This window comes from Dendropsophus ebraccatus, chromosome 5 (genome assembly GCF_027789765.1).
Source record: "Dendropsophus ebraccatus isolate aDenEbr1 chromosome 5, aDenEbr1.pat, whole genome shotgun sequence".
Lineage (NCBI taxonomy): Eukaryota > Metazoa > Chordata > Amphibia > Anura > Hylidae > Dendropsophus > Dendropsophus ebraccatus.
The window spans coordinates 118,197,343-118,312,843 of NC_091458.1; the positions used below are offsets into that span (position 1 = coordinate 118,197,343).

General features: G+C 41.7%; 3 protein-coding genes across 4 annotated transcripts; 2 read left to right on the forward strand and 1 right to left on the reverse strand.

Annotated features, from left to right (window-relative positions):
* Positions 1-29,777: 29,777 nt before the first annotated feature.
* On the reverse strand, positions 29,778-45,276 carry TRAT1 (T cell receptor associated transmembrane adaptor 1). Its single transcript, XM_069972454.1, has 6 exons — positions 45,232-45,276; positions 41,514-41,615; positions 39,422-39,458; positions 35,967-36,028; positions 32,457-32,527; positions 29,778-31,338 (listed from the first exon to the last, which is right to left on the reverse strand). Exons 1-6 carry the CDS (start codon positions 45,245-45,247, stop codon positions 30,985-30,987), a joined length of 642 nt encoding a protein of 213 aa, XP_069828555.1. The 5' UTR covers positions 45,248-45,276; the 3' UTR covers positions 29,778-30,984.
* A 22,563-nt stretch (positions 45,277-67,839) lies between these two features.
* Positions 67,840-74,501, forward strand: LOC138793765 (SH2 domain-containing protein 1B-like). The gene is made up of 4 exons (XM_069972455.1): positions 67,840-68,061; positions 72,159-72,222; positions 72,511-72,694; positions 73,705-74,501. The coding sequence occupies exons 1-4, from the start codon at positions 67,928-67,930 to the stop codon at positions 73,743-73,745; spliced, it is 423 nt and encodes a 140-aa protein (XP_069828556.1). The 5' UTR covers positions 67,840-67,927; the 3' UTR covers positions 73,746-74,501.
* Positions 74,502-81,078: 6,577 nt separating this feature from the next.
* CIP2A (cellular inhibitor of PP2A) lies at positions 81,079-112,262 on the forward strand. Of its 2 annotated transcripts, XM_069971097.1 has the most exons (21): positions 81,079-81,377; positions 81,452-81,599; positions 84,665-84,777; positions 88,410-88,504; positions 90,279-90,375; positions 91,811-91,933; positions 96,546-96,691; positions 96,912-96,987; positions 98,296-98,523; positions 98,741-98,900; positions 100,484-100,625; positions 101,100-101,199; positions 102,049-102,167; positions 102,462-102,648; positions 103,458-103,532; positions 103,613-103,723; positions 103,918-104,114; positions 105,373-105,486; positions 106,263-106,345; positions 108,325-108,464; positions 110,437-112,262. In XM_069971097.1, the coding sequence occupies exons 1-21, from the start codon at positions 81,276-81,278 to the stop codon at positions 110,605-110,607; spliced, it is 2,727 nt and encodes a 908-aa protein (XP_069827198.1). In that variant the 5' UTR covers positions 81,079-81,275; the 3' UTR covers positions 110,608-112,262. The 2 variants fall into 2 exon arrangements, with proteins under 2 accessions (XP_069827198.1, XP_069827199.1); XM_069971098.1 differs by lacking the exons at positions 81,079-81,377; positions 81,452-81,599 and having other exon boundaries at positions 84,672-84,740.
* Positions 112,263-115,501: the final 3,239 nt, after the last annotated feature.

Consider the following 115,501-nt stretch of genomic DNA (forward strand, 5'->3'; position numbering starts at 1 on the left):
AAACAAAACTATTACTGCGGTAACATATTCATTCAGAATGAAACACTATGAAGGCAAGAAGGAACTAACATGATCCATCTATTTAACACAATACCAATTACATTCATATGATTATAAAAAATGATAAATACAAAATCAAATGAAAATATGTAGATGATAATATATTATGATATATAAAACGTGATGAAACAAAATGGAACATAATGGATCTATATCAGTATATAACTTAATATGCGAGAACCCCAAAAGCGAAATAAATTAAATGTAGTGTACAAACATGCAGGTTAAATGTCTGCTATGTACTGTTACTTTATTTATTTATTTATTTATTTATTATGTTTCACATTAAATGGGGAAAATGATGGATTGTATCGGCTGGAATATTAAATAATACGTGACAAACTATCCTAGTATAATCATGTATATATTTGTATATATTTTATATAACTGGATGGGTCACTAATAATATTTATGATTAGGGAATACTAAACAATGCGAAAATAAATGGTAAATGATAATAACTGCATGTGAATAACCTCTAATAATGAAAAACCGCATATGAAGCTAAAAACAGTGTTGTATCTCAAATTGGAGTAAGATGTAAAAACCACTGATCTTAGTAGTATGACACAGCAAGCAACTGATGCAAGAATTATAATATATGTGTATATGTGGTTAGTAATGATACATGAGCTCACGGCGTATGTTCATACCATCCGGAGCCCTTGTACCCAGTACAAATTGCCAATAGGCTTCACGGTTTTTTAAAAACTTTTCTGTGTCGCCTCCTCTGGCTTTAACATGTATTTTTTCTATACCATAAATCATGAAATAATCAGTTCTTTTGTCATGTTGGTTAATGAAATGCGCCGATGCGCCTGACTTATGTCGGAATGGATTACCGGTAATGTCATTCAGGTGTTCCAGTGCACGTATTTTAATTTTCCTGGTAGTACAACCTACATATTTAATATTGCACTGGGAACACTCGATGACATATACCACATTGGTGGAATTGCAATCTATCCTTTGTTTGATGTTATAGTTGCTAGTGTTAGAATTATTAGAAAACGTAGTACAAGGTTTGGCAAATCTACATGTACGGCAAGGATGACCACCACATCTAAAGAAGCCATGTGCTTGTAGCCATGTAGGGGTCCTTTTATCTGTGGTGATTAAACTTGGAGAAAGCATATCGCCCAAGGTTTTCGCTCGCTTCGGAACGATTGCAAAACCTTGTGCCAAAATCTCAGACAATATGTCGTCCTCCATTAAGATATGTACATGTTTTTTAATGATATATTTTATCTGATTAAATAACGGAGTATAAACCATAGATAAAACCGGTTTTGTTTTGGTTTGGTTAGAAATATTTTTCTGTTTAGGTTTAATCAAAATGTCTCGGCTTTTTTTGGAGACAATATGTTTAGCCCTCGTGATATGATAGTTAGCATAGCCTCTCATTTTTAATCTGTCAACCAATGCCTCTGTTTCCTGTTTAAAGGTGTTGCTGTTCGTGCAGTTCCTCTTGAGGCGTGTGAGCTCTCCAACAGGAATGGCACAAATAGTATGTGAAGGATGATTGCTATCTGCCCTCAACAGGGTGTTTCCAGAGATAGGTTTACGGTAACTGGAGAAATTAATTTTAGATAATGGTGTTCCCCGTAAGGTTAAATCTAAAAATGTGATATCCACCTCCTGTAAATTATATGTGAATCTTAAATTATAATTATTGGAGTTTAAATAATCTATAAACAATGGTACGGGAGAGACATCTCCGATCCAAATGATGATGACATCATCGATGAATCTCCCGTACCATTGTAAGTGCATGTAAAAAGGATTGGTATCAGAAAAAATGAATTGTTCCTCCCAAAACGACATGGTTAAATTTGCTAACGACACTACAGTGGTCATGCAGTAAATCTGTTGATCACTGGTTAATGTACACTAGTATCCAGAGATGTACACTAGTGTAAAAGTGAAAAAAGTGTAAAATAAAACATAATAAAATAAATCACCTATCCCCTTAATAATAACATTACATTATATTCCCCATTTAAAATAAAAACTATAAAACTAACATAAAGCAAAAAAAAAAAAACACAAAAAACTATAGGTTTGGTATCGCCACATCCATAACAACCCAAGCTATAAACCTATACCATTATTTATACGGTGCTCATTGTAAGAAAAAAAATAGCACCCAAATTGATTTATTTTATCAATCCGTCATAAACAAGATTAAAAATTACTACGGGCAGGGGTGGGGGGAAATTGGAAAAGCAAATATGCTTACTGGTCCCTGAGCCCTGAGCCCAGAGCCCTGGACCCCACTGGCTGTCATTTTCTCTCTGGTTCCATGTACGCGGGTATGTCACAACCCGGGTTCCACCTCACTGACGTCTAAGATTTAGCTCTCTCAGCCGATCAGTGACTGCAGCCGTATCCTTCCCCAGTCACTAACTGGCTGAGCGGGGCAGTCGTCAGCCAGGTCATGACGAGGCTGGCAGGGAGCTCAGAATACAGACGGTGGGTCCAGAAGTGGGTTGCGACACTGCTCAGGCACCGGGATAGGTGACTAAAACTTGTTTTTTATTTTCCCCCCACCCCTGCTGGTAATGATTTTTTACTTTACCCCTAGACTTCTCCTTTAAGTTTAAAATAAAAAAACACACACAAGATAGCGACCAAATTTTGCCACTAACATAAAGTACAATATGTCATAAAAAACAATCTAATTGCTTTTCAATCACTAGCATACATTAAAACATCACAGAGTGATAACCAGTGAGATGGGTCATATTTTTAAAACTGAGGCCCAAACTAGCTGTAGTACCAAGGGTTGAAACATATTTTTTGGAAGGTTTTCATCCTTCATTTTACTATCTATTTTGTAAAATAATCCTGAAATCGTGCAGTTTTAATTCTTGCCACTACACTTAACAATAAGCTAGCACTTCCTCTTTTGTAGAGACTGTCTCCCAGCACCTCTCATTATTAATACATGCAAGATCACAATAAAAGATATATACAGGAGACTCACTGAACTTTGCACAGGTCATGGAACATGCCTAAAACATTCTCCCACAGAAGTCAATGAGTAATCCATAGTCTATATTTTCCCATGCCCATGTAGCTGCCGTACGGCATCTCTCTAAATGCTGTCAACAGAGCAAAGTATTAGCTGTCCACATTATAATGTACAAAAATAGAAACCTATAAAATGCACATTTACAGTATCGGGCTCTAATCAGTAAAAAAAAAACTTGGGTTACATGTTCCCATTAAATAGGTCATACTGTTTGCCCACACTTTGACAACCGTACAAATAGATAGGACAGAAAGAGAGATGCACTTTTTATTAGAATTTTTAAAGGGAAGACTTTGACTTGCGCTTGACTTTCTACAACTTGATTGATTAAAATAGAAACTCAGCATTTCACTTAGTAACCTAACAAAGTGAAACTCCTTGGCTTCATGCATTAAGACAAGATTTGTGACTTGAACCCTGAGAACTTGTTTATCAAAGTTGTTCCATTTGATGTAGATCATTAGTCTGGAAGGGTATACTGACAGCCAGATGCTGGCTCAGGTTTGTACGGAATCGATTAAGGTATCACATGAATGCCAGAAGAACGATAAGGTAATGCCATGCCAAACTCCTCCCATTATTTTTACTGCAGCCACTACCAATATTATATGACTGCGTAAATCAACTCATAGTGTCTTGTTATGTCCTATAATATAAAAGATGTGTTCGTTGTAACTGCAAAAATCTCTGACCTTGATAGCTAGCCCAAAATTCCATTACAAAGTAGTAAGTGATAAAACTTCTCTGTGTCATTATAAAACTGCATACTTCAGTGAACGTTTTGCTTAACCTTGTTGTAATATAATAAACAAAACATGATAAACAGACTGTATTCTTCTTCTTTTTTTTTAATAAATGGATGTCAAAATGTGAATTTGTAAGCAATTATGATGAATGCTCTCAAGTTCTAAACATTCTTTGGATCCATTTAGCTTTCTTACCTGTAGATTAGTATTTATTTCTGGCAAAACAGAGGGACAAGCTATATATGTCTACGCAGTGAACATATTTGCCGATAAAGTCACATGACAAACACTATGGGAGTTGTCATTCTAACCATAACGGTTATCACCAAGCTTAACAGTTAACTTCCTGTCTTAGTTCTTGTCTGTCTGTCCCAACCACCTCTGAGACCGGGGCCTGGCTTCCTCTAAGACTCAGTAATTCACTATGTCTGATGCCTGCTATAGTGTATACTTATTGAGGATATACTCGCTTCCTACCCTGTGATTTGCTATCCTGATTTATTCAATACTTGTAATAGAAGAGAAACGAGAGTGCACTCACCATAAAACTTGCTTTTATTCAGTCCATTAAAATCGCATCCAAACAATCTATAGTAGACGACGGCGTAGCACGCTAGCACCCTCCACTGATCGTTACAGTTGTTTCGTGCTAATCAGAGCACTTCCTCTGATGTCAGAGGAAGTGCTGTGATATGCATCTCCATTAGAATCAATGGTGCCTTGGCAGGGAGGGGATTTTGTTACACTGGGGGCCAGCGGGCCCTTCCTCAGTGCTTCATGCCAGCCGGTGCATGGCATGGAAATAGACTGTGTGGGAATCGGGTGGCGGTTAAAAAAAAATGGACTGCGCCACAGGCATCCCTGTGCTCGGTTTGCTCATCAGTTTGCTCATCTCTAATCAGTATGTGTTGCCAAGAAAACCCCTTTAGGGAGCACGATACCATAATAGTAACACCATTAAGCTAAGGGATAAAAATCACTTCCTGTATACAGCTTGTGGCTAAGTTCACACTATGTATCTGTGCGGCTGTATTTTTTATGCGGCTGGAAATGTGCGGCTGAAACTACGGCCATGGGAACAAATAGACATGCGGCGGAAAACATACGGTCATTTACTTGGAAATGACTAACTAAAATAACAAATAAAATATTTACAAAGTGATGCAAACACCTCTGGATGCATCTGGGAAAGCAGGGAAACAGTTCACATGAATCGCTATTACCGGGGTTTGCGATCCCCTGCAGTATGCCGATGCCGATGCCTCTCATGGTTAATATATTTAAATAATAAAACACATTTTCGTTGTAATAAAGTCCCTTTCGTTGTTCAATAATTAAATTTAAACGAATCCATCATTTTGCAATTAAATATACTGTTAAAATATATATATAAATGTATATTTATAAATATATTTATTTTTTTGACAGTATATTTAATTGCACAATGATGGATTCGTTTAAATTAAATTATTGAACAACGAAACTGATTTTATTACGACAAAAATGTGTTTTATTAATTAAATATTAATTAGTACAGGAAGCTCCATTAAGCCGTTAATTCATATTCCCTGTAATAGAGCATTCTGTACTAATCAATACTTTACTTTAATTAAAACATCAAATGTTTCTTCTAATTATGTTATCACAATAGCATCATTAGAAGAAACATTTTGAATTATATGTGCGCTCAACTGATTGGCTGATCGGCTCAGCGCACATATAAAGAGCCGGTTCGCAGTACAGTGACTTCATTGTGCTGCGGACCAGTGAAGAGGACACATTGGGGTGAGTATACAGCTCTCCCCACCCCCAGCACTGCACCCCTCCCAGAAGGAAGGGGGGTCACTTAACCCCTTCCTTGCTGGGATGGGTGCAGTCTGACATCAGTCTGGCCGCCAAGGGGTTAAGGGGGATGCAATACATCCTCCCTTAACCCCTTGGGGGCCAAACTGTAAGCAGCGATCTGTAAAAATGCTGCATACTGTAAGGTGCACAACACCGCTCGCAATGATGGGTGTTGTGCTCCTGTTTGTGTGTTTTTTGTGTGTTTCTCCCTTTTTGTTTTTCAGATATCAGTATCCTGTGGATTACGTCGGATTCGGTGGACTACGTCAATGACCAGCGGTTGTTTGGTGTGTTTTTTTAATAAAATGGTCAATGAGGGGTGTGGGGGTGTTTTTATTTGAATAAAAAAAAAATTTCACTTGTTTGTTGTCTTTATTTCTTTACTTTATAGACTTAGTAGTGGAAGCCGTCTAATAGACGGAATCCATTACTAAGTCAGGGCCTAGTGTTAGCCGGTATAAAATGGCTAACATTAACCCCCCATTATTACCCCAGTACCCAATGCCACCAGGGGTACTGGGAAGAGCCGGGTGCCAGTGGTCCCGGAGCGTCAAAATTGGCACTCCTGGACTGGGGCGGCAGCAGGCTGGTAATATTTAGGCTGGGGAGGGCCTAAACCAATGGCTCTTCCCACCCTGCAGTTACCAGGCTGCTGTCGCTTGGTTTTTAACCCGGCTGGTTATAAAAATAGGGGGGGGACCCTATGCGTTTTTTTTTTATTATTTATTTAAAAAAAAACGCATAGGGTCCCCCCTATTTTTATAACCAGCCGGGTTAAAAACCAAGCGACAGCAGCCTGGTAACACCAGGGTGGGACGAGACATTGGTTTAGGCCCTCCCCAGCCTAAATCTTACCAGCCTGCTGCCGCCCCAGTCCAGGAGCGCCAATTTTGAGGCTCTGGGACCACTGGCACCCGGCTCTTCCCAGTACCCCTGGTGGCATTGGGTACTGGGGTAATAATAGGGGGTTAGTGTTATCCATTTTATACCGGCTAACACTAGGCCCCGACTTAGTAATGGATTCCGTCTATTAGATGGCTTCCACTACTAAGTCTATAAAGTAAAGAAATAAAGACAACACACAAGTGAAAAAAATGTTTTATTCAAATAAAAACACCCCCACATCCCTCATTGACCATTTTATAAAAAAAAACACCAAACAACCGCTGGTCATCGACGTAGTCCACCGAATTCAATGTAATCCACAGGATACCGATATCTGAAAAACAAAAAGGGAGAAACACACAAAAAACACACAAACAGGAGCACAACACCCATCATTGTGAGCGGCGTTGTGCTCCTTACAGTATGCAGCATCTTTACAGATCGCTGCTTACAGTCTGGCCCCCAAGGGGTTAAGGGAGGATGTATTGCATCCCCCTTAACCCCTTGGGGGCCAGACTGATGTCAGACTGCACCCATCCCAGCAAGGAAGGGGTTAAGTGACCCCCCCTTCCTTGCTGGGAGGGGTGCAGTGCTGGGGAGGGGGTGGAGAGAGGTCTATACTCACCCCGATGTGTCCTCTTCGCTGGTCCGCAGCACAATGAAGTCACTGTACTGCGGACCGGCTCTTTATATGTGCGCTCAGCCGATCAGCCAATCAGCTGAGCGCACATATAATTCAAAATGTTTCTTCTAATAATGCTATTGTGATAACATAATTAGAAGAAACATTTGATGGAGCCCATTTAAGCAGCACCAAGCTGGAGGCCCACAGACCCTTGTGGTCAAAGCTAACAGGCTTTAAATCCTTACAATCTAAGCCTGTGAGCAGGGCCATACTAACAGCTGCAGCTGCCCTAGGCACTAAACCTGAAGACGCCCCATCTTGGGGAGCGTGGTTTCAGCCACATGCATTTCTCTACATGTAAAAAAAATTGTCTGAATCGAGTTTTCATGGTTTTAAATGGCTTAAAACATAAACAAATTTCCACATTAAATCAAAGAGGTGCTACGGGGGCCTAGTGCTAAATACGGCCCTGCCTGTAAGGAAAGAGATATGGGGTCAGACTACACCAAAGCACCCTTGGCAAGCAAGTTCAGGTCAAACAGAACAAACTTCTCCTGCTGACAGAAGAAACAGCACCTTGAAGTTTAGGAAACATTTCCTCTTTTCTTAATTTTTCAGTATAAGGGTCCATTTACACATAAAGATTATCTGACAGATTAACTGCCAAAGATTTGAAGCCAAAGCCAGAAAAAGACTATAAACAGAGAACAGGTCATAAAGGAAAGCCCGAGATTTCTCCTCTTTTCAAATCCATTCCTGGCTTTGGCTTTGGTAGATAGTCAGTCAGATAATCTTTCTGTGTAAATTGACCCTAAGACTCCCAATCTAGGATGGGAGGACTGTACCTGTCTCCGATTGCATCTAAGAAGAGAAAGAAAAAATTGCACTGGCTCCTGGTCTGGTGATCGGCTTTACAGGGTGGATACTTAAGTGCTTAATTGATGTATTGCTAATTAACTTGTCTCGGTTTGATTGTACCTAGGGGGCTTTAACCCATTTATTATTGTACTACAGAAGGATGATCAGGAATGTTTCTTTTCTTACTGTTTGTCCTTTAAAGGATAGAAACTAATGAAAACTGATGGACATTGAAAGTAGTTTATGTCATAAAAATCAATAGGATCCACCAAGACATCAGTCATGATCAGTTGTATTCACACAAACACACTGCTAAAGTGTGGATGTGCCCCTTTATTCAGTCACGTTTTATTTTATTTTATGCCAGTTGTATTGTGACAAGGGCTATCTGTCAGCGATTAAAAAGTCAGTTTTCCTTCCATTGTTTTTTCCATTGAAATCAATTGGACGAAGGATGTGCGAATGTATATCATCTGTGATATACAGTATGGCTTGTATCACATGGCTCAATTCATCAGTTTAGTCATTCAAGACTGCATCAACTCAGATGGCTTGATGCTTATCCAGATGGACAACCCTTAGACCAAAAAGGAAAATGATATATGAAATATTTTGTACCTTTATATATTATACATATGGTAATACAACTGAAAAAGGAACAAATATTACTATACAAATTACCATTATATTGTTACTTAACAAAACCTGCTGCACTTTAACCAATATTATATATATAGACCATATAATACTGCCACACCATAACCATATATTACCGCCATATAGTGACTAAATATCATACTGTTACTGAACAAAACCCAGTATACCAAGGTCAACATTACCAATAATAACATTATACAAGGGACAAATAATAACACCACCTAATGACTGCATCTTACTGCCAAATGACTTAAAATATTCACATACAGTTACTGAATAAAAAACACTGAACAAAGCCCAGTGATATATACACATATATATATATATATATATATATATATATATATATATATACATATATACATATACACACATATATATATATATATATATATATATATATATATATATATATATAGATGTCTGTACAAGTATATTTGGAGTATGGAATATAGTCTATATATAGTCTATAACTACATCTAAAAAACATGAGTGCCGGCACTTAAGAAAATTCTCAATTACATTCAGCGTGCGTTCATGCATAATGGATCTGCAGCGGATTTCTAACTGCGAATTTGCAGCGAGATCCGCTGTGGACCCCTGCCCTGTACACTCTATGGGCAGATATACTAGCAGTGGATGGATATCCCGCTGCGAGTACTGTATGTCAGCAGCTCGCCCTGTTAACCCCCCGCCGCCGAAGCGTATACTTCACCTGCTCCACGCTCCGGCTTGCTTTGGGGGTTCCCGACACGTCCCGCTCGGCCAATCAGTGCGGTGCCCCGCCACAGCACACTGATTGACTGAGCAGGATTTGAAGACGTCAGGAGCCCCAAAGCAAGTCGGAATGGGGAGCAGGTGAAGCATTTGCTCCGGTGGCGCGTGGGAGGAAGGGGGGAAGGGGGTTAATGGGGCGGGCTCACAGAGGGATAGAGTGTACAGGGCAGAGATTCGCAGTGGATCTCACTGCGAATTTGCAGCGAGAAATCCGCTGCGGATCCATTACGTGTGAACACACCCTCAATGACATCGTCCACGATCAGAGTCGTCCTCTTTCCATTTCTTATACATAGAGACCACCAAGATGATTTTCTCTAGCCATGACTCATCTCCACAGAATAGAGAATAGAGTCAGACAACCACCTTAGGCTCAGTACTTTTCTTCTGCCACAATATTGTCCAAAACAGAAGTGTCCCTGAGTAGATAGAGTTGCCTCAGTAGGCAGAGTTGTGTGACCATAAATATAAATTCCCCCAGTAGGTAGAAAGCTGCCCCCAGTAGTTAAAAAGTTGCTCCCAGTAGATAATTATGCCCCCCCCCCCGAGTAGATGTAAAGTTGTCCCCCATTAGGTACAGCTGCTCTCCAATAGGTGTAATGCTCATAACATCATGGTATGTCTGTATCCTTGTTTTCCAGGCAACCTTAGGGCTGCATCTAACGTATTCAGCAATCAGTTATTAACCCCTTCCCGCACGAGGACATAACTGTACGTTCTCGCGCGGGTGGGGGAGTTCAGAGCGGGGCCGCGCCGCGGTCCCGCATGATTGTAGCCCGGGACCGCGGCTATTAGTGGGCACGGCCCAATCAGCGTGCCCGCTAATTAAGTCTTCAGATGCAGCTGTCAAAGTTGACAGCTGAATCTGAAGACTTACTGCAGCTGTTCCCTGGTGGTCTAGTGGGGAGATCGCCCCCCCCCCCCCCCGGCCTCTGCGCCGTAATGGTGCTGATCCTGGCTCGGCATTCTATTGCTTTTGGAAATCAGTGTGCATATACTAGAAGTCCCCCAGGGAGGCTTCTAGTACATGTATTAAAAAAAAAAAAAAAGTGTTATTATTAAGAAAAAGCCCCCTCCCCTAATAAAAGTTTGAATCACCCCCCTTTTCCTATGTTATAAATAAAAATAAATAAACATGTTTGGTATCGCCGCGTGTGTAATCACCGGACCTATTAATTAATCACATTACTGATCTCGCACGGTAAACGGCGTAAGCGCAAAATATCCCAAAGTGCAAAATTGCTCATTTTTGGTCCCATCAAATCCAGAAAAATTGTAATAAAAAGCAATTAAAAAGTCGCATATGCGCAATCAAGGTACCGATAGAAAGAACACATCATGGAGCAAACAATGACACCTCACACAGCCCATAGATCAAAGGATAAAAGCGCTATAAGCATGGGAAAAGAGCGATTTTAAGGAACATATATTTGTTAACAATGGTTTGAATTTTTTACAGGCCATCAGGTACAATAAAAGTTATACATGTTACATATCGTTTTAATTGTACCAACTTAAGGGAACATATATAACATGTCAGTTTTTCCATAGGACACATGGCGTTAAAACGCCATATAATTTTTTTCTAGTTTTGCAGCATATTCTATGCAAAAATTTAGCCTGTCATTGCAAAGTACAATTAGTGATGCAAAAAATAAGGGCTCATGTGGGTCTGTAGGTGTAAAAATGCAACTGTTATGGCCTTTTAAGCACAAGGAGGAAAAAACGAAAACGCAAAAATAAAAAATTAGCCCGGTCCAGAAAGGGTTAAAAAGCAGTTTGTGCTCGAAGTTCGTTCATCTCTCATTTTAAATTACAATAATATGAAAAAATACAATGCAAGATACAGTTGAACAGATTTACTAGGCAAAATACACCCAATCTCTGTCACAAATTGCACCAAAATATATAGTGTTGATAATAAATATTTTTGCTCTTGACTTATCATGATATTAGTAATGTATCCAATATTTGACTGCCCGCTCAACCATTGACTGAGTAAGCCATTACTAGAAAGATGAGTGCATCTCGGAAGTAGCGACCGGAGTGATTAGCAGAGGACCGGGAGACGTCACAGAGGGACCCCCAAATGTATGTGTTTCTTATTATTTTCCTTGCGGTCCCAGCAATGCATAACATTTTTAGCATCCGGAATACCCTTATTTTTAGATATTATTTGTAATGATAATACCAATGTTACGGTTATAGCAATAACAGTTTTATTAGCTGCAGTAATAAAACAAGGGAGAAATTTCACTTCTCGGAATAACTTTGGCTTTATTTTCATTTAAAATGTCAGTTGATAACTTGTGGTATGGTTAAAACCCACTTACAGTACATAAAGTAAGACCAAGGGATGCTTAAGTATGGAAATTTTCTTTCAGCATTACATTTTCCGAACGCTCAGAAAATGATTTAGAATATCTAAACATGCCCACTGGTGATTACATGGCAAGGTTATCTAACTACAGTAATTACAGACATACTTGCCAGTTTGTTCATTCAAAATAAAACTATTTTTATGTGGTACTTCAAAATTATAAGGTACTGATTGTGCTGATTTGGAGTCGTTCAGAGCACTCATCTAGGGTGTCTTCTGGATCCTGAGGAATATTAGATTGAAGTGAGTGCATCTACAATCTTAAGAGGGTTTAAACTAGAGTATACGCCAAATTAAAGGACCATTGCATGAAAAGAAATAACTTTACAAAAGTTCTGAAATTCTAATAACAGCTTTATAGGTGTGTGTGGGGGGTGGGGGGGGAGTCTTTATGTGCCAGTAGTATCTCATACCTCATTCTTCCGAAAATTCTACTAAATACTAGCATACACCTTTCCATAATAATTATCAGCATATGTACACTGCACATTTAGTTATAATACCGACCAGGTAATAGTCTTCAGTAACTTCAGTAGTTTGCACCGGTTACCTACACGGCATGATCACTCGGAATATGTGAGAAATTATGATGAAGCTTGTCAAGCTGTTGGACTAAGCTTACCAAAAGAAAACATTTCCCCTAAAAAGATAGTCATCAATTGAAATAATGTGGCAATTATAAATTACTTTAAGAAGGAAATTAAGCAAGGAGAGTGGCAATAGATGTTGGTTGTTCCCAGTCAGCTTTGTGTATAATTTGGTGCAACTATAAATATATAACATAAAAAATGCACAACAAAACAAATAGACAAAAGCAAGAATCAATGTTTGGGCCAGAACTCTTAACTGTAACAATCAACCAAAGAAAACAAGGTTACAGTAGGCTAGGCTAAGGAGAAGAAGTCTTGCAGTGTTCATTATTGGATGAAAGTAATATTCAGTGATGAATCACAAATGTGCAGTGGCCAATGAAAGGCTGAGGATTTCTAAAGAAAAATATAAAGTTGCTTGTCTATATAGAAGAATATTTCTCCTACCTCAGATCCTGTGAGTCAGTATAGTTAGCGATTAAGCTACAGACATGTCAATTCTTCTGGCGGAAAGCGGAAAATTCAGCGTGGGAATTCCGGTGTCTTAACTGCAGTGCCCAAATTCCATTGAGCTTAATGGAATTTGGCTCTGCACTATATTTTCAGGCAGATTTTTCAATAAAGAATCTGCACTGAAATTAAAGGGGTTATCCAGCGCTACAAAAACATGGCCACTTTTTTCCAGAGACAGCCCCACTCTTGTCTCCAGCTTGGGTGGGGTTTTGCTGCTTAATTCCATTGAAGTGAATGGAGCTTAATTGCAAACCGCACCTGAACTGGAGACAAGAGTGGGGCTGTCTCTGAAAGAAAGTGGCCATGTTTTTGTAGCACTGGATAACCCCTTTAATAGTATCAGGAAATTATCCCCAGGAAGGCCATACAGCAGATTTTGTAACTATGACAAGATAGCCACTAACTAAAAAAGATCCACATGCAGAAGGTTGTTTTGCTGAATAACAACTGACTGTGATCATTATACAGCAGTGTAGTGTAGCATTTGCCAGCCGTGCTTTTTGCACTGACAGCTTGGGTAATAATAACATTTTAACATCGAGCACCATTGCCACTGCTAGTTGAGTGCTCCCACCCTAGATGAGTGCTTACACTTTGACCTGTTCCTTGTTACAACATCATTTGAGGTGAATGATTAACAGTTTTTGGAACAAACATGAAAATCGTTTGATTTTCATTTACAGTAATTGAAACGGACAGGACTGAGTTCATCATTACAAACAGTATGCATGTGCTGTAGGTTTAGAAGGATGAAAGAATTCTCATATCCTGCACAGCATGCATGAAAATGGATTTTCCATTTTTGACAAAAAAAAAATTAAATTGATATTATGTTTCACTGAGATAAGATGAACTGTGGAATGGACTAGTAACTCTGTTTTCTTCTTTCTTAAAAAAAAATATCATAATATGGTCCAAGAATCAAAGCACATTTTTCCTTTAAAGTCTACAAAAACATGAAGTCAACAGTAAATGCAGACAGAAAATTGGCAATGTTAGTAGACAGTATTCTGGTAATATTTGTGCCAAAATATCATCTTACATGACTTCCGCCATATGTATTATGATTTTCAGACATCTTCAAGGTACTTTTTTTTGCATTTCCTTATTAGGGGCTTGGCTTAGCAGAAAGTGGCACAAATTCTGTCATACTTTAAGTCAACTTATAATTGATCTAAACTTAGGCCATGTTTACATGGCGTAAGACACCAGCTGTTCTGTGACCTGTCACAGATCGACCGGTTTCAGAGAAGATCCGACTGGATAATCTCCTTTTCTGATGAATTCGGATGCGGGCGCATCCATGTGCGCCCACATCCCAATTCACCACTGCACACAATGGAGAGTGCGGCCAGAGCCGCACGCTCCATTGTGTGAACTGACAGATTCTCAGTTAATATCGACCACACAAAACTGACATGTCAGTTTTTCTTGTGGCCGGTTAGAATTCCGGCCGGAGCATATACTATGTGCATACGCTCTGGACGGGATTCCATTCATGCACTCACAAAGTATGTTGTGTGAACATTTATCAAACAGCACAACACTGATAGATCTGGTGATTTCTCAAAGGAATTCTCTAGGTAAATTGTACTGATGAGCTTTCCACAGCATAGTTCATCGGTCACTGATCCACAGGGTCCCGTTTCTTGTATAGCAGTGGCGAATTGTAACTGCAGCTCAGCTTTTATTTACTTCAATGAGATCTGAGATGCAGTCACATGACACCACCGCTTTACAATGGATGAAGACAAACTTTATTCACTGTATAGAACAGCACCAAACAGCTGATTGGCCTGGGCACCTGGGGAGGGGGGATTTATGAAGACCAGCATACTTATGCGCCAGTCTTAAATTAGGCTCCGCCCCCCATTTCCCCGGCCTCTTAGTGAATCCTGCCAGGCGCCAAACCTGCGCCCAGCGTACTAAACCCGCAGCTGCTTCCAGCAAGTGTAGATTTGGATCATGATTTACGCCTGCTCGCATTATGATAGATACTGCATGGGCGGCGGTCACGCCTCTCCCCCGCCTTTTCCCGCCCCCTCTGAGCTCGCCTTGCCCGCCCATCGGGCAAACGGGGAATACAGCAGGCGTACGCACAGTTTTAGTACAACTGTGACAGTAATTCTTGTCTACATAATATACAGTGTGTTTTTCACAAAAACAATGTCTGTCAAATAATGGATTTAATGCTGCTTTATGGTAGGCACATCTTAAAGTGTTAAAGTGACTCTGTACCCACAATCTGACTACCACAAACCACTTGTACCTTCGGATAGCTGCTTTTAATCCAAGATCTGTCCTGGGGTCCGTTCGACAGGTGATGCAGTTAAACAGCTGTGGCTTGGGGTATCTGTGCCCTAACTTTGCAACACCTCCGTCCCTCCTCCCCACCCTCTTTATTATTAGATAAACCACTGGAACATTTTCTCCTGTCTGAACATTGCACAGATGCCTTAACGATCCAACTCATGTGCCGTGCTGACACAGCTGAGGAATAGTAGAAAATCTGCCTGGAGCATTCCTAATGATGAGTAGGGTGGGGAGGAGGGACGGAGAGGTTGTGCCAGCCTAATGCATACACAATATAGGCCACGGCCATTGGGCACAGGTCTGACAGTTTAAAAGTTGTTTTTTAGGAAAATAACTGCATCACCTGCCGAACGGACCACAGGACAGATCTTGGATTAAGAGCAGCTATCTGAAGGTACAAGCTGTTTGGGAGAGTGAGATTGTGGCTGCAGAGTTGCTTTAAACCAGGCCTTTCCACATTTATGGCTCTGGGGAAGCTCAGTCAGAACTCTTCTTTCACATGTCACTGTAGGTTTATGCATGCTTAGTATATACTAAATATGACACAGCTAATATTGCTTATTAGCACTTCAAGGGGACCTGTAGTGTTTTTGACTTGTCTGTGTTGGAAGGTACTTTTACTCTAAATATATAACAATACTGGATTTTTTTTGCCTAAAGCTCTGTGTTAAAAGGGGTTGTCCAGCGAAAATCTATTTTCTTTCAAATCAACTAATATCAGAAAGTTATATAGATTTGTAATTTACTTCTGTTAAAAAATCTCAAGTCTCCCCATACTTATCAGCTGCTGTATGTCCTGCATGAAGTGACGTTTTATTTTCAGTCTGACACAGTGCTCTCTGCTGACATCTCTGGCCGAGACAGGAACTCTGTCTCTGTTTTCTATGAATCCCCATAGAAAACCTCTCCTGCTCTAGACAGTTCCTGTCAGAAGAGAGAATTGTGTCAGACTGAAAATAAAATATTTACAGCATGACATACAGCAGCTGATAAGTATGGGAAGACTTGAGGTTTTTTAATAGAAGTAAATAACAAATCTATGTAACTTTCTGACACTAGTTGATTTAAAAGAAAAAGATTTTCGCTGGGCAACCCCTTTAATGCCCCGTAAAAGTGTTGGCCTGTTTTATGGTCTTATAATGTACTTGAAATGAATGATAGAACCAAACATATTAAATAATAGTCATCATATAGTAAGAATTATTGTAAAATCTTGTAGTAAAATCATGGGTTAATGCTGTATTTACTGTAAATTAATATTCTAAGGTGAAGACTATTAATTAAAGAAAATAGGTTAGTAGGTGGAGATACAGGGATAGATAATGGACAGCAGGGCACAGGATGGGGGCATCGTGGTCAGTGGCCTCTTAGGGTAAATGGGCCGAACAATTGTGGCTAAGTAGGTCGTACGTGAAACAAAAAGAAAATAGAGGTGGGTGCCCCACAGAATGAGTGGAATAAGCTGGTCAGCAATGGGGACCCCAAGAGGGTTCCTCAGTTGCCGCATAAGTATGTAAGGGTCGGGGATCTGACTCTCAGCCTTCGTGGCACATGAGGATATGGGAGTTGGAAAGGCTGTGTAAGGCTGGGTTCACACTGCATTTTTGCTATCCATTCAATGTATCCATTTTTAATTGGTTACTTTTAACGGACAGAAAAACCTAGTCAACACTACTTTTGTGTCTGTTAAAAAAAAGCATCCATTTTCAATTCGTTTTGATTTATAATGAAAGTCAATGGAAAAACGGATCCAAACAGATGACACACAATTGCATCCATTTTTTCCATAAAACGTATACATTAAACTGATTGCACAAACGCAGTGTGAACCCAGCCTAAGGATGAGGGTAGTCCTCAGAGAGAAAGCAGCTAATCCTATAATCACTGGCCGCATTTGCAATCCTATAAAATACCACAATTACATATAATGTCACATGAAATAGCAACTACATACTAAAACTCTGGGTATCAATCACACATAACAGGTGTCATGGTACATATGCATAAGCTGAAATAATTAATTTAGGATTGTTACTGTGACTAATGTCTATGTGGATGCAAGCCATATCTAGTTTCCTAGCCTGTTTAAACACTGGCTACTTTCCTGATGATGTTGGATGCCAATACAAATCATTTTGTTTGTCATCTGTACACCTGTTTTTTTGCCAACCAAACAGATACCAGCTCATTTCACAAACATTATAGTTTCATCAGTCTCAAATATGTTTCTCAGAAATAAGAGGACAATGATAAATACAAGGAACATGCAGCTAACATTATAGGATGCCGATGGTTATGCCCTGCAGTATATAGTATTTGTTTCTCCAATACCAGGATAATGCACATAAATCATTCATAGAGTATTTTACCAGTGTAAGACAGGAGTATCACATAAAGTAATTGTTGTTTGGCTTTCATTCAGATGGTTTCTGAGTAATAGGGGACATTTTCTGACGTAAACAGCAAACATACACCAAAAACATGGTGTGAAATAGGATTTAGTTGTCATAAGTAAAAAAGAAAAAAGCTAAAGAAAAGCTAGGACAGACCAGAAAAGCAATGGCCATATGTTAAATAACATCTATCAGAGTAGTAACTCTAAAAGCCCATGTAATTTCCACAAATTGGCCTAATATAAGCAAAAGTATACCACAAAATCGGCTACCATCTTGGTATTGATGTATATGAAATCAGACTCCAAAATTCTAATCTCCATTCCAAACCATGGATTAAAGTTATGCATTCTAGGTTTAACTGCATTCTAATAAAAAAAACTGCATCAAAAACCGCTGTGGCAAAAAAACTGTGTTGCCCCCTCTCTTCCCTTATATAGTTAGGCCCATCTTTGTGCCCTCATATAGTATTAGATTTTTCTGTGTATGCTCAACCCCCATATAGTATTAGGCTCCTTTTTTCAGTTACCATATAGTATTCAGCCCCTCTGTACAGCTCCCATATAGTATTAGGCCACTCTGTGCAGCTTCCATATAGTAATAGACCTCTTCATGGAGCCCCCATATAGTAAAATGCTCCTCTGTACAAACTTTGTATAGTATTAGCCCCCTCTCTGCAGCTTCCATATAGTATTAGACCCCTCATGCAGATACTCCATATATTAAAGTGTCCCTCTACGCAGACCTCATATAGTATTAGGCCCCTCTCTGCAGCTTCCATATATTGTTAGACCCCTTCATGGACCCCCTCCCCCATATAGTAAAATGCCCTTCTGTGCAGACCCCATATAGTATACAGCTGTTTATTTTGGTAAATGAAGTTCTACACTATGGCCCTGTACAGCTTAGGTGCTGCTAAAATTCAAAAAACCTTATAGTTATTCAAAAAAATTCATATATACAGTGGTGCCTTGGATTACGAGCATAATTTGTTCCGGGACTGTGCTTGTAATCCAAATCCACTCTTAAACCAAAGCAAATTTTTCCATAAAAAAATCATTGATATGTAGACAATTCGTTCCACACCCCAAAAATAATGAATTTTTTATTGTGAATAACATCTGAAACAAATGAAACAAACATTTAGAAACAGCTGGTTATGTGATATTATAAGTTACTGTACAGTATAGCAATCAACATGTGGTGTATAATGTATAGTGAGGGCATAAACCTGAAAAACAGATCCCCATAATGCAGTAGCATGCAGTAGTAATAATGCAGTAGTACAACAGGCTAGAATAGAGAAGCAGGACTGCTGTCAGAGGTCTGTGTGGTCACATGATAGCAATGGGGAAGGGTGTGTGTGTGTACAGCATGGACCTTAGGACTGATAGAGACTGCAGGGAGCAGTCTGAGGAGAGAGGGGTTACAGCTATGAAGAGATTACCTCCACAATCCTGATCCCTGATGTAAGCCCCAGCCTTAAGTGTATCTGCTATGATTTGGAAGGTGAGGGAGACTTCCTGGGTCAGGGTACAGTGCTGTAGACCACACTATGCAGGCCATGCCCCTCCCCCGCTCCCACCAAGTACAGGGAGCTCTTAAACCAAAGCAATGCTCTTAAATCAAGTCACAATTTTGAAAAACTGTGAGCTCTTAAACCAAAACGCTCTTAATCCAAGTTACTCTTAAACCAAGGTACCTCTTGTGTGTGTGTATATATATATATATATATATATATATATATATATATATGAAAATATGTATCAATAAATATCATAAGTCATTACACCAAATCTCTACAGCTTTCTGGACATCCAGGGTGTCACTTGCTATGTACAATTCTGGCCCTGCTTGGCAGAGAGTGGCGGTAGGTTGGACAGGATCTAGCACTGGATCATGGATTTCTAGGTAAAAGTCACTGAGAAATAGACTGACTGAGGTAATCATTGTATTTTTATAGTAACTTTATAGCTAATAATGGCTTCCTTCAGATATCAGACAAATATAAATATTTGCACCTAATTCATTGACTACCTCCTGCGTCAGCCATACCTAGATAGTAGGCTATGTAAGTATGTGCTCTGATATTTTGATTTACGTTATGAACTTTACCTGGCAGCAAGCAGTCTCTCTTTGTCTTCCTTCAATCTTCCCGCTGGGCGTCTAATTATCTTTAAATGCTTTTCATCTTTGACACCTTAAAGTTCATCCAGTACAGTCCATATCTATTAAGCATGTACTTGTGCTTTCAAATGTAACCTAAATCATGGGAATATTCCACTAAAAATGACTAATGCAAACAATTATCTACGATAATGTCATACATTGTAACCAAGGAAACCTGGCCCTCACCACAGCTTTACAAGAGATAAGTACGAGACAGTAATGCACCGATGCTATCTCTTGGGATGCTCCTGCTGTTTGGACGTTTATAGTCACATAGAAACACAGAATTTAACATAGAAAAAAAAAAGCAATTGGACCATCTAATCTGCAATTTTGTTATATTATGTGCTCTTTTCTATAGCAGAATGTATTTTCTCTCTTTGCATAGCCTACTCTTAAAATTACAGTCTGTGAAAATTTATTGAACCGCCATTGTATGACATTTCATTGTAACAAGTTACCCCTGGAATGGGACATGGTGGAGTGTAGAAGAATATGTCAATCTCGATAATCAGGTAAAAAAAATCACCTCTGTTTTATACAACCTCTATTACAGAAAAAAACACATCGCTGGAACAATATGCAGTAGGGAATTATACTCTCTGTGAATGTATTCTTGCTTAAAATATGATTCCAATGAAAAATCATTGACATTCTCAGGAGCTTTCCTCATTGTAATATATTCTCCGCAGAATCACGTATTTCTTGCTTTTATATGAATAATCTATCAGTCAAATCCGAAGCTGTACTACCCGGATTTTACTATTCCATTTGATATGATGAATAGCGCTCCGGTAATCAAAAAATAAGCTCCTATATCAAACTCATGGTTTGATATTTTAAGTGCAATAAATTATAATAAATACATGGACATATTTATTGAATGTCTTCAAAGCAAAACCTGTAGACTCTTAAGATTTCACTACTTTAATGAATAATGATATTTGAACTGGAATTTACCCATGAGGATGTAGAATGGTGAATAAAGATAGTAACACTGATTTTTATTAAAGAATAAATCTGGTTGTTTACTAAGAGTATAAAAGAAAGAAATTGAATAAAATATTTCTAATAAGTGGTGACAAGGGGACTTGTCTGGCAATATATTTAGTACGTGCCTAAAGAGCTGATAGCTAAAGAAAACAGAAGTACCACTAGTAAACTGGAAAAGCAAGAACCTTCTGTCAGGACCAGTCACAGGAAACACACAGAGACAGTGAGCCCTGAGCTCAGCCCCTCCCACTGTCCCTACCTAATTGTCGCAATCTGCCCTAAAATGGCAGCGGACAACTTGGCGGCGATCCCTGGCCTGGATACGTGATACAATAGACAAGACAAAACGAACAAACACAATAAGAATGGTCAGCAATCCGGGTCCCAACAGTCTGGCAGCAAAGGTACAAAATCAGGATCCAAAAGAGTAGTCAGAAAACAGGCAATATGATCAGGGGCAGGCAGCAAGCAAGCGAGGTCAGAGATACAAAACAGGAATCAGGAGAAAACAGAAAACAGAACACACAAGCAGGCAGAGACTAAGTCAATAACCGGCAAGGCACAGGCAGAAGCTGAAATCTTAAATAGGAGACCAGGAACCAAGTCCAGAAGATGATAGGAGGGACCAGCTGTCAATCACTGAGGCAAAGGCAGGTTAACTGTTACAAGACCAGAGGAAACTTAGCAGAACAGACACGGGTGGGGCAGGGAAAACAATTAGCAGACCAGAAGGAATAAGACACAGTTCAGACAGGGCAAAAACAAGGCAAACTAAACACAGAATAAATGGAAGATTATGGCCAAAATCGCAGTCTTTGGCGCAGAGGTCTAATCTTCGCAGCAGAGGGTGGCACTGATGCCTTTTCAGGCGCGATCATGACACCTTCACTGTGTTCATCTAATGGATAGATAGATAGATAGATAGATAGATAGATAGATAGATAGATAGATAGATAGATAGATAGATAGAAGGTAGATGGATAGATAGATTGATTGATTGATTTTTGACCAAAATATTATGTGGGAACATACCCTAGTGCTGTAATATTTGCCCTTCATTATTTTGTGATTTAAAATGTTATTATTAATGGTGAATATCCCGTATGGCTTTAGGGGACCTGCCTGACAGGAGTGGAAGTTGGAGTGATGTGCCCCTTTAAATAGATATTGTCACCCCCTTTCCATATAGGGAGTTTTCAGCACCATTCTTAAAGTGAATGTACCAGAAGTACATTGGCTTCAAGTTTTTCACATGGAAAGTACGGTGCCAGTGCAGTCCTTTTTTTCAACCGCGGCCTAGTTCCTGTGTATGGTGCCATTCTATTCCTGGGCACCGGCCGGGACTGAAGCACTGGAGGCTGGCCGTCCGGCCCCCAGTGAGAGGAAACACCCACCCCTGTATCACAGAGGGACGGAGGTTTCTTCCCACTGGGGGCCTGCCCGCCTTCAGTGCTTTAGCCCTGCCGGTGCCCATGAATAGAACGGTGCTATACGCTGAAATTGGCTTGTGGTTCAAAAAAAGGAACGCAGCACTGGCTTCCCTGCGCCGTGGTCTCTCCCCTCAAAAATGCATGTTATTGTTGGTTGACAGTGCCATGGGTGCCCCAATAGGCCCCTCCCCTCTGTGATGTAATTGCCTAAGCCTCAAGGTCAGCCCATTTCAATGGCTGTGGAGGGGGCGTGGAGTAGATGTTGATGGCCCCTACGGCACTGTCCACCAACAATAACATGCATTTATCAGGGGAGAGACCATCAAGAAATCCTTTATACAGTAAGATAGGAAATGCCCAGAATATAAGCTTAAGAATGGTGCTAAGAACTCCTTATATGCAAAGGGGGTGACACTATCACTTTAAAACAGCCTAATAATAATAAGTGCAGATATCTATTGTGGCTTGTTTCCATGTGTGTGACACCAAACTGTGTATTACGTTGTTATGTTGTTTGTACAGAGGTGTTTCAGTAGGATCAACACATGCAGTCTAGGGAACATATGACCTGAAACATGGTGGGCCCTTGGGTGAAGTGCATGTGTCCCATTAAAAAAGGCCAGCTATGAGGGTGGAGCTGCTGAAATGTATCTATGATGATTGTATGGGCAGACATCCATAAGAACAGTGTAGAGTTTATTAGGGCTAAGAGTGGGAAGACATAAACCTAAGTAGTGACCTGATGTCTGCTTAGAAGTCACCAGGGATGATGGGCTCTCACTGATATATGACAGTGAGAATGCAAGCAATGGAATAGGAATGGCAGCACTACATAGATTTGGCAGTGCCCGTGGAGGGAACACTTCTATACATGTCAAGCAAAGACAAATCCCAGCACTCACCACTTCTGAACTTTGAAGTTTATTGTACAATCACATATGCCAATGTGCAGATACAAGTGTAATTCTACAATAAACTTCAAAGTTCTTCAGAAGTGGTTAGTGCTGGTATTTGACAACGTGAGAGCTATAACAGCCTGTCAGAGGAGGCCAGGGTTAGATGGATAGCATACCCATGTTGTGTTTCACTTGCGGCCTGTGCTTTAAGTCTCCACCATTTCAGAGGTTGTTACAGCACACTAAGAGGGACATTTACTAAGGAGCACTACTAAGTGCAACTATTCTAATGGGGATTGGTGTGTATTTTGTTCCAATATCTTGTGACTGATTTATTAACATGTAGCACTGCCATAGTAAATGTATCTAAGTAAAAAGTCGCAAAAAATTCGCACAAAAAGTCGCAAAAATGCAAAAACTGCGCAAGCATAATTGCCTGGTACTGACCAGACGTAAGCCTGCACCTTTTTGTCACAAATGATAAATTGGGCTCTAATCCCGGATTATGCAAACTTTTGGGTGAATACTCAATACAGGCAGATTAAAAAAAAGTTGCACGCTCCTCTGCTGCCGCCTCTCTTAGCTCAGATAAATGACATGTCATTTCTTTGCGTGGAGAGGGGAGGAACGCGCACGCGCACCCTCTCCTTCACTCAAAGCAGCACACTGAGCACGGCTGCTTTTTTGCTCAGTGTGAACGGGGCCTTAGGGTGTACATCAGCAAAAAAGTCACAGATTTTTGCACAAACCAGCTGGTTTCCACAAAAACCTGTGAGTTTTGCTAACATCCGCTGAGCACGGGAATGATGCCCCCCTCCATTGTTTGTATTTTTTCTGTAGGTTATGAATTTTTATACAGTATATCTCTCACATTACTATGACTCGTTATACACTACATTTAACGTTATCAAAAGTAAAATATGATTTAAACAAAGTAGAATATCATTTCACATCATAGCGACATGTCAGAAGTTTGTATCGGTTGGGGTCCAGGTGCTGAAACCCTGCAGATTGTTAGAATAAAAGGGCAGACATGCACAGTAACGCACTCTGCTTCTTCATCTCTATTTCACTGGTACAGTAGCAGCCAACGGAATTATAATGGAGCCCTATGGAACTTCCGATACAATGGTTACTGGAAGTCCATAGGGTTCCACTATTCTTTCATCAACTGCTACTTTAGGGGTGAGACGGAGATGAAAAGGCAGAGAGCGCGCTACTGCCCCTTCATTCTAACAATCAGCGGGGGTCTCAGCACCCGGACTCAGACCTGACCTCTATGACATGTCAGAATTTTGTTTAAATTATAGGTACCCTTTATTAAATAAACTGCCTTCATTACCTAATGGATGTTTTATGCAGTAACAGGTGGGAATGATTTGAATCTAAAAATATCACCTACAGAAAACAACCATCCGCAGTAACAGTAAACATAAAATACTGCATTATTTGGCTCACAGTGGAAAGATATGTACTGCATTACAGCTGGCAGGATTTCATAGCCAGAATAAGCATTATTTCCATAGTCTTATAGTGACATCTAGTGTTAGAATACTCAGAGATTACTGCTGTCCTTGTCAATTTAGTTTCCCTGGCTAAACTTTTAGATGTAAAGGTATTCCTCAGCTTAAACTCACTCAACACACATATTTGGATAACTGACTTGTGTAGCTAAGTGTCTTGAAGCAGTATTGCAGTGATTTTTTTTTTGTTATGACATGTGACCACACTACTGTGTGGACCAGAAGCAACTTTTTGTGTCTGTGCATTTCTTTGAGACACTTAATGTCAAACAAACCTACTGATATCCCCCTGCAGCTGCACACCTTATCTTTCTAGTGCCGGTCTTCTTATTCTTCTAGGTCCTGCTGTTTTGGAGAAGTTGAATCCCCCCCCCCCCCCAGAGTACCAGTACCTACTATACATGTTCAGGCCAGTCTTTGACACACATGCACAGGAACAGCAGCCCATCTCCGTAGAGGCGCTCTTCCTGTACATGTGCGTCAAGGCATCTAAACAAGGCTATTTACAAGATACAAATTATTCATTTTTGTGAATTATCAACAAGTTTGGTGTCATTTTAAACAAAATATACACTAAATTATTACTGCATTATAAACAGGTTGGTTCTCCTTTTTGGGTGATCATGGCTTGCAGACATAAGTAAACAGATTCTACAAGGTGGCAAACTTCCACTCAACCCATATCTGCTGCAGGAGCTCCATCAGTTAGCTAATTCACTTGTGTATAAACCAGAGTTTAAAGGGAATCTCTCAGAATTCACAACTGCTAACACTGTAAAGATAGCTGTATGGTCAAAGAGACACACACAGTCCCTTTCATTTTTCCATTTATGCTTCCAGGTCATAGAATAAACTGCTTTTATTCTCTAGTGAAAAGCGTCAGAGAGGTTTTCCCAAGCTCCTGATCTGCTGCAAGCTGTGGCACCTCCTCGCCCCCTCTCCTATACTTGACCCTGATTGGTTGAAAATCAGATGCAAGCTGAGCTTCAGGTAAGGAGGTCAGAGGAGGAGGTGTTACAACTTACAGCAGATCAGGAGCTTGGGAGAGCCTCTCTGACACTGCTTACTAGATAACAAAAGCAGTTTATGCTACTTTTGGAAGCCCCTACATGGGTGATCATAATCTGATGACTGATCTGCTTTAGAAAAAGGTTTCTATGGCCCAAACAAAACACCAAAACCAGTACTAGACACGCATATATTTGGAAGTGAAGTGAGATTGTCTTATTTGAATATTTTCACTATAAGAATGCAAAATGTGGTTGTATTATCATATAAATTAATTGTCAGGCTAGGGAGACACGGACAAGACAGTGAGCCCTGAACTTGCCCCAACCAATGTCCCTGCCTACTTGCCACGCACGGCCCTAAATGGGCGGGTGCTATGCCCTGGGCCCTAGGGGCCACTCCGCAGTACAGTTGGTGCTAACAGGCAGGAACCGGGGCAGCTGTAGGATATAGTGTTGTCACGGTGTAGGCACGAGGGTGATACAGCTGGAAACCGGGCTCCTGACCATGCGGGAATACTGGGCATGCGATTCTTCGTTGTCCTTATTCAGGGCACCAATTATCACACCAATGCCAAGGTTCAGAAACAACAGTAGTTGTATATTTATTGTAACGGTGGTAACCAGTAGCAACAGTCTCTCCGGATGCAACCGGGAATAAGGCAATCTTGAATAAAGCAGAGTAATGGGTGATGCTGCAATAGGCTGTGAGAGTAGCGTGCTGAATGATGGGAGTAGTAGTGAAACTGAAGATGAGATGCTGGGTGGAATGAGACTTGAAAGAAATACTTGCTGTTGATAATTAGAGAAGATGATGATGAGAGGAACTGAAGAATGACTGAAGGATCGACACCCAGATGAGAATCTTGAGACTTGAGACAGGAACACAGCCAGTGGACTGGAGCAGCAGAGCACACGCAGGCCCCTCTCTTAGCAGGGAGAGAGGACAGACACACAACCTATCCCCTATGGGGCAGGAGATAGACTCAGAACTTGTCTCCTGAAGGTGGAGAAGAAGACTGAGGTAGAACAGGAAGTTACATGGTAAACCCCAGCCAAAAGCTCGATGACCATTGGAGTTACCATGGAAGCAGGGCATAGTCACGTGACATCCAGCCATTGCATCATCACACCATTAGGCATATACACAGAAATATACATGAGAAGTACCATACTTGAACACTAGGAGGCGACATAATACCATTAGGCACTGATACCTGAATACACATGCAATAAATGAATGAAATAGCAGACCTGAATACTGCAGGGGTGACACAATACACGCAGTTTGCAGTGGACCATAGTTTTCCAGAACAGAACTAGTTATAATAAAAGTATAAGCATAAGAAGGGCTGTTCTGGGACACTGCACAGGGACAACCACGGAGTCGGTCCCTACACTGAGTAGGTGAACACACAGAATGTAGACAGACAAACAAACAAAATGGAGGAAAGTCAGCTAGCCAAGTCAAAACCAAACGGACAACGGCAACGGCAGAGCAATAGCAAGGGTATTAGGACAGGGGAATGCTGGGAAAGGCACAGGGGAGCTGGGACAAGTAACAAATAATAGCCAGCAGGGAGGTGAGAAACTGACTGTTTTTTTATCCAGGATCAGAGCCTTAAGGTCCATTTACACAGATAGATTATCTGCCAAAGATTTGAAGCCAAAGCCAGGCACAGACTATAAACAGAGATCAGGTCATAAAGGAAAGACTGAGATTTCTTCTCTTTTCAAATCCATTCCTGGCTTTTGCTTCAAATCTTTGGTAGATAATCTGTCAGAAAATCTTTCTGTGTAAATGGACTCTTATCGTGCGTTTACACGAAACGATAATTGGTCCGATTGTACGATTAACGATGTCGGAGTAACATTTTTTTTTTCCATAACGATCAGCATTTAGACGGTACGATATATCGTACGGAAATTTTTTTTGCGATCGCTTAAGCCTATCTCACACATTGGTTAAATCGGCGAACGACTGTTCACACAGAACGATCTACGAATTTTTTGCGAACGATCAACGACGATTTGAGAACATGTTCAAAGATCAAAATGAACGATTTCTCTCACGTCGTTTGATCGTTCGCTGTGTTTATATGTACGATTATCATTCGAATTCGATCGTTATCGCGCAAATTCGCACGATAATCGTTACGTGTAAACGCAGCATTAGTCCAGCAGCTGATTGGAGCAGCTCTAATTTCAGCACCAAGTTCAGCTGTACAGACCTAGCAGTGCAGTAACCCCTGCACCGCCAGAAGTCTGTCAGACAAGCCAGGTGTGGCTGGAAAGTAAGACACAATTAAGACAACATTCAGTGCAAACAACAGACAAACTCAGCGCCTCCTCGGCTGCCCGGCACGGACCGTCACATTCCTAACATTAATACTTTATTTTTAAAAATTTACATTTATAATCATTGTAACAGTTCATTACTTCATTACAGTGAAACCTTGAATTACGCGCATAATTCTTTCTGGAAACATACTATCCAATCCAAATTACTTGTATATAAGGAATAACTAGTTCTGTAATTTCTCTACCCTTGTATGAAATATTCCGTGATTCTTTGCTTACTGGTGTTGTGCCGAGGGACTGTCGTAAGGCAAATGTAATGCCGATCTTCAAAAAGGGCTCTCGAACTTCCCCAGGTAACTATAGACCCGTAAGCTTAACGTCCATTGTGGGGAAACTATTTGAGGGGCTTATAAGGGACTACATCCAGGAATATGTAGTGGCTAATAGTATTATAAGTGATAACCAGCATGGTTTTACTAAGGACAGAAGCTGTCAAACCAACCTGATATGTTTCTACGAAGATTTGAGTAGAAGCCTGGATGGGGGCGCAGCTGTGGATATAGTGTACCTGGATTTTGCAAAAGCGTTTGACACAGTTCCTCATGGACGTCTGATGGGTAAGTTAAAGTCTATCGGTTTGGAAAATTTAATGTGTAACTGGATTGAAAACTGGCTTAATAATCGTACCCAGAGAGTGGTGGTCAATGATTCCTACTCCGAATGGTCCCCGGTAATAAGTGGTGTACCCCAAGGGTCAGTACTGGGCCCTCTTCTGTTTAACTTGTTTATTAATGATATTGAGAATGGAATTAACAGCAATGTTTCTATCTTTGCAGATGACACCAAGCTTTGTAGTACAGTACAGTCTATGGAGGATGTGCAGATGTTACAGGATGACTTAGACACACCTAGTGTTTGGGCATCCACTTGACAAATGAGGTTCAATGTGGATAAATGTAAAGTTATGCACCTGGGTACTAATAACCCGCATGCATCATATGTCCTGGGGGGAGTTACTCTGGGAGAGTCACTGATAGAGAAGGATCTGGGTGTACTTGTAGATAATAGACTACAGAACAGTACACAATGTCAGTCAGCTGCTTCTAAGGCCAGCAGGATATTGTCATGCATTAAAACAGGCATGGACTCTCGGGACAGGGATATAATATTACCGCTTTATAAAGCTTTGGTGCGGCCTCATCTGGAGTATGCCGTCCAGTTTTGGAACCCGATTCATAGAAAGGATGTTCTAGAGCTGGAGAGGGTACAAAGACAGGCGACTAAACTAATAAGGGGAATGGAGCATCTTAGTTATGAGGAGAGATTAAAAGAATTACATTTGTTTAGTCTGGAGAAGAGACGTTTAAGGGGAGATATGATTAATTTATTTAAATATATAAATGGCCCCTACAAGAGATATGGGGAAAAGATGTTCCAGGTTAAACCCCCTCAAAGGACAAGGGGGCACTGCCTCCGCCTGGAGAAAAAAAGGTTCAATCTCCGTGGGCGACAAGCCTCCTTTACCATGAGAACTGTGAATCTGTGGAACAGTCTACCACAGGATCTGGTCACAGCAAAAACAGTAGAGGGCTTCAAAACAGGGCTAGACAAGTTCTTAGACCAAAATAATATAAATGCATATGTATAGAACCTATCACCCCTCCCCCTTCCCTGTATCCATCCCCTCCTTGGTTGAACTTGATGGACATGTGTCTTTTTTCAACCATATTAACTATGTAACTATGTAACTATGTAACTAAAACTAGATTTGTTTCACATCCAAAAAATAAGGTAGGTAAGGTGTTCTGTATCAATAAAGAAGACTGTATCAGTAAAGAAGGGGTAAATCAGTTAACACTCCCTCCACACACAACTCTCCAGGTGGTTTCAAACCTGCTGGTGCTGATACTAGTGCTGGCTGCCTTGATCAGCTATCGGTGAAGGGGTTTATTCAGGGGTCAAAAGCTGCAGTGATGCAGATGTGCATCGGAGGAGAGACAGGAATCAATGGCATCAATGGCAGAGTTGATCAGGTAGCAGTGGAGTAAAATGAAATCTCTTTCTATCCAATACAGTATCAGGATGGGACCACAGGAGCGCTTGTGTTAAAGGGGTAGTGCGGTGGCGTCTCTAATTCTCTATTTAAAATCCAGCACTACATGACAAAGTTCTATAACCTTTCTTGCCGGCATCCACTGTGTCCGGGTCGTCTTTTAGTCTAAATCCTTTTTAATCACGTCAACACATTGGTTCAGCGGCCATTTTGTGTCAACGTGTCATGCCGTTCCCTGTTAAGCCAGCCCTCAGCTCTGCCCCTGTCTTTGACATGGATGCCGGAGGTCACATGATCTGCAGCTTGCTCAGCTTTTATTGGAGTTTGTCTTATAAAACGCTTTCACACCAAGTTATTTGTAATTCAAAGTTTCACTGTAATATATTTTGGCATTAAATAAATAGGATACATTGTTTAAGGAGCTGCACATTACATCAACCTATCATCCAAAAGATAGTCCGGGAATAGAGAAACTATTCATTCCATGAGATAATTCACATTCATAAACTCATGCAGACTGGTTTTGCACATATCATGCATAGTTGTACATGTAAATGTTGCTCTTCTTTGGCCACTGTTAACACAAAGTGGCAGTATTTTAACTAGATACATTTGTGTATTTGATGCCTGCTTGTTCTATAGGTATGAATATCACATGATATGATCTAAACTTTACAATAAGAGCTGTATACGATGCCTGTGCCCGGAAAAACTTACTCTTACTAAAGTGTCTGCTGGATTAAAACTGAATGCAGCAATGTTAAACATGGCCAGAAGAGGGCCCTATAGCTGTATGAAGATTTCCCACTGCCTATGCTGTAATCTGAAGTTAATAGTAAACTTCAGTTAAAGATTACATATAATATTTCACTCTTCCTTTATAATCCATATAAGTATGGGTGTGCACACCAATAAATTTATCATAATCCTTGTATTTTAGGTATAGGACTCTGAATGTAGCTCTGGAAATTGATTATTTGTCTCGTATTGTGACCAATGAGATTGAGTTTCCTCTTCATTATGCTGATTATTTCTTGTCTTCTTCATCAAATGGTAAATGCGCACAGGGTCATCGTGAATCAGCTCTTCTTCAGCTAAACATTCTGCTGTAAGCTCCTCACTGTTCAGGTATATACTGGATTTAGATACAATACTAGCATTTATTCTGTCCATCTCCTCAAAACTTTGTTTACGCTTTAGTTTAGCTTTTCTTGGCTTTCGATTTTTACCAGGTCTCTTTGGGCTGAGATCGAGGTCTGCATAGCACATTTGTTCTTCTGGATCCACCGGCTAAAATGTAACAAAATAAATGTTATACAATATGCAATGTGTAAAGCTAATCTTATTATCACTGTTTAAGTTTTTTATTCCTCAATCTTTTCAATCATTAATTTTAGTTAGGTACTTTGTTCCTACAATCAAATGATCTATCTATCAATCAATCAATCTATCATCTATCTATCTCATATCTATCTGTTTGTTTGTTTGTCTATATCATATCTATCGTGTTCCACAACATTACTCCAACGAGTTTAAACAACAAAAATTGAGTTTATTCTATCAAATGTGCATAAAAGGAGATGCTTCAGTTCGCTCCCAAAATCTTTCTAAAGCCGAAACGGCCGGTGTCTGAGAAGATCATCCCGGTCAGTACTGCAGTACCGTCTGGATGATCTTCGTTTCTGTTGAATTCAGATGCGGGTGCATCCGTGTGCGCCTACGTCCGAATTCCTCCCTTCACACAATGGAACGTGGGACCGGAGCCGCATGCTACATTGTGTGAACTGACAGGTTCTCTGTGGCAGAGTTTTCTGCGGTGCCGCTTGCGATCCCAGTTTACTATGTGTATACACTCCGGCCGGGATTCCCTCTAGCTGCAGTACAATGTAAGTTCAGTATTATTCACGGCCGTGTTGCAAATCGGCAACAACGGCCATGATTAATACTGATCTTACATTGTGTGAACATAGCCTTAAAGGATAACTATAATTTTAGGTTTGGGGTTTGTGCAGGAACCACCCCAAATGTGTTGCAACCCATGAGGAACAACACTTGAGTGAAAGGGTTCCTACAGGCAAGCTGGGTCATGTAGTGCAGGCTTTCCTTGTTCCTGAGGGCCGGAACAAGAATCCAAGGAGGGAGTTGAACTTTAGGACTGATACTTCTGTGCAAACTAAGGTCTCAGCTTGGCCCATGTGCACGGCCAATTCAAGGTTTTCTGCTGCCTAAGGCGAAACCTGAAATGGCGCCCCCCAAGATGTACAAAAATAAAGTGCAACATGAGAGTGATCTGTCTGACAACCTGGAAGTAGTATAAAGACTACATACAGTGGGATACTGCATTATAATAAACAAAAACAGTATGTTAACAGTAGGTGCACCAATATACTGAACACAATAAAACATACCTGGTTTTCTTCCACATTTCTATCATGAGGAGTTGCCATTGGTTCATAACAGCATTCATCATTACTATGGTCTATGGTTTAGAAAAAAAATAATGTGAAAGGTCTTTGTCATGCTGTACTCTATATACAACAACAAAATGTTCCCTAATATAATTAGTATTATGATATTGTTATTGAATTTTATGTAAAATTTAAAGCTGACTTCTTTATAATGATAATTCATAAGATGCGGTGTTTGTGTATCTTTCATTAGATAGGATGTTTGTGTATCATTCATGAGATGCAGTGTTTTTGTATCATTCATTAGATAGGATGTTTGTGTATCATTCATGAGATGCAGTGTTTTTGTATCATTCATTAGATAGGATGTTTGTGTATCATTCATGAGATGGGGTGTTTGTGTGGAATCCCACCACGGGTGTTGCTCATAGTTACACCCTTTACAAAAGCCTGTACTTTTTGTGTATCAGTGGTGATGAAGTAGTGTTTCAGTAGTGTTCCAGTGTCGCTATTGCAAGTGTATATACTTAGTTGATGCACAGCTGCAGAACTGTAAGGGTTATTGTTTATTAATGTCACATGGATCTGTAGACCAATAAGCGTGTTTTCTTCTTCTGTCCTATCACTTCTCTCTTTACTTCTTCAGTATGCCCTCTTCACCCATACAAAGCACACCCTATAGGGGGCTGAAGATAGGAAGTCACATGTGTAGAGGAAGTGTAGTGCTTTTTGTCACAAGACTTTGTAGAGGAAGGACACGGGCCAGAACGCTCTCTGCAGCAGTCTACTTGGGCCATGGCCCTCTGCCAAGTCCTCTGTCTCAGTGTGCAGTCCAGAAGCAGACTTAGACACATGAAGTTAACCTTTTCTCCTCAAGTAACTCCACTCGACACTATGCAGTGTTTAAGTGCCTCTGTACCCACAACCTGTCCCCCCCAAACCACTTGTACATTTGGATAGCTGCTTTTAATCCAAGATCTGTCCTGGGGTCTGTTCGGCAGGTGATGCAGTTATTGTCCTAAAAAACAACTTTTGAACTTGCAGCACTGTGTCAAACGGCCTTGGCCTAGATTGTGTATGCATTAGGCTGGCACAACCTCTCTGTCCCTCCTCCCCACCCTCTTCATCATTAGGAATGCCACTTATCTGAACATTGCACAGCTGCCTTAAAGAGTCACTGTCGTATTTTTTTTTTTTGCAGAAATCAATAGTCCAGGCGATTTGAAGAAACTTTGTAATTGGGTTTATTAGCCAAATCTGCCATTATCTGCATGTAAAAAGCCTTTTCCCAGGTCCCCCCCTCCTTCCTCTTTTTCATCCACTCTGAAAAATCTGAAAATTGTGACTTGTTGCAGGAGACGTCCCCTGTCTGTTCTAGGGAGAGGGGAGGGGGGAGGAGGAAGGAGGGAGTTAGCCGGCAGCAGAAAGCAGATAACAGAGGATTACAGGCATGGAGCTGGGTGACAGCTGTAATCCGAGCTCAGACAGGTCACTGGTGATGGTCAGAACAGATAACGGGTGAGGGATTTGTAGATTAACTCTTTGTTGTCCTGTTTTGGTCTTTTCTTTAGCTCTCTCCATAGGAGAACAATGAAGACAGGGGGGAGAGCTTCAAACTGCTTTTTCATGATAAAAATGCATTTTTCGGATAATAAACCCAATTACAAAGTTTCTTAAAATCGCCTGGACTATTGATTTCTGCAAAAAAAAATTTCACGACAGTGACACTTTAACGATCCAGCCCATGTGCCAAGCTAACACAGCTGATGAATAGGAGACAATCTGCCTGGAGCATTCCTAAAGATGAGGAGAGCGGGGAGGAGGGACAGAGAGGGTGTGCCAGCCTAAAGCATACACAATCTAGGCCATGGCAGTTCGGCATAGGGCTGCAAGTTTAAAAGTGTTTTTTTGGACAATGACTGCATCACCTGCCGAACGGACCCCAGGACAGATCTTGGATTAAAAGCAGCTATCCAAAGGTACAGGTGGTTTGGGGGGTCAGATTGTGGATACAGAGTCACTTTAAACCCTTCCTTAGAAAGGACAAGTCAGAGATCATCTCAACCCACACCGTGGACTAGGAGAGTCGCAGTGCAGGACAGTATCCACAAAAGCAGAAGGCTAGCAACTGATCCAGATAGAGCAAAGTTTCTAGAGGCCTTTGAACACTATGTCGCAGTTGGGGTGTCAGCAGGGAACCCTCAGCATTCCGCTTATCCCAGGTAACAAGGTCTGGGGCTTGTGTCACCCACTAGAACGGGTCCCCCGACACTGGTAGGGCATTAGGTGGTGGGAAGGCTTGCAAGAAGGCCTGAGTCATTTGCTCATGGCAGGAGCCCAATAAGGAATCCTATATAACATTGTAAACCTTTAAAGGCCCCATAATTGTGTGGATTTGTATGTGGAATTCACATTCGTAACTTTAAAAAACAAATCCCAATAACTTAAATCACATTGTAGTTTTCTATAGTTTCGTGGAATCTTTGTGGAAAAGTCATCCAATGAAACATAGAGCTCACTAAGGGTGTGTTTACACAGAGAGATTTATCTGACTGATTTTTGAAGCCAAAGCCAGGAACAGACTATAAACAGAGAACAGGTCATAAAGGAAAGACTGAGATTTCTCCTCTTTTCAAATCCATTCCTGGCTTTGGCTTCAAAAATCTGTCAGATAATCTCTGTGTAAAAGGACCCTAAAGGGGACATTTATTAATTAAAAATGTCCGCGCAGCTCTGACAGAATGGAGATTTATGTAAAGGCTCACTGCCTCTATATAAATCCAGTGCGGGCGAGTTCGCGCGCCAGGAAACTTACGCCAGCTCAGAGCTGGAGTAGGTTTCCTGACTATTTTTTTGCGAACAAATTGATGAATTGAGCGGACTCTGAGCTCTTCTTTCAGAAGGCGATATAGTCAAAACTGTGAGTACAAGCTTCTTCTGTTAAGTCACACTTGGTCTAAATTCCCCCGGCAGAGTTCTGTGCTACTAGACATGGCCCCTGGGCATCCCCTTAGCCTTCCTTCACAAACCCAGATCTACTTCTAAGCCAAGTACCCTAGCTGACCATTCTATGTTGTACTTCACATCTTGTTGCCAAAGTATATTGTATTGCACTGACGATTCTATTAGTAAACTGTTACAGTGCTGGACTCTTGTGGTTATTTTGCACCCGCATCTGCATCTACTCTCTGTTTCTTACCTTTCAAAGCCTAGTGTTAGTATACACTGTGACAACTGCCTATTTGGTAAATCCCAACACCTAGCCCACTGCTAACAACATCCAGCAAACCCAGGTTATGGCATTTCTATGTTCTAGGGCTTATTTACTAGTTATTATTTTTGCCTTCAATGTTCTTCACCTTCACCAAAAAAAAATCAGAATCAGATTTGTTTTGTATCGTACAAAGCAAAACTGGTTGATCAAAATAATTTGTCAATATTTGAGTTATATTACTTTCTATTGTATTTATCCTTTAGAAACCAGATTCAACAAAACTGATATCCACTTACCAAGAATTGGCAGCGCCAGATTACCATAAATTGGGTTATTTTCAACATAATGCTGGTCATAACTGCAGAAAAAGAAATATTATATATGTGATCTACCTTTTTAAAGCAGACTCAAGTATATAGACAATTACTTTTGTACATACACTCATAGACAAAAAAATAACACACCAAGGGTTTTTTGAAATTATATAAAACTATAAAAGTTTATGTGTGAATTAGGGATGAGCGAACCAAACCATTACGAACCAGTTTCGTTACGAACTTTGGGAAAAGTTCGGTTCGGGATCAAACCGAACTTTGAGAAAGTTTGTTACGAATCTGGTAAAAATAACAGCGGCAACACAAAATTTTACTTTTGTCACAGAATAGACCAGGAAACAAGGGATTATTACTCCTAGAATCACTTGTATCCTGGTTTTCTGTGAATATCAAGATGTGTGACATCACCCCTGTTAGGGTGAGACCTTAAATTAGTCTCCTCAGATATACCTGGGTGCTGCCTAATCAAAAATGTAATGTGAAAGCTGTCTGTGAGTATTAACCAAGACACATGAAAGCAACTTCAGTGTTCAAGCTTATTGAATTTATTAAGGGAAAATCAGTTCATATCTTTACAATCAGGTTCAAAAAATAGAAGAACCCCGTTTAGCCGCAACAACAAAAAGTTTAAAAAAAGAAAAAGTCCCATCACTGTCACAGAAACAAAAAAAAGTCCCATCACTGTCCGAGAAACAAAAAAAGTCCAAAAAAAAGGGTCCCATCAGCTGTCCCATCACTGCACAGTTGTGTAGACAAATGTTGGCGACTTATTGGGTATCTTGGTGTCCAAGACCGTGCACCCAGGTGATGATGTCTGGTCCTTTAATTATGGGCAAGGGCAGTACATGTTTGTTACTGCCCATTGGGTCAACATTCCCCCAGAAGACCACAAGAAAGTTAGCCCATTCTTGCCAGTGTCACTTCCCGGGTGCTTTAGGGGGCCAGTTCTGCACAAGTTCTGCCTCCACCAGCTTGCAACCATCCACCGCTTTGACTGCAGTCAAACCTTCCCCGGTGTCTTACCAACAATGTCAGGCCCAGCGCTCTCAGGCTGTCCTCCATTTTGTGAGCCTGGGTGAACGAAGCCACAGTGGGCAGGAGCTCCTCCAGACAATCAGGGAGGAGAAGGAGGTATGAGAATGGCTGACCCCAAGTCAACTAACAATGGGAAGTGTTGTAGCCCACAAAGGGAGGAACATTGTCTCTGCAGTGCAGCAGAGAGGACTGCGTCATACACTTTGTATGGCACATGTGATAAACCTCATAGTGCACAGGTTTCTTCGAACATGTCGTGCCAATTGTTGATCCCTTTTGAGGACGCGACTCTGTGAGCAGGCATCAAGGACATCATCCCACTCGTCTGTATTCTGGAAAGTGCGGTAACCAACATCAGCGAGGAATCCCAGGCCACCACTCCAAGGCTGACCATCCTCCTCCATGAATAGTCTGTTCGCAATCATACTGGCCTGGGTTCAATAAGGTGCTGCCTCCTCCTCCTCAAATAGTCTGTTCCCAATCATACTGGCCTGTGTGCAATCAATTGGTGGCGCCTTCTCCAATAGTCTCTTTTCAACCATACTGGGCTGTTTGCAATCAAGTGCTACTGCCTCCTCCTCCCCCTCCTCCACACTGGGTCCAATACAGTACTATTACTGCTGCTGGTTCCACTGTCAAATGTCCACTCTACTGGGTCCAAGGAACTTTGTGTCCTATGTCCTGTGTAATCACTGACACCTTAGCTAATTTTTTTTTCACTATTTTTGCAGTTTGATTTTTTTTCCACTTTTTTCATTGTAATAGCAACTGCAACTAAACAAAACTATACCCTATCAGACTCTCACTATTGTAGCTGCAATTATTCAGCCGTTATAGCAAGGTTCGTTTTAGGTTCGGTTCGTACGAATCTGAACTTCACGAAAGTTCGCCGGATCGAACCAAACCGAACTTTTCAAAAGTTGGCTTATCCCTAGTGTGAATGTAATGATGATATATGTAAGTGATTACAATATTAGAGCAAAAGGATAAGTTTATTGGGGAAAACTGCACAACTGAAAGAAAGCTGTAGTATGCTCTAGAAGTAGAGGTTGGGCCACCTCTATGGTTGAACCCAGGGCCGTCCTTAGGGGTGTGCAACCCATCAAACAAAGGGGGTTGCTGGGTGCCACGCTGCCCCATTTAATTATAATTAAATAATGTTATAATAGTAATAATGTTATAAGGTATCTATGTATGTACTGGGGCACTTAATATTGTGTGGGAGCACTTTTAAGTAATTATACTGTGTATGGGGCACAAAAGGAGCCATTATACTTAGTGGGGAGCACATATTTCTAAACTGTTAGTGTCCCCTTTATTTTGACTAGGAGTGACCTATTGTCATACGTGATAGCTTCCTAGATCATTACACCATTTGTAGGGGGAAGTGTGTTATTCCACAGTAAAAGTAGGATAAAAGGTCTCAGCATGAGGCCTCCATACTCAAGCCTGTCATCAGACCCCAAACAGAACCTAGATTCGATGTTAAAGGAGACCTGTCTGCCGGGTCAGCACCAAACAAAAACCCCACCCCATCCCCGGACAGGAAAGATCATACATACCGGCTCCTGCGCATCCCGCTACTGGTGTCAGTTCCGCCGCAGAGATATGGCTGTCGGCTCATAAGCACGCTCAATATGCAGATGAGCACTGCTCGATTGATTTCCTATGGTCATCGGACTCATCTAAGCTCATTTGCATATTGAGCATGCTGATAAGCCAACGGCCATATCTCCGCCGTGGAACTGAGACCGGGAAGAGCAGGAGCCAGTATATATGGCATGCCCTGTCCAGGGGTGGGGTGGGTTTGGCGGCGCTGACCCAGCTGACAGGTCTCCTTTAAAGATGATTCAGTCCCATTTGGCAGCATCTCATGAATGGTGGAACATGTAATAGGTGCTGTGACACCAAACTTAATTCTGCTAAGGGCCTGGAAATGGAAAGGGTGAATAATGAAGGAGGATCAAGATAAGAAAATTACCATAATCTTAAGCGCCCCGTGCACTATATGAACATTTCAGCAGGTTAATTTCCCTTTGACAGCCTGGTCAAAATGGCCAAGATGGCAGGCAACTCATTGAACTGACCATTCTTCTGCTATCACTTCAGTAATGAGCCCCTCCAGTCTGTCAAAATCTCTTTAAGTGCATTGTAGGGGCATTTCTAGCAGTCAACAATCTCTTGCCAAGAAGTACACTATGCAAATATAGATTTTGAGAACCCCTGTTTATGCCAGCTCATGGCAAGACTCAGTATCTAATCAGATCACACCTAGAATCATTTACATATCTGTCTGAAACTTTATCCCCCCAATATCTTTTATGGGACAACCTCTATAAACAGGAATATATTTAAACACTGAAAGTATCACCGATTCTTACCTTATGGTGGCCTGGCTGCAATATTTCACAACTTTTCCTGTGTTAATAACCAATAAAAACCGAAGAAAAAATGAAAAAAAGTAACAAAATGTAACAAAATGACTTAACACAGTATAAAATTCCCAGCATTAAACGCGGTAAATGTGGAACATTTCAGAAAAACCATCAGAAAAAGATGCCATAGATCGATCCCAAAGATCCCACCTAGCCAGAATCCTGCTCCACACTGATGAGGGGCAACACCCTGAAACAGCTGTATGTGGATAGAACCTGGCCTTGGTTTTTCCCTTGTCATTACATTGACTTATAGGGCGATTTAATATGGTGGTTTTCTTACAGGAGCCACCCCTTGGCTGGGTCCTTCCCGGAGGGATATCTGGCTAGTCCTGTGTTTTGAGACTTTCTGATGAGGCTCCACAGGCTTTTCTTTTCCATATTCATGTTTCCTAGGGGGCAATGCATCTAGGACTTCACTGCACTGAATGCTTTCATTAGCAGCCATTTTGTCATTTTGGCTGGTCTCCCTGAGATCAGCGATCTGTTTCTTTTATGGCTCTACTAGCCATTGCTTCCACCTAGCCAGAATCCTGCTCCACACTAGAGAGGGGCAACACCCTGAAACAGCTGTATTTGGATGGAACCTGGCCTTTGTTTTTCCCTTGTCATTATATCGACTTATAGGACCACTTAATATGGTGATTTTGGTGGTATCCTTACAGGAGCCACCCCTTTGGCTGGGTCCTTCCAGGAGGGATATCTGGCTGGTCCTGTGTTTTGAGACTCTTTGATGAGGCTCCACAGGCTTTTCTTTTGCCCAGGGGGCAATGCATCTAGGACTTCACTGCACTAAGCGCTTTCATTAGCAGCCGGCAGTGTTGTCGTTTTGGCTGGTCTCCCTGAGATCAGCAATCTATTTCTCTTCTAGAGGTAACATGGCTTTTTTTGGAAAAAGTACTGTGGCTAGATGGTAGTTACCAGTCAATAAGAACATAAAACATAGTAGGGTGGGGGGGGCACTTATCAAGACCAGCATATCTGTATGGCAGTCTTACCTAAATCCTTGCCACCATGTCCCATGCTGGATTTATTGAGAGGTGCTCGCCTCACAGTAAATCAGGTAAATTTTGATTGAATTACAGCTACTTGCTGGTGTGCGTAAAAATCTGCATTTTTTGGCAATGTACTCCAGGGGGGACATGTATCAAGTGGCTTATCTTTGTTTTTTGGCGGAAAGTGCCGATTTGCGAATATTTTATTCGCAAAACGGCCATTTTGCGAATAAAATTTTCGCAAATCGCCACTTTCTGCCTTGTACGCCAAGGGGGGCGGGGAGGTGTGGAGGAGGCGAAACGCATTGCTAGATACGCATTGCAAGATACGCAGGAAACCTACACCAGCTTTCAGATGGCGTAGGTTTCCTGCCGTGCACACCGGCGCGCACTGGATTTATGTAGAGGCAGTCTGCCTTTACATAAATCTCCTAGCGCCGGAGAGGCAGGGACATTTTTAAGTCCGGCTGAAAAAACGTTGGACTTAATAAATGTCCCCCTAAGTGTTGGGTATGATAAATGACCCCTATGCCTACAAATGCTTTTCTCTTTGTGTATTTTTTCTCTCTTGTGGGGCCTTTTGCGGTCAATAGCAGTTTTTTAGAAACAGTACTCTGTTTTTTTTTGTTTTTTTGTTTTTTTTTGTGGTGGTGGTAGTAGGGGGGGGGGAGTTCAACAAGTTTGTGGTGTTGATCCTTTAAACATTCATAGTTTTCTGTACTAATAGTTTGCTACTATGTGCCATGTGCCAGTACAATGTACTGTTAGTAAAATGTACCTTCGTAAAGGTAAAATGAAACAATCAGAATGCTAAATACCATACAAGCCTAATGATTCTTTCTATTAAGAATTTGCCATCAATCTACACAGTCCTTTGGGAGACAAGCCATCTGTACCAGGAATAATTGTACACAAAATATTAGGGCTCTAAAAGTCTTCAGTCACTGGATGAATGTACTCAAAGCTGACAAAAATCTTAAAAACAGTGAGAAATTGTAGTACAATGAAGAAAATGGGCCGTAAATATAAAAATAAAAACCTACCTTTTTGGTGTTTTTTGATGCAGTGTACAATATTAATCATTAAAGATAAAATGAAAGCCAATGAAATGATCCCCAATGCCACTAGCGGCTCCATGCAGGATCCTAGAAGTACAAAGAGAATGGTGCTTGGTATTGGTTTGAGGTTTTTTTATCTGAATTCCAAACACTGTAAACATTTTTTTAATACATTGGACAATCCCTTGTAAGCTCGAACTCCCTGGAGATTTCCATGTGTGACATGTTCTTAGTTGCATGCCTTTTTTTGAAATAAATTTGACTGTGACCATATCATTTACTAAAGGCCAAAAGAAAGAGTATGAGTCGGCACTGTTGTTGTCTGGGGATGTCTGTTAGAGGTGTGCGGTGAGCAAGCTAAGTGTATTAATAAGAGCTCAATGAAGACAATAGTGGTGCTCTGCTTAAATGTCCATAGACCTATAAATAGTTCTCTAGTCAATAAGAAGAAAAGATGCACAGCGGCACTCACCAATGATTTGTTTTTTATTTCATCCGCTTAAAAAGCAGGAGTATGTACAGCCATTAGGCTGAAGTGGAGAGCTACAGCTGTTTTGCAGGAATCACCAGCCTGCCTCTGTGGCTCCCGTCTCCCTGATGTTCTGCTCAGCCAATCAGTGGCTGCGGCGGGATAGCGCACTGATTGGCTGAGCGGGACACCAAGGAGCCGGGAACCCCAGAAGCAAGCCGGAGCGCGGACCGGTAAAGTAATCACCGGCCTGCGACGGTTTATGGAGGATGAGGCTTTACATACCTGAAAATTCCACTGTGAGTATGTAAATCAATGCAAACTGACAGTACTGGAAATCGCAGCGAACTCGTATCATCAGTAAACATTAGTAGTGTACTCCCATGGCAAATAGCATTTTGCTAGGGTATCACTTTGGAAATGGTGTGGGGTCAATTTCTGGGACCAAAGGTCCACTGAAGGGAGTGGCACTGGCTGCAGTTCCCTGTACAACCAGGTGGTCAGGAATCCTGCTAGGGAGGGAAAAACTGAAAAAATGCCACAAGCTTCACTCCCAATGCAGTTGGGTCTCCGAATTTATGACATATCCGTCTGCTTAATAGTTTCATTCATTGTTTTGTCAGCGTCTTCTGATAATTTTTATATTTGTAAGTGTCGCCTTTAAGCCGTACATTGTGTAGCATTGTGTAATCCCATCATTTTAATAGAAATAAAAAGGTTTGCCCAAGATGGTGTGCTTTCATATGTGCATTCATTTTATCACCTTGATAAGTTTAGGTTTTTTCATCTAAATTTTTTAAAGAAACTCTGGCAGGTGTTTTTAGGATGAAAAATAATATGAATAGTCACATATAGAATTTTTTGTGCGCCCCCCCCCCCCCCTCTTTTTTTTTAAAGATTGTAAGCTCTTGTGACCAGGACCCCTCCTCTTGTGCTGCCCCTTTTCCTTACATATTATAAGCACTTTTATTGTTAGTTTGTTGTTATGTAATGTCTGATGTTTGCCTGTTCCCTCTGTATTGTAAAGTTGTATGTTATGTATGTTGGTGCTATCTTAATAAGGTGTATTGTTAGTGTAAAAGGTTTTGTATTGACATAGGAAGACATTATGTGCAAACAGAAATTTGGGCACAGGCTTAAAAGCATCTACTATCTATCTGACTATTTGTTCTCTTTCTTAGGGTATATGCACACAGAGTAATTCACGCAGAAAACTCAGTGCGAAATCCACCGCTCATCCTGGCTTCCCTCTCCGTCGGCTCCATAGACTCCATTCTATGGTCGGGTGAATTCTACTGTCTGTCCAAAAAATTGACATGTTATTTCTTTGGATGGACGACGGAATCCACCCGAGCATATAACGGGTGGAACTTCAAGTGGGAGCGCAGGGGAGCGAGTGGTTTTCCGTGAGAATTACTCAGTGTGCATATACCCTCATGCATAGGCTATATCCATGTTTTGCAGGACTCCCTAGGGCCGCATCCAGCTTCTCCGGCAACCAGTATTTAAATGCCAAATGATCCGATTCGAGCATGCTTGAGTTGCGCTCATTTCTAATAAGCATACTAATATATTATATGTGTAGTAATATGCATAGAAATTCCTATACAGTAAGAATTACAGGTGAACACAGCATACGCATACGTATCAAGTGTCCCTCCTTTATACAGTCGTGCATAATTTTTCACCTTTGAACAGTAAGGCCATGTTCACACAGTGTATTTTAGCATTAAACAACAGCCATTGTTGCAGGTAGCAACAACTGCCATTGTTTAAAGACAGCGATCGATTAAATTGCAGTGTATGGAACCATGGCCGTAATGTATACACCCTATATACACTACAGCTGTTGTTCTCTGTAGCCACACGAAATAATTGACAGGTCTATTTTGTACAACCGCTATTCAGTGAACAGTGGCCGCACAAGATAGCCTGTGCTCACAGTGTAAGGTACGGCTCCCGGCCATACTTTAAACTGTGGTCTATGGCAAATTGGCGAGCCGGCACACTGGAATATGCCCACCTTCCAATTAAAATAATTGTCTGATACTACCGTATCAGTTGGGTGAACACGTCAGACATCAGCCATTGTTCATACACTGTGTGAACATGGCCTACATTTCAATACATCTTATACATGGAGTTTATAAAGTTATCAACTCTTTCCAATTTTTCCTGTTTGCATAATAGCACATATTCTGCACATTTTGTCAGGATATATTTCTATTAAAGAATATGGCCATGCATCAAAAAGTAGGATTTTTACACCATGGCCTTTAAACCTAGCTGTGCAAATAAGGTGAAGGTACAATAATAGGCCGAATATGTAATAATAATAAGATGCAAATACTAAAAGTCCATGTTTCCACATATTAATGTTAGCTTCCATTTTTATTATGGTTTGGTTCAGAAAGCTTTCCCATCTCCTAAAGTATCCTGTATCATATAATAGATTCCTTATTTAGTTTACATTATATAGGATAGGAAGTTGTACTAGAAAAATGTTAAACATTGTTAAATATTAAAACAAAATGTGATTGGTTAATTGTGTGAAATCAAACTACTACATGCTTTAAATTATATATTTATCTGAAATAAAAGGAAAATATGTTGTTTTTTTCCCTCCACTTAGGGACAATTGGTAAATGACGCAGAGGGTTAATAAGTTGAACTGGAGAGAATTGTGTCTTTTTTATCATTACATTATTTACTAACTCAATGTTCCTGGGGTATATGTAAAATTGTTACTATGCTCAAAACTACCATTAATAATACAGGTGTGTGGTCATGTAGCAGAGCGGTCATTGAGCTCCTCCCTTCTGACCCTGACTCTCAGATCCATCTCCTGTCTTTATACCACCTATAGCTATGGCTCTGCTAAGTAGCACAGAGATGTTGTATATTTGCTGAGATACTGTAGATCCTATAAAGAAGAGAAGCGCTCGCGGATGCTTATCGTGCCCTCGTAAATAGAAATGTTTGGGGGTTTTTTTTGGTGTAGTCAGTCAGAAGCAAGTAAGATCATTTTCCATAACAGATAAATAACTGATCATGACGTACGTACTTTATATTTAAGAACAACCTAATATATGAGATATATGATGATGATATATGAGAACATCTAATATATATGAGATATATGATGATATATGAGAACATCTATAAAGAATAACTTACAAGGCCTTGCTAAAGCTTACCAGTAGTATGATTCTCTGTATAATTATAAGTACGTACCTGTAAAATGGGTCATAGCTGAACAATGCTTTCTGCTGAGTAAAAGGAAACATTAGACAGAGGTAGATTTTGTCACTGGTAAAGGCATGTATGTTTGTTGCATCCCTCTTTTTGTGCAGTTCTCAAACAGGAAACGTGATGCATAAAGATAGCAAGTTCCCTCTAATATAAAATGCATAGGTGTCTCTTTTTAGCACTGTCAAGGTACTATACAAGTGCATTACAAAAATGATGTCTGGTTTAAAGGTTCTGGGCAGCCACATGTACCATAATTACAATAGCGTAAGTGATATGTAGTATGCAAATGGCATCGTACTGTTACCTGTTTGTTCCATTACATGAAAGTTTGCGTTGTGTAACATATGCACATTTACAGTACACACACACATTTACTGTGACAGCCATTAAAGGGGTTATCCTGCTAAAATCTGTTTATTTCCAACTGGTTTCAGAAAGTTATATACATCTGTAACTTGCTATTTAAGGCTAGGTTCACACTATGTAACTGTGCGGCTGTATTTTTTATGCGGCTGTAAATGTGCGGATGAAACTACGGCCGTGGGAAAAAATAGACATGCGGCTCAAAACATACGGTCATTTACTTGGAAATCTGGTTCAACTAAAAATAACAAATAAAATCTTTAGAAAGTGATGCAAACACCTCTGGATGCATCTGGGAAAGCAGGGAAACAGTTTACAGGAATCGCTATTACCGGGGTTTGCGATCCTCTGTAGTATGCCGATGCCGATGCCTCTCATGTTTAATATATTGAATTAATAAAACACATTTTCGTTGTAATAAAGTCCCTTTCATTGTTCAATAATTAAATTTAAACGATTCCATCATTTTGCAATTAAATATACTGTTAAAATAAATATATATATAAATAAATGTATATTTATATATACATTTATTTTTTTACAGTATATTTAATTGCACAATGATGGATTCGTTTAAATTAAATTATTGAACAACGAAACTGATTTTATTTCAACGAAAATGTGTTTTATTAATTAAATATTAATTAGTACAGGAAGCTCCATAAGCCGTTAATTCATATGCCGGCAATAGAGCATTCTGTACTAATCATCACTTTACTTTAATTAAAACATCAAATGTTTCTTCTAATTATGTTATCACAATAGCATTATTAGAAGAAACATTTAGAATTATATGTGCGCTCAGCTGATTGGCTGATCGGCTGAGCGCACATATAATTAGCCGGTCCGCAGCACAGTGACTTCATTGTGCTGCGGACCAGCGAAGAGGACACATCGGGGTGAGTATAGAGCTCTCCCCACCCCTTCCCCTGCACTGCACCCCTCCCAGCAAGGAAGGGGGGTCACTTAACCCCTTCTTTGCTGGGATGGGTGCAGTCTGACATCAGTCTGGCCCCCAAGGGGTTAAGGGGGATACAATACATCCTCCCTTAACCCCTTGGGGGCCAGACTGTAAGCAGCGATCTGTAAAGATGCTGCATACTGTAAGGAGCACAACACCGCTCACAATGATGGGTGTTGTGCTCCTGTTTGTGTGTTTTTTGTGTGTTTCTCCCTTTTTGTTTTACAGATATCGGTATCCTGGGGATTACGCCGGATTCCGTAGACTACGTCGATGACCAGCAGTTGTTTGTTGTTTTCTTTTAATAAAATGGTCAATGAGGGGTGTGGGGGTGTTTTTATTTGAATAAAAAAAAATTTTAACTTGTGTCTTGTCTTTATTTCTTTACTTTATAGACTTAGTAGTGGAAGCCGTCTAATAGACGGAATCCATTACTAAGTTGGGGCCTAGTGTTAGCCGGTATAAAATGGCTAACACTAACCCCCTATTATTACCCCAGTACCCAATGCCACCAGGGGTACTGGGAAGAGCCGGGTGCCAGTGGTCCCGGAGCATCAAAATTGGCGCTCCTGGACCGGGCGGCAGCAGGCTGGTAAGATTTAGGCTGGGGAGGGCCTAAACCAATGGCTCTTCCCACCCTGGTGTTACCAGGCTGCTGTCGTTTGGTTTTCAACCCGGCTGGTTATAAAAATAGGGGGGACCCTATGTGTTTTTTTTTTTAAATAAATAAATAACTAAAAAAAAACGCAATAAAGAAATAAAGACAAGACACAAGTTAAAAAAAATTTTTATTCAAATAAAAACACCCCCACACCCCTCATTGACCATTTTATTTAAAAAAAAACAACAAACAACCGCTGGTCATGGACGTAGTCCACGGAATCCGACGTAGTCCCCAGGATACCGATATCTGAAAAACAAAAAGGGAGAAACACACAAAAAACACACAAACAGGAGCACAACACCCATCATTGTGAGCGGTGTTGTGCTCCTTACAGTATGCAGCATCTTTACAGATCGCTGCTTACAGTCTGCCCCCCAAGGGGTTAAGGGAGGATGTATTGTATCCCCCTTAACCCCTTGGGGGCCAGACTGATGTGACCCCCCTTCCTTGCTGGGAGGGGTGCAGTGCTGGGGAGGGGGTGGAGAGAGCTCTATACTCACCCCGATGTGTCCTCTTCGCTGGTCCGCAGCACAATGAAGTCACTGTGCTGCGGACCGGCTCTTTATATGTGCGCTCAGCCGATCAGCCAATCAGCTGAGCGCACATATAATTCTAAATGTTTCTTCTAATAATGCTATTGTGATAACATAATTAGAAGAAACACTTGATGTTTTAATTAAAGTAAAGTGATGATTAGTACAGAATGCTCTATTGCCGGCAATATGAATTAACGGCTTACTGGAGCTTCCTGTACTAATTAATATTTAAATAAAACACATTTTCGTTGAAATAAAATCAGTTTCGTTGTTCAATAATTTAATTCTAATGAATCCATTATTGTGCAATTAAATATACTGTCAAAAAATAAATATATATATAAATATACATTTATTTATATATATATATATTTATTTTAACAGTATATTTAATTGCACAATGATGGATTTGTTAGAATTAAATTATTGAACAACGAAAGGGACTTTATTACAAAGAAAATGTGTTTTATTAATTTAATATATTAACTATTAGAGGCATCGGCATTCGGCATCATTGCCGGCTATTTTTGAAGTACTCCGTACGGACCGCCTGTCAATCCATGGCCGCATTTCCAGCCGCAAACAATGGTCTTGTTCATTTTTTACGGGTCCGTTTACCATAGGGCTGTAGATTCATACATAGTGTGCACTGTGCAGCCGTATATCGTATACTTTCCAGCGTACGCATGAACCACTAAAAATACCGCCGCACAATTACAGCCGCACAGTTACATAGTGTGAACCTAGCCTAAAAATCACAAGTTTTCCCATACTTATCAGCTGCTGTATGTCCTGCAGGAAATGTTGTTTTCTTTCCAGTCTTACCCAGGGCTCTCTGCTGACATCTCTGTCCGAAACAGGAACTGTCCAGAGCAGGAGCATATTCCCATAGAAAACCTCTCCTTCTCTGGACAGTTCCTGGGCTCTGGTGCAAACATTTACTAGAGGTCCTCCAACCCCTGGCACAAATTCTCTTCACAGCTATTGCCCACCAGAAACTTTCAGTTGTATTGCTGGATCTCAAATGACCCATTGATTAGCCCAGTGTTCAATGTACTGTTCGACGTTAAACATAATTTGCTTTCTAATCACAAAAAGTTGTCCGCCCACGGTCTTGAGTCAAATGGAAGATGGTACTATCCCATATATACAAATATAAAAAAAAGTTGTTTGGGCACATCAAACTAATATAGTGGAAACTCTTCAGCATACCTCCCAACTGTCCCGGATTCAGAGGGACGGTCCCGATTTTGGCGTCACGTCCCGCTTTCCCGGTACAGCCCCCGTGTGTCCTGCCGCCACCCCCCCCCCCCCCTCCCCGCACACTGGCAGAGCAGGAAACATCAGCTTCCTGCTCTGCTAAAACTCTTGTGGCCGTAGGCGTCATTCTGCCTCCGGCCACAAGAGGCCGCTCTCTCCCCCATAGCTCCCAGGGCCGGATTATCACAGGTCTATGGTGCGCCCCGTATACACCATCAGTACCTGGCAGAGAGAGCTGGGGCCAAAGGAGGAGGCTGCCGGGGTCCAGAGCACATGACCTGCATCAGCCTGGAGGGAGGGAGAGCAGAGCAGTGGTGAGTGCTCGGGGAGGGGGGTCTGTCAGGTGTCCCTCAGCTGTGCATGGTGCTTATCCCCCCTCCTTCCCCAGCTCTGTGCCCCCTGTGCTTATCTCCACCAGCTCTGTGCCCCTGTGCTTATCTCCACCAGCTCTGTGTCCCTGTGCTTATCTCTACCAGCTCTGTGCCCCTGTGCTTATCTCAACCAGCTCTGTGCCCATGTGCTTATCTCCACCAGCTCTCAGTGCCCCCTGTGCTTATCTCCACCAGCTCTGTGCCCCTGTGCTTATCTCCACCAGCTCTCAGTGCCCCTGTGCTTATCTCCACCAGCTCTGTGCCCCCTGTGCTTATCTCCACCAGCTCTCTGTGCGCCTGTGCTTATCTCCACCAGCTCTGTGCCCCTGTGCTTATCTCCACCAGCTCTGTGCCCCTGTGCTTATCTCCTTATGGGGGGCACAGAGGTGGGGTATCTACTATATGAGGGCACAGAGGTGGGGTATCTACTATATGAGGGCACAGAGGTGGTTTATCTACTATATGAGGGCACAGAGGTGGTGTATCTACTACATGAGGGCACAGAGGTGGTGTATCTACTATATGAGGGCACAGAGGTGGTGTATCTACTATATGAGGGCACAGAGGTGGTGTATCTACTATATGAGAGCACAGAGGTGGTGTATCTACTATATGAGGGCACAGAGGGGGTGTATATACTATATGAGGGCACAGAGGGGGTGTATATACTATATGAGGGCACAGAGGTGGGGTATCTACTATATGAGGGCACAGAGGTGGTTTATCTACTATATGAGGGCACAGAGGTGGTGTATCTACTATAAGAGGGCACAGAGGAGGTGTATCTACTATAAGAGGGCACAGAGGGGGTGTATATACTATATGAGGGCACAGAGGTGGTGTATCTACTATATGAGGGCACAGAGGTGGTGTATCTACTATATGAGAGCACAGAGGTGGTGTATCTACTATATGAGGGCACAGAGGGGGTGTATATACTATATGAGGGCACAGAGGGGGTGTATATACTATATGAGGGCACAGAGGTGGGGTATCTACTATATGAGGGCACAGAGGTGGTTTATCTACTATATGAGGGCACAGAGGGTGTGTATATACTATATGAGGGCACAGAGGGGGTGTATCTACTATATGAGGGCACAGAGGTGGCGTATCTACTATATGAGGGCACAGAGGGGGTGTATATACTATATGAGGGCACAGAGGTGGCGTATCTACTATATGAGGGCACAGAGGTGGCGTATATACACTATATGAGGGCACAGAGGTGGGGTATCTACTATATAAGGGCACAGAGGGGTCTTACTACTATAAGAGGGCACATAGGTGGCTTATCCACTATATGAGGGCACAGAGGTGGTGTATCTACTATATGAGGGCACAGAGGGGCCTAAGTACTATTTGAGGGTCCACAGTAGGCCTCAGTAGGGTGGCATAGAGTGAGCACTGTTACACTGCAAAGCAATATAGATGGGGACTTAGTATAGATGGTGAGGATGATGCAAAAACAAAAAGCCTAAAATATTAGTCTGGCAGATTCTTCAGGGATGAGGTATTACCAGGGGTGGTTTTCATGATGGACTGTACCAGATTGAGAAGAAGAGAAAAAGTGAGCAATTCCGATCAGAGAAGACGCCCGTGAGTCACGGACTGTAGCTGTACTGTAATCACGTATATGGTGTAAGGAGCCTGTGCAGCATTTGTATCTACCTCCATATGGGTCAGTGTAGTGGAGATACTGGTCTTTATATAGTGTATGTTATGTAGTAATGGTATGGGGGGTATAAGTCACGATGTGGTGATATTTGTTTTTTATATAATGGTAATAGGTGTGGCTATGGGGGCGTGGTTATGGGGAGGACGTGGCTATAGGGGCGCGGTGCATTGCCGTGACTGTCCCTCTTTCCTCTCAGCAAAAGTTGGGAGGTATGTCTTCAGGAGTGACTACATCTCTCAAAGAAGTCATCCAGGGGTTTAGTGAGCATTTGGGATGAGTGAACATCGAGTACCTTCGGGTTCATCCAAACCCGACACTCTCTGCATTGATTGCAAGTCGCTAAAGGAGTTTGATGAAGCCCTAGGAAGTCCGGGAAAACATGGATACAGCCTATGCCAACCACATTTTTCAGCCACCAAGAAGCAAATGCAGAGAGTTTGGGTTCAGATGAACTCAAACCTACTCCAAGTTTGCTCATCTCTAGTGAGCATTTAGATACCACAGGTATTTGAAGAAAATGTTTAACATTGGGCTTTAACCCCTGTCAATCCACGGCCGCATTTCCAGCCGCAAACAATGGTCTTGTTCATTTTTTACGGGTCCGTTTACCATAGGGCTGTAGATTCATACATAGTGTGCACTGTGCAGCCGTATATCGTATACTTTCCAGCGTACGCATGAACCACTAAAAATACCGCCGCACAATTACAGCCGCACAGTTACATAGTGTGAACCTAGCCTAAAAATCACAAGTTTTCCCATACTTATCAGCTGCTGTATGTCCTGCAGGAAATGTTGTTTTCTTTCCAGTCTTACCCAGGGCTCTCTGCTGACATCTCTGTCCGAAACAGGAACTGTCCAGAGCAGGAGCATATTCCCATAGAAAACCTCTCCTTCTCTGGACAGTTCCTGGGCTCTGGTGCAAACATTTACTAGAGGTCCTCCAACCCCTGGCACAAATTCTCTTCACAGCTATTGCCCACCAGAAACTTTCAGTTGTATTGCTGGATCTCAAATGACCCATTGATTAGCCACACCTATTACCATTATATAAAGCCAATTAAAATTTTTGCACTTCCTTTTTTTTTCCTCTTTGTGCTTAAAAGGCCATAGCCAGTGGCGTAGCTATAGGGGTCGCAGCGGTCGCCATGGCGACCGGGCCCCTACGCTACGGGGGCCCGCACGGCCCCCCTTGCCACTTGTCTCTTTAAGCATCCCGAGAAGCTGCGTCCGCGCAGCTTCTCAGGATGCAGACATCGCTTTGATGTTCCGCCCGCACAGTGAGCAGGCGGAACATTAAAGCGATCAGAATACAGGAGCAGGACCTGTAAGGCATCCTTCTCCTGTATTCCCTCCCATAGGCTGCCGGCACTTCATACCAGCAGCCTATGGGAGGCCGGGACGTGACCTCTCCGGCAGGCGTGATCATGTGACGTCATCACGCCTGCCGGAAGTCCCGTCCCTGCGGCTCGCAAGATGGAGCCCGAAGAGGAGGAAGAGCGGCTGCCTGCAGCCACACAGCGCGAATTAGGTGAGTATGATGTTTGTTTTTTTAGGGGCACCTCTGGGGGCATTATTAGTATATGGGGGCACCTCTGGGGGCATTATTAGTTCATGGGGGCACCTCTGGGGGCATTATTAGTATATGGGGGCACCTCTGGGGGCATTATTAGTTCATGGGGGCACCTCTGGGGGCATTATTAGTATATGGGGGCACCTCTGGGGGCATTATTAGTATATGGGGGCACCTCTGGGGGCATTATTAGTATATGGGGGCACCTCTGGGGGCATTATTAGTTCATGAGGGCCACCTCTGGGGGCATTATTAGTATATGGGGGCACCTCTGGGGGCATTATTAGTATATGGGGGCACCTCTGGGGGCATTATTAGTTCATGGGAGCACCTCTGGGGGCATTATTAGTATATGGGGGCACCTCTGGGGGAATTATTAGTATATGGGGGCACCTCTGGGGCATTATTAGTATATGGGGGCACCTCTGGGGGCATTATTAGTTCATGAGGGCCACCTCTGGGGGCATTATTAGTATATGGGAGCACCTCTGGGGGCATTATTAGTATATGGGGGCACCTCTGGGGGCATTATTAGCTCATGGGGCATCTCTGGGGGAATTATTAGCTCATGGGGGTACCTCTGGGGGCATTATTAGTATATGGGGGCACCTCTGGGGGCATTATTAGCTCATGAGGGCCACCTCTGGGGGCATTATTAGTATATGGAGGCACCTCTGGGGGCATTATTAGTATATGGGGGCACCTCTGGGGGCATTATTAGTTCATGGGAGCACCTCTGGGGGCATTATTAGTATATGGGGGCACCTCTGGGGGAATTATTAGTATATGGGGGCACCTCTGGGGCATTATTAGTATATGGGGGCACCTCTGGGGGCATTATTAGTTCATGAGGGCCACCTCTGGGGGCATTATTAGTATATGGGAGCACCTCTGGGGGCATTATTAGTATATGGGGGCACCTCTGGGGGCATTATTAGCTCATGGGGCATCTCTGGGGGAATTATTAGCTCATGGGGGTACCTCTGGGGGCATTATTAGCTCATGGGAGCACCTCTGGGGGCATTATTAGTTCATGGGGGCACTTCTGGGGGCATTATTAGTTCATGGGGGTACCTCTGGGGGCATTATTAGCTCATGGGGGCACAGCAGGGAATCCTACATACAGGGGGCACAGCAGGGGCTCCTACATACAGGGGGCATCCCACATTCCTACTCGCTTTACTGCACATAACACCAAACAGCGCAGTTACTATGGGAGCCTACAGGAGGGAGAAAGGAAAGGAAGTTGCTAGAAATGTGCAGAGCCTAAATTGTTTGTCTCGCAGGTTCTGAAAAGATGAAACATACCTGTGAGTCACTGTATGACGGTTTTCTTATTTTGTAGAACATCATTTAGTAGGGGCGCCCCGAGGTGACAGCTACTACATTATCTGTACTCAGAGATATCACTGTGTTATCTGTGCTGTTACATAGGACTGCAGCTGAATACTACATTATCTGTACTCAGAGGGATATTACTGTGTTATCTGTGGTGTTACATAGGACTGCAGGTGACATCTACATTATCTGTACTCAGAGGGATATCACTGTGTTATCTGTGGTGTTACATAGGACTGCAGGTGACATCTACATTATCTGTACTCAGAGATATCACTGTGTTATCTGTGCTGTTACATAGGACTGCAGGTGACTACTACATTATCTGTACTCAGAGGGATATCACTGTGTTATCTGTGGTGTTACATAGGACTGCAGGTGACATCTACATTATCTGTACTCAGAGATACCACTGTGTTATGTGGTGTTACATAGGACTGCAGGTGACATCTACATTATCTGTACTCAGAGGGATATCACTGTGTTATCTGTGGTGTTACATAAGACTGCAGGTGACATCTACATTATCTGTACTTAGAGATACCACTGTGTTATGTGGTGTTACATAGGATTGCAGGTGACTACTACATTATCTGTACTCAGAGGGATATCACTGTTATCTGTGGTGTTACATAGGACTGCAGGTGATATCAGGCGACTTCTCCAGGTTGCAGAAGTTCAAACTTCATCGTGCCCTGCTGACAGTTTATTATGGGAGTTGTAGTTTTGCAGCATGTGGCTCTAAAGGTTGCAGCACTACAACCCCCATCGTTTCCAACTGGCAGTTTATGATGAGAGTTGTAGTTTTTCAGCTGGAGAGTCAAAGATTGGAATACAATGATTAGACAATGACAGTACAGTCCATTAATTATAGGGGGCAGTAGTTCAGTACATGAGGTGGAGGCAGTGACAGTGCATTAGAACATGGTGGCACATTAGAGTAATTGGATATAACGTTAGATATGACTTTGCCTGATCGGGTGAGATGGGGGGCCCCAAGCTAACATTTTGCACCAGGGCCCATCAGCCTTTAGCTACGCCCCTGGCCATAGCACTTGCATTTTTTCACCTAGAAACCCACATGAGCCCTTATTTTTTGCGCCACTAATTGTACTTTGCAATGAAAGACTGAATTTTTTCATAAAGTACACTGCGAAACCAGAAAAAAAAAAAGAAATGTGTGGTGAAATTGGAAAAAAAAAAGCATTCTGTTTATTTTGCCCTGAGGTAAAACTGACTTGTTATATTTGTTCCTCAAGTCATTACGATTACAACTATATGTAACATGCATAGCTTTTCTTTTATGTGATGGCTTGTAAAAAATTCAAACCATTGTTAACAAATATATGTTCTTTAAAATCGCTCAATTCCCAGGCTTATAACGCTTTTATCCTTTAGTCTATGGCGCTGTGTGAGGTGTCATTTCTTGCGCCATGATGTGTTCTTTCTATCTTATTCTATCTTATACCTTGTTTGTGCATATGCGACTTTTTGATCAGTTTTTATTACAATTTTTCTGGGTTTGATGCGACCAAAAATGCGCAATTTTCCACTTTGGGATTTTTTTTACGCTTACGCCATTTACCGTGCGAGATCAGGAATGAAATTAATTAATAATTTGGGCGATTACGCATGCAGCGATACCAAACATGTTTATTTATTTATTTTTATTTCTAACATGGGAAAAGGGGGGTGATTCAAACTTTTACTAGGGGAGGGGGCTTTTTATTTATAACAACACTTTATTTATTTTACACATATACTAGAAGCCCCCACACTGATCTCTCATTAAGATCTATTCTGTTTAGTTATACAGCATAGATCAATGAGATAGGGACTAGATTGCTTTTGGCTGCTGCAGCCGGAAGCAATTGAGTGCCAAGCTGGGATCAGCGCCATTGCAGCGCAGACCCTGGCTGGCGGAGAATGTGTGTATTGCTCCTCCGGGACAACATCCCGGGGGGGCGATCCACCCCACTAGACACCAGGGATGAGGCTGCATAAAGGATTCAGATGCAGCTGCCAACTTTGACAGCTGCATCTGAATCCTTAATTAGCGGGCACGGCGATCGGACCGTGCCCGCTAATTGCCGTGGTCCCGGGCTACATGTGGCACCCAGGAACGCCGGGGTTCAGAGCGACCCCGGGGGTTCAGCGTGACCCCGCTCTGAACCCCTAAGCGGCCGCAGGGCGTAAATATACGCCCGCAGTCGTTAAGTGGTTAATAATACTTATTTTAGCTTACAATTTCTAATTTTCACATAAAACACAGGAGAATAAGAACATTCAAAACTTCTCACCCAAATAGGGTATAGCACACCGCATGGCTCAAAAGGTGGATTGGTTTAAGGGAGCCATGTGCATTCACAGTGGTAGAAAAAGTCCCCAGAAGTGACAAAATTCTTTAAAACTAGACCCTTAGAGAATTCATCTAGAGGTGTAATCCGCATTCCCAAATGCGTTCCCAATCCCAATCCCAAAAGTGTTTGAAGACTGTTTTTAAAATTTGGTTGTGAAAATGAAGCAACTTGTCAGTACAGGTCAGGGTACACACAGGTGACGCAGAGACAAGTGCAGGCCTGACACTGTCCTACGCACACTGTCCCTACCTACTTGCTTCAACGTGTCCTAGGTGACATGGGCCATCTCCTAAGCTAATATAGGTGGAATAGGACTTGAGACAAATACGAGACAAACTTGAGACAAGGACAGATAAACAAAATGGTGGGTGGTCAGCAAGCTAGGGTAGAACCAGGGGAGGCAAATACCACTACAAAGTCGCTAAACAGTCAATGAGGCAAACCAGAGCATTAAAAAAAAAAAAAAACTGAGGGCAAAAGTACACACCAAGTCAGGAGACACGTAGTCAGGGACGCAAGCCAAAGTCAGATAACCAATATTAAGATAGCAAATCAAAGGGTAGGAAGCAATTGTAGGAACACTAAGTATATGCTATATCAGGCATCAAAACAAAGTACTGGTCTTAGAGGTGATTGGGGCAGACAGACATGAACTTAGACAGGTCGATAGGGCTGTCAATCACCAGCAAGGCAAGGAGTTGACCATTAAGGTGCTGGTAGAATTCACTCCAGAAAATGCATGGGCATTAACAGGGCCGTATTAACAGCTGCTGCTGCCCTAGGCACAAAACCTGTAGACGCCCCAACTTGGGGGAGCGTGGTTTTGGCCACATGCATTTCTTTACTTGTAGAAACATTGAACCACATTTTTAACTGCTTATAACATAAATTTCCACATTGATTTAATGATTAAAGCCGTCTGCATGTTGTCTGATGCAATTCTCACCACAGGATTGGTAGATTGGTAGGTTGGTAGCTCCAGACTTCACAGCCATAGCAGACCTGAACATACCTCCCCCACCCCCACCCCCCTCAAAAAGTCACCAGATTTACTGGCAAGTCTGACCAGGAGGTGGGAGACTAAAAAAAAAAAAAAAAAAAAAACAGTTTTTTCCCACTGCTCCCTGGTGCTGCCCCCCTGCAAGGTGCTGCCCTATTCACCGGACCACGGGTGCCTTGTGGTAAATACGGCCCTGGGCATTAACCAGAATCAGTTAGGCCAGGACAGAATCAACCTATGTTCACACTAGGGATGACAGAAGTGAGCAGCACAGCATCTGCTCACCTAAATCCCCAACCCATCGCACCCCCACCCTCGGCAGGGGCCTTTAAATCGTCTCTGGGTCCACCAGGTTTGGGAGGATGAGCACGATGGAAAAGTTGCACAAGTTTTGGGGCATGAAGATCTTTGGCAGCCACCCAAACTCGCTTCTCAGAGTCGTATCCCTTCCAATGTACCAAATATTGAACAAAATTTTGCACTCTACGAGAATCCATAATTTTCTCAACTTCAATCTCCAGTTCCCCTGCACAACCACTGGATTAGGTGGAAGTCGAGAAACCACAGTAGGAATGTATTTTTTCAATAATGATGATCTTGGCAATTACAATCTAAAAGATACAGGAGTTAAAACTGCCACATGATATACCACAAATGTGTAATAGATGTGGGTCCCACACCTTTTTCCAGAATGGAGAATTCATCAACCATCATGCAGATAAAGCAGCTGCACACAGGTGCAACCACCTCTATTCACTCTTTGACCAGCTACCACTTACATACATTTGTATTCATATTTGGTATTTTGAAAATAAAAATACCAATCAAACATCATAATTGCTGCAAGGCATTTCTTTGGCTAAAATGTTAGATAGAAGTCCATAGGGAAATATGAAATGCTGTACCCATATGGTGTTTTTTTTTATATTTAGCGCCAGTTTATCAAGATTGAAGCATGCTCCGGGTATAGCATTTTCTTTCAAGAAAAAGAGGCCTTTTTCTTCCCATAGACTATAATTGGGGGGGAAGGGTCGCCAGAAAAAACACCATGGGGGAGATGCCATTGTGTGGTGCAGATGGGCCCAATGTGCATAAATATATTCCCGAATGTTTGCTTTGTGAATAATTTTTCTCATTGAAACCTATGCCAGCTCTGAGCTAGCGTATGTTTCACATTGTGACCAAGGAGGGTCTCTGTTCCTCACAGTATCCTTTGAGCCTCTGAGCAGTGGGGACATTTTTAGGCTAGGTTCACACTATGTATCTGTGCGGCTGTATTGCGGGCGGTAAACCATCGGCCGGATTTTTCCGGTTCATGCGTACGCTGGCAAGTATACAATATACGGCTGCACAGTGCACACTATGTATGAACCTACGGCCCTATCGTAAACGAACCCGTAAAAAATGAACAAGACTATTGTTTGCGCCTGGAAATGTGTAAATTCACGGCCATGGATTGACAGGCGGTCCTGTCAAATCCATGTAGTACTTCAAAGATAGCCGGCAATGATGGCGAATGCCGATGCCTCTAATAGTTAATATATTAAATTAATAAAACACATTTTCTTTGTAATAAAGTCCCTTTCGTTGTTCAATAATTTAATTCTAACGAATCCATCATTGTGCAATTAAATATACTGTTAAAATAAATATATATATAAACAAATGTATATTTATATATATATTTATTTTTTGACAGTATATTTAATTGCACAATGATGGATTCGTTTAAATTAAATTATTGAACAACGAAACTGATTTTATTACAACGAAAATGTGTTTTATTAATTAAATATTAATTAGTACAGGAAGCTCCATAAAGCCGTTAATTCATATTCCCGTTAATAGAGCTTTCTGTACTAATCATCACTTTACTTTAATTAAAAGATCAAATGTTTCTTCTAATTATGTTATCACAATAGCATTATTAGAAGAAACATTTTGAATTATATGTGCGCTCAGCTGATTGGCTGATCGGCTGAGCGCACGTATAATTAGCGGGTCCGCAGCACAGTGACTTCATTGTGCTGCGGACCAGCGAAGAGGACACATCGGGGTGAGTATAAAGCCCTCCCCACCCCCTCCCCAGCACTGCACCCCTCCCAGCAAGGAAGGGGGGTCACTTAACCCCTTCCTTGCTGGGATGGGTGCAGTCTGACATCAGTCTGGCCCCCAAGGGGTTAAGGGGGATGCAATACATCCTCCCTTAACCCCTTGGGGGCCAGACTGTAAGCAGCGATCTGTAAAGATGCTGCATACTGTAAGGTGCACAACATCGCTCACAATGATGGGTGTTGTGCTCCTGTTTGTGTGTTTTTTTGTGTTTCTCCCTTTTTGTTTTTCAGATATCGGTATCCTGTGGATTACGTCGGATTCCGTGGACTACGTCGATGACTAGCGGTTGTTTGGTGTTTTTTTTAATAAAATGGTCAATGAGGGGTGTTTTTATTTGAATTAAAAAAAAATTCACTTGTGTGTTGTCTTTATTTCTTTACTTTATAGACTTAGTAGTGAAATAGACGGAATCCATTACTAAGTCGGGGCACAGGGGTACTGGGAAGAGCCGGGTGCCAGTGGTCCCGGAGCGTCAAAATTGGCGCTCCTGGACCAGGCGGCAGCAGGCTGGTAAGATTTAGGCTGGGGAGGGCCATTGGTTTAGGGGAAAAGCCGGACTTAATAAATGTCCCCTATGTCTAAATGCATGTTGGCATATATTGCATGTTTTTTCCCAATTTTCTAAAAAAAGAAATCTTTTAGTCAAATGAGTAAATAATCACATGATTTGTAATGGAAAAAAAATGCAGGTGATAAAATGTCAAAATAAAAAAAGGAAACGCCTATAACTAATAACTAAACTTAACAAAATGCCAGAAAAACATCAGAATTCATGAAAAACTACTGACCCAGTGCAAAAAGTTGTGTCAGAGAGAAGCCTAAAGGGTCTTTTAAGCTTAAAAAAAAAACACTACACAATTTTTTGTCAGGGGATCTAGAGATAAACAACAAGTTCAAGAGGTGTGATCCACATTTGTTAGACATTTATGACATACCTCTAAAGAACACATCTACACAGGTGGATAGGTGGATGTCTTGAAGTTAAGATGATATGCAGGTGTTTGCATATGACTGTTAGAGATGTCTTTGTGGCACACAAAATAACTCACAGGAACCTACCTTTCCACAACAAGCAGATCTTTATCTGTAACGTTCTGAAAACTCAACAATAATGGCACATTTAAGGATGATACATTTGCAAATTGTAGAAATTAATTTTCTATTATTGTATTGTATCTGACCATAGTTTATCAATGTGTGATCACCTGAAATATTGGACTACAGAGACTTAAAACTGTGTGAAGTTTCCTGCCAGGTCTCCCTCTGCCGAGATATTATAGAGTCAGCAGCTATCTTGCTTCCTCTCTAGCTTAGGGTGGAAGTGCTAGAGGTGTTTATGTGTGTTACAAGCACTAGCAGTGATTGTGGGAAACACATTCAGGTCTCTACAACAGCTGAATGTATAACTCACGTGTCACTGTCTGCTCCAAAAAAACTATGACCTACATTTGTTTAGCTAAAACAATTTTAAACTAGCTCAGATAAGAAGTGGGATTTAAACAAAAAGTTCTCTGCTTGAGTATGGACATGCTAAGAGTTGTTGTTTGACAAATTAAGGTCCCCATGCACCTTTAATACCAATCATTCCGCCATCAGTCTTATTGTGAAGTTGATCTGATGGTTCATCTAGGAACAAATGACTTGTCCCAGAAAGACGTGGAATGCAGGGGGTGAGAGAGACCTCTAGTGACCGGAAGCAGAATGCAGCTTCCGGCCACTAGAGCAAGCTGTGCACAGCCCATATCTGCCAGCGCTGATCAGGAGCACTCCCAGTTAAAGGGCCAGGGAATATGTCACAGGGCAGGGGCCCCCTAGGACGCAAGGGCCCCCGGGCCACCGCCTACCATGCCCAATGGGTAAGACGGCCCTGCACGCAAACCATCCCATAGAGACACTGAGGCAGGTGAGATTCCGCGTCGGGGAGCTCCGCTGCAGAATTCCTCCTGTTTTGCTCAGTGTGAATGGGCCCTTAGTGGAAATCGGCCTACATTGCTATATTGCACTTAACTCATAGATATGCATGGCCCATCTGTATCTTCGGTCTTCTGTCTAAAAAGGAGGAATAGAGACATGTCCTGGGCCTCATAGTGCTCTGGTCTGCAATGCCTCTGCCACTTATTTAACATCACCCCCTCCACTCTCGTTTTCATCTTATTATTAAAGTTTTTAAAGCATATACACAAGTATGTAACATTTCACGTAACAAAACAAGTATATGAGCAGGAAACCCCATGGCCACATATGTTGCCTCATATGGCAGCTTCCAACTTACATTTTAGAATGCTAATGCTCACGCGCACACAGCAAGGGCTTCCTAGGAATGTTTTCAAATTGCAATATGTTTTTTTTTTGGGGGGGGGGGCAGTTAGTGTAAAACTGGATTATATGATGTTATATGTGATGTTCAAAAGATGTCATAAAAAGTAGCCTCCAATTTGTAGCATTTTCGGTATAAAATCAGGAAACTGTGGCCAAAATAGATTACACCTTTCTACAAGCTTTTCTTAAATTTAGAATCAACCTCAGATATCCGGAGAGAGCAAAAACAGGAAATGTGTAGAGGTTTTATATCTGGAATGCACGTGATCTTCAGACAGTATTCATTTTTAAAGCACAGTGAGACTCGTAGAAACAAAAACTAATGCAATTCACTGAGTAGGGGGAAGCAAATTTTTGAAAAAAATTGCTTTGTGATATTTGCAAATTCGCTAATTTTGTAAAGCGAATCTTAACGAATCGCAATAAAGCAGCTACAATAGTGGGACTGTTATAGAGTATGGGTTTAAAAACAGGTTTGATGGTGTTTGGAACGGGTTGGATGGTGTTTGGAACGGGTTTGATATGGTTTAGGATGTGTTGGTTGGTATTTGGAACAGGTTAATGGTGTTTGACAATGTACAGTTTACACATGCACAATAACTGGATGGCTTCTGGACCACAAGAACTCCTGTCCCTGACTTTCCTTTCCCTGACTCTGCAATACTTTAACCTATCTCTCTCTTTCTCTACCTCTCTCCTATACCTTGCTCTCCCTTGTCTTTCCCTGCCTTTCACTAAGGCTGGGTTCACACTGCGTTTTTGCAATCCGTTTTTTTCATCCGTTTTTTTTGCAAAAAACGGATGAAAAAAAAGGATGCATTTGTGTGCATCCGTTTTGATCCGTTTTTCCATTGATTTCCATTGTAAAAAAAAAGGATCAAAACGGATCCGTTTTTTTTTTACGGACACAAAAACGTACCTGACACTACTTTTGTGTCCGTTAAAAAAAACTGATTCGTTTTGATCCGGTTTTTTTTGCAAAAAATTTCATTGCAAAAAATGAATGAAAAAAAACGCAGTGTGAACCCAGCCTAAGTTGCCTGCTGTGATCCTTCTTTTCGCTACACACACTGCTGACTGCCCACCCCCAAGAAGTGCAGTGTGAGGGGAGCGTGGTGTCAGCCCAGTGAGGCTTGCACATGATTAGATGACTGCAAGGGGTTATGGATAAAATGTTTGGCGAATTTCAGAACGAAGTGCGCAGAATTTGGCTTTGCTAACGCTCATTACTGGCTAAAGACCTTTTACACAGGCTTATTAACGGCCAGGAGTGTTGCTAGAAACGGTCTTTCAGACTGTAATTAGCCCCTGTAAAAGTGATCAGCTGAGCCTCTGGAAAATGCACAATCAGCTGATCACATCTGGACTGTTTAAAATTATCAGCTGCACATCTCCTTGTGTAAACAGGGGATGTGTAACCGATGGCTAAGAGAAACTGAAAGCACAGATGTGCATATATCTGTGCTGTCAGTTTCCCAAATCACACAAGTCGTGCATACATACCTAGTGCGCTGCTGTGTGATTTGGCATTGTCATTTCCTGTCTCGATCTCCGTCTCTCCCATCTTGCTCTTTGGCCGCCAGCAGTGTCTTTAGGTTACCAACTCCAGAATGAATGTCAGACTGGGGCGGCAGCCAAAGAGCAGGACAGGAGAGCCAGAGAACGGAATGCCAGTTCACACAGCAGTGCAGAATGTGCATATATCTGTGCTGTCAGTTTCCATGTTCGCATAAACGATACAAGGATCGTTTGTGCGTCCCAGATGCTCAATTATTGTGCTTTCTAAAGGCACTTGCAAGTGCCAGTCTCACTGATCAGTGTTCGTTTGCGTACTTGCAGGGCCCCATGTCGGACCGTGTAAAAGGCACTAAATACATAGGCACTATTAGCCCTGCTGAAGTGGCAATTTTCTATGTCTAAGCACAACACTTTACTGTGCAGCTGGGAACACATATCAGCACAATCGTGCTGATTGGTTCCCTTTAAAGAATTTTTGGTGTTTTTGTTTTTATTTTCCATTTTTCTATCTATATTAGAAATTATATACAGAATTACTGACCACAGTTAGACATAAGGACAAGGATAAATACTAAAATAATATACGGAGGGGTGGTGCAAAGTTAGGGCACAGATGCTCCCGTTTGGCACGGGCTGGAAATTTAAAAGTAGTTTTTTAGGACAATAACTGCATCACCTGCCGAACGGATCCCAGGACAGATCTTGGATTAAAAGCAGCTATCTGAAGGTACAAGTGGTTTGGGGGGTCAGATTGTGGGTACAGAGTCGCTTTAATAAGGTTGAAAAAAGACAAGAAACCCCACTGTGCTGACCCAAAGGAAGGAAAAAACAGATGACAATTGCCCCATCACAGGGAGAAAAATTTTTCCAATGGCAATCAGAATAATCCCTGGATGAGTGTCCTATCACAAGAGATCTAATGTCCATAACTTGTAATATTATATTTTTAAAGAAAAGCATCCAGGCCTCCCTGGAACGTATTTAATGAATCAGCCATGACAACATCATACTGCAGGGAGTTTCATAGTCTCACTGCTCTTACAGTAAAGAATCTGCGTCTGTGATGATGGTGAAACCTTCCTTCCTCTAGACGTAGAGGATGCCCCCTTGTCTTGGTTACAGGCCCAGGAGTGAAAAGATCCCTACAAAGATCCCTGTACTGTCCATTCATGTATTTGTACATTGTGATCAAATCGCCCCTAAGATGTCTTTTTTTTCATGTAAATCTTTACTGTACAGTAAAAAACACCTGACAAAAATATTACCACACAGATTCAAATCCCCATCAAACTCCTTCCAACTACTGTCCAATAAAGTATTCAACTCCTTCCATTCTCAGTGACACATTCTCAGTGACCCCCCCCCCCCCCCCCAATTAAGTTACATCCATGACCTGTCTATTGAGGCACCAGTAGTGGCACTATCCCCCATATACATAACTTATTTGGCTCCCTCCTCAATTATTTAGCTCTCTCAACCATTCATGTGTGAATATACACTAAATAGTATGCAAATTGACTACCATGTTTCCCCGAAAATAAGACACCCCACTTACTCTACCCTCTAACCTAAAGTAAGGCATTCCCCCAAAAGTAAGACACCACCAACTCTAAACTAGGGCACCATCCGAAAGTAAGGCCCCCCCCCCCCAAAGAAAAACCACCCGTTGCCACCCCCGCCGCCACCCAGGATTCACCTAATCCCCTTGTGGACCTCTGAAACCACACAGCAGGCAGCCTGGTCCACGGTCCCCATGTCCTCTGCACGTTCTGACGCACGCCTGACCCACCGCTGGCCCACCGCACGCCAGACCCACCGCTGACCCGGCGCACCCGACACTCTTGGTGAGTATTCCGGGGAGGATGTCTTATTTCTCTCCCCCTGCCCAGGGGGACAGAAATAAAACATCCCCCCAAAAAACGGCCACTATGTCTTATTTTTGGGGGATGTTTTATAAGACATAAGACATAGTGGCCGTTTTTTGGGGGGAAAAATATAAGGCACTGTCTTATTTTTAGGGAAAGACGGTATGTGTATTTCCTAGAGAATTATCGTATTATTGGGGGTGTAAAAAGGAACATTACTTGATATTTTTTAAAAATTTAAAGATGTCCAACAAAGACTAAAATCAGCAGGCAGGCGGAGGGTGGGGGCAAAATAATAAACATGTAAACTCACTCCTCCTTGTCCCTCTGTTGCGCTGCTCCAGGGTCCTGATGCCGGCTGCCAGATGACATTTGCAGCTGGAAACTGGGTACGTCATGTACATGGATCTTCCATCAGTAACGTCTTGGCCTGGCTGAGTGATTGCTTGCTCAGCCAGCCAGTGACTAGAGCAGCCGAATGTGGCAGCTAGCAGAGCTGCAGGACCCCAGCTGTGGTTAACCGGACCCTGGAGCAAAGCTACCAGGCTCAGGGAGGGGTGAGTTTACATGTTTATTATTACACACACACACACACACACACACCTGCCTGATTTTAGTCTTAGTAGGACTTCTCCTTTAAATACTTATGGTGGGCAAATATTTTCATAGGAAATTTTCTTAAAGAGACACAGACATGTGCCCTGTAGCTGACTGCTGGCTGATGTTTCTGTCCCTAATGGGAGTGGTGAAATCTAGGCTATTTAGGCTTGGTTTCATTTGATAAAAGTCTGACTCTTTACACTGGTACGTCACAGGGACAATGTGTGTTTCGGCATGATGACCATACGAGGTGGTGAAGGCAGACAATGAGGTCTCTGGATTATGTCCACTCAAAAATATAGGAGGAGATAGCGGTATGACCTCCATTTCTTGTTGCTGCCGCTGCAGATCTCACGGCTGGACTGTTATCCAGTGTGCAGTCATGTACATATACTGCCCCTGGCCATAGCAGGAACTCTAGAAGTCCATGCTTAGGTGCACCTGATGCAAGACAGAGCCGCAAAGAGTCTACTACTACCGTCCATAACAGTTACTAACCATAACAGTTACTAACCATAACCTAACAGTGCTGTGCCTTCCCGAATACCAGTCTGGTGACTAGCTGTACCCCTCCCCCTTTTGCCTCTGGAACAACAAGCTATGGATGGGACCTGACGCTGACTCGGTGGAACAAATACATCTTCATCCCCTGATGACGATGATATCTGAGGACCGAGATTTCACGTAGGGTCTACTACATCATCGTAGTCTGAGACAAAAGTTATCCTTGTACTTTTGTATGTATTTTTGTCATACAGTAGGCTGCTCCTCCCTTGCTCTCCTGACTGCTTTGTGGCCTGGAGACCCCTGGAGTCTCAATGTTGCCTTCCAATCGCTGACTGTTCTAATATTCCTTCAAAAGATATTCAGACCAGTCAGCTGGTGGCGTTCCATGTGCTGCCACATAGAAGTTGTACCTAGGTTTGAACCCAAACCTGACCCACTTTATGATCACAGATGGTGCATATAATATCATGGTCTTTGCTGCCACCAAGAAGGAAAAACTGCCACACCTCTGATCGCAGTGAGCATGTCTTGACTGCTGTTGAGTGCCACTGCTATCATGGGGTAACCGTCAAGTGCCTGGGTCTTCTTGAACACTACTCTGCACACTAGTTGATGGTGTACCCCTGTGTACCCCTTGGTGTACCCTTTTGCCTCTGGAACCCAAAGTTCCTTGGTGGAACAAACACATCTTCATTCCCTGATAAACATGATGACGCCTGTGCTCTCAGATTTCATGTGGGGTCTGTCTCATCATCATCATAGTGGGGATGAAGGTTTCCTCTTAAATGCTGTCATCCTCCACTGGCCATTCGATCCTGTTTCTTTGTAAGAAAATTCCCCTGCCCAGCTCTCTTGACTGCTTTCGAGCCTAGCAACCCCTGGAGTTTCAACACTGCCTTTCAAATACTGACTGACTGTCTCCTGTTTTGTCGTGGCCAAAAGTCACCTTTGGTGAACCGTCAGCCAGAAAACTTCGGACAAACCTAGCACAGTGAAGACCCTTCAGATGATTGCTGGCTCCCGGACTGACTACTGACTGCTGTGGAGCTGGAACTTTGATCCATTCGACAATACCAGCCTGGCTGGTATTCATCTGACCACTGAAAGCTCCAACCTTCATCCAAGCCTGTTGGGATTGTCACTACCACAACCCCATGTTTCACTACCTCCACCCCCTTGACTGCTATCTCTTGCACTGCCACTGACAAACCCTGAAAAGGGACAGACTTCTTTAGTGGCTTCGATATCTTTGCAGAAGACAATTTATTTCAATTAAAATGAACTTAATAAAAATCAAAATGAAATAAAATGAAATTTAATTAACACATATTGATGCCACGAACCTCGTAAATTGAATTTTCAACTGCTTCGCCATCATCAGATCGCTATTATAGTACACAGGAGTACAACAGGTGTGATATGTCCTATGACATATATCGCTTCTACATGCATGCTGATTTTCATGGTTTCACTGGTTGTTTTATTTTCTCTTGTTACATGGTCACTCTAGAATCTAGCCATTCTCACCAAGACACTTCCTGTGTTAGGTTATGTGCTATAAGTAGTTCTGTAATACATATAGCTTCCTCACTCATGTAGCCCAAACTCTAAGCTAGATTTACTGTCTCAAATTATTCTGCCCATTACAAAATGGATGTGTCATGCTACCATGGAGGCATAAATATAAAAACTTGTGAAAATCTTCTCTTCCGAAGGGGAAAGAATGGAAGTTATTTGCTAAGAGATAGTGAATCTGTTCCTGGAGCCTTGTGCCTTTGTATATTGTAAGTATACTTTGATTTGTTCGGCTAATACTTGCATAGAAATGACTTAGTAATAACATGCACAACACTAGACAAACACTACTATAGTCATTTATTGTTCATATATCAAAAGCTGTTTATACACATTGGGTAAAAACAAGCTATTGTAAATGAGAACTACCCAACCGCTCCTGACATCTACCAATCCTTTGTCTGTGTTTTCATATGAAATGTGCCACACTGTGGTTTACATTGCTTATTAAACAGCATTTATTTGGAAAACTGCATGTATACTAATACAGCCTGAGGCTATGTTCACACACCATCAAGATGATGACAGTTTTTTTATTGGACAGCCATCATTTAACAGAAAATAACGGCCATTATTTTATACTCTGATAACAAATAATGTTTGGTTTATAACAACAGAAGGACAATTTGAAGATAAATGAAGCCCAACAGTTTTCTGATAACATCAATAGCATAAGACAATTTTTTAAAATGTTTTCATGATTTTTAAATCCACAGCATGTCCACAGAGTGCTGAAAATACTAATCAATGCTATGCAATGGCATAGCATTGAATAGTATATGATGCAGTCCAATGCATATTGCATGTAATAATCCCCCCAGAGGGACTTTAAATTTAAAAAACTAGAATATTTTTAAAAATGGGACATAGCCCCTCCTCAATAAAGGTTAAAATTACCCCCCTTTCTCATTACACAAATAAAACATGTAAAAATGATTAAATAAATAAAAATATTATATACAATACAGTATTTAATTATCTGATCTTCAAAAATATAACAATAGTTTCTGCAGGGTAAATAGTGTAAACGGAAATAGAATAAAAAAGCCAGGATTGCTGTTTTTTTGTTACATTATCTATATAAAAATAAAAAGTAATCAAAACATCTGATTCACAAGTATACAAATAAAAACTAGGGATCATGGGGCAAAAAATGACATGCTATATAGACCGGTAGGTTAAAAAATAAAACCATTATAAGTGGCCCAATAGGGCCATTATAATTAGTTGCCAAAAAAAGTTTTACTGGGGAAAAAAAAAAAAAGTCACACATTAGAAAAGCAATGTTGTGTTTGTGTTTGTACTGACTTATAGAATAAAGATATCATGGCAGTTTTACTATAACATGCATCATGTAGACACAGGTACCCCATAAAAGTTACAAAATTGCTATTTTTTTCTCAATGTCCCACCATAAATATTCTTTTTGTGTTTTCGTCATACCTTTTATGGTAGATTGAAAGGTGCCATTACAAAGTACACTTGTTACTGAAGAACACAAGCCCTTACATGGCCTTGTAGCTGGAAAAATAAAAGCGATATAGCTCTTAGAAGGTGAGAAGTAAAAGATGAAAATGCAAAAATGAAAACTGGCCTGGCCACTCACGCTGTTTGGGGCTCGGTCATCGAGGAGTTAAGATTTGGCAAGAAATACACATTAAAAAAAAATGTTGAATTAGTAAACCAATTTTTGAATACTAAGCTATAGAGCAAAACATTATTATATAAAAATAGAAAAATATAGTGAGAAAGTACAATAAAGACAGATAACTTAAATGTCCAAAAGCTAGGTTCAGTGAACATGGTTTTTAAGACCACAAATAACAGTCACAGATGGTATGTCTGCATACAGTCACAGACGGTATGTCAATTGTATATAGTACATGGAGGACTGCCGGTAAATCAATAAAAATTAGGTAGAAGTATGTGTGAATAAATATATGCAAAGTATAGAAATTGGGGGACAGAAAGTACTGTAATCAACAAAACAAAAATAGTCCTAATATCCAAAAAAAACCTCACTACATAAATATAACAACCTACAATATCTCTTATGCCCACCCAATAGTACAAACAATGTAACCAGTAAGGATACCTATGCACCCAATGGTGCCGCACTGTGTCCACCTCACCGGCCATCATTATAAAAAAAATGGCAGTTTTTCACCTTAAAAAGGCAGTGTTTTCAAGTACCCCTCTGCCACTTCCAAGACAGACTTGTATCTGCAGTGACAGCTCACTCAGCCAATCACTAGCCGCAGCGCTATCACACTTCATTTAGTAAGGGTGCCTTTACACACAGAGATTACCTGACAGATTTTTTTAAGCCAAAGCCAGGAACAGACTATAAACAGGGAACAAGTCATAAAGGAAAGACTAAGATTTCTCCTCTTTTCAAATCAATTCATGGTTTTGGCTTCAAAAATCTGTCCGAAAAATCTCTCTATGTAAAAGCACCTTAAGACGAAGCTCTTTATTATGTTCTATATAAGAGCAGCAATATATTAAAAAAAAAATTAAGGGCTAAAGTACCCCTTTAAAGTGACACTGTCTCCCCTTTGTGCATTCTGACATCTCTACACAGGTGTAAAGGGTAAATTTAGTGTTTTTCATACCTTATTTCATATCATACGTCATGGTGCTTGTTCAAGTAAAAAGTGTCCTTTTATCAACTGCAGATTGTATTAAGTGGGCGTGGCCTTGTGGCATTAGCGCCACTTAACCCCGCCCACAATGGCACAGTTGACGCCCATGACGCCCATTGGTTGGCCGACGTAAAGGGGGTGGGGTCTAGGCCTTTCGGCCAGCCTGTTCCAATGGCCAGCTAGGGGGCGGGGCCAACTGTGCCATTGTGGGCGGGGCTATGTGGCGCTACTACCGCGAGGCCACGCCCACTAAATACAATCTGCAGTTGATAAAAGGACACTTTTTACTTGAACAAGCACCATGACGTATGATATGAAATAAGGTATGAAAAACACTAAATTTACCCTTTACACCTGTGTAGAGATGTCAAAATGCACAAAGGGGGTGACAGTGTCACTTTAAGTACCTTACTTCATCACCTGAACTTACAAGACTGAATCTATTCAAGAGTCGATAAAACCTCACAATCCAAAGCCCACTTTTCAACTTTTAACATTATTTTCTCAGGTTGTATTCTGTATATGTGTAATGTCACAAGTGTTATAGGGGTTGTCTGGGACCATAAAATTGTTTATGAATGGCTAGGGAGGGTGTGGTGAGCCGGGGCAGCTTGTTGGGAGTAGTAGTTACTGATAGCAGGTTTAGCCCAGTTAGTCAATGGCCATATATTACGTCACGGTTATGGCACAAGGGGAGCTGACTAACTGACGGGCATCTGTCCAAGCAGGACCCCGTTACACCACACGATTCTTCGTTGTCCTTAGTCGAGGCACCAATAACCAGACCAGTGCCAGGGTTCAGAAACAACGGTAGTTGTACGTTTATTAACTCGGCGGTTACTAATAGCAACAGTCTCTCTCTCTGGACGCAGCCAGGATTGAAGTAAACCTAAATATAACTGATGGTAATAGATGATGCTGCAATAGGCCGTGGTGTAGTAGCGTCACTTTAAGTGAGGGACAATTAAATGATGGGCGTAGTAGTCACGGGAGTACGATGCTGGGTAAACAGGCTGAATAGGATACTTGCTGTTAACAATGACGGAGCGGCTGCGACTGGAAACGATACCCAGATCTTAGATAAATATGAGAATTGAAGAGTCAGGATGATCTGGACTAGACAGGAATACTTCAGACCAACAATAAATAGGATACCGCAGGGTTGTGGCGTCTTTTCTTGAGGAGACGCAAGGAAACACGTCCTTCCCCCTTGAAGGTAGAGGGAAGTCTCTAGAAAAAGGGGTGTGACCAACTGATCCCAGCCAGAGCTCAACGGCTGTTATGGTTACTATGGCAGCCGGGGAGGTCACGTGATACCAGGCTAGTTGCATCATCACACTACTAACCATTAAATAAACCAATATGTATGAGAAATATGAGTAATACCAAACTTGAACACTGGGGGGTGACATAACACTAACGGTTTGTAGTGACCATTATTCCTTTCAGAACAGATACAGTCAGAATATAAATAAATACAGATACAAACTTATCATTAGGGAAAAAATCTTCTGTTCTGGGCCACTACAAGGGCATTGGAAATAAAACATACGTGATTCTTTATGTCTTCTGTGAACCCTTTTAAGGCCACAGGTACATAGAATAATAACTTTTACTGTGAACAATGAAAGTATATTAAATTTATCATCTTGCACTGCTAGGTATGGAAGACTGATTTATACCTACAGAATTTTTCAAGATGTCAATGGACTTTATATGGTTCAGGTGAGAACTTTTCCCTCTTTGCATGTCAGGCCATTGATTTTATGTTTTTGTTTTTAAAAAACATTCCTTAAATCATCACTGTTATTTCATCCCGCTTAGCTCCACTTGATACTATATATTATCTGTAATGTATTTACCAAAAATAACTCTTACCCCAAGAAACAGCTCATGTCTTGGCCACGAATGTGAAAAAGTATTATTATTATTGTTGTTGTTGTTGTTGTTGTGGGTTTTTTTTTTATTAAAAGATTGCTAATACTTAAATAGTAAAATGTATTATTTTTTTAGGCAGCAAAAGGAGTTAAAGAAAGACCATTCCCAAATCTTAAGGACCTCATTTCCCATTATGAGAAATCTAATCAGGGGTTGGTGCATAATCTGAAATTTCCTGTTGACAAAGAGTCCTGTGAGCCGACATCTCTCCTACGAAAAGATTCTATAAACTGTGTTGTACTGGAGGAGGCCTATGAAGGTAAGGGAATAGGAGCATTACCTGGATATTGTAATGTCAGGTTAAAATATGTTTGTATTATCAAATTATTCTGAGTGGGTTCGAACCCGAACGTTCGGTATTTGATTAGCTGGGGCTGCTGAACTTGGATAAAGCTCTAAGATTGTCTGGAAAACATGGATACAGCCAATGACTATATCCATGTTTTCCACATAGCCTTAGGGCTTTATCCAACTTCAGCAGCCACCACTAATCAAATGCCGAAAGTTCGGGTTCGGATCGACTCGAGCATGCTCCAGGTTCGCTCATCTCTAGTTACACTAGATTAGATGGGTTGAAACTATAATGCTCCTGCATAGATGGATGTTCAAGGGAAATCTACTGCTGACCTGCATAAAATATTTCTCTGTCTCTATAAATGCTACTGTCCTTCAGAAATAAAAGGGGTTTCTGGACAAAACATAACTGACTGGAGGGGTGCCAACATCCGCCACTCATTGCTTTTGTACAGCAGCTCACAGTGAACACAATTCGTCTCCATTCATTGAGTAGGAATGGTAATGTGTAATTGCAGCTCAGCTCCCATTTAAGTTAATAGTACATTTTGCTCAGAAAAGCCTTTTTAAGAGCCAGTTCAATTCTTCCGAGCGGAAAGTGGAGGCGCGCGAGGCCTCCTATAGACTGCCTGTATGACACAGAGGCTGGCGGGATTCCGCAGAGGAGAGTTCAGACGCAGAATTCCACCAGTTTTACTCTGTGTCAACTGGCCCTAAAAGTGTCATGTCACATCTCTTCAGTTTAAACCCTAGGTACCCTCTGATATATGTTTATATCTCTAATGCTATGTAGCTAGCATCAAGTGCTATAAATGTATAGAACAAGGATGACATGAAAGAGTACGATGTTACAACTGACACTGCTGCAGTGGCTGGGGTCATAGACAACTGCACTATGGGTATATAGAGTAAAAAGTAAATGCCCTTCTGCTATATTTATTGGATGATTTCATAATCCTATTCCTTTTTTTACAGAGATTGATGACAGAGAGTATGTGGAGGTCCTACCTTCTTAAGTTGCTGCCAGAGGGATGTGAACTTTATAAGACATTCAATTAAAAAATGTGGTTGCAAAACATCTGATTCCCTAAAATCCTGATCCACCAGATTCCCACACACCATAGCTTGTGTCTCCCTCATGCTGATATATTGTCAGTAGTAACAAAACATTTACTATGGCCATTACCATTGGACCGGATCACAAAACACCATCCACTGGAGGGACAAGGGGAGAAGTGATAAGGAATCTGCAACAACCCCATTACCCAGTGCACATCTTAACTAAGGGTCCTTTAATACTGCCCGACGTGGAGCCATGCAGGGACGCAAGTGAGCACAGAGCAGCGAGATCAGCGTTTGTTTGCATGCCTTCAGAAGACACCACCAATCCTGCAGCTAGGCCGCACAAACAATTACTGTATGCGGACACGATCATTCATGCAGCCATTTAAATGTATTGCTGTCGGTTTACACAGAGAGATGTGGGGACAATAGCAACTTATATTAGCATGGCACAAAAGATGCCATCAACCTCAGCTGATCTCTGACACTCTTACATAATTGGCTCATGTTAAAGGGATTATCCAGCGCTACGAAAACATGGCCACTTTCCCCCTACTGTTGTCACCAGTTTGGGTGGGGTTTTGAAACTCAGTTCCTTTGAAGTAAATGGAGCTTAATTGCAAACCGCACCTGAACTGGAGACAACAGTAGGGGATGGATAACCCCTTTAAAGGACCTTTAAAGTGATTTTGTCTCCAGCCCCCATGCTGCACAGTTCATACTTACCTGTATAAAACATCTTATTTGTCCTTTTGGCCAAAAATGCTTCCTAACATTGGTGGACAGTGATATCTGGGCGGAGCTTCACTGCCTGATGTGCCCCTGTCTTCCTGCATAAGTCACCACCGTAGTCCCTGCCCTTCTGTGACATCATCAAAATGGGCCGCTCCTACTGCAGTGGAGGCCGGGATTCATCTTTTATTGTGCAGGTGCGGTATGAGCAGATAAGAAAAGGGAAAGTCACTGCCCAACCGCAGCTGTGCCTGAGCTGAATCCCGGCCTCCCCATATTTACCAGTAGGATACAGGTTAATATGAGCTGTGTAATGTGTAAACTTCTAAATGGTGCTGAGAACTACACATATCGATGGGGGTGACAATATCCTTTTAATGAGCTGCCTGCATGTAGGTGTATAGATAAAAAAAAAAACGTTAAGAAAGATAAGAAACGTTCTATGATCTTAGGCAATGACCTAGATTTATCAATCTAAGGCAAAAATGTTGCATCAAAGGGGTACTCCAGCCAAAATCTTTTTCTTTCAAATCAATTGGTGTCAGAAAGTTATATAGATTTGTAATTTACTTCTATTAAAAAATCTCAAGTCTTCCCATACTTATCTGCTGCTGTATGTCCTGCAGGAACGATTGGTGCATGGCACATAGTTTATAGGGTGTTTTGTACTTAACAGGGAACTATCAGCAGGCTAGGCTGGGTTCACACTACATTTTTGCAATCCGTTTTTTTATCAGTTTTTTGCCAAAAACGGATGCATTTGTGTGCATCCGTATTGATCCGTTTTTCCATTGACTTCCATTATAAAAAACGGATCAAAACGGATCCGTTTTTTTAACGTACACAAAAACGTAGCTGACCCTACTTTTGTGTCCGTTAAAAAAAACGGATCCGTTTTGATCTGTTTTTTTACAATGGAAGTCAATGGAAAAATAAATCAAAACAGATGCACACAAATGCATCAGTTTTTTTTGCAAATAAAGGATGAGAAAAATGGATTGCAAGAACGTAGTGTGAACCCAGCCTTAGATTAATCCATTATTAGAAAGGGGTGGGCCAGCCAGGGGCGAATCAGGGCTAATGGGGGCGGGCAGTGCTCTTAACGGTCTCACCAGCATTGAAGCACACAACTAAGTGAACCATAACGGCGCCAAGGAGGAAGGTAAGACACATACCTTCCTCCTCGGTGTCTCCTGTGCAATACGGAAATATCAGCAGGTTAGATTTGTCTAACCTGCTGATAGTTCCCCTTTAATTTATTTTCTAAGGAAAATATTTGTCTGTAAGTTTTTTGGGCACCACAGCATATATAAGGATGCTGCAAAGGGTTTAAAAGTGCTATAATAATGGGATGGATTGAGATGTGTTTCATCAGTCTTTTTTCAACCTAAGCCAGGAGTGGGTTGAAAACACAGAAACTGTGCAAATCTTTCCTTTATAATTTTGCCCTGTCAGTTCCACTTCTGGTTTTGGTTGAAAAACGACTGACGTTAATTGTGTGAACATAGTCAAAAGGAAACAAATGGGTGGGGGAATTGCATGTAATTACAAATATAAGCTATTATCACACAACTGGATTTTGCATCCGTCATCTGCAAATAATGGACGTCTTTTTGATGACAGCTGTAAAATCCTGTTATGTAAACATAGCTATAAATACATTTGAAGCGACTCTGTACCCACAATCTGACCCCCCCAAACTGCTTGTACCTTCGGATAGCTGCTTTTACTCCAAGATCTGTCCTGGGGTCCGTTTGGCAGGTGATGCAGTTATTGTCCTAAAGTATCTGTGCCCTAAATTAGCACCACCCCTCCGTCCCTCCTCCCCACCCTCTTCATCATTAGGAATGCCACTGGAACATTTTCTACATGCTGAACATTGCACTGGTCCTTAACGATCCAGCCCATATGCCAGGCTAAACAGGTGGGGAATAGTAGGCAATCTGCCTGGAGCATTCCTAATGATGAAGAGGGTGGGGAGGAGGGATGGAGAGGTTGTGCAAAGTTAGGGCACAGATACTCCCGTTTGGCACAGAGCTGCAAGTTTAAAAGTATTTTTTAGGACAATAACTGCATCACCTGCCGAACGGACCACAGGACAGATCTTGGATTAAAAGCAGCTATCCGAAGGTACAAGTGGTTTGGGGGGGTCAGATTGTGGGTACAGAGTCGCTTTAAATAAGCATATAAACATCACTAAGCAGGAGGGGTAGAAGAGGAGCTGTGACTATCACTTCTTAGTGATACTGTGTTTAATATATTTCGATGTTACCTGTTGTAAATGTAAATGATATATAATTGGTATCGCTGCATGTGGAAGCGTCTGAATTATTAACCCTTAGGCGACCCTGGACGTACCCGTACGTCCAGGGCCGCCTCCCCGCGTTCAGAGCGTTCAAAGATGACAGCTGCCTCCGATTACCGGCTGCAGATGATCGGTGGTGGTATAAAGGGGAGATCGTTGTCCCGGAGGAGCGATCTCTGTACCTGATGCTGGCCGGGGACCTCTCCAAGATGGCGCCGTCCCCGGCTCGGCACTCGTTTGTTATCGGCTGCAGCGGCCGAAAGCAAACGAGTGCCGATCTCATTGATCTTTGCTGTATAACTATACAGCAAAGATCTCAATGAGAGATCTGAGTGCATATACTAGAAGTCCCCCAGGGGGGCTTCTAGTATATGTGTAAAAAAAAAAAAAAAAAAAAGTTTTGTTTTTAGTAAAAAGCCCCCTCCCCTAATAAAAGTCTGAATCACCCCCCTTTTCCCATGTTATAAATAAAAATAAACAAATAAATAAATAAACATGTTTGCTATCGCCGTGTCCGTAATTGCCCGAACTATTAATCACATTCCTGATCTTGCACGGTAAATGGCGTAAGCGCCAAAAAATCCCAAAGTGCAAAATTGCGCATTTTTGGTCGCATCAAATCCAGAAAACTTGTAATAAAAAGCGATCAAAAAGTCGCATATGCGCAATCAAGGTACCTATAGAAAGAACACATCATGGCGCAAAAAATGACACCTCACACAGCCCCATAGACCAAAGGATAAAAGCGCTATAAGTCTGGGAATAGAGCGATTTTAAGTGACATATATTTGTTAACAATGGTTTGAATTTTTTACAGGCCATCAGATACAATAAAAGTTATACATGTTATATATCGTTTTAATTGTAACGATTTGAGGAACATATATAACAAGTCAGTTTTACCCCAGGGCGAACGGCGTAAAAACAAAAAAAAAACAAATAAAAGAAATGAGTTGTTTTTTTTTCAATTTCACCACACTTTGAATTTTTTTCTGGTTTCACAGTCTACTTTATGCAAAAATTTAGCCATTTCATTGCAAAGTACAATTAGTGACGCAAAAAATAAGGGCTCATGTGGGTTTCTAGGTGAAAAAATGCAAGTGCTATGGCCTTTTAAACACAAGGCGGAAAAAACGAAAATGCAAAAATTTAAATTGGCCGGGTCCTCTAAGGGTTAAAATGCACCTGTCACCACGGCCGCTGCCTGATCAGTGGGGAATTCCTCTATTTATCAGGAAGTTCAGGTATCCATGGCTATGGACCTCGTCAAAATAATAATAATAATGATATTAATAATAATATTTATTTGTATAGCGCCAACAGATTCCGCAGCGCCTGTTGGGTACATGGCCTGTTGGGTACATGGGGTGTCTACTGTACAACAGTGGATACCCCAGGCCCCCAACAGATCCCATTCATTTTCAAAAGGAGGCTGTCAGGTTCTAATAAAGTTACCCTTGTTTCGACTTGAAAAATAGCAAGGTAGCCATCAAATATTATGGAATCCACAAAGAGTACAGCTGTTGAGTTTTGAGTCATTGGGCAGCACGCAGATTATTTTGGAGAAACAAAAATGTTTTAAAATCATGCCCCTCATAAGGCTGGTGATGTCACTTGGTGGCCGGGATCCTGAGAATATGCTTCGGCTGGTGTGTACACTAGTTGGTGAGTCTCCCTCACAGACAGCTCCAAGGCTTGTGGATTGTCCCTTGAGCCGTCTTTGATCTGACTATTGGTGGTTTTACACGGAGCGATAATTCGCCCGATCGCACGATTAACGATTTTGAATGAACAATATTTTATTATAACGATCGGCATTTAGACAGAACGATACATCGTACGGAAAAATCGTTATGCGATCGTTTTGCGATCGCTTAAGCCTATCTCACACATAGGTGAAATAGTTGAAAGAATGTTTACACGGAACGATCTGCGAATTTTTGGCGAATGATCAACGACGTTTTGAGAACATGTTGAAAGATCAAAATGAACGATTTCTTGCTCGTCGCTTGATCGCTCGCTGCATTTACACGTACAATTATCGTTCGAATTCGATTGTTATCGTGCAAATTCGAACGATAAATCATTGGAGGCAGAAAGATGCAGAGCTGATTTAGCTCTCACTATGGGATTATATTAGCTTCTGTTCACACTTGCTGTGTGGTTTCTGTTTATAATTGAAACTATGACAAATTGCCAGATGTGTTGTACAGTGGATACCCCAGGCCCCCAACAGACTGCATTAAAGTAGAAGTCTGGTGGATTAGAAAACTGGCAGCCATCAGGGGCAGGGGGGAAATTGATTACCTTACCTTTCCCTGTGCCCGCGGTGAGCAGTGAGACCCCTGCTGAAAGGCATTTTCCCCTGAGATGTGATGACATTGGAGCGGAGCTGTTGTGCTTTGAGGCAGAAAGAGGAACCTACTAGCACACACAGGTACCCTATGGACACTCACAGTTTTATGGATGCTGAATTTAGGAAAGTGTTTGTGGTATCTCACGTTCTTTTTGACATGGAAGGATTGTTGCAATGTGGAATTTAGCAACCGTTGGAAAAAATACATAGAAAAATATTTTACTGTGGAACTGGAAAATGCTAAACTTCAGTTAAATGTCAGAAAAGATGACATTTACAATGTCTTGCAATTTCCAATACAGAAAAAGAACACCCAATGCCACAGGAAATTGCAGTTTCCAGCAGGGTAAAAAAATCTAGAATTCAGGTAAAATTGCATGTTTTATAAATTTATGTAAAAGCATGTGACATACTTAAGTATATATATATATATATATATAACTCAAATATCACAAAAGGTCTCATTTGTACAGTCCTCAACACAACACAGAGGAAAGCACTACAGGGTATGCTTACAGGGGGCCGATTTGCTTAGTCCCTTTAAGAATGGGAAATTTTCAAGTTCTTCCTCCTCTGGTTCTAAAAGCCAAAACACTTACTTTTCCATAAACAGAGCCATACCAGGGCATGTGTTTTGCGAGACCTATTGTACTTCACATTGACACTTTTCATTAAAGTAAAGTTTCAGAATTTGAGTGTGTGAACAGTGTGCATGTGAATCCTTGTATCCTTACAGATGACAGCAAGAAGGAATCCAGGCAAGATCTGTTATGCTGGGTTTGCACGGAACGATTATCGTGCGAATTGAATTCGAACGATAATCGTACGTGTAAACACAGAGAACGATCGCACGACGAGCGAGAAATCGTTCATTTTGATCTTTTAACTTGTTCTTAAATCGTCGGTCGTCGTTCGCAAAAAATTCGCCGATTGTTCCGTGTAAACAGTCGTTCACTGATTTTACCTATGTGTGAGAGAGGCTTAAGCGATCGCAAAACGAATTTTCTGTACGATATATCGTTCCATCTAAACGCTGATCGTTATGAAAAAAAATCGTTACTTCAAAATCTTAAATCGTACGATTGGGCGAATTATCGCTCCGTGTAAACCCAGAATTAGGGTCTATTTACACAGAAAGATTATCTGACATTATCTGCCAAAGATTTGAAGCCAAAGCCAGGAATGGATTTGAAAAGAGAAGAAATCTCAGGCTTTCCTTTATGACCTGATCTCTGTTTATAGTCTGTGCCTGGCTTTGGCTTCAAATCTTGGCTTCAAATTATCGGCGGCTGAAGAAGTTGGATGTGTGTTTGAGCTTCACTCATCTCTACATAACACCCATTGACTTTAGTAGGAGTTTAGCAAACAAGGTAGCTATACTGTTCGGGTAAATCCCAGTTAGGTAATCAGCGTAGTGCATAGACTAAGGCCCCTATTCCACGGGCCGGCTGTCAGCGCTCTTGGGTCCTTGTTCCCCGCTCGTTGCGGGTGAGCGGGTGAGTTGGGGGGCGTGGGGAGCTGCCCGGGTGATCCTAGATTGTCCGGGTAACCCATAGCATATAGCAGTGGTCTGCTGCTGCCACCGTTCCTATTCCACGGAGCGACAGCAGCAGATCGCTGCTATATCAGTCATTTGTTTTTCAACATGTTGAAAAACAAACAACTGCAACGAACAGGCTTGATCTAAAGCGCATTATACCGTATCTAGTGTACCATACCGGTCAACCAATCAGAGCTCAGCATTTATTTCTCATACTGCACTGCTAAATAAAAGCTGGGGTCTGATTGGTTGTTATGGGTAATAACAAGACTTTTCCTATAAGACAGCCTTGTAGCTCTCTCCCAACGTGATTTATCGCGATAACATAGTGTATAGCGGCCTCTGTTCATCATACTTCAGTACTAACTCCGCAGACAGCGATCTCCGGCAGCACCTCTGCCTTCTCAGCACTTCTGTCCCTCGCCGGCTCCCATAGCTCTCTGCCCTGACGTCACGTCCTGCCCCGAACTAACATGAAAGTTTAGAGCGCGAAATTGGGTTGGAGCAGCCTGCGCAGTGTTACCGGAGCTCGGGGCCTGAACGCCGCAGCCATGGACCAAGTGTCCTGCATGAAGAGCCTCCTCCTGGCCGTGGCGCAGTACAGGAGCTGTAAGAACGAGGTCAATGGGGCAGCGCTGCAGAGACAGCTGGAGGTACAGTGCAAGCAATGGAGGGCGCGGTGCCCGGCCGCAGCTCATCACTAACCCGTCTCCTCTTCGTCTCACAGGCCTTCCTGGGGTTAAAGCTCAACAAGTTATTTGTGTCCAACCACATCCTGCCCAGCGAGTGTCTGAGCAGCCTGGTGGAGCTGATAGAGGACCCGAACACCAGCCCTGCCGTCACCCTGAAGACCCTCAGCCTGCTCTCCAGCCTGGGTATGCGGACACCTCAGGTCTCTCATGTAACCTAGATTTGTTGGTACAGGTTAGGAAGACATGTCTGACTACTACCTCAGCCTTGGTTTCCCTTTGTGTTGCCCCCATAGCTCTCCCTGTACACATGATGGACAATGGCTGGTGCCTATTGTGTTAGACAGCTATGAGCTATAGAAAGGTAGATCTGACAGCCGCCCCCGTCAGTCTGCCTGTACAGGTGTCTAATCCAGCTCTTCCCTGACATCTGTCATCAGGGGGGACTGGCTCACACCCCTGCAGGTCAGATGCCCAGACAGTCCTGGTGAGGTTGGTGGCTGCTACCCCTGCTGATCTGTGTCCAGCCGCCCATCATAGCCGAGCTCATACGCTATTCTGTGTGTCTTTGGGATCAGGGAGGATCTGTTAATATATCAAATAAATTCACGTCCTGTGATGCTCTAATGCCAAATGTTTTCCAAGTTCCCGGCTAGCGTAGATCAGTATGGCTAAATTCATACTAGATTGACGCAGGTCTTGGTGCATCCACTAAATTTCAACAGTGTGTGTGAACATAGCCTTTCTGTGTTTTTCAATCCACTCCTGGTTTTGGTTGCAAAAATACTGTGTGGGATCACAACCTAATGCTGCGTTTACACGGAACAATTATCGTTCGAATTTTCGCGATAACTATCGCATTTGAGTGATAATCGTTCTGTGTAAGACAGCGAACGATCAAGCGACGAGCGAAAAATCATTCATTGTGATCTTTCAACATGTTCTCAAATTATCGTTGGTCGTTCGCTTAAAAATTTGCGGATCGCTTTGTGTAAGCAGTCTTTTAGCGATTCACCCTATGTGTGAGAGGGGCTTAAGCGATCTTAAAACAATGATAACGATTTTTTCAAACGATATATTGTTCCGTCTAAGGGTCCATTTACACAGAAAGATTATCTGACAGATTATCTGCCAAAGACAGAAACTGACTATAAACAGAGAGAGGTCATAAAGGAAAGCCTGAGATTTCTCCTCTTTTCAAATCCATTCCTGGCTTTGGCTTCAAATCTTTGGCAGATAATCTTTCTGTGTGAATGGACCCTAAACGCTGATCATTATAAAAAAAACACATCATTACTTCAAAATCGTTAAAGGGGTTGGCCACTTCTTATACATTATTACCCTACTGCTTTATTTAGAAAGGGCCAATACTTAGACCTATAGTGCCTTCAGGGATTCGCCTTTTTTTTCTCTTTAGGCAAGGTCCTCCGGCCACTCATTACAGTCTGCGCGTCCCAGCTGCGTTCCTCCTCCGTCCCCCGGAAGTTCGGCCCAGGAGAGGCATGTGATCAGCAGCGCGTCCACTGCTTCTTCCCGGCATCCACTTCGCGTTAGGCATTCGGCGCATGCGCAGTGCTCTCCTGTCCCACTCTGTCAAACGATCCTGGTATGTGTACTACTGAGGACAACAGAATGGGAGAGAGGCAGGACGAGAGAGCACTGCGTGCAAGGCATTCGGTCTCTGCTCAGTGCTCTCTCGTCCTGCCTCTCTCCTGTCCCGCTGTGTCAAAGGATCCTGGTATGTGTACTACTGAGCACAACAGAACAGGAGAAAGGCAGGACGAGAGAGCACTGTATGCAAGGCATTCAGTCTCCGCTCAGTGCTCTCTCGTCCTGCCTTTCTCCTGTTCTGTTGTGCTCAGTAGTACACATACCAGGATCCTTTGCACTGCTCATGCACTGAATGCCTAATGCGAAGTGGATGCCGGGAAGAAGCAGTGGACGCGCTGCTGATCACATGCCTCTCCTGGGCCGAACTTCTGGGGGATGGAGGTGGGACGCGCAGACTGTAATGAGTGGCGGGAGGACCTTGCCTAAAGGGGAAAAACTGACAAATCCCTGAAGGCACTATAGGTCTAAGTATTGGCCCTTTCTAAATAAAGCAGTAGGGTAATAATGTATAAAAAGTGGCCAACCCCTTTAAACGTTTGAGCGAATTATCGTTCCGTGTAAAAGGACCGTTAGGTTACTGACAGGTATCACCACTCGCTCTGCTACACTGTGCCAAAGCTGCAATGCTACTTATACAGGCTGCTTCTCCAACTCTAAGGATAGTTCTACTGATGATATGTATTAGATTAGACGTTAGGGGAAGCTCAGTATTGCTAATGCTGCATGTAGCAGTGTTAGCCATGTGTAACCGTGCAGGGATCAGGACTGACTTCTGAAGCCCTGCAGATTCCATCAAAATCACTGGTGACAGCAGAGGGGTTAAGTCTTCCCCCCCCCCCCCCCCCTTACAGCTGCCAGTCAATAGAAACATGGAGAAAAAAAGAATATTACTTTTAAAGAGATGTAAAAGAACGTTTTACCAGAATACTCCTTTAAACGATTACTCTGACATTGGAAAGCTTTTTTATAATGCTGCAGTTATAGAAAATAATAAAAATACATATTCTTATGTAATGCTGCAGTTATAGAAAATAATAAAAATACATATTCTTACCTCGCTGCGCTCCCCCGGGGTTTTCCTGCAGATTCCCAGCTGAATGCTTCCAATGCCACTTTCCAAGACAGATGGCACTGCAGCCAGTGATTGGTGAAGTGGACTTATACTGCTGAGACCAGTCCCTCTCAAAAGTGGCTGCAGGAGCGCTCAGTGGGGACCCGGAGATGTTGCAGGAGGACCCTGGGGGGAGGGGGGGGGTTAGGTAGCATATTTAATATGTTCTACAGAATGGCAGTAATATATTAAAAGTTTTTCAAACTGGAGTACCCCTTTATGGTAGAAATGTGAAATCGGGTAATTCCTTAGTTTGTAATCTTATTAAGATTTTGCAAAGAACGGATGCATTTGTGTGTATCCGTTTTTCCATTGACTTCCATTATCAAAAAAAAATGCTTTTTTTTTTTAATGGACACAAAAAATGAGGTTGACTATGTTTTTGTGTGCATTAAAAGCAGATCCCTTTTTTATGATAGAAGTCAATGGAAAAATGGATCAAAACTGATGTGCAAAAATGCAGTGTGAACCAAACTTACTTTTCACATATATCACATTCTGCAACATGTATTTTTTTTTTCTTTTTAAGCCTCTGACATTCAAACAAGAGAAACTCTTCATGCCACCTACAATGTGACCAGTGTGCTGGCTGGTGTGGTTCATAGGTACAGTTCCATCCTGAATGATCCCGTTTTATTACAGGTTTGTAAGTTCAGTGATAAACCTGTGACACCAGATTTATGTCCAGCAAACCTGGTCGTACAAATTGTGTAGTTATGAAATAAGGTTTACATGAAATACTATAGTAAAAGGTAGGGCTGGGCGATATTGGCCTAAATCAATATCACGGTTTATCGCACATGTAGCCGCGGTAACGATAATTCAACTATTATGACACGCCCCTTTTTGCAAACCACACCCACTTGCAGTGCCAAACTGGCGACATTTTGATTAAAAAAAAGTAAAAAAGAACTCATTGAGCAGCAACCCGTGGTTAGTTTATCATTATTATTATTATTATTATTTGTCATTATTAGGGGACCTGGACATGTATATACAGGTATACAGCCTCTACAGGATTTGTGTACACAGGGGGTCACATAGGGATAGGTGTGTATGACTATATGGGGGTGGGGTGGATAGGGGTGTATGACTATACAGGGGGGACGGATAGGGGTGTATGACTATACAGGGGGGACGGATAGGGGTGTATGACTATACAGGGGGGATGGATAGGGGTGTATGACTATACAGGGGGGACGGATAGGGGTGTATGACTATACAGGGGGGACGGATAGGGGTGTATGACTATACAGGGGGGACGGATAGGGGTGTATGACTATACAGGGGGGACGGATAGGGGGGACGGATAGGGGTGTATGACTATACAGGGGGGACGGATAGGGGTGTATGACTATACAGGGGGGACGGATTGGGGTGTATGACTATATAGGGGGGAGGGGACGGATTGGGGTGTATGACTATATAGGGGGGAGGGGACGGATTGGGGTGTATGACTATATAGGGGGGAGGAGAGGGATTGGGGTGTATGACTATATAGGGGGGAGGAGAGGGATTGGGGTGTATGACTATATAGGGGGGAGGAGAGGGATTGGGGTGTATGACTATATAGGGGGGGAGGAGAGGGATTGGGGTGTATGACTATATAGGGGGGAGGAGAGGGATTGGGGTGTATGACTATATAGGGGGGAGGAGAGGGATTGGGGTGTATGACTATATAGGGGGGAGGAGAGGGATTGGGGTGTATGACTATCTAGGGGGGAGGAGAGGGATTGGGGTGTATGACTATATAGGGGGGAGGAGAGGGGTTGGGGTGTATGACTATATAGGGGGGAGGAGAGGGGTTGGGGTGTATGACTATATAGGGGGGAGGAGAGGGGTTGGGGTGTATGACTATATAGGGGGAAGGAGAGGGGTTGGGGTGTATGACTATATAGGGGGGAGGAGAGGGGTTGGGGTGTATGACTATATAGGGGGGAGGAGAGGGGTTGGGGTGTATGACTATATAGGGGGGAGGAGAGGGGTTGGGGTGTATGACTATATAGGGGGGAGGAGAGGGGTTGGGGTGTATGACTGTACTGGGAGCACAGGGAGGTGTATGCTGGGACCTGTAGTCCCCTCAGTAAGAATACAGGACTGTAACATAGGAGGAATGGATGGGCTGCAGCAGGCAGGATGCCACACACAGCAATGTCTCGTATAACTTATCTTGCCTGCTGCAGCACATTCCTCCTATGTTACACTCCTGTACTGTTACTGAGGGGACTACAGGACAGCCGCCACCAAGTGCTGCTGTGACATGGCCGCGTCCCTGCACACACAGGACAACATGTGCAGTGATCGCCGGCCGGGTGTGGGGGCGATCGGACGGGACTGGTACGGGAGGGGGTACGTCATGTCCCACACCCGGCCGGTGAGCGCTGCACATGTCCTGAGTGTGCAGGTACGCGGCCATGTCACAGCAGCACTTGGCGGCGGCATTCCTGTAGTCCCCTCAGTGTGCAGGGACGCTAGACTGGACTGGTGGTAGGCGCTTTGGTAAGACAGGTGCGGCGGGACGGAGCCTCGGACCGGACAGGTGGGTAGGGCGGACAGGTGCGCGGACGGGACGGGCGGTCGCTTGAACTGGACGGAGGGGGGGGGAGGGGGAGCATTCTCACCTGGACCCTGCTGCTGCTCCTCCACCTCCTGCTCTGATACCAGCGCCGGGCCGCTCGTGTGTGCGCGGGGGGCTCTGACAGGACGGGCGCAGGGACACAGAAATACAAAAATACTGCAAATACCGTCCTGGCCAAGTTGAAGTCGGTTAACCGACGCCAGTGACGGTATCTGTATTTTTGCCGTATACTGCCCAGCCCTAGTAAAAGGTTTCCTGTTAATAAGGCTGTCTTGCTTAGGTAACCTGGTTTGCATCCTGTATGTCCTATTAGGCTGGGTTCACACTGTGCTTTTGCTGTCCATTTATAGGGACCCCCCCCCCCCCCCGTGCTGGGGTGACGCCCGCCCGACCCTCCCGGTGGAGCACCATATACTTACCCCTTCCCCCGAAGTCCCGGTCCTAGCACCGCTCATCAGAGATGAATCTGTCGCTCATAGAGAATGACGGCTCCAGTCATTCTCTATAGGTTTCGGACTTCTCTCTAATGGGCACGCGCACTGCTTCCGGGAGCGGGTCCAGGACTGGAACTTCAGGAAGGGCTAAGTATATGGTGCTCCACCCGGAGTGTTGGGCGGGCGTCACCCTGGCAGGGGTGACAGGTTCCCTTTAATGGAAAAATGGATGCATTTGCATTTTTATTTGACTTCCATTATATAAAAAAGGGTCAAAATTTGTTCTTGTTTTTAAGTCCGCTAACAAAAGGATAGGTTTTGATATGTTTGTTTTTTTTTTGATGGAAGTCAGTGGAAAAACAGATCCACACAAATGCATCTGTTCTTTCCATTAAACAGACAGCAAAAGCGCAGTGTGAACCCAGCTTTAGGCCAAGACTGCCACGATAACAGAGAAATCTCCCCACAATGAATGGAAGCACTCATTGTGCCTGCATGATCACCGTGATCTGTGCTTTATTCATTCTCTATGGGGATGCAGAACGCTTCCTATGGACAAGCGTAAATGGGAATACCCCTTAATGCTTCTAAAAGTAGTAAGCAGACTAGGATTTTAGTCTGGATAGTTTTGGTAGTTTTTTACTACTTGTGTTTGCCCCTTGTCCACACTGGTATATACTGTGTCCTCCTCCACCCACTGGTTGCCATCAGTATATGTAGAAATTACATGTAAAAAAATAAAAATTGTTTTTTTTACATGTAATTTCTACATACACTGCGTGCCCTACTGGACCTTTCAGGTATAGACCAGGTTGGGACATCACCTTTTTTTTTTTTTATAGAGAAGTTGAAGCCTGCCTGATCTACTAAATTGAGGGAGATAGCAGTATATGTGCATTTCCCATAATTAGTGTACATTAGGAATTTGTCTAACTTTGCTACATTTTGGCTCATTGTGATGTCTCAGCCTATACATACGTTGGAAGAGACCTGTCAATCAAGCTCAGTGGGGCAGAGAGTATCAGCTGTTAGCCAGCCTCCTTGACTGTATACCATATACCCAGTTACTGACCAGTGTTTCAGAGTAAATCAGAGTGCATTATAATAAGGAAGCCTATCCCTGTTTCATGCTGCCTCTGGTTTGGACAGCTTAATAGGCTCTCTTTTAATTTTATAATCTTACAATCAGAAAGTGTTATTTAACTCTTCATTTTCCTTAAAAGAATCTACCAATGTTAGTAATTGATCTGTACTTTTATTAGAGCATTCAGCTGCTACAACGACTAACCTACAACATAAGAGTTTTGCATGCAAGTGTCAACATAGAAGAATTAATTTCATTCCTGATGAACAGAATGTAAGTAATTATATAATTTTTTTTATCTTTTATTCAGTTTTGTATCTCAGAGATAGTGTGTGACTATATAGCTAGACAAATATTACATTCTTCCTTGCTGGTTTGTAGGGAATAGCCTGCTGTAAAATAAAAAGTTATCTTTTACCGTTTGTGAAGCAATTAGCTGTTCCTTATGACAGAAGGGAAGCAGAATGTAATTAGACTTCAGTAAGTGACCTTTATTATAGCATATTAGATTAAATTTATTACAAACTAGCCCACCCCTTTAATGTACTGTCATATATTCCAGCAGTTCTTAATGATTCAGAGACTTGACCATATTTTCCTTAAAGGGGAACTATCAGCAGGTTTGACTATTCTTGCCTTCCTCCTCAGTGCTGTTCCTGTGCTGTTAGCAGTTTAGTTTTCGGTCTCGAGCACTACTTGGAGCACTTCCCCCACGCGCTGGGCCGGCCTGCTCCTCCTAATGAAAATCACTGGAGCGAGTGGACCAGATTGGTGCTCTGGGGGCGGGGAAGTGCTCCAAACTGTGCTTCGGACCAAGGATTAAACTGCTAACAGCACGTGAATGGTGCCGAGGAGGAAGGTAAGAGACATACCTTCCTACTTGGCGCCCTGTGCACAATAGGGGGCTATCAGCGCCTAAGAGTCATCTAGCCATTATATAGTCATTATTTTCTCACTTTGTTTGGTCTTTTGCACTTATATATATTGGATCTCACTATGATTATGCTGCTTAATTTTGAGATTGTTTTTGCTAAATTTGATGTTTTTGCTAAATTTGATTTATCACTTGAATCTATTACAATTAATGACAACACTTGTGTGTATTTATATGGCTGAAATCACTGGCATTGTATCACTGCTTGAGAAAGGCTACTATTGTTGAGCCGAAACATCGCACTCTGGTGATGATAAACACTCCTTGATTTGAAGTGCTGTCTGTTGCTGCATTCTCTGTGTTCAGATATTTAGTTACATTGATAGCTGCAACTTCAAATCTGCAGAAGATCCTGTACATGTGAATAGACCCCTAAAGGAAGTTCAACAAAAGACTGAATTAAGACAAAATAAATGAACGAAACAAAGGTACAAAAAATGCATTCAGGGCATGTCCATAGCCTTTTAAAGGGATTGTCCAGCCCCACAAAATTCTTGTCCATGGGCTCATAATGACGTAAAAAATGTGGAAGTCATACCTATCTGTCCCAGTTCTCTGCCATGTCCATCCGGAGCACTTCATGTATGTCAGAACAAAAGCAGGAAAAAGTGATGGGAAATGTAAGGATTTGAGTTGGGAAACTCTCTTCTGAATCTGTCATATGCCAATTTAAGGATCGGTTTGCAATGTGTTTTGTTTACAACCCCCTCTTGTGTTGATATCCTCACAGTTTTGGTATCCTTATACTGTTTTTCTGTTAAATACAAAATAACGTATGCAGGCAGAAAAGTCGTATGTGCCCACAGAAAGCAGTCAGATTTCTTAGTTTCGTTTTTTACAAAATGAAAGAAAGCTATAGGCTGTTGTGTGGGGAGCATTACTGTGTAAGTCCGTGATGAGTAATGTGATAAAAGGAAAAACTGTGAGAATGTGGTCGTTGTGAGACTTTTTTTTTTTTTTTTTTTTTGCCCACCTATAGTAGAATAGTAGAAACACAATATAACATGATAAAATATCCATTGTGTTCTTATTGTGGGACCTCAAAGGAAACACTCATCTACTAGCTTTTTGAGCATGTAGACCTAAACCTGCAGTTTTTTTTTCTCTCTATAGTCAATCCCCTGAAGATGATTTAACAATGCCGTGTCTTGGCCTTTTGGCAAACTTGTGCCGGAACAATCTTTCTGTCCAGTCGTACATCAAGTCACTAGTAAGAAAAAATGTCTTTAAAATGATCCTATTTCTTCTTACCCTGAACTGCTTGATTGTAACAATTTCTGGTCTGCTCATGGTTTATGAGGCCGCTTTCACCACCCATCCTTTTATTCTGTCCACACTTGCTGACATTCATTTCTATGATCCCATGCACTCATCCAAAGATGTTATGGATCTACGTAGTCCTGTCTGTTTCTGTGGGTCTGCAACTATTGCATATTTGTATTGAAGAGATGAAAACTTTAGTAAACAAAGTTTTAAACCAGAATGATCTATAGTTAAGATTCTTCAGAGTAGCCTCCTTTTTAGTTTGACAACAGCTTTGCACATTTTAGGCATACTCTTAGCAGCTTCATGAGGTAGTCACCTGGAATTAGCAGGTATGCCTTGTTAATGTGTCCCATACAGTGCTTACCCCTCTTTAACTTCTGTTTTTAAGAACCACTTAACAAAGTTAAGATAAATGTCAGTCCATTATTACTTTTAGACATTAAGGTCAATTAGTCTAGGAAATTGCGGGAACTTTAAGGGGTCCCTGAATTTCAGTCTTAATAACCATTAAACGCTATGATGAAACTGGCCATTGCATGGCTACATAGTTTTTTAGCTCTTAGGAAAGCAGTGGTAGGCTGCATCTCATATGACAATACAGAATCTTCCCACAAAAGAGACAGCAGTATGAGTGAGGATAGGTGTATAACTCTGCTGTTATTTACTGTATGGACTCTCCTACTAGATCTCTGCACTCCTGGACTCTTATGAGGCAGAAATACCTTCAGCAGCACAGTGTATGGAAGACCATAGGGATCAGGGAGTGATGAAGCTTGGTTGGGGTGTGGAGGTTCTGAGAACTGCCAGGAGGAATCTGATAGGTGATGATGTAATCCTGTATTTCTTTGGAAGTCAGCCACACAGGAAGGAATGACCACCTATCTACACATTAGAACATGTAATTTTCTGGTTATGAAATTATAATAACAATATAACAAATGACACTACCAGAATACTGCTGGTTTGTTAGCATTAGTGTGAATCTAACTCTGGCACCTATGGATAAACAAATATTACCATTCAAAAGGCCACCTGAGTGCCTGCCCCCCCCCCCCCCCCACAAAAAAAAAACCAGCTGATAGTTGGGGGTTCTGGGAGTTGGATCACTGCCTGAAACTATGCCATGAATGTTATAAGGCTTGATAAACCCCCATAAATGTTGATTATAGATGAACAAAATTACAGTAAGTAGCAGACCTATGGCTGTATCCATGTTTTCCAGGCAAGCCCTAGGGCTGCATCCATCTTTTCCAGGCAGCTAGATTTGTCCATGTGACAGAGTTTGACTGAACCTACTGTAAATTCACTAATCTCTAATTTTTTTTTTAAATACTCTTCACATTTTGCATTAATGTGTATTTATTTTTATTTGACTGCAGAACAATGTTAAAGGATTCTATCGTACATTGATTAGCTTCTTGGCGCACACCAGTTTGACTGTTGTAGTATTTGCACTTTCAATACTGGCAAGTCTAACATTAAATGAAGAAGTGGGAGAAAAGGTGAGTTTTTACAGTGGGAAATGCAATACACACTTCCTCTCTCTCTATTGCTCAGCTTGTACTGTTTGGCTTCTGCCCGATCTTTGGAATTATTTGTAATTGCCAGAAAATGACATTTGCATTTTCCACTTCTTCATTAGGGTAGCTTCACACGTACCGGACTGCAGCGTATTTCATGCTGCGAGTTTGCAGCGAAATCCGCTGCAGATCCTGGTAGTGTGAAGGTCTTTGGGGTTACAAATCCGCAGCAGAATTTTTATTCCACTGCGGATATGTAACCCGGGCCCTTTAACCCCTCCACATCCCGCAGCCCCGGCCCAGAGCATACATTACCTGCTCGGAGTCGGGACTGTGTGAGGCTCCCAGCTCCCGTCGGTCCCCATCAGCCAGTCAGTGCTGCCGTGCACTGATTGGCTGATGGGGAGTGAGGGGAGCCGGGAGCCTCACACACAGTCGAGGCGCCGAGCAGGTAATGTATGCTGCGGGGGGTTAAAGAAACAGGGTCACATACTGGCAGCGGAATGAAAATTTTGCTGCGGGTATGGGACCCATTCAAATTCACACTACCAGGATCCGCAGCGGATTTCGCTACAAACTCACAGCGTTAAATCCGCTACTTATGAAGCTACCCTTATTACTGTAATCTCTCGTTTAATTGTTTTTATTGAAAAAGAAGAAATTTTTAACAAATAAGAAAATCATACATAGATAACAGTCAAAGTAGCAGTCTTACAAAATGAACAAGCTTGTCCTTTTACACTGAATTAGAAGGGACTGCAACATGTTAATCACATGACAGAACATTGTTAAAAAGGCACATAGTATCAAACATTGTTTCTTCCACCATGTAGAGTAGCAACAGTCTGTATGATAACATACTAAACAAAAAAAAACAGACCAATGCTGTTAACCTACCTCTGTATAACGATTCACTGGCTGCCTTGGGAATAAGTAAGAGAAGGGTTCAAGGGAAATTACCATAACTGGATTAACAATGGAGTCCATGTTTTTTGAAATGTTTTGAAAGGCAGATTGCCCGTAGCTATTGTGTATTCATACATATATGTGAGATTAATAGAATCACAAGTTCCTTAAGTGTTGGCTCAGTGGGTGACTTAATACCTTACTAATACTATTTTAGCAACTATGAATATTATAGACAAAAGTTTCCTCTGGGCAAGGGGGAAGTCGTGCAAACCAGTGAGTAAGGGGACCAATTGGGGTACCACTTTTCGTCAAGGGTAGTCAACGAATTACACACTTCTGCATTTTTCCCAGTATGTCTAAGCTACAGGACAGGTCCATAGTGTATGGAAGAGTGACCCTTTAAGGACGCAACCCCTCCAACACCTATCTGAGCAATCTGGCTATATAACTGCCAATGTATCTGAAGTGTAATACTACCTTGTAGTTTTATGCAGAGACTGTCTTTGTGCACTACATCTCAGCAAAATCCTAGACGTGTGGAAGGCCATCAACCAGTCATGGTCTTAGAAAGTGAGGCCTAGATTGTTCTCCCATTTTAGGATTACTGTCATTCCTAAGTTTAGATACAAACTAGAAAAATGACCCGGTACTGTCTGAAATATAAAGTTTTTTGTGTGTGTGTTCATTGCATTTGTTTCACTATTGCACAGGAGGCCAATCCATTCCCTCATGTTGTTTAAGGGGATCGCTAAAAGCCATATATGCCTCAGCATTTACACACTGTCTTTCATTTTTAGCCCTCTGTTGGGTATTATTAAACGGGGAGTTGGAGTCATAGGGCTCAATGACAGGGCCTGTTGTTAAACAACATTGATAGTTTTATCGCCAGGTACAAAGACCAAAAGAGCTGATCCAACTCTGGAGAAAGTAACATATAAGAAAAAACATAAACATAAAAAAAAAAGACAAATTTGGTCAGCTCTCCAAGAACACCATTCACACCAGGCAGGAGCACGTTGCTAAGGCTGATATAAAAAACATGCAGATGCATGTAGATGACGGACTGTAATATTGGCTGATAAATAACAGTGAGCGAGTGCTATACACGAGTGCCATCCAGCAAAGGCTTTACGCATCATTTGAGAGGAGTCCTCCGCTCCTCACTTGTAAGAATAGAGCTGCCCTCTTAGTAGGTGTCGCAGCCTTCCTCTATATTGCCACTAATAATGGCAGGACGTGGTGCCTCACCCCTATTCATAGTACCACATTGTCATTGAGGTTGGTATGGTATTTCATGCAGTGGCTTTCAAGCTCTGTAGACTGTCATCCTGTAGCTGTGTAAGGGAGCTACAGCTGATAGCAGAGAAGTATGTTATTCCTTCTGTTCTTGAACTTTAGTCAGTGCTCTGAAGTGGGTGTTGGCTGCAGACAGCTGTCCTGTCAAGGTCAAGCACCTCTCTATTTTCTGATTATTTGTCCTTTGTAATAGTGGAGGCTTCAAGCCTCGCACCAGAACAGTTCACTTTATCTAAACAGTATTTTTAGGAAAATTAACAGATAGGACCGTAAGTGATTTGGCAGTGAACAGAGCAGGCACAATAGCGGATCATCACCATGCTGACTTTTCTCTTCAGTAACCCCTTAACTCCGCAGCCAAGGAAAAATATGCATTTATCTAATTTTCAAATTCTCTACTGGTAACAAAGATAGTCATGCCACACCAATGTGATCATTCACATTTGCAGTATGCTTCTTTTTGTTGGCATTATCCTAAATGGACCTTTACAAATGTTAAAATTTTAGCCCCAATTCATTTCTAATGTGGATTAGAAGGGCCTGTATGCTAGAAACCTTCATAAATCATCCCATTTTAAAACTGCAGCCCTGAAATAATTCAAAACAATAAATCAAATATACACAGTTTAACCCTTCAGGTTGCTCACAGGATTAAAAGCAAACTGAAGGTAAATTTTTTTTGCAGAATTTCAATTCCATTTTCCCCCCTGTGCCATGGCAGGTATTAGAAAAATGTAATCAAAATGTATTACTGACATTCTGTAGTTTTTTTTTTGTTTGTTTTGTTTTTTTAAATGTCCCTATAATATGGCTGTAGAATTTATCTAGGGAGGTAGATTGGATTTGAACCCCTAGGTGCTTGAGGAAATTTAGGATTGGGCTGTGAAGTTGAAAATTGGAGTTTATTTTCCCCCTATACAGTTAACTTCAAAGATTAAAATTTTCGCAGGACAGGGGTAATAGCCTTTAAAAGTTGTTAAAGTGACACTGTCACCTCCTTTTTGCATTCTGACACAATCTCTACACAGGTGTAATGGGTAAATTTAGCGTTTTTCATACCTTATTTCATATCATACATCATGGTGTTTGTTCAAGTAAAAAGTGTCCTTTTATCAACTGCAGATTGTATTAAGTGGGCGAGGCCTCACGGCATTAGCGCCACTTATCCCCGCCCACAATGGTGCCGTTGGCCCCGCCCTCTTCGCCGGCCAATGTAACAGGCTGGCCGAAAGGTCTAGACCCCAGCCCCTTTACGTCGGCCAACCAATGGGCGTCAAGGGGCCGGACTAACGGTGCCGTTGTGGGCTGGGCTAAGTGGCCACGCCCACTTAAGTCATCTTTTATCAACTGCAGATTGTATTTTTACTTGAACAAACACCATGACGTATGATATGAAATAAGGTATGAAAAACACTAAATTTACCCTTTACACCTGTGTAGAGATGTCAGAATGCACAAAGGAGGTGACAGTGTCACTTAAAGCAATTTTTCCCGAGTACAGCAGTACCCCATATGTGGTCCTAAACGCAACTAGTTCCCTTTTGCTCTGTTTTGTTTCTGTCCATAAAATGGCTGACATGGAGGAGCATGTGACCATGCCCTACCCCTAGTGTCCTCTATAGGCATATACAGGCTCAGTGGTGGACACTGTGGGGCAGGGCATAGTCACATGCTCCTCTATGTCAGCCATCTCATAGAAAGAAACACCACAGAGCAGGGAAGCACAGCCTGAATGAGGGGAGTGTGATTTTAGCTCTTTGAGGTACACGGGGAGCTGCTGTCCGTAAGAGCAGTGAGTACACCTACTAATACTGTACACTGAGCAATTTTACTTTAAAGTGGCCAACCCCTTTAACATTGAAAGCAGACATAGAAAGCAGACATAAAGGGGCAGAGCATGTGCTGCAAAGCACTTCTTCCCCTTCGTTCTAGCAATCAGCGGCGGTCTCAGCACTCGGACCCTCACCGATACAAACTTCTGACATGTGGCTATAACATGTGAGAAGTTTGTTCTAGTGACAGGTACGTGTTAAAGTATCTACTGCTATTTCTTGGTGCCAAGAACCACAGGACACTTTCAGTGGTCTTGTGGAGGCCATAAGGGTCACAGCTATTTTGGTTGCAGGATCGGTCACATGGGACGATTATTGTTAATGAGTGTTTGTAGGAGGCGATAATGCATTTAAATGGCTGCACAAACGATACATCGATAAAGGTGCTTATCAACCCTTACATAGCCACACCTCAGGCCATGAAAAAGGGCCCGAAGTAATGTGGTTTTATGGCTGATCTGTGTATCTTCAGAACTAACTTTAAAGTGTGATTTTTATCGATCATTTCCACTTGTGTATATAGTGTATAATTTTAAATTCACTTTTTTTTTCTCTAGCTTTTTCATTCCAAAAACATCCATCAAACATTTCAGTTAATATTTAACATTCTTGTAAATGGGGATGGCACACTGACCAGGAAATACTCAGTGGACCTCCTTATGGACTTATTGAAGAACCCCAAAGTTGCAGATTATTTATCAAGGTTGGAGTTCATGTTTTCATTTTGTCCATGTCTGTGTATAACCTATATTGATGTGTGTTGGGGAGAGAGAGACCGCGATAGATCAAATGCATACTGTATGTTCTTTAGACCCAGTAACCTCATGGAAGTATAAATGAATGTATTTTATTCTAGTTCTGTTGTCAGTATTTTTTACACAATCACATGCAAATATCGCTTGCCTTTTGTGCCTTACCTTTAGATATGAACACTTTAATTCATGCCTTATTCAAGTACTGGGCCTCCTACATGGCAAGGATCCAGATTCGGCTTTGAAGGTATTTCTCTTTTTCTTTTTTTTCTCCTTTTGCAGAGCAATACAACAACAGTCTGTTCCTATAATACAGGGTCTCCATAATACACATGTCTTTATATTCTGTGAGGGGAATGCTCTGTGCCCCAGTCCCCCCTTGGTACATGGGATTACAATCCTCCTGCTAATGCATTTGTCTGGTTAGTCAGCAAAGATAGAAATTCCGCACGGGTGGTATGTTCTTTAGTGGTGCTGACAGTGACAGATGGCAAAAGGCTACTGATGAATAGACCAAGAGGAGCCAGAAATGTATCTAGCAATGCCAAACTCCAGATCAGTCCTCAACATGCATGTGCCACTGTCCCCAGCTAGCCGAAACATTGAAAACCAGATGGTGCAGTCCGTGGTGGGACTTTGCAGAGATGTTAAATAGAGCGGTGTGATGCTGTTGCTACTATTGACTCTATTCTGCCAGTACTTGGTATTGCTGTGCACGTCCTACTGATATCAGCCACAGGATTCCTATTCTCTTGCTTTCGCTAACAGACAGTAGATCATATGGCTGATAGCAAAGGCAGGACACTAGTCCAGAGCCTTCAATAAAGCTCCAACCCTTAGGGTCCTATTAGATGGGCCAATGACAGCCTGATCAATAATATACTGAGCCTATTACACGGCTCAATTATCGTTTAGCAAGGGCTATATGTATATATCGTTAGTGATGTCCGTGCAACTTTTGCTCCTGACCAGTCATTGGCTGAGTGGCCTGTCAGCTCAGAGAAGCTGCAGTGCTAGGAAGCAAGCAGAGGGCAGGAGAAGACCAGGAACGTAGAGAGATAATGTATAAACAGTTTATTTAATTATAAGCCATCAGCCGCGCATCACTATTACACTTAGCGATGCGCGGTTGTTGGTCGATGATTTTAGGACCGGACCCAAAGAAATGATAAGCTGATTATCTTTTCATCGGCTGATCGTTGTCTCTATTACATGGAGTGATATCCTGCAACAGTGTGTGATTGGCTGAGTAAGCTATCATTGCCAAGACAGTTCCATCTCCAAAGTAAAAGACAGAGCAACGAGTATGTTTGTTTCTTTTTTTTTTCTTTTTTTTTTTCTCATGACATCCCCATCGTGATATTAATTATCTGTATTTAAAAATACCCCTTGAATAGCAAATTTGTTGTGTTTTGAATTCATGCCTCTTTGAATAGTATAACATTTATATATGCTCAATGGAGTCAGTTATTTCAGTTGATGTTTTGCTACATAATATCAAGATGCTATGGGTCCATAAGTTTCATTCTTAATAATTTAAGTTCTATACTTTCAGGTTTTAGAATTGTTGCTGGCTTTCTGCTCGGTCACCAGCTTACGACACATGTTGCGGCAGGCTATACTAGAACAATCAAGTATTCCTGCAGCAGGGAACGGGAGACTTGGGCCACGTACAAAATCTCCTGAGCCAGCTGTGGCTCTTGTTCATTGGTCAAGCCAAGCTCTGGAAGCCCCCCAGAACTGTGCAGTACTGGCACTGGAACTCTTCAAGGAAGTATTTGCAGTAAATGTCTACCTTTCCTCATTCCTTTCAATTTGTACAGTAAATCTTATTTTTTTCAAGTTTGAAAAATGCACATAATGTGTTTGCAAAAATAGTGAGAAGTGGGCCCCTGGTGACTTTAAAACTATGACGGCCTATTCTAAAGATCAATGATAATGTTTTGGGTACCTCTAAATGTTTATGCTACAAGTTTTTTATTTTATTGCCATACAATTAGGATGCTATTGACTCTGGAACCAGCCAGTCTGCAGAAAGGTTTGTTGACCTTCTGATGCCAGTTATCCTTGAGCAACTTCATGTTCCCGATCAACCTTTGGATGAACAATTAACAAAAAAGAAATGTGAAAGAATGGTGAAATCAATGGATGTATTGATCAATATCCTTTCATCAAGGTTTTTTTTTTTTTTTTTAGAGAGTCATTTTACACGGCCTGATATGGGACTGTGTACAGGTGTAAATGAGCACTGTTCAGTGAGATCAGCACTCGTTTGCGGCGCATTCACAAGGCATAACAAATTGTGTAGCCGGGCTGCACAAACGATTGTTGAATTATTCATGCGGCCATTAAAGGGGTAGTGCGGCGGTAAAGAATTATTCACAGACTAACCCACATTACAAAGTTATACAACTTTGTAATGTATGTTATGTCTGTGAATGGCCCCCTTCCCCGTGTACCCGGAAGTGTGGTGCGCTATACTCTGTCACGTGCCGACCCCTGTCTCCGATCTTCAGCCAGTGACGTCGTCTTCGGGCGGCTGGCAAACAGCTCTGACTGTCTCGAATGCCGGCCGCCCTCTGCAGCGTCATCCGATGCTCAGCCGCGATTGGCTGAGCATAACTGTCTGAATAATTCTTTACCGCCGCACTACCCCTTTAACAATCATAATCGGCCATATGTCTCCTGTTTACACAGATATGTGCGCCTGATAATGATAGATTTTACCGCCGCACCAAAGATCCAATTAGCCTACAAACGGACGTGTTCCCGCTGGTTGCTGCCACTTTTACACAGGCTGAATAAGTGTTTCTGGGAAGGCTCATTGCCAATAATTTGCCTGTGTCATAGGGCCTTTAGAGCACTGTTTAGTATAACAGTCAACACCACCTCCACAGTCTTGTGAAATATAGCTGGTGAGCTAGTGTAGAGACACTTATATCTGCATAAAAAATGTTTAACAAATCCATAGGAGACATAGACAACAGTACTCACTGAACTGGCAGCTTCTCATCTCTTTAGCACAGTGCGGCTGCATCTCCACATTGAACGGTAATTGCTATCACCGCTCCCTCTGATGACTTTACCAGAGAGATGACAACTGCAGCTTGCTGTGCAATAGGCATCCTCCACTGGGGTACTATATACAAGAATATACAGTACACAGGGGAAACTGAATCCAGCACTCTGTGAAAGCAAAATTATATAACTTTATTATTAAAGCAGAGTGTTAGCAAAAAATAACAATGTTGTGGTACCCCTTTAATGAGAGAACTGCGGTATAAACTGACACTGCACACTAAGGCTGCATTCACATGTCCCATGTTGGCTCTGTGAAGCACGCTCGGCTCTGTCATTACAGCTGGCCATGTACATTACATTATCCTTTTCCTGCCAGTTTTCTTTTTTGTTTTGTTTTTTTCCTCCTCACCTTCAAGATCCATAACATTTTTATTTTTAAGTCTGTGAAAACATAAAAAGGGTTTCTTTTTCATGGGGCAAGTTGCGCTTTTTGTTGGCATTGGTATACAATGTACCAACAAATGTTTATTTTTTTTTCTGTGTTTGTTACATTTAGCTTACACAAAAAAATGGGTGATAATTGTTGTGGGCGTCATTAAGATCAATATGTTACATATCAGAGAGAAAATACAGGCACAGCAGAAAGTATAACACATGACGGTTAGATACAACAGCTTATGCCTTAAAAACTAAAAATATATATTTTCCCTAACCCTGTGCACCGCTTTGTGACGATGATGCATTAAAGTCCCGCATAGCCATGAAGCTCGCTGTCGGCAAATGTGTCGGTCTTGTTGATTATCAGTTTGCATTCAATGGTGCAGATTCCAGCTTTGGTGCCAAAATGGTGGACTCAGAACTCTCGTAAGTTCCTTAGGTTTTTTTTATATACAGTTCATAAACTGTGATATGTTGAAGAGGACATCAACCCAACAACTAAGATTTTTCTATCGTTAAATAGGTTAGGGAACCCTTGAAAGTGAATATCTAGTGATTGGGGTGTCAATATTTCATATTGAGGAGCATGTATGCCTAATAGAGACCCCTGACTCTATAATCAGGGGATATAGAGACAAATACAGATGTTACCGTTGGCATACAACACAGTGCAGAGATTTAGGAGAAGAGGATCTGTGTGTGTGCATGCGCAGTGTATGGGAGACAGTATAGATGTTAGGTTCTACCCACTAGATCACGGATAACAAAAATAGAGATTGGGCCTGCAGAGGGGAAAGCTGGTCAAAAGTACCATATATGTTATATAATGGCCAGAAATACTGCTAGGCCTAATGTACATGTGGTTGCATTTTTTTAAACAATGTTTGTGTTTGTGTCAAGCAATGTTTCATCAGATGTTATACTGAAGACGTTGGATGTAATGAGCAGACTAAAACAGTTGGTCACAAATATGGAAGCAGCCTTCTATAAGATTCTACAGGTATGGATTGTTGGCTTGTTAATATGGAGTTGATAAGTATTCCATTGCTGTAGTGGTCATGCCTGAGGACTGGCATACTGCTCACTAAGAGAGCTGTGCTGTATGCCCCAGTGCAGTACCGAGCTGTGGAGGAGGAGGGTGGATACATTTAGCATTTTCTACAAATACATACAAGAACGCATTTAGCATAATATATAATAGCAACATTTTTTATAGCAATTTACATTTCCGATACATATTTTTTTTAAAGCGACTCTGTACCCACAATCTGACCCCCCCAAACCGCTTGTACCTTCAGATAGCTGCTTTTAATCCAAGATCTGTCCTGGGGTCCGTTCGGCAGGTGATGCAGGTATTGTCCTTAAAAAAACAACTTTTAGACTGGCAGCCCTGTGTCCAATGGGAGTGGCCTAGATTGTGTATGCATTAGGCTGGTACACCCTCTCTGTCCCTCCTCCCCGCCCTCCTCATCATTAGGAATGCCCCAGGCAGATTGTCTACTATTCCTCACCTGTGTCAGCACAGCACATGGGCTGGATCGTTAAGGCACCTGGGCAGTTTTCACACAGGAGAAAATGTTCTAGGGGCATGGCCATTTGACTCAGGGCTGCAAGTTTAAAAGTTGTTTTTTAGGACAAGAACTGCATCACCTGCCGAACAGATTCCAGGACAGATCTTGGATTAAAAGCAGCTATCTGAAGGTACAAGTGGTTTGGGGGGACAGATTGTGGGTACAGAGTCGCTCTAAATACTTTTGTTACCTTTATAACCATAAATTTAAGTATAAAAATTACCATTTTGTGACCCATCAGGTCACTGCTTTAATTTCTGAACTTGTCCCTGTTGCAGGACCAACGTTTGATCCCATCGCTGTCTTTTGCTTTAACCTCCGATAACCGAGAGAGAGTTCAGGCAGGCCTTCGGATTTTATTTGAAGCTGCACCACTACCTGACTTCCCAGCATTTGTGTGAGTAAATGACAAAAAAAAAAAGCTATATAAATATGGTAAGCTTTAAGAAGTATCAGAGATAAAAACAGCTTCAAACCTTTAAATTTAGTATTTAAGTATATACAGTGGGGGAGGGGGGGTCCAATAAATGCTTTATGGTTGATGCACGTTTTAGTATGTGGTGGTTGGCATGTCGTGTTTATAGATAGTAGTATTGTTTGTTTTATCTTTAGTATCTCTTGGACAGGTTCGTGTTATGCAGAGCTTGATGGTTTTGTATTCTATGGCTATAATATACTCTGTGCCTTTTAGGCTTGGGGAAAGTATTGCTGCTAATAATGCATACATACAGCAAGAAACAGATCATCCATCCAAAAGATTTGGATTGCATGTTACTACAAACAATTGTAAACCCTCACAGACCCCTAAAATACACAGCATGGATAAGTCATCCTCCAATATCCAGGAGCTCATTCAAAAACTACAGTCTGGGATGGAGGTAAAACGTATATGTATTCATTACCATATAAGTGCAACACAAAATACATCTCTAGCATCACAGAAAACATTGGAGCACAAAGCAGCACTGGACATGTATATTAAAGCAGAAAATATACTTCAGCAGCATCATGCGTGCATTGTGGTTTGGAGTGGGAATACAAAGATGGGAGCAATAGTTGTATTCTTGACATTGCTTGCATCTTTTTTTTTTTTTTTTCCTCCCACATAAAAATCAATGTGAAATCATGGCGTCCCATCATTATATTTAGGATGGTATTGTGTGAGACTGCTTTTACAGACGTCTGCAAATAAAAGCAATGCAAGCAATTTTACCCGAATAACATCAATGTGTTCTTGTATATTAAAAAAAATGTACATGGTGTCCTATCGTCTGAAAATAAAGTTCTGTTGGTCTATGGGGCCATAAGCCATATACATTTGGTCACTTTAGCTAATAAAGGATGTGGTTCTTGTTTTAGGCATACACAAAATATTCATATGCTAAACTGCTGATAGTATGCTATGCTGCTGCTTAGATGCATGTTTGGTCCACTAGCATGTCAACTAGAACAATACAAACATAAACAATTATCCTTCTGACTATTGTCAGGTTCCATTCACACATATAGGATGTACAGCAGATTTGATTTTGTAGATCGGAAGCTGCAGATTTACTGCTGTGTTCAACCATTTAGTTGCATTGTTATCCACAGCTTCAAATCTCCTGCAGATCCTATAATATTTATTTGTATAGCACCAACAGATTTTGCAGCACTTCTGTATGTGTAAATAATTTATGTTTTACAGTTGAAAGAACAAGTGAATGACGTTAGGATTTCCGATATCATGGATGTTTATGAACAAAAACTGTGTGCACTTGCTGTAAGTACAAAGCTTTTACTCGGGTATTTTGGGGTGTCCCCTAAAGAAAACTAGTTCTCTATCTGTCCTATGTTTTACAGTCTAAAGAAAGTCGGCTGCAGGATCTTTTAGAAGCAAAGACTTTAGCTCTTGCTCAGGCAGATCGACTTATTTCCCAGTACCAATGGCAAAGAGCACAAGCTGAGGCAGAGGTAAGACAATGCTTTGTAGAGACATCTGCATCTTGTCTTCTATAGCTCAGCTGCATATATAAGGTTCCTTTTGATATTGTTCAGTAAATTGCTATACTCTCTGGATATACTTATTCTTCCACTGTAGTATAAGTGAATGTCTTGACTATACTGCACCACCATATTATTCACATTGGATTCATTTAATACTGCAGGCAAGAAAACTGGCTACATTACTTAAGGAGGCAGAAAGGAAGAATGAGGAACACAGCTTGCTTCTAAAGTCTCAACAACTTGAGTCTGATCGAGCAAAGAGTGACATTGAGCAGCTATTCCAGCACAGCAAAAAGCTACAGGTTGTGGCTGAAGAGCATGAAAAACTAAAAGTCTGCTATGCGGACCACATATTGAAGTAAGTGCTCTTACTTAATCGACATTTGTGCAGTTTTTGGTGTATTTATTACAGATTACATATACCCCAAAAACAAAATCAGCCACACAACAGATGCTATTAGGATTTAGTAACTCTACTTGCATAAATGTCTGCTTTTTTGTATCATGTGCCCACTTGTGCACAAAGTAAAAGTGCAGGTATGTTGGTTACTAATGATGAGTAAACCTACCAAGATTCCTTGAAGTCTCGCCAGAAATAAAATCACTGCGGCACACACGATCTGCGTGAAATGGCTGTAGCCTGTCTTGTGTCCAAGTTTATGTATCCTCTGTAAGCAAAATAAGTTAAATCTGAAGGAGATTGTGTGTGCTGCAGTGATTTCATCCCTGGTGAGACTATTTTGGATTCTGTTGCTGTGCACCACGGTTATCCTTATGTGTTCCTTCATGCATGAAGGTGGATGGGGGATTGTTAGTACGTCAAGCCGTGTGGGTATTGCCGAGATTTTGTGTTGGATTTGTTTAAGGAGCCTTTACTTGAATTAATGATTTTGTAATTATTTTAGATTGTGCCCTACACTCAATTTTTTTATTTTTTTTAAGCCCAAAACTGGCCCAACACAATATCATAAATCTTCTGTATCTGCGGTGTGCATTGCTGCCTACTGTAGAGGAGCAGGAGCTCCTGCTCTTAATGTAGTTTCTGTGGTGCTCAACATTAGGCCCCCATTGGAACTATGTGCTGAACAGGAGGTATACACTGTATACCTCCTGCTCAGTGAATTCTTGCAGTAAATAAGCCAAAGGTATATATGGACTCTCCTCCCCATCCTTTTTATTGGCCTGTCAGCAGTTTGGCTGTCATGTTTTGACAGGATGCTGACATAGCTGGGACATAAAGCAATAATCTTGTATGACCCACGTTATGTGTGTTGAGTATTATCCCAATAGACAAGGTAAGCTCCTAGTTGTCTATTTATTTGTACATTCCCAGTAGAAATAACAGTGACACAGCACACAGTTCTAAGATGCTCTCATTACTTAATGGCATTTACATGCAAAACAAACCTGTGAGGAGAAACTGCAATTGCTTTTCAAAACCCCACTATGTGTTTCTAGTTTTTGTAGCATTACCATTCCGTGTCAATGTACTTTGACGAGAGAAGAAACCTGTTTTTGTGGCCTTGCGATTTAGCTCTTGGCTTTAAAACAGACTACAATACTCTGTACTGGCCTTGTAGATCTTGCACAGTAAATAAACATCTCCGGTTTTATAGGTATGAACTCTGTGAAAAGCAGTACAAGGAGCTGCAAGGATCATACAGCGTATTAAGTAAGCAAGCAGAAAACATGAAAAAACTCAACGACTCCCTCAAGCAACAGAATGAAAAGTAAGGTTGAATTTTTCTTTTATGAACCATATATGCAAAAAGTCATTACCACAGAGTCATCTGCCTTCCATATGTTTCAAAAGAAAATGTCTTTCACTATAACTATTTATATCAAAAGTCATGTCATCTACAATTTTAAGAGATGTTATATAATCTGTGTTACTACATAAATTACGCAATTAACATAAAGCAACCCTAATGTCAATTTTATTATAATATCGGTTGTCTTCTATACCAGAACTGTTAATGGTAGCTTGGGACATTCCTATATTTTCTTTGCTGCCTGCAGACACCTCTCCATTCTTAGGGTCTGTTTATACATACAGATAAATCACTTTAACGATCGTTTAGCAAACAACAAGCGATAATTTTTTTTCCCTTTTAAACGACAGGCGTTTAGACAAAAAGTCGCTAATACAATTGTTTTATATACATAATATATAAACTGAGTGTTTACACCGTAAGACTTGCAAAAGATAGTTATTTGTCAGGACGGACATTTTGGCCTCCACACAGGCAGTTTGTGTCAGCAGTTTCCAATATATTTGATGGATTGTATAATGTATTTATATTTACCGGGAGGATATGGGTTTCTGGTGCTATTCTGTTGCATCCATACATGTCCGGGATCCCCCCTGACACATACCTCTGGTGGACACTACAAGATACAATTTGAATAGGGCCCAATACTTTACAACGTTATCATGTCCTTGCAGGTAAAAATTAGGTATGCTGTAGCTTTAAGTTTATCTGAACACGCTGTTGTATTATTTCAGAACATTGGCACAGTTAGAAGACATTGATAATCAAAGAAAAGAAGTGTGCAAACAACTTCAAGATAGGGAGAGCAAAATATCGAGTAAGTAAAGCGATTTTACTCCCCAAACAATGTTCCCTATCATGATCTAATAATGATAAATGGTACATTTTACCCCTTATGATTTGTGTACAAAATCAGGAAAGGTGAGTCGCAAACTGTAAAAAATAATTTCTCTCTCTTGCCGTTTACTTTTCCAAAAACATTAAAACAACTCTGTGTGTGTGTGTCCTTTTGGATGTTTACATCCCAAATTACCACATATGAACACAGCCGAATTCTGACAGTTAAATGAGTTCAACGTTTATTCAATATCCATAACCATACAAGTGTGAACATGCAGCAGAACACGTTTCAGCAGCCGCCTTTGTCGATTGCCTGGCAGTTTATGATATTGGTGAGTGCCAGGATTTTCTATTGAACTGTTTTGCTGTGATTATATTCCTTTCCTCAAGTACCACCTGAGTGCCACTCTGACCTTTTTTCCATAAATAAATTTATGCAGGCTTAGAAAAACATGTTTGTTTTTTTTTCTAGAAATAGCATTTTTCTTTTTTTTTCTTAGTTTGGGTTCGGTTTTGTAGCTTGGTTGCATTGAAGTGAATAGAGCAGAGTTGTAATACCACACACAACCTTAGGACAGGAGTGGTGCTGTTTTGCAAGAAAGTAGCTGTGTTTTCTTTCTAATCCTGGGTAACCCCTTTAATGGGTGTTTGTGTCAAAGTATACCATTGATTTTTGAACAATGATGCCCAGCACTGTGCACAATAGTAATTTTTCAAATTACTTGGTGCCTTGGATTATGAGCATAATTCGTTCCGGGACTGTGCTTGTAATCCAAATCCACTCTTGAACCAAAACTAAACTTCCCATAAGAAATCAATAAAATGCAAACAATTGGTTCCACACCATGTAGAACAGATTAAACAGCTGAATATGTGATAATATAAGTTACTGTACAGTTTAGCAATCATGTGGTGTATAATGTATAGTAAGGGCATAAACCTGAAAAACACAGCAGCAGTTTGTAGATACAGGATGGAACTGCAGATCCCCATAATGGCGAGGATGGGAAACACAAGGGCTGACAGACACTGCAGGAAGCATGAAGGAATGAGCAGAGCAGATGTGGGCACAGTATAGCAGCACTCTCTGTCTGGGGAGAGAGGTGTTACAGCTATGAAGAGATTACCTCAACAGTCCTGTCCCCTGATGTAAGCCCCAGCCTGAAGTGGATCTGCCATGTTTTGGAAGGTGAGGGAGCCTTCCTGGGCCAAAGTACAGGGCTGTAGACCTCGCTATGCAGGCCATGCCCCTCCCCTGCTCCACCTCCTATTCAGTACCTGGAGCTCTTAAACCAAAGCAATGCTCTTAAACCAATTTACAATTTTCAAAAACTGTGATCTCTTAAACCAAAATGCTCTTAATCCAAGTTACTCTTAAACCAAGGTACAACTGTATACATCAGTTTTAAATTCAGTAGAGGAAATGGTTTTCCAAGCACCTATTCTCCTGTATACTTAGATGCGGTGGGGAGAAACCTATTCCAGCACAGAATTCAAAACTAATGCATATGAGAAAAATGACTATTGTGCACAGCGCAGCACAATTTTCACAAAAATTTCCCTGACTCCTGGAGGGACATTTTGATATATAATCCTGTTTGATCAATTTTGACTACCAGCACCTCTTTGACTGATGTAGAGAGTCCTGGAAAGCTGCATACCGATCCATCAAATTTTCACATAATCTCATTATTAAATGTCAACATTTAACTTGGATAGGAGATAACAAGTTGAGATGGGAATTACCATTTAAGGTAACACTGGTAGATTGTTGAAGAAGCTGCCAATCAGCGTTTTGTGTACTAGATGTATTGTCTACTACTCTGACTGCTGTCATGCTAACATGGGAGATAATCATTTCTGAATTTAAAATTGAATGTTTCATTTAATGTCAGTGTATCAAAAATACAGGCTATGAAGTGTAATTTCATGTATCAAGTTTTTATTTTTAAATAGATTTTCAACAGAAAGTAAAGGGCTTAGAGGAAAAGGTTAAAGCGAAACAAAAGGAGAAAGAAGATATGGAAGAAACTATTGATATCCTTCGGAAGGAATTAAGTAAAACTGAACAAGCAAGAAAGGACTTGAGCATTAAGGTAAGAAATGTGTTTTGTTTTTTTGTTTTTTTTGTCTGATATATAACAACACATTCAGACTGCTCTGTGGAAATGTATTCTAGTTCCACCACACACAATCTACTATTTGTGTGAACTGTTTCTATTTTCTTGCTACTCAGATGTTAACACTCTGCAGTGCACCCACCAACCAGGTTCTGACACTCGTACCCAGGTTTACCAGCTCGCACAATGCTCTCCAGCAGTACAAGAGTTAACTATAAGGCCGCATTTACCTGAGCATATTACATGTGCATGTGTGTGTCCATATTTTAGATGAAATTCCTGCCTAACCCACCAGTATGATCTGGACTGGCACCTGCCAGTATGGGTCATCAGATCCGCTGCCAGTCTGGGAATTAGTCATATGAAGCATATGTAATTCGCTCGGGAGAATCCAGCCTTAGGAAGACAGTGGATTGCATAGAACTTACAAGAGCCAGACGGGCTCTTCAGAAAGAAGACAGAAACCGTTATTACTGACATTCCCTTGCCTGTAAATATTACTATTAATTAAAAAAAGACATAAAATGAAAGCCTTGTGCTTTACAGAAAATAATTTATCAACTTTATAACTATAAAATCCACTAAAAATAAAAGGCCAGAGGTTAAAAAAAATATATACAAAATTGATGTTACAAAAATTAAAATAAGAAAACTACTACTACTTCTGTCTCTGAGGGTAACCGATAACAAGGGTTGTGCACCTCAGGCTTGAGTCTGACCCCCAGAATGTCAACAACTTTTCAGGGTAGATTTACATCCATCCCAAATAAATTCTCTGCACATTGTTTTTTTTCATATTTGTATGTCATCAAATTAAAGGGGAAGTCCAGGCAAAATAATTGTAGGATATGTTATTGCCCAATAAAAGTTATCAAAATTACTAATAGGCACTTATTATGGGAGATGCACCTATAGTGCATTATGCCTGCACTTACTACAGCATGGCGTGTTCAGGTCTCTGTAAAGTTGGTGATGTCACATCACATAAACTGCCGACACCTGCAGCAGCAGGAGTTGGCAGTTTGTAAAGTTGGTAATGTCACGTCACATAGACCTGAACTCTCCATGCTGTAGTAAGTGCAGGGAAAATGCGCTGTAGGTACGTTTTCCATAATAAGTGTCTATTAGTAATTTTTATAACTTTTGTTGGGCAAGATGTACTAGTAATAATTACCTATCACTGTGGGTATAAATCTAATAGTAATTGGGGTCCAAGGAATCCTTACTCATTGGAGCACTTGGGGAGCAAAGTATAGCCCATCTGCTCTGATTTTACAAAACAAGTATCGTAGCACAGATTGCTGAAAAAGTTCATGCTGGCTATGATAGAAAACTGTCAGAAGGCTCAGTGTATCACCACTTGCTTCATATAGGGCTGCAGAATGGTCATAGTGCCTGACCCCTGACTTCTACCAAAAAGTGTCTTCAATGGGCATGTGAGCTGTGCTGGATTATTGAGAAATGGAAAAACTACTGAGTCGCATTTTCTTTTACATGATCTGAATTCTGAGATCTTTTAAAATCCATGGGTCAAAGTTGTTTTTGTGCCACAAGAAGACCTACACAAAATTAAACAAATTCTTCTATAAACTAAAATCACAGTAACATTCACATGACCGAACTGTACTATGGTACTTGTAGAATGCATATTGAAGAATACGGTCTCTTTTAAAGCCTACGCGCTGGTCACTACTAAAAACCGAGGTGCAATTTACCATAAAGTGGTTTTTTTATTGCCCAAGAAATTTAAAGGGGTTATCCAAGCTATAAAAGTTGACGGCCTAGCCTCATGGTGGGCCATGATTATTAAATGGTCAGGGGCCCATAGAGCGTGGCAGTTACAGATGTGAGCAGGACTATTTCAGTAAAACGGATTTCTTTTTGATACATACGTTTTTATTTTAGTATATAGTATCTGTTAACTGTGTGTGTTTTCTATAAACTACAGGCATCTTCACTAGAAGTTCAGAAAACCCAGCTAGAAGCACGTTTAGAAGAAAAAGAAGCAATAGTAAAATGCCAACAAGATGAGCTGAGCAAACATTCCCATATGATTGCCATGATACACAGCCTGAGTAGTGGCAAACTCAATACAGAGAATGTGAATCTCAGCCTTTAGTCAAACCGCCATATTATATATTCATAGTGTACAGCAAGCTCGTAATAGCACAGGCAAGAATGATCATGCTACACAGGAACTTTTTATAAATAAAATACTAATATTCAAAACTACTTTTTAATGGTTTTACAAAGAAATATCCAGTCCCTATAAAAGGCATCTCTTGAATAAGCTCAAATAGTGTTTTATGTAAAGTTCAATTATTGTGTAATAAATGGTTATGCCTCTGTAATCTCAATCTTTGCTTCCAGTGCATGGAAACACTTGTTGCTGGCATGATAGTATACTTGTATAGTAGAACATTGCATGACTTTTTATTTTACAATGATTGGTCTGGGATCACACTGCGGGAATGGAGTGCATCCTAAATATACAAAAAGGGTTGGCAGCGTATACTATAGTGCACTGCAGCAGCCTGTTGGCTTTATTGGCCCAGCCGTAGCCACCTATGGACCACGGCCAGGCCACTTCCTGCAAGTATATGTTTAGCTGCACCCAGTAGCACAACAGATCGCATTGAGTCTAGCAAAATAAATGCATACATGCAGGAAGTGGTTTGAACACAGTCACTAGTGTTTCAACCATTTAAAATAAATGGGGCCTTCCAAAGTGCACCATGGTATATGTCGGCATCCATTTTTTACAGTATACCAACATATACCTGGGAAACACTGCCTTAAACGGGTTATCCAGGACTAGAAAAATCACAGCTACTTTCTTGCAAAAACAGCACCGCTCCTGTCCCAAGGTTGTGTGTGGTATTACAAATCTGCTTGATTTACATCAATGGAACGGAGCTGCAAAACCACACCCGGACTGAGGACAGGAGCAGGAGTTGTTGCTGTTTCTGGAAGACAATGGCTATGTCTATCTAAGCCTGGATAACCCCTTTAATGCAGTGTGTAACTGGCCTTGAGCTTTTATGCCTACAGATATTAGAATTTCCAGAAACTCATTTCAAATGATGACCATAGTTTTAGTGATACTGTCAGCCACCTAACTCTCACTTTATTTCAACAGTGTCGTCTAGGCAGGGCTTCATGGGAGTTGGGCCCCATCTCCTGACTGGGAAGAGTGCCCCACTGTCATGAAGCCCCGCCTAGGTGACACTGTCCACCAATGTAATGAAACGATTTTAGAGCAGAAAGGTGACACAGGCAAGTTTTATGCAGGTGTAATTTAAATGTGCAGCGTCTAAACTTGTTGATGGTGTGGAGAACCGCACATAGTTAGGGGATGACAATATCACTTTATGTTGCCCTTAACAGGCTGCAATCTGTCACTTTTAACATTAAATCGTAATGGTGAATGGTTGCTGGAAAATGGGCATCTAATACAATTCATTATAATTTATCTTTTGCTCTTCGTATCAGACTTTTGTGCACTTTTTTAGCAATAAGAATGAATTCCATTTTAGTATATTTATTTTAGCTAACGTATAAAATGTTTAATAGTTTTACAACCAAAAATGAATATGTAACACATGTTGCTATTTCACCATTAACTTTCCAGTCAGCACTACAGAAGCTCAGTGGCTGTTTTAGAAATACCTGCAAAGTAAATAAATTGGTGCATTTACATTCATAAATGTATAGTTTACCAGAAACCAGACTAGATGTTTTTGTTTGTGTCTGAAAATATTAAAGCTAAATATGTACAGCATGTGTGCTTTGGCTTTTTCTTGTCCCCCTCCTCCAAGATGGAGTTCTAGAGCTTACAAACTATTGTAATATAGATATTAATAGTAAGCAGGTTTAAAGTGTCGCTGTCATTATAACTTCTAAAGCCTAAAGTAGAAGGGATGTGACATAAAAATAAAGAATGTATATTGCAACCTTGTTTTTTTTTTTTTTTTTATCATGCGTAAAACAAAGCTGAACTTACCAGAAATCCAGGTCCAGTCTTGTGCTGGTTGAAAAAAAGAGACTAAACACAGGAAGTCCCTGCCAGTGCAGTGTCACAGCTCAATGTGTCCATCAGCGCAGATAACTGGGACTTCCTGTGTTTTTAGATTTCCAAGAAAATCTAGTTTTTCCCATGATAACAAGAAAAAAAATTAATGTAAACTGCAAACATGTTTTATTTCACATGCCATGTTAAATTTAGACTTTATATATGGAGACTTTAGACTTTATTTATATGGAGAGTGACACTTTAAGTAGCAATGCAAGTTCCCGCTATTATGTATTCCTCTAAAGAACACTTCCTAAAAGTATCTTTATTTTATAATTGTAACAGTAAGGCCTCAGTTACGTCACACTTTCCGCACAAGTTGCCGGTATATGTCAGAAATCAAGACACACAAAGGTGTACAATATTCTAGAAAAACATGACTCATTCAGAAACCATTCCTCGGTTATGCACACCCTAAGTGGAAATAGGTGAGAGTTTTCTTTTAATTTGCATATATGTGCGCCACCTGTCAAAAAAGATGTGCCAATATATACCACAATGTGTTCGTGGAAGGGTTATTGGTGAGAAAACAAAACCTGCATTATGCTAATGAGGCTGCTCAGTGCATTGTGGATGGCACTTTACGTCACACAGCACCAAAATGGCTGGCATCTCATACCAGACTCCTAATGAATACTGATGCCTCCCCCTCTGCAGCAGCCATCTCTGCAGACGGGTGGACGCAGTATTCATTAAAGCGTAACTGTCATGTTTTTTTTTTTTTTACTGCAGAAATCAGTAGTATAAGCGATTTTAAGAAACTCTGTAATAGGTTTCATCAGCCAAAAAAAGCCTCCTTCTGTACTCAAGAAGCAATCTCCCAGCCTCCCCCCCCCCCCTGACTTCTTATCTGTGCATTATCAGGCAAACACGTCTTCATTACAGAGAAGCCAGTGAAGACGGGGTTCTGCTCTCTCCATTGTAAGCCTATGAAGGGGGGAGGGGATGAGGGAGCAGGAAGAGGTGACATGAAGGTCAGCTGTTTGTAGACTCTCTGGGCACCTAAAACGCTAAATTCTGGGGTCAGAAAGGTCAGTGCTTATCTATGAACTTACTGAGAGAAGATTGCAGGGTGTTGTGCTTTGCAGGACTGCTCCGTGCTCAGTCACTCCTAACAGCCCCTCCCCTCTCCATAGCCACATAATGGAGACAGAAATCCTGCTTCATTTGATGTGAGGGGGGAGGCTGGGAGATTGCTTTTTCAGTACAGAAGGAAACTCTTTTAGTACATAAAACCTATTACAGAGTTTATTAAAATCTCTTGTACTGTTGATATTTAATGTTTTCAGAAAAATGGCCCTGAAATGACAGTTACGCTTTAGGGGCCTTTGCTAGAAGACCAGGCGGCCATATCAGTGCAGTTTACCTAATGCCTCTTTAACACATTAATAGAATGCCTTTTTCATTAAAAATAATATGCATCAGAGCGCCACAATAAAGACATTATGTGCCTCTGCTTATTGTATTCCAGAACACCGCTTCTCAAAGTTTTTCTATTAGAGCCTCACCCAACAGACAACATGATGACTGGGCCTCACCTTCTGTGGTGGAAGTCCATGCAAATATATATATTGCCCAGTGTCTCTTAAACTCTGTATAACATCAAATGAGTCAGTAATGTTCCTAAACCAGAGACTGGGAAAGAACAGTGCAGCTTATAGTCGGTGAAAGCTGTCTCCTCAGTTATACATCAGCAGCAACTAGGGGGCGCCTCACAGTTTAAGAAGCACTACCCTAGAAGGATCTTTCAGAAGGTCAAGAGGCCCTAACCTAAATTTCCTTTAAACCCCCATAATACGAATGTGAAACATTTCTAAATATATTTGCAACTTTTTTTAAAGTACAATATTTCACAAGGACATAACTATTCAAGAACTTTGCTATGACACTTGAAATTTAGCTCTGTCGGCCTCCTATTTCACTTCAAGCGACTCTGTACCCACAATCTGACCCCCCAAACCACTTGTACCTTCGGATAGCTGCTTTTAATCCAAGATCTGTCCTGGGATCCTTTCGGCAGGTGATGCAGTTATTGTCCTAAAAAACTACTTTTAAACTTGCAGCCCTGTGCCAAACGGGAGTATCTGACCCCTAACTTTGCACCGTCCCTCCTCCCCACCCTCTCCATCATTAGGAATGCCACTGAAACATTTTCTCCATACTGCACAGGTGGTTAACGATCCAGCCCATGTTCAGTATTCACACAGCTGACAAATAGTAGACAATCTGCCTGGAGCATTCCTAATAATGAAGAAGGTGGGGAGGAGGTACGGAGGGGTGGTGCAAAGTTAGGGCACAGATACTCCCGTTTGGCATGGGCTGCAAGTTTAAAAGTTGTTTTTTAGGACAATAACTGCATCACCTGCCGAACGGACCGCAGGACAGATCTTGGATTAATAGCAGCTATCCGATGGTAGAAGTGGTTTGGGGGGGTCAGATTGTGGGTACAGAGTCGCTTTAATCATCATTAAGATGTTTCTTTATTAGAGTCACCTGTGGTAAATTCAACTAATTAGGCTTTAGAAAGATTTTAGATTCTGTGGTTCCAGGTTCCCCCGCTGTTGAGGAGCCTAATTTCACAAAGTGCTAAACTGCACTGAAAAATTGCCCTTTGCAAAAAACACCCTTTTGGATATTGCGTTTTATTTTTCCTTATTGACTCTCAACTAACATCTGGCCATAACATTTTTGGCTCAAAAAAGCCATGCACCTATTTTGGCATTTTAGTGGTGGTTTTTCAGAAAAACATCTAGTCCAGGTGTATGCTTTAAACTACATGTGAGCTGGGCAGGCTGAGACCTAAAACAGCCTCTTTTGGGGGTTGTTTTGAATCTTAAAATAAGAGATTGTTGGAATTACAACAGCATTGCTCATTATTGCCATATAATGCCCCCCCCCCCCTACAAACGTAAAGCAACTCTGTACCCACAATCTGTCCTCC

Excerpts from the sequence above, each read along its gene's own strand:
- TRAT1 (XM_069972454.1), bottom strand. Across the intron at positions 36,029-39,421 it reads TGCAGCCAGGCCACCATAAG|TTATGACCAGCATTATGTTG; the intron begins GTAAGAATCGGT and ends CTTTTTCTGCAG. Across the intron at positions 32,528-35,966 it reads TCTGGCGCTGCCAATTCTTG|ACCATAGTAATGATGAATGC; the intron begins GTAAGTGGATAT and ends TCTAAACCATAG.
- LOC138793765 (XM_069972455.1), top strand. The coding sequence starts at position 67,928 with ATGGATGTGTCATGCTACCATGGAGGCATAAATATAAAAACTTGTGAA. Across the intron at positions 72,223-72,510 it reads ATGGACTTTATATGGTTCAG|GCAGCAAAAGGAGTTAAAGA; the intron begins GTGAGAACTTTT and ends TTATTTTTTTAG. Across the intron at positions 72,695-73,704 it reads ACTGGAGGAGGCCTATGAAG|AGATTGATGACAGAGAGTAT; the intron begins GTAAGGGAATAG and ends CTTTTTTTACAG.
- CIP2A (XM_069971097.1), top strand. The coding sequence starts at position 81,276 with ATGGACCAAGTGTCCTGCATGAAGAGCCTCCTCCTGGCCGTGGCGCAG. Across the intron at positions 90,376-91,810 it reads AGTCGTACATCAAGTCACTA|AACAATGTTAAAGGATTCTA; the intron begins GTAAGAAAAAAT and ends ATTTGACTGCAG. Across the intron at positions 102,649-103,457 it reads AACTACAGTCTGGGATGGAG|TTGAAAGAACAAGTGAATGA; the intron begins GTAAAACGTATA and ends TATGTTTTACAG.